Here is a 144,179-nt window from a genome sequence, read left to right as displayed (position 1 = left end):
CCACCGTCAAACGTGTCTGCCTTCTAGTCCCAAACGTACAAATACAGCTCCGCATTTACAACACGTACAGAACTTTGGCGGGAATTACGAATTTCAGTGATGTTTGCGCAGGGCGCACACTACATTGTAATATCATTGGAAGACTATATACTCACATTGAAAATAAATGCTACTGAAAAATGGAAAGTCTTTCACTTACTGCATTATATACTCGTTTTCTGCTGGTGACAGCAGCTGAATCCAAAATCGTCCTATACAAAATAGCTGCTTTCATACCACTGGCACTCGAACCGCTTAAAGCTCGATGCACACGAACGATTTAATATGGGCGAGTGAATTATGCTCCCCAACCCACTGCTGCTTCACAGCTATCTCGCCGATCGCCAGCAGCCGCTATATGTGATTGGGTCAGTGCAACATGGATGCAGACGGTTCGTGCGTGAAAGTGTTCCCAGAAACGATGAAAAAATACTCTAAAATACGGGACATGTCTCGCAAGGAGTGTCGTGATAGGATTAAGAAGCAAATGGCATGGTTTCAAGTGTGTGTAAAGTTCTTTGCTGCCAAACCGATTGAGGAGACAAAATTCTGTTTGAGTTCTAAAGGTGGCGTTTTTGCCCAAATGTGGCCATTTGAAGCTTAAAATAGCATTAAGTAGAACTACTTTGCTTCCTAGCTCTGAATGAATAATTCTTCAGTTAACAACGGTTTGAAATAAATTCTGTTAACTTCATTCGGTTCAGTGTAACCAACGCATTATTGTGTCGCAGCCTCAAAATTCGTAATTGCACACATTTTAATAAAGAAGTAAACTGAATATTCTTTCACGTTCGTGAATAATTTGACTTAGTGTTCATTACAATTGTTACCGACCAGACTTGGATACATTTGCCTTGTCATGGTACTTTGCCAGCATTATCTGCAGGGTGTTACAAAAAGGTACGGCCAGACTTTCAGGAAACATCCCTCACACACAAAGAAAGAAAATATGTTATGTGGACATGTGTGTGGAAACGCTTACTTTTCATGTTAGAGCTCATTTTATTACTTCTCTTCAAATCACATTGATCATGGGATGGAAACACACAGCAACAGAAGGTACCAGCGTGACTTCAAACACTTCGTTACAGGAAATGTTCAAAATGTCCTCCGTTAGCGAGGATACATGCCTCCACCCTCCGTCGCATGGAATCCCTGATGCGCTGATGCAGCCCTGGAGAATGGCGTATTGTATCACAGCCGTCCACAATACGAGCACGAAGAGTCTCTACATTTGGTACCGGGGTTGCGTAGACAGGAGCTTTCAAATGCCCCCATAAATGAAAGTCAAGAGGGTTGAGGTCAGGAGGGCGTGGAGGCCATGGAATTGGTCCGCCTCTATCAATCCATCGGTCACCGAATCTGTTGTTGAGAAGCGTATGAACACTTCGACTGAAATGTGCAGGAGCTTCATCGTGCATGAACCACATGTTGTGTCGTACTTGTAAAGGCACATGTTCTAGCAGCACAGGTAGAGTATCCCGTATGAAATCATGGCGGTGAATCGAGGAAGTACAGTACATACTGACAAAACTAAAATGAGCTCTAACATGGAAATTAAGCGTTTCCGGACATATGTCCACATAACACCTTTTCTTTATTTGTGAGCCGGCCGAAGTGGCCGAGCGGTTCTAGGCGCTACAGTCTGGAACCGCGCGACCGTTACGGTTGCAGGTTCGAATCCTGCCTCGGGCATGGATGTGTGTGATGTCCTTAGGTTAGTTAGGTTTAAGTACCTCTAAGTTCTAGGGGACTGATGACCATAGCAGTTAAGTCCCATAGTGTTCAGAGCCTCTTTATTTGTGTGTGAGGAATGTTTCCTAAAAGTTTGGCCGTACCTTTTTCTAACACCCTGTATAAAGTAATCAACGAAAACATTTCTTCTACTGTTAAGTAACATTTCTTCTACTGTTACTGCACAAACCAACATAAATCGGCTAGACGTTTTGGTCATGTCAAACTTATACTGTTCTGGTCTAATCGCCCACTGACGTGGTTCACGCACATAGAATGCATCTTTCAACAACACTGAGCGCGGAGCAACGACGACGAGCACATAATCGCGGCTGCACTTTTAGAAGGAGTAGTGTTAGAAGACGCAACGTTGAACGTCTGTTCAAAAAAATTTCGGTACTTTGTCTACAGGATTTTTCTACGCTTATCTTTTACTTATTGTGCATGGTCCCCTTCGCAACCCTCTCCTCCACAACTGATACAACGAATCCCAACGCCGTTTACACTCCCCGAAGCAGCCTTGGTACGCCACTTGCTGGATTGCACGTAGTGCCTTCTGCGAATTTTCTTTTATCTCGTCTGTCGTTTTCTTCGACCTTTCAACGGGTATTCAACTTCGGAAATAAAACAAGTCCGCAGGGACCAGGTCTCGGGAGTACGGACGATGAAGCAGCGCAGTGATTTTGTTTTTTATGCAGTAGTCGCCGGCTGCGGTGACCGAGCGGTTCTAGGCGCTTCAGTCCGGAACCGCGCGACTGCCATGGTCGCAGGTTCGAATCCTGCCGCGGGCATCGATGTGTGTGATGTCCTTAGGTTAGTTAGGATTAAGTAGTTCTAAGTTCTAGGGGACTGATGACCTCAGCTGTTTAGTCCCATAGTGCTCAGAGCCATTTGAACCATTTTGTAATAGTCACGAGTCAACAGGGATGAATGCGCGGGTTCGTTGTCGTGACGCAAGAGCCATGAATCGCCTCTCCACATTTCAGGCTGCTTCCTTTTCACATTTTTTCGTAGGCGTCGCAACACGTCCCGATAGTAACATCGATTAACAGTTTGTCACTGTTGCACTAATTCATGATAAACTAACCCTTCAAAGTCAAACAAAACTCTCAGCATTTTTTTCGTTATATGATCTGACCTGACGAGCTTATATATATATATATATATATATATATATATATATATATATATATATATATATATATATATATATATATTAGAGCCTTTCCCGACCCAACTGTGAAGACTGAACCTAACCTTGGTCCAACATCATAACCGTAGATCCACGTCTCATCGCCAGCAACAGCGTATCAACCGGTGGAAAGGGGGAGGGGGTTCAGTAGGGGTCTATTGACACACAGTCAACATGAATCTAGAAAACACCGTTCTTGTGAAGCACAACTAGCTCTTTATTCGCATGAAGTATTGAGTGCTGTTGACAAGGGATTTCAGATTAATTCCGTATTTCTGGATTTCCGGAAGGGTTTTGACACTGTGCCACACAAGCGACTCGTAGTGAAATTGCGTATTTATGGAATATCGTCTCAGTTCTTTGACTGGGTTCGTGATTGCCTGTCAGAGAGGTCACGGTTCGTAGTAACTGACGGAAAGTCATCGAGTAAAATAGAAGTTATTTCTGGCGTTTCCCAAGGTAATGTTATAGGCCCTTTGCTGTTCCTAATCTATATAAACGATTTGGGAGACAATCTATGCAGCCGTCTTAGGTTGTTTGCAGATGACGCTGTCGTTTATCGACTAATTAAGTCATCAGAAGACCAAAACAAATTGCAAAACGATTTAGAAAGATATCCGAATGGTGTGAAAACTAGCAGTTGACCCTAAATAACGAAAAGTGTGAGGTCATCCACATGAGTGTTAAAAGGAATCCGTTAAACTTCGGCCACACGATAAATCAGTCAAATCTAAAGGCCGTAAATTCTAACTAGGTGCCTATGAATTACGAGTAACTTAAATTGGAAGGAACACACAGAAAATGCTGAGGGGAAGGCTAACCAAAGACTGCGTTTTATTGGCAGGACAAAACAGATCTACTAAGAAGACTGCTTGTGCGTCCTCTTTTAGGATATTGCTGCGCGGTGTGGCATCCTTACCAGATAGAATTGACGGAGTTCATCGAAAAAGTTCAAAAGATGTAGATGTAGGGACAGTCGCCCTCCCACTTCCAATTCGGAGGGGGGGGGGGGAGATACGGTTTCTGCACCCCCCCCCACTTCAAATTCACTTGGAGTTTTATTTGATCTGCACCGGCTGTGGTGGCCGAGCGGTTCTAGGCGCTACAGTCTGGAGCCGCGTGACTTCTACGGTCGCAGGTTCGAATCCTGCCTCGGGAATAGATGTGTGTGATGTCCTTAGGTTAGTTAGGCTTAATTAATTCTAAGTTACAGGGGACTGATGACCTCAGAAGTTAAGTCCCATAGTGCTCAGAGCCATTTGAACCATTTTGAACTATTTGAGAGCCGACGAGAAGGGCTATCGCTCTGACAAAGACATGATCAGGCTTAAGCCGCCCCTGCACCGCGTGAGAGTGAAGATCTCATACCGTATCTTGAACATCAAGCCTTAGGAAACATATGAATCCAATGCCGCTAGTATGCAGAGGGCCATGGATGGTGGAATGAGGAGTGTCTGTGCCACGTGGGGGATATGCGACGCAAAATAGACATTAACACATTTTGTCCATTGCAGCGATTTGAGGGCTCGTAAACGATGATCTAAGAGCCCAGCTCGTAATTGGGACAGTAGGCGTCGGCAGTTGAATGCAATCGAGCGCCGCACATCACTTGCAAAATCGAGTGCTAAGCATGGAGCAGCGCTGCCTGCATGGAGCCCAGCACCTACAGCCATAGTGTTCGATTTGCGGACGTTAATGCAGCTACCAGAAGCTTCGCCGTAGCTGCTAACCCTTGCCAAAGTCTCCGTGGCCTCAGCACCACTACGAAGAATGAGGACGAGATCATTCACATGAGCAGTGCAGCTGAATACATGGCCACAGGATGACTCCCAGACACGAGTTGACGAAGGCCGCAGAGCAATGGTTCTATGGTAAAAGCATGCAAAAGTGCAGGGAGTAGCTAGCCTTGATGCACTGAATGACAGATCAAGATGAGAGGAATGAGATGGCCATTGTGGAGTACAAGGGACGTCGCTCCATGAAGGAGACGCATTACGAGATCGACGGTAGTATCAAGGTATCCCATATTAGCGAGCACCCCTTCCAAGTAGTCGTGACCGACCCCGTCCAACAGGTTCCATCTGGAGAACCCACGTACCAGGCCGTCCGTTTAAGCCATGCAGTCAACAGCTTGGTAAAGATGTTTGTGTTGCAGCTGAGCAATGTCAAGGGGCGATAATCGCATATCCATGATGTACTCTACCTATTGTGGATAGGAATGAGGAGGCCATCGAGGAAACCATCTGGAATCTACATGACAGGCGACATAAGGCCCCGACAAATTTCCGTCCACACCAGCGCCAGCAGGGGACGAAATGTTCGATAAAATTCTAGAGGGAGGCTTCCATGGCCAAGCGACTCGTTCGTATAACCCGTCTGGATAGGACCATGGATTTCATACTCCGTGATATTGGCAATCAGATCCATCATCACATCCACAGGAACTGAGCTGAAGGAGAGTCAGGAGACCACCATAATGTTGGCTGGGCTGCGACACTGTGCAGAGTACAGCATAAGATAATGTGCAAGGGGTGGGAGATCCTATATCACGTTGGGTATCTAAGCGCTGCTCATCATCACTCATAAGAACATTAATCGAAGTCCTCCGATGGTGGCGCCGTTCTGCTGTCACGTGGTAGGTAGACAGACGTTCTGGGCTAATCTGTCATGTGTGTGTGTACCCTGACAGGTGGCGTTGAGAGAGAGCAATGAGCTGTGCTTTGGCACGGTTCACCATCATCTGATGCTCTGGCGAATAGGGCATCTTAGTATATTCCTGAAGAATGGTGAAGTAGAAATCCTGGGTTCGTCATCACCACGCCGTGAATTCCCTTCCGTAACCAATCAAGGCCTTTGAGAGGGCAGGTTTTTCGCGGAGGACCCACCATGACAGGGAAGACTGATGCACGTCACAGTGTCGATTACAAGCTGTCCACGTGGTCTCGATGAACTGCCAGCAGTCGAGTGAAGTAAGGTGGATTGTGTTCAGTTTCTGTCGACCCTGGCAGCGTCACAGCTTTTGGTGGCAGTGATTGATGGCACAGGTATGGACGTCACGGTCAGAGAATGCAGCAGACCAGATTTCAGCCGCCTGCACCCCACTGACAGTAGTGCAGGAGATATAAATATGACTAAGGTGACTGGAAGAATGGATGCTGAAATGCGTAATCCCTGGACAATTAGCATGAACATGCTCCCAAGAGTTCACAAGGTTGAGATGCAGGACAGTTGCCGCTAGCACCAGACACGGAGAGTGATGCGGCAGTTTCTCTTTGGTCGCCTGGGTGGAACTGAAGTCACCTCCCATGATTAAGGCATCCTGCCGACCCAGGAAGAGAGGCATAAGTGCCTCAGAGAAGGAAGTGGAACAGTCGCTGTGGTGACCTGAACCACATGGCGCACAGATGGTAATGATCCTGACGCCACCAAATGTGAGAGCCATACCTCTGGCATCTGGGAAATAGGCCACTGCACCAGTGAGGACACCGTCACGTAAGAGGATTACCACCCCCAAGCAGTAGGGGAAGTGTGGGAGATATGTGCCATAAATGCAAGGGTAGCACAAAAGCTTGCAATACGCACCTTCTGAAGGAGGGCATCGTCAATGTCCACAGCATACAGTATTTAATGGCGTACTGCCAGTTCATGACACACACTAATGGCATTGAAATTGACAATGGCTAAGCGATAACTTTGAGAAACGCAGAGGAAGCACGGGGAGCTTCCTGCTAGGCCCCTGTGGAAGTGCACATACTGTGATGGGGAGGAAGCCAACCCCAGCATGGAGATTCTGTCACTCTGTATCCCTTCAGAATATCCATGCTCAACTCAAAGTCATCTATGCAGGAGACAGGCCTCTCACTGGGCCGGTTCAGTGGAACACTCTCAGAGGTGTACCCACACATAGTGTGACACAGAAAGGGGGGCAACCACATCAGACGCATGCACAGGAAGGTTAGTGTCCATAGATGGATGCTGACCGCCACATTGTCTGGTGCCAGGGCGTCAGAGGACAGCATATCATCAGCAGGAGAGTCGTCATCCTGTTCACACATCCGATGGAGGCAGGCATCAGAACGGAGACGGTGCTGTCTCTTCCGTTTCCTCAGCGACCGTTGCTTCTTAACATGTTGTTCTGTGTCAGATAGTGGACAGCTGTCGTTCGATGTGCAGCCAGATGCCAGGGAAATGGAGGTCGGTACAGCTCCATGATCAACAACCATGGGGTTTGGACAGACGTCTTGTGGCTGCTTACGACCATTCTCAATTGGTGCTGCCGCTAGCGGCAGTTTAGGAGAGACAGGCAAAACGTACATTACGTCGTTGAGAGGAGTTGACACTGGCGCTGGCTGACTCATAATAGGCGCAGCTGCCAGTCCTGCAGCGGAGATAGACGTAACACAATGGGCGCCGCAGGGGGAGCGACGTCTTCGATCGGCATCTGAACCAGTCTATGTCGGAGACATTCAGAACGGACATAGCTGTCCTGGCCACAACTTGAACAAGTGCGCGACTGGACATCATACATGACGGCAGCCCTGTAGCTGACAATAACCAAGTGAGAAGAGACGTGTTTCCACAGTTCAGTTTTTATCTGGCAGACACCATTGAAGGCACAATAGGTTTTGAATGTCCTCCACATTTCAGCAATGTAACTAACGACGTTGCTGTAAGGTTTAGAGGCAGTCATAGAGGTTGTTTGGGCATACTGGCAGTGTAGAGGCGGTAAATGAGAAGAGAGTGGACGGAGACTTGGGGCACACCTGCAATGAGATGAAAGGAATGACAATTGGTATTCTTAGTAGTGACAAAGGGTAGGCGAGTAGATATGAAGAATACAAGAAGGCGGACATAGTTAATAGGAAGTGGATAAGTCTGGAGTCAGGAGATCGGAATGCTGTACATGGTCACAGTCTTTTTCTAGATCTAGGGAGACAAAGATGGCGGATTTACGGTTTTTGAGCTGGTAGGATAAAAGATGAATGAGATATAGTGGCTGGTCATCAGAGGAGTAGTTAGGACTGGAACATCACTTGTCAACGGAAGTTGGTGAAGTTGGTTAAAGGTATTGACGATGTGTTAGGAGAGAATGGATTTGAAGACCTTCCTAAACAGTGGTGTAAGGGTAATGAGGCTGTAAGAGGAGGTATCAGTTGAGGGTTCGTTCTGTTTGAGGAAAAGTAAGATTTTGGAGATTTTCCACAGTTAAGGATAGTAACATGTAGAGAGGATAGTGTCATAAAGTTACAAGGGTGGCTAGAAAGGAGGGAGACAAATCCGTGAGGTATCAATAGGTAATGTGGTCGTGACTAGCGGAAATGTTGCGTTTTCCGTGAAGTGTTTGTTTTAGGTTATGTACTGTGATTAGTGTATTGGCTCTGAGAACTATGGGACTTAATATCTATGGTCATCAGTCCCCTAGAACTTAGAACTACTTAAACCTAACTAACCTAAGGACATCATACAACACCCAGTCATCACGAGGCAGAGAAAATCCCTGACCCCGCCGGGAATCGAACCCGGGAAGCCGGGCGCCGGAAGCGAGAACGCTACCGCACGACGATTAGTGTATTCAAAGATTTTCAAATGCGTGTGAATTCCTAAGGGACCAAACTGCTGAGGTCATTGGTCCCTAGATTTACACACTACTTAAACTAAATTTATGTTAAGAACAGCACACACACACACCCATGCCCGAGGGAGGACTCGAACCTCCGGTGGGAGGTGCCGGGCAATCCGTGACATAGCGCCTCAAACCGCGCGGCCACTCCGCGCGACTGATTAGTGCATTTGAGTCTGTTTGTGGTATGTTGTCCTAGCAGTGGAAACTGGGAGCCAAAGGTGGGACACCAGTATTAGCGCTTTCATGGGCCATAGAGAACAGGGAGTAATCAAAGTGAGAATGGTCAGGAACTGAGAAGATGTTGGCGAGATAAATTCAGTGTGGTCAGCTTTGCTCAAGTTATCAGGTATGGGATTGTTGCTGTGGAAGAGTGGGTTGTGAGGGATGGAATAAGTGCCAGTGAGTCAATCAACTGCTTTCCAGCAGTTGGCAGAGTTAGTGGTGTTAGTCCAGCGTATGTCTGGCGACAATCCCGATGTTTCTTAGCATTTAAAAAATTCCTGATGATTGTCTGTATTTGCCGGTGCCATGTGTGCGTAACCTGGTCAAGAGTCCATAGGAACGAGTAGTATCAGCGATGGAAGTTTAGGAAGTGGTTTCCGATCTGGATAACTATGAATTCCCAGTATGCATTCCAGTTGGTGTGGGAGCGGTCTTTCGTAACTTTTAGATGGAGATTGGCATGGGAATGAGGTAGTGTATGGGGGATTTTGAGGAGAATCTATGACTTCTGCAGTGAGGCATGCAAGGTGGCTGGGAGATGCTTGGACGACATATGGAGTGGTATTATTTTCATGATAGGTATGCTGTGTAATTGGAACAGTGTCACATTGGAGAGAGTCTGTAAACTGCCGCCACCACTGGACTTCTGCAGGGGATCTACTATGGATGTTCAGGTCAATGGCAATAATATAGGTGGAAAGGTTACAGTTGATATTGGTGAGGAAGACATAGGTATGGGGTGAATAGTTTGGATGTAGATTGTGGTGCAGGTAACTGTTAAGATATTGAAGATGAGGTAAAGTAAATGTGTTCAGTGGGAGTACTGTATAAGGATTTTCATCAAACAGCGATGTTCTTGTGGTGGCTGATTGCAACTCCACCTCTGACCACAGGAAGGGGATTATCTGTATGGTGGAGGATACATAGAGATAGCGGTGGAGGAATGTTTTATTAAGGATGAAGGTATGGATGTTTTGTTTGGAGAGTGTATGCATTAAAAGGGGTTTGTTGATGGGATGGGAGTTGATTTTGCTGTATTGGATGCTGTATTACTGTCAAATCATGGTGAGAAGCTAGAGAGTGGGTTATGTGGGCAAGGAGTGGAGAGGGTTTAAACGAGGTGAATCTGAAGTGGACTAGATTTCGCAAGTAGGTGGCTTGAATGCTAAGGTGGAATGTGGATTGGACTGCAAGGGAAATTTATTGAAGAATGTACTTTCATTGGAAGGAGTGGATGTTTTGGAGGATGATGGTAAGGAATCTGATGATACTTTGGCAATGGGAGGCATGTGAAGGAAGTTATTGGGATGTATATGATTTTAAGTTGTTATTTTTGGTTTGATAGATGGGATCTTGCCTTTTCATTTGGCTGGGTAGATAGGATGGTTCTCACAGCATGTGTAGTAGGTGGTAGGGGAGGGAGATTTAGACACTGTTTGAGACAATGGGAAGCTTCACTGTGAGGAGAGGTCGCTGGATTTTCGCGGTCGGTAGTGAGATGGTAATTACATAGGAGCCGCTTTGACAACGATAGGAGTGAGGGATGGAGTTTGAGAATTCGAATTTATGACAGCAGTTGTAAATGAGGGCTTCATAGGCAAGGCAGCGATCAGTGGTGAGAGCAGACTCGATGAAAACGCGCATAAGGAAGGTGGTCCCTCAATCATTGTAGGTGTGGAAGGCCATACAGATTGCTATAGCAGAATGGGAACTGATTTCACCATGATCTCAGGGCCAACAGCAGTAAGGATGGGGGGTTGGTGAAGAGGCTGTGCTTTCTTGGCTTGGGAGGTGGTGTTAAAGGGGGCGAGGGAAGCATAAGGATCAAAGGTCTGAATCAGAGGCTGAGACGGTTCTGCGACCGTGTGGGCTGCAGATTCCTCGACTTGCGCCATAGGGTGGTGGGGTTTCGGGTTCCGCTGGATAGGTCAGGAGTCCACTACACGCAACAAGCGGCTACACGGGTAGCAGGGGTTCTGTGGCGTGGGCTGGGCGGCTTTTTAGGTTAGATGGCCTTGGGCAAGTACAGAAAGGGTAACAGCCTCAACGGGTGCGGGGCAAAGTCAGGACATGCGGGGACCAAGCAGCAATCGGTATTGTAATTGTAAACTGTCGAAGCTACATTGGTAAAGTACCGGAACTTCAAGCGCTGATAGAAAGCACCGAAGCTGAAATCGTTATAGGCACAGAAAGCTGGCTGAAGCCAGAGATAAATTCTGCCGAAATTTGTACAAAGATACAGACGGTGTTTAGAAAGGATAGATTGCATGCAACCGGTGGTGGAGTGTTCGTCGCTGTTAGTAGTAGTTTATCCTGTAGTGAAGTAGATGTGGATAGTTCCTGTGAATTATTATGGGTGGAGATTACACTCAACAACCGAGCTAGGTTAATAATTGGCTCCTTTTACCGACCTCCCGACTCAGCAGCGTTAGTGGCAGGACAACTGAGAGAAAATTTGGAATACATTTCACATAAATTTTCTCAGTATGTTATAGTCTTAGGTGGAGATTTCAATTTACCAGATATAGACTGGGACACTCAGATGTTTAGGACGGGTGGTAGGGACAGAGCATCGAGTGACATTATACTGAGTGCACTATCCGAAAACTACCTCGAGCAATTAAACAGAGAACCGACTCGTGGAGCTAACATCTTGGATCTACTGATAACAAACAGACCCGAACTTTTCGACTCTGTATGTGCAGAACAGGGAAACAGTGATCATAAGGCCGTTGCAGCATCCCTGAATATGGAAGTTAATAGGAATATAAATAAAGGGAGGAAGGTTTATCTGTTTAGCAAGAGTAATAGAAGGCAGATTTCAGACTACCTAACAGATCAAAACGAAAATTTCTGTTCCGACACTGACAATGTTGAGTGTTTATGGAAAAAGTTTAAGGCAATCGTAAAATGCGTTTTAGACAGGTACGTGCCGAGTAAAATTATACAGGTACATGCCGAGTAAAACTGTGAGGGACGGGAAAAACCCACCGTGGTACAACAACAAAGTTAGGAAACTAGTGCGAAAGCAAAGAGAGCTTCACTTCAAGTTTAAACGCAGCCAAAACCTCTCAGACAAACAGAAGCTGAATGATGTCAAAGTTAACGTAAGGAGGGCTATGCGTGAATTCGAAAGTAAAATTCTATGTACCGACTTGACAGAATATCCTAGGAAGTTCTGGTCTTACTTTAAATCAGTAAGTGGCTCGAAACAGCATATCCAGACACTCCGGGATGATGATGGCATTGAAACAGAAGATGACACGCGTAAAGCTGAAATACTAAACACCTTTTTCCAAAGCTGATTCACAGAGGAAGGCCGCACTGCAGTTCCTTCTCTAAATCCTCGCACAAACGAAAAAATGGCTGACATCGAAATAAGTGTCCAAGTAATAGAAAAGCAACTGGAATCACTCAACAGAGGAAAGTCCACTGGACCTGATGGGATACCAATTCGATTCTACACAGAGTACGCGAAAGAACTTGCCCCCTTCTAACAGCCGTGTACCGCAAGTCTCTAGAGGAACGGAAGGTTCCAAATGATTGGTAAAGAACACAGGTAGTCCCAGTCTTCAAGAAGGGTCGTCGAGCAGATTCGCAAAACTATAGACCTATATCTCTGATGTCGATCTCTTGTAGAATTTTAGAACATGTTTTTTGCTCGAGTATCATGTCGTTTTTGGAAACCCAGAATCTACTCTGTAGGAATCAACATGGATTCCGGAAACAGCGATCGTGTGAGACCCAACTCGCTTTATTTGTTCATGAGACCCAGAAAATATTAGATACAGGCTCCCAGGTAGATGCTATTTTTCTTGACTTCCGGAAGGCGTTCGATACAGTTCCGCACTGTCGCCTGATAAACAAAGTAAGAGCCTACGGAATATCAGACCAGCTGTGTGGCTGGATTGAAGAGTTTTTAGCAAACAGAACACAGCATGTTGTTCTCAATGGAGAGACGTCTACAGACGTTAAAGTAACCTCTGGCGTGCCACAGGGGAGTGTTATGGGACCACTGCTTTTCACAATATATATAAAGACCTAGTAGATAGTGTCGGAAGTTCCATGCGGCTTTTCGCGGATGATGCTGTAGTATACATAGAAGTTGCAGCATTAGAAAATTGTAGCGAAATGCAGGAAGATCTGCAGCGGATAGGCACTTGGTGCAGGGAGTGGCAACTGACCCTTAACATAGACAAATGTAATGTATTGCGAATACATAGAAAGAAGGATCCTTTATTGTATGATTATATGATAGCGGAACAAACACTGGTAGCAGTTACTTCTGTAAAATATCTGGGAGTATGCGTGCGGAACGATTTGAAGTGGAATGATCATATAAAATTAATTGTTGGTAAGGCGGATACCAGGTTGAGATTCATTGAGAGAGTCCTTAGAAAATGTAGTCCATCAACAGAGGAGGTGGCTCACAAAACACTCGTTCGACTTATACTTGAGTATTGCTCATCAGTGTGGGATCCGTACCAGATCGGGTTGACGGAGGAGACAGAAAAGATCCAAAGAAGAGCGGCGCGTTTCGTCACAGAGTTATTTGGTAACCGTGATAGCGTTACGGAGATGTTTAACAAACTCAAGTGGCAGACTCTGCAAGAGAGGCGCTCTACATCGCGGTGTAGCTTGCTCGCCAGGTTTCGAGAGGGTGCGTTTCTGGATGAGGTATCGAATATATTGCTTCCCCCTACTTATACCTCCCGTGGAGATCACGAATGTAAAATTAGAGAGATTCGAGCGCGCACGGAGGCTTTCAAATAGTCGTTCTTCCCGCGAACCATACGCGACTGGAACAGGAGAGGGAGGTAACGACAGTGGCACGTAAAGTGCCCTCCGCCACACACCGTTGTGTGGCTTGCGGAGTGTAAATGTAGTTGTAGATGTAAAGGTAATGTGTGGGAAATTGAGGACATCTGTGTGGTGAGTGGGGTTTGTGGATTTAAGGGGGTTAGGACGTGTAACGGGCCGACTTGGAGCAGAAGAGACGCCACAGGACATTTTAATTTCCATTGTCTATACTTTTACAAATAAATTCATAAAACTTTGTCATCACGACCAAGAAGGGTTCAGGATTCATATTCATAGCAGTGGACGTTCAAAAACATAACAAAATATTTTTTTTTAAATGTGAAATTTAATTTTTTCATTTATTACTGGCTGCATTTGTTGCTATAGGTACACTTTTCTTTATAAGTAACAGAGATTCTTCGATGAATTTTGAATAGCATACAAAACATAGTTACAGGTGTGTGGAACTCTAGAATTTTCAAAATCTATTAAAAACTGTGGTAAAAATTGAGTTAATTAATTATAAAACTTGAGTTTTTTATAAACATGAAGTTTAAAATGTAACAGGTCATTCATTTTTTTTATAAATTAGATAAATTCTAGAGTTTCATACATGTGCAAGTATGGTTTGTGTGCTGTGCAAAATTCACCAAAGAATCTCTCTTACTTATGAAGAAAAGTGTACGTATAGCAATAAATACAGCCAATAGTAAGTGAAAAAATGATGAAATTTCACATGTGGAAACAATTATTTTGTTATGTTTTTGAACTTCCACTGCTATGAGTGTGAATCCTGAACCCTTCCTGGTCATATTGAAAAGTTTTATGGATGTATTTATAAAATTATAGACAGTGTAAATCAAAATGTCCTGTGGTGCCTCTCTTGCTCCACGTCGGCCCGTTTGGCGTCCTACCCCCCTTAATAAGTACTGAATATCAGTGAAGGTGTGCTTTGCAAGTCCTTTCAAGTTGGTGCAGCACTTGTTGGTTGGGTGACAGGTATTTCGGCTACTGTCATTGCCACAATAGATCCAAATTATTACAAAAATCGATTATTCAGTTTTCAAGAACATTAATTACATACCAATTTTTATATGAAACTACTGTTTGGAAAACGTGGAAAATTCAAGACCGAGTCATAATCACAATGAAATTTGTTTCACTGATTATGGAGATGACACTACACAGATGATTAGCCTTACAGATCAGTACATGCATCGTGACTGTGTAAATTCAGTATGGAGCACCACTAACACGTGCTGCAATCAGAGTCGCTAGAAATCGTGGTATGGACTCACAGAGCGCCTGAATATATTGCTGGAGAATACTGTGCCATGCACTTTGCAGGCGCACCCACAAAACATCATCTGTGACTGCATAAGTACCTGAACGAAGAAGTTGTCGACCCACCATATCCCAGACATGTTCGATGGGCGACATGTCAGGCGAATGGGCAGGCCAGGGAAGCTGTGATACCCGTCGTTATTTGAAGAAGGCTTGCATATTCCTTGCCACAAGCTGCTGTATATTTTCCTGCTGAAAATATTGGATGTGGAACGGCCTGCAGAAGGGGCAGTGTCTCAGTTTGTAAAACCTCCTTGGTGTAGCGGTAGTTCTTCAGATTGCCCTCAAGATGTAGGACGCGAGATCGCGTGACACAAGAAATGACACCCCAAACCATCACACTTGATGCTTGTCCGCTATGCCTCTCAACAATACAATAATACCCAACTGCGTTCACCACGGCAGCGTCGAACGCGTATGTGGCCGTCACTGTAGAACAAGAAGATGCGTGACTTGTCCGAAAAAATTTTGCCACTCATCACGCCAGTGTCGGCGTGCACAGTCCATTGCAATGTGCGGCATTGGTCGGTTCTGGTCCGTGGAAACCTATGCAATGGCATGCATGCCACAAGCCCAGCCCGCAGATGGCCTCAAACCGTCGATGCAGACATGTCCACACTCTTGCTGCAATGCTCCAACGTTGCACCAACACTGTGGGCGAAGCTGTTCTGTCCGTTACGGCTACGGGGAGAAAATGGCGCTATGGTCACGTTGCGTCGTCCAATATCCTTCCGGGGCAGTGTAGGGCCCTCTTCTCCGCTGGATCCACATAAACCTCACTGTTGAAGCATTGCAGCCTGTACAAGCCACAATGTCACGGAACAATGGACTCGCCTCCTGGAGACCAATCATTCTGTCCCCTCGAAAGCACTCACATGCCAGTATTCTACCCTGTGATGTAGGCGAGGCATAGTGGCATTTGGTTACACGTCTCCACTTTGTAGCTCCGCACAGACTCAGCGTTGCGTAACATTGACATGTCCGGTCATACAAAAGACAGCACTGTTGGGCCTATATGCACGCCACCTCTCTACCATGGAACCATCATGGTTCCACTGTTCTACACGTCATATTATCGTGGCGTGCTGCAGGCCATTGCTTCTGAGTGTTTCACTTTTTACAAAGAGAAGTGTATATAATCGATTCGAAGATATTCCCTCTAAAATCAAAATGCTAAATTACCTTTTGGAGTGTTTTTACCCCTTAAAAGTGAAATTAGGAACAAACAAAGAAAATACATATTGCACATTTTCCCCCTCTAGACAGCCGCCAAATTTCATCAAGATCGTTTATTGACACTTGGGAATGTTCTCTTGTGAGTCAAACGCTTTTCGAAAATCAAGAAATATTAAATCCCTGACTACCTTGATCCGAGGCATTCAGAATTTCATGTGTGAAAAGCGCGAGTTGGGCTTCGCATGTCAGATGTTTCCGGAATCCATGGTGGACGGTATGAAGATCATTCTGTGGAGATTCTTAACTGCATTTGAGCTCAGAATATGTTATAAGATTCTACAAGCGATGGATGTCCAGGGTATTGATACCTAGTTTTGTTGACCACTTCCGCTACCCTTTTTGTTAAAATGTGTGTGAATTTCCAAGGGACCAAACTGCTGAGGTCATCGGTCCCTAGACTTACATACTACTTAAATTAACTTTAACTTATGCTAAGAACAACACACACACCAATGCCCGAACCTCCGGTGGGTGGGGCTACACTTTTTTACGTAACCTATCTTACAACTACTGGGCACAGCTTTTTGTTAGAGGGATCTACGGTATATTATTCTTGAAAGAGGGGCTAACTCTGCCACAAATTCGGCATGGACTCTGATAGGGATTCTGTCGGTTCTGAAGCGTTGTTCGGTTTAAGCGATTTCAGCTGATTCTCAACTCCACTGACTCCAATATCTACATCAATCATCTTTGCAGTGGTGCAAGAATTTCTTTGTAAAGCAATATTTGAAAATGGGCTTCAACATTTCTGCTTTTGTTTGCTGCCCTCAATTTCGGTGTCATCCATGAGCGTCTGAACACTGATTTTGATACCACTGTCAGTCCTTAAATATGACCAAAGTTTCTTTGAGTTTCTGTGAGAATTTTCAGTAATACTCTGGTATGGTAGCTGTTGAAGGCTTCAAGCATTGCTCTATTGACTGACAAAAGTGTGTCATTCAGCATATACCTATTTATAGTCCTGTGCAGATGTCGATGTTCCTTTACAAGTTTCTTTGCAATGATTGTATTCAACGGAGAGACTTTCCCGTTACGAAATATTTTACTAGCTACGTATTTATCCAGGGTATGGTCAACTATTCATTTACACATTTCTTCTACATGCTCCTACCCAGAGGTATATGTTTTGGGTTGCTCTTTGCGATGTGATACAACTGCCTCTTCATCTGAGTTACGAAATATGTAACTGTTCCTGCTTGTTTTGGTTGCAATTTGTACTTTAGTAAACATTGTTGATACAACTAACTAATAGCCACTGATATTAGTTTCAGTCTGGACGTACACAAAATGTCAGGTCTATTTGTTGCCATTAGATCAAATATATTTGCGTCATGAGTGAGCTTCCGAACTACATGTTGTATGTAGTTTTCAGAGAACGCATTTAGCATTGTTCTGCAGGGTATATTGTCACATCACCAATTACAAAGCTGTAATAACCCCAATTGGTTGTTGGATGATTGAAGTCTCATCCTATGGTGACAGTATGACTGTAGAACGTACATTCGAGCAAACTGATATTTTAATTTAAGTTTTCGGTAACATCTGAAGTTGAGTCTGGTGGGTGATAGAAGGAGTCTATTATAAGTTTATGCCCACCCTTGATACTGAATCTTGCCCAAAAAATCTCTCATGCAGTTCCAATTTCAGTCTCGCTCAATTTGAATTTCTTGTGTACTGTGGCAGGTACACCATCATCATTTCCCAACAGTGTACCCTTCAGACATACACTTAAATTTTCCCCCCTAATGTGACTGCTATAATTTTTAGGTTTTAGTCATCTTTCTGTACAAGGTATAAAGTGAGCTCCAATGATTTTTAGGAGCGTTTCAAGGCGTGACACTTTGTTAACGCTAATGGCTGTAGCCCATCTTCGGAGTCTCAGTCACACTGGACTCGCATTCAGGAGGACAGAGGTTCAAATCCACGTCTGATCATCCAGATTTAGATTTTCCGTGATTTCCCTAAATCGCTCCAGGGAAATTCCGGAATAATTCCTTTGCAAGAGCACTGTCGGCTTCCTGCCCCACCCTTCCCCTAATCCGAGCTTGTGATCCACGTCTTACGACCTCGAATGGAATGTCAGTGGCGTCATCTTTCAACAAGATAAAGCAAGGCCGCACGTAACCCGTACAGTTCTGACCTACCATGATACAGTAGTCGTTCGAGTGCTGCCCAGTCAGCATGTTCTCTGGACTTTCACCCATTAAAAACATCTGATCATGGGTTACCGAGACTCACACGTTTTTACTTGCCAAATTCTATGATTGACGAACTGTGGCACAGAGCTTTCAGTACACGGGTGCTGTGTCTATCTTTATGATGTTGGCTCGATACCATGCGAGGTCGGAACCACTGTTGCTGCCAGAGGTGGTAGCTCTATGTAATGTATTTAGGCTCCAAATACCACTAACTCAGCTACAAATAAGCATGTATTCTTCATGCTATACTGCACATACACAGAATAAGTAAAATTCCGCTGTCTGATATCATCCCTGGTGTTCCGATTTTAATGGTATTAAACTCGATACCATCACGTATATCTAAGACAAGTATGTAATGTATTGCGACTACATAGAAAGAAGGATCCTTTATCGTATGATTGTATGATAGCGGAACAAACACTGGTAGCAGTTACTTCTGTAAAATATCTGGGAGTATGCGTGCGGAACGATTTGAAGTGGAATGATCATATAAAATTAATTGTTGGTAGGGTGGGTACCAGGTTGAGATTCATTGGGAGAGTCCTTAGAAAATGTAGTCCATCAACAAAGGAGGTGGCTTACAAAACACTTGTTCAACCTATACTTGAGTATTGCTCATCAGTGTGGGATCCGTACCAGATCGGGTTGACGGAGGAGACAGAGAAGATCCAAAGAAGAGCGGCGCGTTTCGTCACAGGATTATTTGGTATGCGTGATAGCGTTACGGAGATGTTTAGCAAACTCAAGTGGCAGACTCTGCAAGAGAGGCGCTCTGCCTCGCGGTGTAGCTTGCTGTCCAAGTTTCGAGAGGGTGCGTTTCTGGATGAGGTATCGAATATATTGCTTCCCCCTACTTATACCTCCCGAGGAGATCATGATTGTAAAATTAGAGAGATTCGAGCGCGCACGGAGGCTTTCCGGCGGTCGTTCTTCCCGCGAACCATACGCGACCGGAACAGGAAAGGGAGGTAATGACAGTGGCTGGTTAAGTGCCCTCCGCCACTTGCGGAGTATACGTGTAGATGTAGATTTATAAGAACTCGAAGCCAAAAAGCGGTAGACGTGATGTATTTACACACAAACGCTGGTTACCGGGGCTGAGTTCGAAGTGAGACTCACCACTGAAGTCACTTCTACTCCAGTCAATGAGTTTCGAGGCCGAAGATAAGTCTATAAACACCCCGGGAATCGGTGGTATACCAACCTGATTATCATCCGCCTCGGTAACTGCGCCGTCAGTGCAGCAAAGTGCTAACCAAAGGGTCCCAGGTTCGATTCCCAGTCGGGTAGGAAATTTTCTCCGCTCGGCGACTAGATGTTCTGCTGTCGTTGCGTTCATATCGTCATAATTGACATTCCACTGTTAAGATGGCCGTATGGGCACGTACCGAAAGCCAATAAATTAAGAAAGAACCTGACTGTCTCCCGCCATACGGCCCGACAACAGGAATGATAGTCTGGGGTGCCATTTATTTTCATAGCAGGACCCCTTCGGTTGTCATCCACGACAACACTACAGCACAGCGGTACGTCGACGATATCCTACGCCCCATTGTGTTGTCCTTCATGGCAAGCCACCTTGGGGTTACATTTCAGCAAGATAGTGCCCGCCCGCACACGGCGAGAGTTTCTACTGCTTCTTCGTGCTTGCCAGACCCCATCTTGGCCAACACCGTCGCCGGTTCTCTCCCCAATTGAGGTCGTTTGGAAGATTGTGGGCAGGGCCTTGAATCATATCGAGATTTTAACTTTCTAACGCACCATTGGGACCGCATTTGGCACGACAATCCTCAGAGGACATCCAACAACTCTGTCAATCAGTGCCCAGTCCAATAATATATGCTGTGGCCGAAGGTTCCAGGCTTCCAGACGCTTCAGTCCGGAACCGCGCTGCTGCTACGGTCGCAGGTTCGAATCCGGCCTCGGGCATGGATGTGTGTGATGTCCTTAGCTTAGTTAGGTTTAAGTAGTTCTAAGTCTAGGGGACTGATGACCTCAGATGTTAAGTCCCACAGTGCTTAAAGCCATTTGAACCAGTTTGAATAACAACTTGCACAAGGGCTAGAAACGGACCAACGTGTTACTGAGTTGCTCAATTTGTGAAGCTCTTTCTTTTGAATAAGACACGCTGCTTTCTGAAACTGTAATCTTCTTTTGTCTGTATATGTACATCTACCGATTTCGTGCTGCGTCGTTTTTCTTTTGTTTCTTTTTTCCTTTTTTTTTCTTTAAAGCGTACACTTCTTACATCTTCTGACCCGGTGCAGATTTTGAAATTTTGTAGTAAGATCTTATGGGACCAAACTGCTGAGGTCATCGGTCCCTAGACTTACACACTACTTTATCTAACTTAAACTAACTTACGCTACGGACAACACACACACACACACACACACACACACACACACACACACACACACCCATGCCCGAAGGAGGACTTGAACATCCGACAGGATGACCCGCTGCAATGTAGCATGCACTTTCATGCATAAAAATCATAGCTGACGTTGTATCCTCTCGTATGAAATAGATGTAAGGGACCGGGTTGAACTTAGCTTCGTTTTCGGATATGTTTTCGATGCTGGCAGGCACTGGTGCCAAATCAGACAAAAAGACAGTGTGCACGAATGTTACGAGGCGCGCCTTGGCGGGCAACGTGATTCATACGACATTCTGAGTCATTCACACTCTCCCGACAAAGACACTTGGAAAGTCTTATAAGTACGCTTTAAACAGACGTTTCAGGTTCACTACGGGATATTCATACACAGTGACGGAGGATCGCAAACAAAAAATATGTTCTAGATACGTCTCCTACAAATCTATATATAAGATAAGGCAGCTAAGACAGGTCACCCAAAATCAATAAATATATCTAGGTGCGGTTTTCGCAGAGTTACAGCGGATAATATTTTTCCCGAGTTTCGCAAGTAATTTTTATCGTTTAAAATTGCCGAAGTAGGACACCGACTTGGTTTCTTTCTATTTTTACTTCTTTCTATGGCATTTGAAAGAAGTTTCTAAGAGAGCTTCCACGACGTGACATTTACGGGACTTGATCAAATAGTATCAAGATAAAAGCACCGCAAACCACTGTCCCACTGTCAGCACAAGAGGTTCCACAAACGCCTGTCCTATTGTACCGAATGTAAGCAAGCACATAACTCAGTAGTGGTTCGTGCGTTAATTATAACAGCTGTCATATACCAAGTGCTCAAAAAGTCGACCTTCTGGAGAAACAATACTGGACGCTGAATTTAATCTGGAGTTTACGGCAGTGCAGGCCCGTGTTATAACGCATTTCATGTCTTTGGATGTCGTCGGTGCTTCCTAACGGACTTCCTGTTTTAATTTTTCTCACAGATAAAAGTATATAAGTGTTAAATTTGCTGAGCGTACAGACCATTTTGCGTTTCCTGGACGGCCGTTCCAGAGTTCTCCAAATGTTCTTTTAAAAGGATCTGTCATTACATGTGTGGAACGGGAGGGACATCCGTCATGTTGGTACCACACTGATTGCCTTATCTCCAGAGGGATGTCTTCCAATAACTGCGGCAGCAGCGTATCTTTGGAATTAGAGATACTTGAGTGTATTTTGATTCCCATTAATAAAACAGGGACTAATGATATGGGTCTTGAACATCACGAACGAAACTTTGATAGACCAAGAACGTTGTTTTCATCCACTTCTTTGAGTCAGGGTGGATTTTCAACTGACGATTCGTGCATATTGTGAAGATTGACTTCCCCATGGTTGGTAATCGATGTTTATGTCCCATCACGTTGCGCTTTTCGTAGATAACATTCGGAGAACTTTAACCAATTGTGAAAGTCATTGTCATGAAGCTGTAGATACAGCGAAATATGAAGATGATGAAATGGAATGGAATTTAGTGTTTGCAGAACGCGCTTTTGCTTGATCCGTCTCGTATTCCTGTGGTGCCTCTTACTGACATTTGCATTGTGTGTTACTGCTGCTAAAATGTTAGTTTCATTTCTTTCATCAGTTGCTCTTCCTTTTCCTTGGCATATTTTAATCACCATGTTTCCAGTTCCTAGAACTTCTTTTATAATGTTTGCAAAGACAGATAGTGAGTTCTGGCACGATCTACATAGTCTTCAGCGTACAACCGCATCGCTGCTATAATTCGTAGTATGCCGACATTCGTCATAAACGATATTCACTTTTTCGTCCTGTCGTATACTTTGTGAACGTCTCAATAGCTTTAAGAGCAAGTTATCTGATTGCTACAACAGCAAAACACTGACCGATAGGCTTCATGTGCACAGGTAAACACAAGAACCATACGAGACTTAAGTGTTTACTTACATTTGGTATAGTATGGCAGACGTTTGTGGAATCTCTTCTCCTGAAAATTTGAAAATTTGTGGTAAGGTCTTATGGGACCAAACTGCTGAGATCATCGGTCCCTAAGCTTACACACTACTTAATCTAGCTTAAACTAACTTATGCTACGGACAACACACACACACACACACATCCATGCCCGAGGGAGAACTCGAACCTTCGACGGGAGGAGCCGCACGAACCGTTACAGGACGCCTGAGACCGCGCCGTTACCCCGCGAGGCTCTTCTCTTGAGTACAATGGATTGCGGCGCTGTTATCCTGCTACTGTTTGATCAAGTCCCGTATATGTTGTGTCGTTGAAGTTTCTTAGAAGCTCCTTTCAAAAGCCACAGAAAAAAATGAACAGTTCCATTAGAAAAAAACCAAGTCGGTTTCGTTCTTCGGTGACCATAAACAATAAAAATTACTTGCGAACGTCAGGAAATTCGCCATATAGTCCGCTATAACTTGACCAAAACCGCACCGCAACTTATTCATTCTATCTGTGAGGTGACATGTCTTAGATAACTGACTTTGTATATAAAAACAGATTTACCAACTCCCTGCGCGACGTTGTCCACAAAACTATAGTGTTCTACTACCATTGTTCTTGAAACAATTATGTCAGTTTCACGATCACAACCATTTCAAAAAAGTTAATCAAACTATTGTGGGACACAGACCATTGAAAAACGGCAAATTTGCGAGATACGCAAATTTCACACTAAGTTTTGAGGGCTTTAATCATATTAATATTCGCCGTCGCCAATACTATCGGTGCCCTTTGGTCTCCGAAATGGTGTGTGAAAAAACTACCCCAAATCTGAAGGTACAGGAAACGAAAGTATGGAATCTACCGATTTCACATAAATAGTAATGGGCTGCAACATCTGTATATGACCAGATAAACTTCGATAACGACCCGATCAAATGTCGCTTGCACCAAAGGACTAAAGGGCAAAAGCGGTTTTGTGTGAACGAATTTAAGCCGGTTGTTGTGGCCGAGCGGTTCTAGGCGCTTCAGTCCGGAACCGCGCTGCTGCTACGGTCGCAGGTTCGAATCCTGCCTCGGGCATGGATGTGTGTGATGTCCTTAGGTTAGTTAGGTTTAAGTAGTTTTAAGTTCTATGGGACTGATGACCTCAAATGTTAAGTCCCATAGTGCTCAGAGCAATTTGAACAATTTTGAACGAATTCACCTAGGTTAATGACCCGATGAGGGGCAAAGGAAACGCAGCTGTGGCTAAACAGCATAAGCTTACGATTGGTGAGTCTCCATTCATTATATACTGCAGAATAACAGAATAACTGGCTCAATGATGAGCACTATAACGTTGATAATGGTGTCTGAACCTACATTTACGCCTTCATCTACAAGTTTACTTTGGAACTGACAATTAAGTGCCTGGCAAGGGAACCGCTCAGAAATGGTTCAAATGGCTCTAAGCACTATGGGACTTAACATCTGAGATCGTCAGTCCTCTAGACATAGAATTACTTAAGCCTATCTAACCTATGGACATCACACACACCCATTCCTGAGGCAGGATTCGAACCTGCTACCGTAGTAGCAGCGCGGTTCCGGACTGAAACTCCTAGAACCGCTCGGTCACAGCGGCCGGCTCGTCGAACCGCCTTCAAGCTATTTCTCTACCGTTCCACACTCGTACAGCGCGCGGGAAAACGAACACAAATCTTCCTGTGTGAGCTCTGATTCCTCTTATTTTATTATGATGATAATTCCTCCATATTTATGTGGGCGCCAACAAAATATGTTCCCAATCTGAGAAGAAAGTTGTTTGTCGTTGGCTGGTCCCGGCGGAGGTTCGAGTCCTCCCTCGGGCATGGGTGTGTGTGTTTGTCCTTAGGATAATTTAGGTTAAGTAGTGTGCAAGCTTAGGGACTGATGGCCTTAGCAGTTAAGTCCCATAACATTTCACACACATTTGAACAATTTTTTTCATCGAAATTTCACGAGAAAATCCTGCCACGCCCAGAAACGACTTTGTTACAATGATTACCACCCAAATTCACGTAGCGAGCGAGGTGGCGCAGTGGTTAGCACACTGGACTCGCATTCGGCAGGACGACGGTTCAAATCCGCGTCTGGCCATCCTGATTTAGGTTTTCCGTGATACCCCTAAATCGCTTCAGGCAAATGCCGGGATGTTTCCTTTGAAAGGGCACGGCCGATTTCCCTCCCCATCCTTCCCTAATCCGAGCTTGTGATCCGTCTCTAATGACCTCGTTGTCGACGGGACGTTAAACAGTTATCTCCTCCCTCCAAATTTACGTATCATGTCCGTGGCGCTCTCTCCTTTATTTCGCGAGATCACAAAACGAGCTGCCCTTCTTAGAACTTTTTCGATGTCCTCCGTCGATCCTATCCGATGCGGATCCCACACTGCACAACAATACTCCAGAAGAAATTGGACAAGCGTGGTGTACACAATATCTTTAGTAGACCTGGTGGATTTTCTGTGTTCTATCAATAAATCGTAATCTTTCGCTTGCTTTACCCACAACATTATCTATGCGATCGTCCCTTTTTAAGTTATTTGTAACTATAATCCTTAAGTATTTAGTAGAATTTACAGCCTTAGATTTGTGTGATTTATCATATAGTAGTTTCCTTTTTGTACTCATGTGGGTGACATCACACTTTTCATTGTTTAGGGTCAATTATCACTTTTTGCACCATACAGATATCTTGTGTAAATCGTTTTGCAATTTGTTTCGATCATCTGATGACTTTATAAGACGGTAAATGACAGCATCATCTGCAAACAATAAGAGTGTTACTCAGATTGTCTCCTAAATGGCATTAGGCGTATAAGATAATACATCATATCTCAAAAATTATATCATTTTATACGTCACTATCGGAGGCATGATATAATAACACTAAAAGACTGACAAAGTAATCTGCGCCACCAAGACTACTGTCTTCGGCCTTTCTGCATATGATGTTATATTCTTAACGTATACCACACAGACCGGGAGAGAAAAGTCTCACCAAAGTAACAGAAACTTAAAACAGGATAACAGTGATGCTCTTCGAAGGGACTGTCTGCATATCCCGACACAAACAACGAGTCGCCATTAAACGGGTCCGGCTATTCATTTGCAGACTTCCTTTACGACAAACCTGCCTCTCAGCGTTTAGTCACGCAAAATGACTACGCCAGATAATGAATAAACGAGACTCTGTACGCAGAAGATTCAAGTGAAATCTAGCTCTTTATTTTTACAGAAAACTGCGGAACAAAGTCAAGCAAAACGTGCGCCACGCCAAAATCAGGCATGGCCGCTCTGTTGTGTGCAGCGAGTCGAATTCTGCAGCACTGTGGAAGAAACAGCGCAGCTTCAGTATAGGAGAGGCAAATTCTGTTGATGTTTTTCAGGCCTCTAAGACGAATCAAACGACTTTTTCTCTACAGTAGTCAGCTTTCAAGTTGCAATAAGCTAACAGCCACAAGATTGGACGGCGCGTTTCTCTTAAGATGTGTTTCTTCTGCACAGTACGGAAAGCCATCATGAAAATATGTTCTGAGGCGGTAGAAGATGGTGGACTGAGTATATGTATGATTACAAATAACACCGAAATTATTATTCCAGGTCATACAGGCATCTTCAGTTTCCCTCTCGTTATTGGTACATATCCTATTCAGTGGGAAAAAAGCTTAATTAGATCGTTACTCATGAATGATAAACCAGAATCTCCAAGCGACCATAGGTCAGTCAGCATATTACCTGCAGTATCTAAAAACATAGAAAATATTATTCGTGAATTGTTGACGGAGTACCTTAAAACGTTTAACGTTCTCCAAGGATCCCCATCATACAAGAAAGGTTTTGATGTTTCCTTGACCAAAATACCGTTAAGTTGGATCCTACCAGATGTTTTTACTAAAATGTATTTTTATGTCATTTCTGCGGAAACTAGTCGGCAACAAAGTATAATAACTAAAAGCAGCTTGTCGTTGTTGCTGTGGTCTTCAGTCCAGAGAATGGTTTGATGCAGCTCTCCGTGCTACCCTATCCTGTGCAAGCTTCTTCATCTCCCAGTACCTACTACAACCTACATCCTTCTGAATCTGTTTAGTGTATTCATCTCTTGGTCTCCCTCTACAATTTTTACCCTCCGCGCTGCCCTCCAATACTAAATTAGTGATCCCTTGATGCCTCAGAATATGTCCTACCAACTGATCCCTTCTTCTAGTCAAGTTGTGCCACAAATTTCTCTTCTCCCCAATTCAGTTCAATACCTCCTTATTAGTTATGTGATCTACCCATCTAATCTCGGCATTCTTCTGTAGCACCACATTTCGAAAGCTTCTATTCTTTTCTGGTCCAAACTAGTTATCGTCCATGTTTCACTTCCATACATTGCTACACTCCATACAAATACTTTCAGAAAAGACTTCCTCACACTTAAATCTATATTCGATGTTAACAAATTTCTCTTTCCTTGCCATTGCCGGTCTACATTTTATATCCTCTCTATTTCCACCATCATCAGTTATTTTGCTCCCCAAATAGCAAAACTCATTTACTACTTTAAGTGTCTCATTTCCTAATCTAATTCTCTCAGCATCACCCGATTTAATTCGACTACATTCCATTATCCTCGTTTTGCTTTTGTTGATATTCATCTTATATCCTCCTTTCAAGACACTGTCCATTCCGTTCAGCTGCTCTTCCAGGTACTTGGCTGTCTCTGACAGAATTACAATGTAATCGGCGAACCTCTAAGTTTTTATTTCTTCTCCATGGATTTTAATTCCTAATCCGAATTTTTCTTTTGTTTCCTTTACTGTTTGCTGAATACACAAATTGAATAACATCGGGGATAGGCTACAACCCCGTCTCACTCCCTTCCCAACCACTGCTTCTCTTTCATGCCCCTCGACTTTTATAACTGCTATCTGGTTTCTGTACAAATTATAAATAGCCTGCCGCTCCCTGTATTTTACCCCTGCCACCATCAGAATTTGAAAGAGAGTATTCCAGTCAACGTTGTCAAAAGCTTTCTCTGAGGCTACAAATGCTAGAAACGTAGGTTTGCCTTTCCTTAATCTATTTTCTAAGATAAGTCGTAGGGTCAGTATTGCCTCACGTGTTCCAGCATTTATACGGAATCCAAACTGATCTTCCCCTAGGTCTGCTTCTGCCAGTTTTTCCATTCGTTTGTAAAGAATTCGTCTTAGTATTTTGCAGCCGTGGCTTATGAAACTGATAGTTCGGTAATTTTCACATCTGTCAACATCTGCTTTCTTTGGGATTAAAATTATTATGTTCTTCTTGAAGTGTGAGGGCATTTCGCCTGTGTAATACATCTTGCTCACCAGATGGTAGAGTTTTGTCAGGGCTGGCTCTCCCAAGGCTATCAGTAGTTCCAATGGAATGTTGTCTACTTCCGGGGCCTCAGCTTATGGTGGTGATATGAATGTGGTCAAATGTCAGTTAGGCTTCTGGAAGTGCAGAAATTGCGTTATTTGAAGTAAGTAACGACGTCAGACATGACATGGAGAGACGTGAAGTAGCCATTTTAACACAGTTTGATTTCAGCAAGGGTTTTTATGTTGTTGATTTCAATATGTTAAATTTGAGGATGAAACGGGTGAATTTCTCAAATAGTGCAATAGCGTGCCTCGACAGCTAGCTTTAAAAAAAAGATATCAAGAAGTTGTCTATGAGTCATAGAAGTTACCATGGACACATGTGCTCTCTGCAGTCCCCCAGAGCTCAGTCCTTGGTTCATCGCTCTTATCGTTGCATATCAATGATATTTCATCTGTGCTACGTTCGTGGAACCATCAATTATGAGCCGAAGACATCTGATGTGTAGTATGCGGTAGCACACACTCAGTAACTGATTTTCCCAGGCCATAGTCATAAGCATTTATTTTCATTCGAGACAAAAAAGAAGAAATACAAACAAACTTCTTCGGCTTTGACTTAATGTGCTGACTGGACTTAACCACAAATTAATGATTGACAAACAATAAACATTATTTAGTCTGTGTAGATGAAAGTGCTTGAAATATTATAAGTTCCACAGAACTAATCATGACGATGGGAGACACTGAACTAGTTTATGACAGGGATAGTAAGACTTACATTGAATTAGCACTGGCCCCCATTCGGGAAGTTCGACGAAGTCCGTTCTGTAGCACAGTGAGGGAAACTACTGATCCTTTTGAAGTTCCATACAATAGAACCAGTCTTGGAGCACCGAGTCCACGAGAGGCCAAGTCCGAGGAGACAAAATTTCCAGAGTGACAGTTGGCTGCAGCACAGTATCCTCCAGATCGGCCTGCTGCTGCCAATGTTCGGGGCAGATCTTGGTCGTCGATCTTCTTTGGAACTGTTTGCAATGGCTCATCGAACTGAAGTGGCAGAGAGCAGCCAGGTGCCATTCTAAATACACGCCTGGCTGAGTGATATCTGCTCAATGCTTGGATGGCACATGATTCGCAAAGGTAAAGTAGTGCTTCGAATTGTGCTGTTATTTGGGTTGCGCACGCCACAGGGTCTCGAGGCTGGCGCCTCTCGTGGCGAAGCTCGCAAGGCACGTTTCTGTGGTGCTGGCTGGAGTTCTACTTCAATACAGACCGACAAGCTTTGGACACAGTGAAGCTTGTTTTAGTTGATACGCCATGCCGGACATACTATTGATCTAGGTTTGCCAAGGGAGTGTCTCTTGTGGAGTCAGAGCACGGACAACTTGTAGACCAAACCTATAACGTGCATACCTGTGGACATAGACAAAGGCCTTGGATACATCATCCTTTCCCCCAAGGGAAAGATGGAACCATCTTGATGTCAGACAGAGATCCTGGACCCCTTCCTGTGAATGAAGAGATTGCAGAACCACCTCACAGACTAAGATCCTGGCGTCGATGAGATGTCCAAACGGAAGATTTGCCTCACAGTTGTCTCCATCTGTTCTTGTGGGCGCCCTTGGAGGCTGAGTCCCTGTCCCTGAAACTATACACCTGCGGGCTTGAAGAATGTTCTGCATACTGGTATAGACGACCTAGGTGTGGCTGCAAAAATTGTTGCTGGCTCGGATAAGAACTGTCCGAAGTGGATCTGGAAAGAAAAAGAAAATAGTGTCGACGTCTTGGAAAGACTGACCATCATCGATTATACAGATCTGCAAAAAAATTTTCTTTGTCAGCTGCATGAGATATTTTTACTGAATTATATGTTTTAGAATGCGCTGATTTCAGAAGTGATGTCCGTTTTTTTCTATCACATAAGGTATTTTACACCTGCGGGCTTGAAGAATGTTCTGCATACTGGTATAGACGACCTAGGTGTGGCTGCAAAAATTGTTGCTGGCTCGGATAAGAACTGTCCGAAGTGGATCTGGAAAGAAAAAGAAAATAGTGTCGACGTCTTGGAAAGACTGACCATCATCGATTATACAGGTCTGCAAAAAAATTTTCTTTGGCAGCTGCATGAGATACTTTTACTCAATTATATGTTTTAGAATGCGCTTATTTCAGAAGTGATGACCGTTTTTTTCTATCACATAAGGTATTTTTGGTTCAAATGGCTCTGAGCACTATGGGACTTAACATCTTAGGTCATCAGTCCCATAGAACTTAGAACTACTTAAACCTAACTAACCTAAGGACGTCACACACATCCATGCCCGAGGCAGGATTCGAACCTGCGGCCGTAGCAGTCGCGCGGCTCCGGACTGAGCGCCTAGAACCGCGAGACCACCGCGGCGGCAGGTATTTTTGGAAATTCAAACACAAAGAATTGGTAAAAGCACTCGTTTATTCAAAATTATCAATCATAATATTTTTTACAACCAATGAAATATTATTTTGAGACATATAGTAACAATATTCTACTTATTCATGTTTTTTTTATGAAACCTTTTCTTCTTTTCCTTGATACTTCGCCGAGTCCTTTTCCGATTTCCATCTTTAGCTTCTCGCTTAAGCATCCAACAGTAGTCAGCAAGCATAGTGACATCCCATCTTCCTTGGTACCGTCTCTCGATATCACGGACATCCTGGTGAAACCGCTCCCCCTGTTCTTCACTGTAAGCTCCCATGTTTTCAGGAAAACTTTTATTTGCTAGCTGACGCGTTTAAAAGGTATGAACTCATTTCAAAGTATGAGCTCTGCTTTAAGCACTATGACTCGAATACGTGATGCCACATTGATGGATCACTATCAACATCCATTATCTCACTTTAGTTTAAGCTTTGCAGCAACGTGATTCTCTGTTTTTCTTAGTCGGATCGCGGTTAATTTGTTATTAAAGTGTTTGATTGTTTCAAGTGAACTCAAAATGCCGAAGAGCAAGTGTTTATTCCAAGAAAAATATTCAGATGATTGCCTCCTCATAAAACGAGGCAGGCATGACTGTGAAGCAGAATGTGTAATTTTCAAGTGTTATGATATTATTGCTGATTGGGAAGAGCAGACATTAAGGATCATTTAGCTACCGTAAGGTAAAAATCAAACTTGCACTCTGAAACACTTACGCAAATGGGCAGTTACTTTGTTTCAAATTCATTCAAACAGGGTAAGTTATTAAGAGTAGCGAAATTAGCAATGTGCTGTCATACCATTAAACAGCATCATGTCTTTGAAATCAGTTAACTATACGTTCACGCTAAGCTCCAAACTTTTCATGTTTCCAAAGCCGCAAAAAATGAGACGTTGGGCATAACAAAATCAAACTGTCAAACAAATAGACAGCGATCTTTGAAAGTTCCGTTATTTTTGGTATTGATGCAGCTGATTGCAACTAACAGCGGCATTTGCTCCAATCTTTCTCTTTTTTAAGCTTAAGAGAAGTAGACCTGTTTGTCCCGATTTCTTCTCCCCAGATTACGTCCAATTTTAGTCAATTTGAGAGAAATGTCCTAGTTTGTCAGACAGAAATTATGGTAACCCTAGCTACTTAGAAAACTGAACGTAGAGTTATCGCGAAATGGGGGAGGGGGGAGCATTACCTACATTTAATCTTATGTTCGGTTTTGTCGAACAGCAAAAATCCCGCAACCAGCAGGACACAGGCAGTGCTCGTAGACCAGCACAGACCTGTATAGCTCGCTCAGACCAGCATTCATCTGCAGGTGGGGCAGGATGTTGCGTTGCTATTTGGCTCCCTGGAGGAAGTGGTGGGTGGAGGGGCAGAGGGTATATAAAGGCCACTCAACCCCCAGTCCTCTCGTTTGGACGTCAACCACCGTTATGTGAGGTCGATTGTCTTGTTCTCGCTCGTGTGCGTTAATCGTCAGTTTTCTCCTTTTGAGCGTGTGTGTTGCCAGTTTACGTGAAAAATGAAGCGTTCAGCTGCATCAAGCACCATCTGTAATGTCAGTGGCGGCAGACGGCAGAGTCCATTATAGCAGAATAGGGAATTACCTGGTAAGAACAGACTAAAATCGGTAACTTCAAAAATGGCTCTGAGCACTATGGGATGTAGCATCTGAGGTCATCAGACCCCTAGAACGTAGAACTACTTAAACCTAACTAACCTAAGGACACCACACACATCCATGTCCGAGGCAGGATTCGAACCTGCGACCGTAGTGGTCGCGTGGTTCCAGACTGAAGTGCCTAGAAGCGGTCGGCCATACAGGCTGACGAAATCGGTGACTGTAACTTATCTCTTCCACTTAGAATTTCGTAGTATTTAATACATTTCTTGATATTGTTTAGCGCATATCCACCAACACCAAATCGTGGATGAAATGAATGCGATGGTGCAACAGCAGATACAGTGGTATCAGCTGCTGGAGTAGCAGCATCGGCAGAATTGTAAGTATATATTCTATCTTTGTAGTGCTGGCGTGCCCAGCGAATCTGTAGATGATTTCGAGGGATCAAAATCGATAACTGTAACTTTTTTCACTAAGAATTCCGACTTGAATGCATGTCTTATTGTTTACCCATATATCCAATGGGGAATTGAAGAGGCCAAGAGGCAACAGCAGCAACAACAGCAACAGCAGTGGCTGCAGCAGCAGCTGCAGTGGCTGTGGCAGGAACTGCAGCAGCAGCAATATCTCCATAAGTAGTATACATATTCGTCATCGAAAATATATAATATGGCGTGACCAACCAGTCTGAGATTGTTGAAGACGATTTCGAGGAACCAAAATCGATAAATGTTACTTTTTCATTAAGAATTTCGTATTGTTGCAGTATATGTCGTGTGTACGCAGTTCGTTTCTAAAAAAAATTATCATTTACGTAATACTTCGTTTCCGTTGTTCTTGCACATGATTTCGAGGATCAAAATCGATAAACTTTACTTCTTTTCGTTTCACTAAGAACTTCATATATCCATTAATTTTTTCATCCCCATAGTGCTTTGTATACCCAATCAAATTTCATCGTATATGTGATATGGTGTATATTCTTTGTTGTTCTAGATGATTTCCTGGCAGACAAAGAAAGGGGACACGAAGGAGTATGTGCTAGAGATATGCAGGAGGCATCGTAGATCTCATGTGAGCATATATTCTAAATTTTTTTTGTTCCCCGTAGTATGTGTGTATATGTTTTTATTATTAGATCATTATGTTGCAGATGATTTCAATTAGATTATTTGATGGGCCCTCCCCAGTTTAGGCGAGGCTGAAATGCCACAGTGGGTGGAGGAGGTGGAGAAAGAGCTTCGTCATCATGAGGAGAGGAGGGCGATGCCAAGGAGCCAGAGCAAAATAGGTAGTACATACTCACTCTGCTTACAGATAATCCATATTCTTTCTTTCCTTGGATTTTGATCCTCGAAATAATCTACAACAGCAACAACGTATTACGTAAATGATGAAATTTTTCTAGAAAGAAACACCGCCGCAGCAGACGATGTCTAGAACGCTGTACTTAATTTTTTTATCGTTATTCTACAGCGGCAGCGTCTGTGGGACAATTCACACAATACGCCTTGGCACGGGTATCAGGGGCGGCGGAGCCTTTAACATCGAGGCAGGGTCCCGTGGGGCATGCTTCGCCAGCAAGAGCAGCCCTAGTAGCCGTGCGCAAGCCGCCACCGCCGCTCTCGCTCCCGCCCTCCCTCAGGGCTGCAGCAACCAGGCTTCTCGCACTGACCCGATTCTGCAGTGTCCCTTCCTCCTCCTCCGCCATCACATCTTCGCCGACATCGCGAGGTACAGCACATACCCCTCGACACATCACCACAAACAGCTTCATCACCTAGTTGTAGTCACAGTATTAATATCAGAAATGATCCTGTGGCTAGCGGCAGTTCCCTCTCTCTTGTTCTTTTAGTGAAGGACATCAGGTCAGTGACACCGTACCGCAGTTAGAATACTCGGTGATTGCAGACGCCTTTGAGGAGTGAATCTCATTCACAAGGATGGAGACCCCGTCGGGCTTCGAAGGGCATGCCTACCTGTCGTGGAATGGAGCTCCTCAAGGTAGTCAATGATCCGCACTTTTCCGCCGTTAAATGAGATGCAGTGTTGTTCTCTGGATCGACCTGTCGCAAACCCCCCTCCCCAAAGATGATTCTGGTACTGAATACACAAGTCTTCATTATCTTCGGTGGGAAATGGCGTGATAACGCGGAGCACGTCAATCGCCGAGTGGTTTTGTGAGTCCACCTTGAGTGCTATAATGGAACAGTTTTTCGAGATGGAAGCGAGAGGATGAGCTAAACTACTCAGCTGAATGCAACATCTGGACATCCATACACATGTCTACGATCCGATAAATGGAGGGTCTAGCTACACAGAGCTACCTAAACATATGGCTAATAAGAGAGCATACATCAGTGTTGAAAACAGAAATGATCAGGCTTGTTTTTCATGCTCAATCCTGGATTTCGAGAGAAATTACAATTAAAGAGATCATCCTGAGTGTCCTGGTACATACCACGTACCTAAAGATACTATCCCTGGGTATAACTTTGATGGTATTGAGTTCCCCGTTACGATCCAGGACATAACTAAATTTGAGTCGCAGAATACCGGAATATCGGTTCATGTTGATGGCCTGGAGAAGAAAAGTAAGTCAGATGAGCAGGACAAGGATATTGTAGTTGGCCCCCTCCATTTCTCAAATTTTTCCAGCGAAGATAAGATGCATGTAAACACGCTCTTATTTTCCAATGAGAAAAATAAGGAGAAACGCAATTATCATTATGTGTGGATCAAAGACATGCCCTTTCTGCGCAACTGAATAAGATGATATTAAATAACATATTTGCTTAAGGTGCCTGAATTATTTTTCCTTACACAAGTTATTAACAGAGCATCTAGCAGACTGCACTTCTAACGACCCGGTATGTGTTATAATGCGTACTGAGGAAAACAGATTCATAAAGTTTAAATATGCACACCACCAGGAGCGATGCCTGCTTGTAGTGTATGCCGACTTTGAATGCCCCCTCCCTCCTGTGACCTACTGTGAAGGCGACCACCTTTACAGAAAAACACGTACCATATACGGCAGTGTACTAAACTGTATCGTCCTATGATTCACGTCTTAACCGCTACAAATCTTTTCAGGGATAATCCTACAGGTTGGCTGCTCACTGAGTTCGAAAAACTTTCATGGGATGTTGATAAGCTATACAGCGACAATGTTCCCATGGCCAAATCGAAGGAGAATGAAGATTTGTACACTACCACAGTTGTCTGTCATATTTGTGGGCTGCCGTTAGATATAAAAAGAGAAAACTCCTTGCAGGGACCACTGTCATCTTATGGGGAAGTTCCATAGCACAGCTCACAATACGTGCAATTTGAAGTACCGGCTACCAAGACACACATCCGTTTTCTTCTATAATTTAAGTGGGTATGAAGCTCCAAACGAATGACGCATTGAATTACGCTCCGCTTCCTTGACAAGTTACGTTTTATGCATGCGCCACTCCATAAACTCTTTTAAACTCTACCTCGGGAGGATATGCATGTCACTCTATGAGGAAAAGTTTCAACGTGTGACTACGAAGGGGGTTTTCCCATACGAGTATGTGGATGGTAAGACAAAACTCAACTAAACGAGGCTACCCGACATAACTGCATTCTCAAGCAACCTTACAGGCGTTGCCATAATGGATGCCGTGAATGTCTGGTAGGATTTGAACATATCCACTTTAGGGGATTACGCTCAGCTTTACCTGGGCACAGGCGTGCGCTTACATGCGCATGTTTTCTAAAAATTCTGGAGTCTATGCATGACCACACATTCTGGATCCCGCCTTTTATTATACAGCACCTGGACTGTCTTGGGACTCAATGCTAAAGAAAATGAGCAGCGTCGAATTATTGACCAATGCTGACATGCTTCTTTTCTTTGAGCAAGGGACCTATAGGGGACTTTGCCAAAGTATCGATGGACACGTGAAGGCAAATAACTCATGGATGGGTGACAGCTTCAACACATCCTTGATTCGAGTTAGTGTACTTGGATGTAAATAGCTTTTAAGGGCACGCCATGGAACAATCACTGCCGATTGGTGAGTTTCGATGGATGCCCGAGGATGAATGCAAGGGATTAGGTGGAAAAATCATGGGGGCATGGCGGATAATGTAGCGTATGTGGTGGAGGCAGAACTCCCATACCTTATTAGTTTGCATGATACGCATGCTGATTTGCCGCTGTCTCCAGAGCAAATACTGTAGTTCTGCGAGGAGGCTCCAGCCCAACACTGAGGACAACGCTAAGTAATAACCGGAGATTCATTATCGTAATCGCCAGCAGTGTCTCAGCTTGGGGATGGTGCTGGTTAGAATCACCCAGACTACCTCTTTCAAGCAGTACACCTGATTGAAGGAATATATTGATCTGAGTAGGAGACTTTGAGAAAGATTTTTATAAATTAATGAATAATTCGATTTTCAGCAAAACAATGGAAAATTTGAGGGAACGACATAAAATTTTGATTAGAACCGAATGGGATGGACATGATGGGGTAAGAAATTGCATTACCAGACAAAATTTTAAGTAGGTCAATATATTCAATAAGAACTTTGTTGCTGTGGAAATGGCGAACACTGCACTAGAGTTTACAAAAGCTATTTACGTGGGGATGTGCAATCTAGACCTATTCAAACTCCACGTGTACCTCTTTCATTACAAGTTTCTGAAAGCTCATTTCATTGATCCTAAATTACTTTATATGGATACAGATACCTTCATCTATTGGTGAGGAACTGTAATCCATATGAAGTAATGAGGTTCTATAGTAATGAATTCGACACGTCCTAATACAAGGTCAGTAATCCTTACGGTATTGTTCCACAAAACAAGGTTATCGGCCTTATGAAAGATGAGGCGAATGGATTGCCAATTGTGGAGTACGTCTCCGATTAAAATTGTATGCATAATGCCCATTGGAAAGTACCACCCAGAGGCGGGCTAAGGGTGTACGTTATATAATGGTCCATTGATAGTGACCGGGCCAAATATCTCAAGAAATAAGCATCAAACGAAAAAACTACAAAGAACAAAACTCGTCTAGCTCGAAGGGGAAAACCAGATGGCGCTATGGTTGGCCCGCTAGATGGCTCCGCCATAGGTCAGACGGATATCAGCTGCGTTTTTTAAAATAGGAACCCCTATTTTTTAATTACATATTCGTGTAGTACATAAAGAAATATGAATTATTTAGTTGGACCACTTTTTTCGCTATGTGATAGATAGCGCTGTAATAGTCATAAACACATGGCTCTCAATTTTAGACGAACAGTTGGTAACAGGTAGGTTTTTTAAATTAAAATAGAGAACGTGGATACGTTTGAACAATTTATTTCGGTTGTTCCAATGTGACACATGAACCTATGTGAACTTATCATTTCTGAGAACGCATGCTGTTACAGTGTGATTACCTGTAAATACCTCATTAATGCAATAAATGCTCAAAATGATGTCCGTCAACCTCAATGCATTTGGCAATCGGTGTAACGACATTCCTCTCAACAGCGAGTAGTTCGCCTTCCGTAATGTTCGCACATGCATTGACAATGCGCTGACGCATGTTGTCATGCGTTGTCAGTGGATCACGATAGCAAATATCCTTCAACTTTTCCCACAGAAAGAAATCCGGGGACGTCAGATCCAGTGAATGTGCTGGCCAAAAATGGCTCTGAGCACTATGGGACTTAACTTCTGAGGTCATCAGTCCCCTAGAACTTAGAACTACTTAAACCTAACTAACCTAAGGACATCACACACATCCATGCCCGAGGCAGGATTCGAACCTGCGACCGTTGCGGTCGCGCGGTTCCAGACTGTAGCGCCTAGAACCGCTCGGTCACCTCGGCCGGCGTGTGGGCCATGGTATGGTGCTACGACGACCAATCCACCTGTCATAAAAGATGCTATTCAATACCGCTTCAACGCGAGCTGTGTGCCGGACATCAATCATGTTGGAAGTACATCGCCATTCTGTCATGCAATGAAACATCTTCTAGGAACATCGGTAGAACATTACGTAGGAAATCAGCATACATTGTACCATTTAGATTGCCATCGATAAAATGGAGGCCAATTATCCTTCCTCCCATAACGCCGCACCATACAAGGTCGCTGATGTTCCACTTGTCGCAGCCATCGTGGATTTTTCGTTGCCCAATACTGCATATTATACCAGTTTACGTTACCGCTGTTGGCGAATGACGCTTCGTCGCTAAACAGAACGCGTGCAAAAAATCTGTCATCGTCCCGTAATTTCTCTTGCGCCCAGTGGCAGAACTGTACACGACGTTCAAAGTCGTCGCCATGAAATTCCTGGTGCATAGAAATATGGTACGGGTGCAATCGATGTTGATGTAGCATTCTCAACACCGAAGTTTTTGAGATTCCCGATTCTCGAGCAATTTGTCTGCTACTGATGTACGGATTAGCCGCGACAGCAGCTACGACACCTACTTGTGCATCATCATTTGTTGGAGGTCGTGGTTGACGTTTCACATGTGGCTGAACACTTCCTGTTTCCTTAAATAACGTAACTATTCGGCGACCGATCCGGACACTTGGATGATGGCGTCCAGGATACCGAGCAGCATACATAGCAGACACCCGATGGGCATTTTGATCACAATAGCCATACATCAACACGATATCGACCTTTCCCGCAATTGGTAAACGGTCCATTTTAACACGGGTAATGTATCACGATGCAAATACCGTCCGCACTGGCGGAATGTTATGTGGTACCACGTCCTAATCCGTTTGTGACTATTACAGCGCTATCTATCATAAAGCGAATAAAGTGGTCTATCTAAATAATTCATATTTCTTTACGTACTACACGTATATGTAATAAAAATGGGGTTCCTATTTAAAAAAAAAACGCAGTTGATATCCGTTTGACCTATGGCAGCGCTATCTAGCGGGCCAACCATAGCGCCATCTGGTTTCCCCTTCAAGCTAGACGAGTTTCGTTTCTAGTAGTTTTTTCGTTTGATGCTTATTTCGTGAGATATTTGGCCCGGTCACTATCAATGGACCACCCTGTATATACGCACAAGATGTGTGGAAAAAAGATAAAAAAAGAAATTTGTGTGTGCGCGAGTGTGAGAAAAAGTAAAAAAAGATAAACAAAAAATATTTTTATTTATTTATTCACACGCAACGTATGTTCAGTGAACCGTGAATGTACTTTCAAAAACTTTTCTTAAGAATTTACTTTATTTACTAGCGATTCATCAAGAACATTAACACATTTAATCACACTAAGTGAGCGTGGAAGTGGTTGCCAGGGTGTAACTAATGAAATCAAAATGAAATTGCTTTTAACAACTGGGAATTTTATTCCTAAAAGAAACAGATTTAAAATTGTAAGCAGAAAGCACCCTCTAAATATCAGGTTACAATTTATTCAGAGGCAGAAAGAAACAAATTTTTGAGTGTATGAGCTTTTGGGCAGAGAACATTGCCGCTCCATTTTGACACGGCCGTAGTCACGACCGCTCACAACAACATCTGAAATACTACACAGGTGCAAATCTGCAACACATCAGAATACCTTAAAGTAAAAGTTTTAACAATTCACACAAGCACACTAACTATGCATCCCGTAGAAGGGATGGAAATGGTACAAAACACTAAAATTAAAATATTAACTTGCCACCGAAGGTGCAACTTGATTTTAACTTCTAAGAAAAGCCTTACGGTGGAAGGGTGGCAACTTTATATACTAAAATGACCATTTAAATAAAAGCCCATGAAATGCAGTCTTACATAAAATTATACAATGTTGGCCAAACATGCTCTACAGTACACATATACCGCCTCTCAAGATGACAGGCAAGATGAAAACATATTTCAGGAATTAGGCCGTTACACTTCAAGCAGTAAATTCGTTAACACACCGAATCCGACAAACATGGCAGAGGCAGCTATTAACGTACGGCAGATTGATAGGGAAATTACCGAACAACCCGAACCGCAGGTTGCTCTAACCCGCTCCTACTCCACAAGGGAAAAACGGACCACCCAATTCATAAAAAACCACCTTCTCGCAGGTGGACAAACGAAGAAGAATGGTGGGACGACCCCAAAACAAAGCGGCTGGTGACCTCACCAAGAAAACAAGTAGAATTTAACAAGTAAATGGAACAACATATCACCAATCACTTAACTTCTAATAAACTGCGATTTCTGGCGATAAACTGGCGCAGCGCCCCCAAAACGCTTGCCAACCCGCCGCTGCCAGCCGCTTCAACGGACGTAGGAAGGCGCGCCGATCTCCCGTCTCACGGCGTCGCAGCTCGCACCGGCCAGACCGATGTCGTTGGTTGGCTCCTGTTGCTCTCGTGTCGGCCGCGAAGCCACTACCCCTCGCTATACGGCGCGGCCCACTGGATTCACGTGGCGACCTCACATGCGCCGACGCTCAAGGCGGACAACATATACCTACACTCCGTACAAGGATGGATGGATATGGTGTTATGGGCGCTCAACAGTATAGTCTTTAGCGCCCGTCTCCGTACAAATATCTAGATCTACATATAGAGGGTGTTACAAAAAGGTACGTCCAAACTTTCAGGAAACATTCCTCACACATAAAGAAAGAAAATATGTTATGTGGACATGTGTCCGGAAACGCTTAATTTCCATGTTAGAGCTCATTTTAGTTTCGTCAGTATGTACTGTACTTCCTCGATTCATCGCCATGATTTCATACGGGATACTCTACCTGTGCTCTAGAACATGTGCCTTTACAAGTACGACACAACATGTGGTTCATGCACGATGGAGCTCCTGCACATTTCAGTCGAAGTGTTCGTACCCTTCTCAACAACAGTTTCGGTGACCGATGGATTGGTAGAGGCGGACCAATTCCATGGTCTCCACGCTCTCCTGACCTCAACCATCTTAACTTTCATTTATGTGGGCATTTGAATGATCTTGTCTACGCAACCCCGGTACCAAATGTAGAGACCCTTCTTGCTCGTATTGTGGACGGCTGTGATACAATACGCCATTCTCCAGGGCTGCATCAGCGCAGCAGGGATTCCATGCGACGGAAGGTGGATGCATGTATCGTCGCTAACGGAGGACGTTTTGAACATTTCCTGTAACAGCGTGTTTGAAGTCACGCTGGTACGTTCTGTTACTGTGTGTTTCCATTCCATGATTAATGTGATTTGAAGAGAAGTAATAAAATGAGCTCTAACATGGAAAGTAAGCGTTTCCGGGCACATGTCCACATAACATATTTTCTTTCTTTGTGTATGAGGAATGTTTCCTGAAAGTTTGGCCGTACCTTTTTGTAACACTCTGTATACTCCGCTAGCGACCAAGCGCACTTAAATCTGTACTCGATGTTAACGAATTTCTCTTCTTCAGAAACGCTTTCCTTGCCATAGCCAGTCTACATTTTATATCCTCCCTACTTCGACCCTGGGGCCGGCCGCGGTGGTCTAGCGGTTCTAGGCGCTCAGTCCGGAACCGCGCGACTGCTACGGTCGCAGGTTCGAATCCTGCCTCGGGCATGGATGTGTGTGATGTCCTTAGGTTAGTTAGGTTTAAGTAGTTCTAAGTTCTAGGGGACTTATGACCATAGCAGTTGAGTCCCATAGTGCTCAGAGCCATTTTTACTTCGACCATAATCAATTATTTTGCTCCCCAAATAGCAAAACTCATCAACTACTTTAAGTGTCTCATTTCCTAATCTAATCCCATCAGCATAAACTGACTTCATTCAACTACAATCTGTTATTCTCGTTTTGCTTTTGTTGATGTTCATCTTATATCCTCCTTTCAAGACGCTGTCCATTCCGTTCAACTGCTCTTCCAGGTCCTTTGCTGTCTCTGACAGAATTACAATGTCATCGGCAAACCTGAAAGTTTTATTTCTTCTCCAGGGATTTTAATTCCTCCTCCAAATTTTTCGTTTGTTTCCTTAACTGCTTGCTCAATATACAAACTGAATAACATTGGGGATAGGCTACAGTCCTGTCTCACTCCCTTCTCATACACTGCTTCTCTTTCATGCCCCTCTATTCTTCTAACTGCCATCTGGTTTCTATATAAATTGTCCGCCTCGGTAGCGTAGCGCTAGCATTACCGCTACCACGCAGGGTCCCGGGTTCGATTCCCGGCAGGGGACTGGGTGTTGTGTGTCCTTCATCATCATTGACTCACAAGTCCCAACGTAGCGTCACCTAAAAAGGACTTGCAATACGGCGACCGAACTTCCCCGAATGGTGCCTCCCGGCCAACAATGCCATACGATCATATCTCTCTCTCTCTCTCTGCATAAATTGTAAATTACCTTTCGCTCCCTGGATTGTACCCCTGCCGCCTTCAGAATTTTAAAGAGAGTGTTCTAGTCAACACTGTCAAAAGCTTTCTCCAAGTCTACAAATGCTAGAAACGTGGGTTTATCTTTCCTTAATCTATCTTCTAAGATAAGTCGTAGGGTCAGTATTGCCTCGGGTGTTCCAACATTTCTACGGAATCAAAACTGATGTTACCAGAGTTCGGCTTCTACCAGTTTTTCCATTCGTCTCTAAGGAATTCGTGTTAATATTTTGCATTACTGATAGTTCAGTAATTTTCACACTTGTCCACACCTGCTTCCTTTGGGGTTGGAATTACTATATTCTTCTTGAAGTCTGAGGGTATTTCACCTGTCTCATACATCTTGCTCACCAGATGGTAGAGTTTTGTTATGACTGGCTCTCCCAAGGCTATCAGTAGCTCTAATGGAATGTTATCTATCCTCGGGGCCTTTTTTTGACTTAGATCTTTCAGTGCTCTGTCCAATTCTTCACGCAGTATCATATCTCCCATTTCATATTCGTCTACATTATCTTCCATTTCCATTATATTGCCCTCAAGTACATCGGCCTTGTATAGACCCACCATATACTCCTTCCATCTTTCTGCTTTCCTCTCTTGCTTAGGACTGATTTTCCATCTGAGCTCTTGATGGCTCTGAGCACTATGGGACTCAACTGCTTTGGTCATCAGTCCCCTAGAACTGAGAACTACTTAAACCTAACTAACCTAAGGACATCACACACATCCATGCCCGAGGCAGGATTCGAACCTGCGGCCGTAGCAATCGCACGGTTCCGGACTGCGCGCCTAGAACCGCGAGACCACCGCGGCCGGCTGAGCTCTTGATATTCATACGGTGGTTCTCTTTTCTCCAAAGTTCTCTTTAACGTTCCTGAAGGTTGTATCTATCTTACCTCTGGTGATATATGCCACTACCTTCTTACATTTGTCCTCTAGCCATCCTTGCTTCGCCATTTAGCACTTTCTGTCAGTCTCATTTTTAAGACGTTTGTATTCCTTTTCCCCTACTTTATTTACTGTATTTTTATACTTTCTCCTTTCATCTATTAAATTCAATATCTCTTCTGTTACCCAAGGATTTCCACCAGCCCTCGTCTTTTTTCCTACTTGATCCTCTGCGACATTCACTGTTTCATGTCTCAAAGCTACCCATTCTTCTTCTACTGTTTTTTCTTAACTCTGTATTTGTCAATCGTTCCCTAACGCTCTCTCTGAAACTCTCTACAAGCTCTGGTTCTTTCAGTTTATCCAGGTATCATCTCTTTAAATTACTACCTTTTTGCAGTTTATTCAGTTTTAATTTACAGTTCATAACCAATAAATAGTGGTCAGAGTCCACATCAGCCCCTGGAAATGTCTTACAATTTAGAGCCAGGTTCTTAAATCTCTGTCTTATCATTACATAATCTTTCTGAAACCTTCGAGTATATCCAGGCCTCTCCCGTGTGTACAACCTTCTTGTATGACTCTTGAACCAAGTGTTATCTATGATTAAGTTATGCTTTGTGCAAAATTCTACCAGGCGGCTTTCTCTTTCATTTCTTACTCCCATTCCATATTCACCTACTACTTTTCTTTCTCTCCCTCAACTATCTGAAGAATTTCTTTAATCGCATAGTACATTTCTTCCATTTCTTCATCATCTGCGGAGCTAGTTGGCATATAAACTTGTACTACTGTGTTAGGCGTGGGCTTCGTGTCTATCTTGGCTACAATAATGCGCTCACTATGCTGTTTGTAGTAACTTATCCGTGCTCCTATTTTTTATTCATTATTAAACCTACTCCTGCATTACCCCTTTTAGACTTTGTATTTATAGCCCTGTATTCACCTGACCAGAAGTCTTGTTCCTCCTGCCACCGAACTTCACTAATTCCCACTATATCTAGCTTTTAACTTATTCTTTTCCCTTTTTAAATTTTCTAACCTACCTGCCCGATTAAGGGATCTGGCATTGCACGCTTCGATCCGTAGAACGCCAGTTTTCTTTCTCCTGATAACGACGTCCTCCTGAATAGTCCCCTCCCGGAGGTCCGAATGGGCGTCTATTTTACCTCTGGAATATTTTACCCAAGAGGACGCCATCATCATTTAACCATACAGTAAACCTGCATGCCCTCGGGAAAAATCCCGGCTGTAGTTTCCCCTTGCTTTCAGCCGTTCGCAGTACCAGCGCAGCAAGGCCGTTTTTGTTTATGTTACGAGGCCAGATCAGTCAGTCATCCACACTGTTGCCCTTGCAACTACTCCAAAGGCTGCTGCCCCTCTTCAGGACCGACACGTTTGTCTGGCCTCTCGACAGATACCCCTCCGTTGTGGTTGCACCTACAGTACGGCTGTCTGTATCACTGAGGCACGTAAGCCTCCCCACCAACGGCAAGGTCCACGGTTCATGGGGGGAGGGAAATGTGTTCATACCTTCATACATCTAAACACATCAGGTACCAAATAAAATCTGTGCGTTGTGTATCATATAGTAATGGTACAAATTGTGTAGGGAACATGTAGTATTCAAAATCGTTCACGTGACGACTTTTAATCAGTTTCACATAAATATTCTAGAGCAAATTACACACATTTCTTGATTTCACCCGCTCAAACACGTTGTGATCAGTATCCACGAGCATTCTTGAAATACGCAAACACCAGTTTTTGTAAGAAGTGCACCTTGTCCTCCCAATAACATCCGTAGTTTTTCTTATACTCGTAAATTACACGGTCATGTTGCTGCGTACTTATTTGAAATCTGTTCATAATTGGTTTTTAACTATGCTGCGGATGATCTTCCACCTACGTAATTATGTTTGGTAGCCGCTCCTTTGACAACGATTGTCCTTTCCTGTGTTTCACTGGAGATTTGATTTGTGGATCCCTGTCCGACAACGATGATGAAATGCACGACTCGACACCAGTTCCAGAATCACTTTCACTTGTTGAGCATATATCGTCATAATTGCACTCCTTGCGTACATTGACCGCACAGTCGAGTCTGTGCGGCGCCACGCATTACACGGACTCACCTTGCAGAAGCGCTAATACCGGGCGTTTCAAAGAGAATATACATATTAGAAAATATTGTTTTGTCAAAATTATCGATCGCTGCGCCTCGGCTCGGCTATTGGAGAAACAGATCCATAGTCTAGTTTATATTAATGGCCGCTAGATGTCAGTTGCTTCTGTTTTGCTTGGTAACCGTCATATGTTTAAAATGGCTACTCCGCAGCAGAAGTCATTTTGTGTTCTCGACTTTGTGAAGTGCAATTCCGCGATTACAATGCAAACAGGCTGAGGTACCAAATGGGTGGAACATTTGCGGATGGTATCGACAGTTTCTAGATACAGGATGTGTATGTAAAGGAAAGATTCCTGGCCGCCCTCATGTTCCTGAAGAAAATGTTGCACGAATTCAAACTGCTTTCCCACGTAGTCGAATGTTCAAATGTTCAAATATGTGTGAAATCTTATGGGACTTAACTGCTAAGGTCATCAGTTGATGAGCTTACACACTACTTAACCTAAATTATCCTGAGGACAAACACACGCACATGCCCGAGGGAGGGCTCCAACCTCCGCCGGGACCAGCCGCACAGTCCATGGCTGCAGCGCCTGAGACCGCTCGGCTAATCCCGCGCGGCCCCACGTAGTCCTTCAAAATCAACTCGCCGCGCCAGTCGGGAGTTGCAACTGCCTATAACAGTTTGGCATGTTTTGAGACGTCGGTTGGTTATGAAGCCGTACAAATTACAGCTGTCACAAACTCCTAGATGTGGCATTTTGAAACGAGATTCTTGATGCTATTGACAATGATAGCACTTTCGCACAACACATGGTGTTTAGTGATGAAGCGACTTTCCATGTTAGTGGTCAGATAAACAAACACAATGTACGAATTTGGGGCCTACAGAATCTACATGCAGCCACTGAACACGTACGAGATTCGCCAAAAGTCAATTTGTTTTGTGTGATATCCCGATCATCTGTTTATGGTCCATTCTTCTTTGATGGGAACACGGTTAACGATCAGCAGTATCTCGATATGTTACAAAACTGGTTCAAGAAATGGTTCAAATGGCTCTGAGCACTATGGGACTTAACTTCTGAGGTCATCAGTCCCCTAGAACTTAGAACTACTTAAACATAACTAACCTAAGGACGTTACACACATCCATGCCCGAGGCAGGATCCGAACCTGCGACCGTAGCGGTCGCACTGTTCCAGACTGTAGCGCCTAGAACCGCTCGGCCACCGCGGCCTTTTCAAAACTGCTTCTTTCCGAGGCTGCAAGAAGACAACTTAATTTTTCAACAAGACGGGGCATCCCCTTACTGGAGTCGCCAATTCTATCTGAATGAAACTCTACCGAACCGTTGGATTGGTAGTCAAGGAGCTGGCGACTTAGCATATCTCAGGTGGGCTCCATGGTCACCGGATTTGACACCCTCTGACTTCTTCCCGTGGGGTTTCGTTAATGACAACGTTTATGTACCACCATTCCCACAGAACGTGGAAGAGTTGAAAAACCTGATCCGTACTGCTATAGCATCACTAACGAAGGACATGCTTGCTCGAGTATGGGAGGAATTTGAGTATCGATGTGATATTGTTCTTGACGCTGATAGATGACATAAGGAACATCTGTAATCTGAACATGAGAGGTTCGTAAATATGTGTGTAAAGCTTCATACCGAGCGAATCGGCGCAGTGGCTAGCACACTGGACTCGCATTCGGGAGGACGACGGTTCAACCCCGAGTCCGGCCATCCTGATTTAGGTTTTCCGTGATTTCCCTAAATCGCTTCAGGCAAATGCCGGGATGGTTCCTTTGAAAGGGCATGGCCGACTTCTTTCCCAAATCCGATGAGACCGATTACCTCGCTGTCTGGTCTCCTTCCCTAAACAACCCCAACCAACCCCAAAGTTTCATATTCGTATGTCTTAAAGTTTAATAAATATATGCATTCGAAGTGCGTATTTTCTTTTTGAAACACCCTGTATATCATCCGTCACTTCTTTCTCAGTCTGCGAAATTCCTTGGGTTCCTTTCTGATGAAATGTCAATTTCGGCAACTGTTGTTGTAGATATAATGCAATCTGTGCTTTGTTTATCGTTGCCACCGCTGTGCGTTGTATCAACAACACTAGTGCTGCAGCACTTTGTGAGTTACCCGTCGACTAAGCAGTTCAACTACACTCCGTAGCCTCATACTGTGCTCACCACTGGACTCCTGCAGTCCCGCCCCCTGTTGCTACTGGCAGCCACTATTATGGTTGCATGGTAGGCAATATGTGGAGCGTGGAATGCCGTATACATCGCACACAAGGGGTTCCCAACTCGCGTATATGAAGCGCCTAGCTGGAGGAAGAACCGCCAAGGCCTTATGTGCAGGCAACACACATGCATTGGTTGCCAGTAACTGCCGGAAAAACGTCCTGATAAACGGGGACTCATTGATCTGTGCCGCTCTCATTAGAGGTCAAGAATTCTTTTCGCCGACCTGGAAATCACACCAGCCTGCCTGCTGCCTCCAGATAACACTCGCGCTGCATCTTAAAAGGACGCCGCCAGATAGCGGCTTTCACACACGGAGATAGAAAGGCGTGGGTGCTACGGTAAGCAGTGAACGGATTCAGTCTCCAGGTAGCCGTAAAAACGTTCTAAAATTATTTTTATTACACGGCTCGTATCTGCTGTTGGGCGCGTCTGTGAGCTGGAGGCTTCGCCCACACAGTCTTATTAATAAAATACGTTGATATTCTATGTCACATAATTTACGCAAATGAATTATGTAACAACAAATACACTGATCGGCCGGAACACTATGACCACCGACCTACTATTGATATAAACCCGTCCAGGCGAAAGCAGTGTCATGTGGCGAGGAATGACTGCTGGTCAGATACACGCACGGCGCATGTAGTTTCAGTGAGCGCGCTGTCCGTGTGTAGAATGGGGAAGGCGCGTGATCTGTTTGAGTTTGACCGAGGGCAGGTTGTGATGGCCCAGAGGCTCGCCACGAGCGTTTCGGAAACTGCAAGACTTGTCGGCTGTTCGAGGAGTGCTGTGGTGAGTGTCGTCAACACAACCAAGGTGAAACCACGTCCAGACATCGTGGTTTGGGCAGCCACCCCTCATTACATATGTCGGACATCATAGGCTGGGCAGACTGGTAAAACAGGACAAGCGGCTAACTGTGGCAGAACTAATATCAGACTTTAATGCTGGCCAGAGCACATGTGTGTCTCAACACAGTGCACCAAACGCTCCTAACCGTGAGCCTACACAGCCGACGACGCATGCTTGTGCCAATGTTAACACCACGACATCGGTTACTACGACTGAAATGAACACGGGACCGTCGACACTATACGCTGACGCAATGATAGAGCGTTGCACGGTTTGATGAATCCCTGTGCCTTCTTCATCATGCCGATGGGAGGCTACAAATCTGTCGTTTTCCGGGGAAACAGCTCCTTGACACCTGTACTGCACGATGGAGACAAGCTGGTGGCGGGTTCATTATGTTCTGTGGAACATTCATGTGGGCATCTATTGGTCCAGTGAAGCTCGCGCAAGGCACCATCACGACCAAGGTGTATCGTACACTGCTTGCTTATCACGTAACCCCTTCATGTTTCCTGATGCCAGTGGCAGTTTTCAAGAAGATAATATCCCCTTTCACAAAGCCAGGAGTGTGTTGGAGTGATTCGAGGAACACAGTGCTAAGTTCCAATTGACGAGCTGTCCCCCCTGCCCCTCCACTCGCCAAACCTGAAACCAGTCGAACACATGTGGGATGTGATAGAACGTGGATTCAGAGCTCATCGTCCCCCTCCTCCCTACAATTTACAGGAACTGGGCGAGTTGTATGTGTAGATGTGGTGCCAACTCCCTCCAGCGATCTACCAAGGCCTCATAGTTTCCATGCCACGACGTGTCTCTGCTGTTGTCGGTGAAAAAGGTGGACATATCGGCTATTAGGTAGGTGGTCATAATCTTCTTTCTGATCAGTGTACATTCGTATATATACTCCCGATTTCCTTCCATTACAATAGGGTCATCTGGTTTAAAGTGTTGGACACTAATCCTGCTCTCCTGTTTCTCATGCATAGCTTTTGTATCGCTAGAGGTCTAACAACATCTCATCTACGACAGTATCGTTGAAGATGAAGCACAAATTGCCTGACACTAGTGTCAAATTCAATAGAACTGGCGTTTATGTCTGATGCTGCTCAGAGAAGTCTGTCGGTAGATGAACAACAATTAAAAAAACACTCTGCATTGAATAACCATTTAACTTATCAAAAATTGTAACAACTAAACAGTCAAGAATAATGAGGTGTTTCCAAAAGTTGCATAGCTGTATGAAGATGCTTTTGTGATAGACTACACATTGTAAGGTCTTTATGACAGTTGTCCATGCCGGTAAGCAAAAATCTTTCGAGAAGTGGAGCTTTTACTGTATTAGTTGCGAATGCGTAACCCCAAATAATAAACATGTCTCCCAGTATTATCATCTTACCCAGTGTTGCTTCTATCAGCAACATAGCAAATATCCGACCCTGGTAAGTTAGCTGACGAATCGATTTCCACGTAGTTTACCAGTCTACCAAAACAAACGTATGTTAAAAATAATTATTTCTCAGTTTTTATAGCAAAAAAAACAACTCTGTAATGAATGTAAATAATGATTTCGGTAAGCCTATATATTACCTCTGATTTCCTGGATGTTACAACTATGAGATATATGCATACAATTTGCTTCTGCCTAAGCAGAATACCTAAGCTGTCTAGCACAATTATATTAGCAACTGACAAACCCCACACTCCATAAGCAGTGAGATTATTCAAACTAACGGCAACCGCTCTCTCAACGTCTATATATGGTACGTCTATGTGACGCATAGCTATCTGGCAGCGGCTCTACCTTATAATCTGAATTGAACCTTAGCCAACGGTTTAATGGAATTGTCTGCCATGATAAGCAAACCTTGGGTATGTATAGCTAACGATATTTCATTACAGTAGACATATACTTATAGGAATTATTTGTAGAAAAATAAGCTAAAATTATGGCAAATTACAGAAAATGTCCAATACCTTTGCGCAAATTTTGTTAACTAAGATAAAAATCTTAAAGTGGCCACTTTGGTCTGTTAATTATGGTAATAGCACAGCAGCCAGTCACACATAATTCGCCTAGGGCATTGGATGGGCTAACGATTTCCGACATTTTTTGCAGAATTTGAAATGCAAAAACATCTAATAACTTTTAAGAATCAAATTTAGAAATAAGGTCGTGATCTGTAATGAATATATTGGGGTCTTTTACGTTACCAGAAAGATTTTTTCAAGATTTTCCACCGTTTTGCAGACTATGTCATGACATCACCAAATTACAGTAAATCATCTGAACCAGTCACACACAGCATTGTCAAAGTGTCTTAAATCGGAAATTTCGTTAATATTTATCGAGGGTTTGCAGAATATGTCGTAACGTCATTATACTTATGAATTTATGGCTATAGAACGACATGCTCATTTTGACACATACAATATGATGTCACACACACTAGTAATGTATTTACGACGTAGCATTAGTATGTAACAAGAGTTTATTTGTTTAACTATCGTGTTGTGAAATTTGTTTGCAACCGCATATTTGTCGTTAATAATGGATTGCTGAAATTGTTTCACATGTAATATCGTCGTAATTTGGTAAACATTTAGTGTCTCGCCATGAGCATGTTTGTTGTTAAATAAAGCACTTTTGGAATTGTTTCACTCTAGGTATCGATGTAATTTGTTAAATACTGTGCTGCAGTAATCGGTAAAATTGCAACAAATTAACTCGAAATTTTAAAATTGTAATTAATTATAAGTAGGGGGTTAATTGTACTTACATGTCTTTGTACTCTGCCTGGGGTGGTGGCTGGAGTCTGCTGGTGTTTCATGACGGTCCCCTCCCTACGATGCATAGACCAGTTGCTCTAGTTGTAAAAGTTGAGGGGTGGAAGGGGGAGTTTGCATCCTACTGGTCCAGGGGACAGAAGTGGAGTGGAGAGGGAGTGGTGCACGTACAGGATGCATTTGTATCATAACACTCATTACCTTGAGGGCAGGTTGCTATCTAGGCTAGAAACCGCTGTAGGTAAATACTCGTATCTACCGCCCCGATACACACTGAAATCTCTGTGCAACGATGCCATAGCATTCTGCGAGAGGAGTCAAAGCAAAACGTAGCAGACAATTGATAATGGGATGTGACATTTTAATTTGAGTCCTCTCACGGTGTGCTGTTGTACTGTAGTGCTGGGATTTCAGTGTGAAGCAGGACTAGAACACATGTACTTAAAAACAAACAAAAATGAATTAACTCTATTTTTCTTTTAATTGATAATTAAAACTGCATGGCTATCACTCGTAAATAATACATAGTATCGTGATAAATTCTTAAAAATCAGCAAAACATCATCACGAGTAAAAGTATGATGTACACAGAAAAATTGTATATCAAAACTTTAAAGAAAAGAACAACCTCAAAACAAAATGGAGGAAAACGTTTGAGCAAATGTACCCAGCAGGGTAATCATAACATGGCACAATCAATGCACTCATTCCTACTTCGAAGAAGGTACACAAAATTAAAATGAAAGTAACGTATGTTGTAACCCATTATAACCCATTGTCAGAACTTGGAATTAAACTCGGAAAAACTGAAGTGCGATAAATAGAACTGTGGAAGTCGAAACATCTTTGAGGGATGTTTTATGATCTGATTGGATGCTGTTCCAAGAAACGCAAAGCAACAGGTATACTTGGATGATCGAACATTATATATATTACACAACTACACATCAAGCATCTATGTAACTGGAAAAATATATGTATACCATGAAAGAGTATTATAGGCTTCAGCAGAATGTGAGATACAAAAATGACTTCTTAATTTGTTAACATACTCGTAAATCCATATTCATGTGATGAATTTAAACATAGCTGGATGGTACACATAACTCGGAAATGTAAACGTAAGAAATTTAAGAAAAAAATTTGTTAACTGTTCACACAGTTTATTCCAAGAAAACGGCTATAAATTATGTTTTACGAAGGAAGAAGTTTTTAATAATTAAAGAAATGAAAGTTTGACATTCTGTTTTACGAAGGAAGAAGATCCAAATTATATTCGTGAAATAAGTATTTATTTAGAAAATGGTGATTAAGTAATTTACATAAAACTCACAAATCAGGATGATTTCATTTATCTCTATTGTGAGATAGCTAATGATGTCAAAGGCAAAAAGGCTGTTAGGTGAGACTGGAAGAAAAAAAATCCGACGATACCTGGAAGTGACGTAAAGTAAAGGTCGGTTGTTCACACCATATATTTCTCTCTCCACAACAGAGAAATGGCATGCAACCCGCACTGAGTCTCTTCTACCAGGCAGATTTTCACCGCATTTAGACCTATCATTTCAGAGCAGACAATCTGTAATTTTATCATAAGGTACCGTTTCTTAAAGACGTTCTTTATGTATGTTATATATTACCGCATTCTGATCAGAGGAGCAACTTGTGATACAAACATAAATAGGACTTAAAAAGAGACACTACCCGCAAAACAGGAAGGTCTCGATGTTATTTAATCGGTGATACTTCAAGTATATTGTGGTGTATATGAAACATACACACATAGGCATCTGCAAGGGGGTAGGGGGGGGGAGGTGAGGCAAAATGGAGTACTTACCCCATCGTTGAATCTGGATGCAGGCTTTTTATCCATTACATTATTTTCAAGAATTTCTATTCTCATTTCCCAGTGAGTCATGCTTGCATTTTTACATTTGGCCACTGTATTGTGTTCGTTCTCCCAAGTGAGACAGCACATTTGATCTCTTTATGCAGACTTACATATTTTTGAATTGTTTACTTGAATTCTTTTCCGCTCTGCAGTGTAACAAAGACGAAACAAGGAAGAAATTGTCCTGCCTTGCACGGGAGAAACCAAGCGTCGTCGACAAAACACAAAAATTGCAACATAACCCAGTGACAAAAGAATGGAAATTCGTGCAAGGTGCCCTACTTCACACAATAATCGTGAATTAAAGTGCCGCAATTTACAGATAATGACGTAACACAACTTCACACTGACGTTGTCATAAGCTTTCTCACAACAATAGCGTAATGAACGAAGTGAAGAAAATTAATAAGGCTTATACCTTTTGCTACAGGATGAACTGTGATACGAGGGGGCGAACATTAGATCATATTTGAGAACTAAGGATGCGTTTTAAAGTAAACCTTTTAGTTACATAGTATTTATACGTTCACTCATTTATTACCAATGGAATTGTTTTCTGGGAACAAATGCACAAAATCTGACAGTTTTGAAACTACTGTAAAGTTCCTCAAGAATTACGACAAAATATAGTACCTGTGTATATTGTAGCAAAAAAAAACTTTCATTGTTCCTGCACAAATAGCTCTGTCCATAACCATGGAACAAGGTCTACAGAACGAACTTTTACTTTTTTGCAAAAAAAAATCTAAACAACATTTTCTTGCAACGAATGAAATTGCGCAGTAAATAACTTAAGAAGGTAAACGAAATAAATAACACAAGATTATTTAAAAAGGTACTAATAATAATTGAGTGTGGGTCAATAGCCTGGCATACGTCTTTCAACTGGACGCCATTTCAGCGATTTGTGTGTCGATAATCTACCTCAATCTTCCAATGTGGGAAGGGGCCCTACAGTTTAACGTGGAATTTGACATGACATACATGTCGTTCCTGGCGACTCCTCACGTCGTTGAGAGGTGAAGGCTAGGTTAAAGTGCAGACTAAAAGTCCAAGGTCCGGTCGCGATTCGATCTGGCGACCTATCGACTTCGAGGCACATGCTTTACTACTAGACCAGTTCTTATTTAAACTTATAAGTAAACGCAATGCATTGGTTATTTACGAAGTTTCAGTTTTACATAGAATGTTACGTCAACTAAGCAATCACATGTGAAATGTGAGAAGTCTATAATATTCCAGATTTAATTCATATTTCAGATCACCACTACAATAAGTATGTAACGCATTTCTTTGTTCTATATCATATTAGTATATTTCACAATGCACAAAATTTTATATTGTCAAAGTCTATAAAATGTTTGTAACTAACCCTCAAACAAATAACTTGTAATCTGCTTATGTCTAGCTGAATTAAGGAGCCAGTTGGAGACAGCTATGAAAAATCTTCCAGTTTACTTAAATGTTGCTGGAAAATTCTCAGAAGTCTCTCATCCTATATTGCATTCACTAAATTCTACACACAAAAATTTAATCATAATTACTTCAGTTCTCAACAGTCAATTACGAACTTTCGTTCTTGATCCAAGGATGCTAACAATTATGCATGAAACAAAGACTGTCAGATTATAAATTGTTCCTGAGAAGTGGTGTTACATAAACGAATATAATGAATTACAACTGCTTTATGCTGATGCAGTTATTTACTGAAGAAAAAAATGTTTGCATTTTAACCAGTGGGAACATCGAGCAATATCAACAAAGAAAATGACAGCACAACATGATCAATAGTTAAACAATCGCCAAGTGCTCAAGGAAACATTTTCCATTAATGTAGCTACACTTACCTGCAGCCTATCATATAACTTCCAGGATGGTATGGAGCAACTGAGTCAACATTTTCATATAACTTTGGTATGTATTGTTCATCAACAACTTAACAGACTAGTGATGTGATCTGTCCAAAAACTGCATAATTTTATTATTGCTACTGAACTGTGACACATGCTCTTTAACATAAAATATATTTCGAAAGCACCAATGTTTTGTCAGTTCCAGTTTTACCAGTATCACAATAGTCTAAAAAATGTTAGGACGCCACTGCTGCTCTTCTTTCTTATTGAAGCTCAATAGATGTGTGATTGCTCAATAAAGACGGAACATGGTTTACTACTTAAACTTCCAGCATGTAACCGTTATCACATGTACTGATGTAAAACAGGCTTTTTCTTCTTAAGATTTTTTTTCTTGTGAACACACCAGTGGTCGCTACATTTCTACTTGTACAAAGGTTAAGTTGTAAATTATGAAACACTGCAAGTACACAACATACTATGTCAGGATTCAAAAATGCACAGAGAAACAACACTACATAACATTTCGCACAGAACACGTACTCTAGTCTATATCAGTAAGTCACCTCAGCAATAAGTTGATTTGGCAAGTTCTGCTTCAACTAAACTGAAGTCATATGCACTTGGGCGCCGAAATCCCGTTTTAATGTCATTGTAACCGTCCTCCACTTTGAATACTTTTATAAACTTCCTGGGTTTCTGCATGAAATGCATCTCCTACACTTATACGTGATACTCCCGTCATCCACCAGCCAATAGCAAATCCATCTTGCAGCTAACCAGAGCAAATACAGCAAGACCACGTTCAATGTGACTACGGGCTTCCACTGTCCACAGAGAAATTCGTCAAGACTTGCTCCGTTACAGATGTCGAACAAAGCAAAGCACAATCAGAATATTTGCATTAAGATTTTCTTATGGACCTAAATCTCTCCTGTCCAGTTATGTCCCAGAATTGAAGTTTCATTCTTGTGCCGTTTTTTATTTCTATTAGATGAGCAAAAACCCAACATCCGCATTTGAGTCAGAAAGCTTGGTAAGTTTTCCGTCCGTGAAATACTTCAACAATGAACTCTTACCTACTTTGCTGTCGCCGATTCATATCTGCGAAGATGGTAGTCAAACACTGGTTCAACCACTTTTATAAGTTTTAATTTATTAGGGTAGTAGTAACTCGTGTTTTACACTTCATCAACATACCAGACTAGTCTCTCAAAACAAACTTTAACCTTAAACACAGACAGATTTGTTTTCCTTTATTGTCATTAGTATATCTCGGTGTATCAGCTACAGAAAAGTTCTTTAACAGTAATGGCAAAAAACAATCAGGTTCAGTGTAAAGATCTCTTAAAAACACTTGAGATTTTATCTGTGCCTCTTGAGTACCTTTACCAAAGAGTTAAGTACATGAAAAAAGTTTCACAATTCTTGCACATACAGCTATGCCCAATGCCATGGAAGAAGGTCTACTAGACTGAACTTATATTTATCGAGAAAGAATAAACATTTGGCAGAAAAGGAGAGGAGAGAAACTGGAAACAGCATTTTCTACCAGGGAATAGAAATTAACAATGAGCAGCCGATGGAGATTAACAAAATAACTAAAACGAACTTACTTAAAAATCACTAATAATTATTTCATGTGGCTCAAAGGCCTAGTGCAAGTCTTTCATTTGGACATCACGTGGGTGACTTGCGTGTCCATAACCTAAACCAGTTATCCAATGGAGAAGAGGGGACCTAAAGTTTAATGTGTAGTTCGAACGACAACTCATTTATAGCGACATCTAACACTGTTGAGTGGTGAAGTCTAGGTTAAAATGCAAACTGAAAGATGTGTTTTCCGACCGAGATTCGATGGCTCGATCTATCAATTCCGAGGCATGTAATTTGCCGTTTTCCATTACTAAGGTGACGGGGGGGGGGGGGGGTCGGGGCGAAACGTATAGCTGGCCACCACTGCCCATTGTCCCCCTAGGGTGGAGGGCATGGGATCCAAGAGGGCCAAAATGAATCAAAGTAAAGAAGGAAAGCTTTATTTTATTTTATTTTTTATTTCTTAGATATATATGTTTTTTGTACCATCATCAATAGGTTGCAAAAGCTCATGCTATGGCATGCCTTATAATGCCAAGAGGAAGGTAAATGAAAGCTGGTCCTCGTCAGCAACCAAAAAGGAGGAGAAACAAAATAGGTCGTCTCATTAAACTGTGAGAATATTCCATGGTGTTATTCGCTGCATAATCATCGGCGCACAAGTTCTTATATTAACATGGTTGCTGTTAGTAGTGAATCTTAACAGATGTAAAAGGGTTCATGGTTCAGTGTCTCCCCTCATGGATAACACAGCTGAGAGGTGGGTTATGGAACGCACTTCGGAGAAAATATTTTAAAGTATTTCTGGTACTTTGGGATTCCTAACGATCGTACAGTGTAGTTCGTTTAAGTAGCGCCAAAAATCGAGGACTATCTTCTCACTGTCATCAGTCAAGCATTCGACGGCGTGGCCACGTATCGATGTCACAAAATTCGTTTTCACTCTCGGAAAATACATCTGATCCCGGAACAGGAGCGATTCTGCAGTTGCCCGGTCGGGACTCACGCATGCTAGGAAAGGCAACAACTGGTGCACCAAATGGCAAACATCAATCGGCAACACGCATACAAGGCGACAAGGAGATGATCATTCGGATCAATCACTCCGCAGGTGGCACACAATGGAGAGACCGCAAGGTGCATTTGATGTAGACGAGATTGGCAGACCTGCTTCCGATTAATCGTTATGTACAAGTGGACGGAACATCCATATCAAGAGGGCGGTGCTCACCACATGCCACACAACACACCTCACTGTGTGGGGTATTTCCTTGTAATCATCTTCTGTGCCTTACTTAATTGTAGGCTGGTGTCCATTTAGGTGACAAAAGTCATAGGATAGTAATGTGCACATATACAGATGGCTGTAGTATCACAGCCGGCAGCAGTGGCCGAGCGGTTCTAGGTACTTCAGTCCAGAACCGAGTGACATCTACGGTCGCAGGTTCGAATCCTGCCTCAGGCATGAATGTGTGTGATGTCTTTAGGTTAGTTAGGTTTAAGTAGTTCTAAGTTCCAGAGGACTGATGACCTCCGAAGTTTAGTCCCATAGTGCTCAGAGCCATTTGAACCAACCTGTAGTATCACATATACAAGGTACAAATGAGCAGTGGATTAGCAGAGCAGTCATTTGTAGGCAAGTTATTCATGTGAAAAGGTGAAGCAGTGATGGCCACACGACAGGAATTAACAGACTTTCTAAGTGGAACTCTAGTTGAAGCTAGAGGCATGAGATATTACATTTCGGAAATCGTTAGAGACCCACAGTGTTAAGAGTGTGTTAAGAATTCCAAATGCCAGGCATTTCCCCAAAATGGGGACAATGCAGTGGATGAAAGCGTTCGCTTAGTGACCAAGAGTAGCAGTGTTTGCGCAGATTTGTCACTGCCACCAGACAAGTAATGCTAAGTGAAATAACCACAGAAATGAATGAAGAATGTGTGATCAACATACCCGTTACGACAGTGTGGTGAAATCAAGCATTAATACGCTATGACAGCAGATGACCGACTTGAATGCCTTTGCTAACAGCACAACATTGCCTGCAGGTAGACAGAACACAAGAACACAGGGCTATCACCACACATTTAATTTTCAGTCATATTTTCTATCTACAAACAACTGAATTCCAAATCAGTTATAAACACATAATTTTTATTTAGCAAAAAATAAATAAAGAACTGACATAATTAGCAAATATGAATCAATAATCATAAAAATCTCTATTTTAACTTAATATAAAAATAAATAAGAGATCAGAAAAATCCTACATTTTTAACTTTATGTGAAAAATTAATGAAAATTAGTTAATCATGGCCAGAAGAAAAAACCTACACATGTATAAAATATAAATTTTTTGAGATTAATTTGATAAAAAGTAAACATGTTTCTCATTTTTATTTTTTCCAGTTTTCCCAGTTCACATTTTATTTTTTTATTTTTTTATTCTTATGGTTAAATTTTCTATCTAAAATCAACTGAATCCCAAACCAATTTCAAACACACCATTTCTATCTCAAAAAAATGAAATAAACTACTGAATTTCATAATCAAAGTAAATGAAAACATCATAAAATGTGTTTTAATTGAATATAAAAATAAATAAAAAATACAAAAACTCTTAATTTTAACTGAATACGAAAATAACTGAAAATCAGTTGATCAAAATTTTATAACTGAATTAAAAACACAGCACATGAAAAAATTACAAATAGTTGAGATTAAATTTTAAACATTTTAATTTTTTATTTTTTCTAATTATTTTGATTTTTTCCATTTTTCCTTAAACATTTTGCATGTTACTGTGACGTACAATTATCAGTTGAGTTCTTAACCTTGCAATTTTTACAAATGTTAGATTTGATGACATCCATTTACTGTAAGATTGAGAAACCAACTGATAAATTTACTTAACAGTAACATACAAAAAATTGTTACAGAACAATGTGTAGAGCTTGTTCAAAAAAATATCATAAAAATATGTAATAAAAATAAATTCTTTCTGTCAGTGTAAAACATGTTTCTAATATTACTATAAGGAACATTGGAAACGAATTTCACATAAAGAACATCCAGAAATATAATTATCACTCGTAAACATAAAAAATTGTGAGTATTTCTTGGCTGATGTAAAGTGCAAATTCAAAAGAATGTATAAATTCTCAAGAAATTAAAGATTTTAATTTTTTACCAAAATTCAACAAGTAGAGACAGTTAATCAATTACATGTGAGAAATAGGTTCTAGAAAATAACAAAAATAAAAAATTAATTGTATATAAATGGTTCTTTTTAATATTTTAGAAGAGTCAGAAAATTATAACACAAAAAGTATTTTAAAAGGAACATCATAAGTGGTACTTAATAAATCATTGAGAATGTTAACTATCACATACATATTTTACATTGAGAGTTGATAAAAAAAGTTGTTTAAGATTTTATTGATATTATGAGTTTAAAAGAACACATTCATGATTGGGAACAATTCTTAGGAATTAAAGGGCATACAATTTTTCCCTTTTACTGGAAAACACTAATATATTAGTTGTGAATTTATAGGAATTAAAATATATTAATTTTAAAGATTTAAAAATTGCGTAGTGAACATACACTAACATATATATATTTTATTTCGTAAAATATACTTTCTGTTATTGTGAGGATTTTGTGGGGTTTTTATTGATTGTGATAGAAAAAGTTTCATATTTATGGCTTTGTATTGAATTCATAGGTTTTGAGTGTTCTTTAGTGTTAAATAAACAAACTTTACAATCTTGAAAACATATTTTATTTTTAACAACATATCTCTTTATTCCTTTTGGGTTTTCACTTCCATATCAGAACTTTATAATCATACATTTTTGCTCTTAAAGCACAAAATTCTTCTAATATTTTTCATTGACATTCATCTTCCATATTTTCTAATACAGCTTTCTTAATTTGAAGTAAACTAAAACTATTATTTTCTGAATATTTACATGTAACAACCTAGTCAATCATTGATTTCATATATTTATGAAAATTTTCAGTTTCGTATCATCGATAAAACTACCAGTATCTTGATAATAAAGTCAATATTTTCTTTCTATTTTGGTTACAAAACATTATAGCGAAACTCATACATAAACTCTTTTAAAAAATGAAGTATAGCAGTTCCGATTCAAATAGGTTTATGAAACCAAATTACAGTGTTATTGAAATGGATATCAACTCAATTTTTTGTTAAATACTGTTGTATTAATTAAATGTGGTTTTATTTCTAATTTATGTTTTTCGCTATCTGAAGTTAATATTATACCTAGTCTGTGTCTTATATTTTCGAATGTTTTTCCAAATACAGCATAATTAATCAATTTGTAGAAATAATTTACAAAGCCATTTTTGGTGTCATTCTCATTTCTGTATTTAAATCTATATACTTTTTCAACCTATCAGATTGAATAAATTCTAAAAATTATTGACTGTTTTAATTTTTATTCTTACAGACAAAGGCTATTTAAGACTTCTATAATGAACAAATAATTATATTCATTATCTAAATTACATTTTTTGTCACTAATTTGCGACGCACTTCATAATTTGGAACTTATGCTAAATCTTTATGTTAATAATATTATTTTGATATTTTAAATGTACTTCAAAAATATAATAATTTTTAGAATTCTTGAACCTTTCACTTGTTTTCTCAGAAGCGAAAATTTTTTGGTTCATCCCATTAAAATTTTCTATTTAGTTAAAACTGACTCATAGTATAATAAAATAAATTATTTGCATCTCAATATGCTAAATAATTTGTTACCTGTTTTACATCATAATTTCTCATACACTTATTACTCGGTTTATCGTATCTTTCACAAAAAAAATTTCTAGCACCCTTAATTCCTGTTTCAACCATTAAAGTCATATCATAACTGTAGAACAATTGAATTGAATTTTAAGTTATTTTTAACATGCAACAAGAGACAATACATGTGATGTGCAATAAAACCTTTTAGACAAGTTTTTCTACAATTTTGGAACTTGTTTGACTTAAATTTTTCTCAAACTAACTGTGCATGTTTCTAATCCTTATCACCAAAATCAGATACATTTAATTTTATGTAAAATTATTCTTTTGGTAGGAGTATTGTTCACCCAAATTATTCGTAATTATACATATAATAATAAGGATATACTCCTGGTTTGTTATTAAATTTATTTATTCTTCTGGGACCAATTTTCCAAAATTTTTCGTTTGATACTTTCTGAAATTTCTAGAAAGTTTATCAAGGCTAAAAGGCATTAATGAATAATTATAAATAAATCTCATTTTCTAAATTTGTCTTCATTTACCAAAGCTAACATATTTACTTTGATTATTTGGTATCAAATCTATTTCTTTTACACTGTAAAGCAAGTTCTTTTGCAAATCTGTTAGATTCATGTCCTGATCAATTCTGCAAATAAACTTGTACAAACCTAGGATTTTTGGCCTCAGATTACAATTATTACATAACGAATTTACGTATCTTTCAGCCAGATGATCGTGATTTTGTATATTTCTTACAAATAACAAATTTTAAATCTGTATATCTAAATTATTCTTTGTGGTTTCATTCCTTCAATTTCAAATATATTGCACCAATATTTTCCTCTCATTTAGTAAATTAAATGAAGTTTTAATTTGGTTCTCTGTTTATTACTCTTTCTTTGTAGGGACAATTTATATATTTAATATAATATCAAAAACCACTTTCCATATTTTTGATCTTTCATAGTATAAGGTTCATCAATTAATTTTAATTCTGTTATTACTTTTTTCATTGTTATGTTGGTATATTTCTGGATTTATTTCTTTGTATGATCTATAATTCATTCTCTGTTAATAGTGGATACATCCAAACTAATTTAAATGTTTTATCACTTTAGGGATTGGTTGCAAATTACCTATGTTTATTAATAAACATTAAAAATCAACATAAATAAAAATGCAGGCTGCTATTCTCCCATGGAGACGATCGTAGAGATGCTGGATGTAGTTCTGTGGAACGGCTTGCCATGCCATTTCCACCTGGCGCCTCAGTTGGACCAGTGTTCGTGCTGGACATGCAGACCGCGTGACACGACGCTTCATCCAGTCCCAAATATGCTCAATGGGGGACAGATCCGGAGATCTTGCTCGCCAGGGTAGTTGACTTACACCTTCTAGAGCACGATGGGTGGCACGGGATACATGCGGATGTGCATTGTCCTGTTGGAACAGCAAGTTACCTTGCCGGTCTAGGAATGGTAGAACGATGGGTTCGATGACGGTTTGGATGTACCGTGCACTATTCAGTGGCCCCTCGACGATCACCAGACGTGTACGGCCAGTGTAGGAGATCGCTCCCCACACCATGATGCCGGGTGTTGGCCCTGTGTGCCTCGGTCGTATGCAGTCCTGATTGTGGCGCTCACCTGCACGGTGCCAAACACGCATACGACCATCATTGGCACCAAGGCAGAAGCGACTCTCATCGCTGAAGACGACACGTCTCCATTCGTCCCTCCATTCACGCCTGTCGCGACACCACTGGAGGTGGGCTGCACGATGTTGAAGCGTGAGCGGAAGACAGCCTAACGGTGTTCGGGACCGTAGCCCAGCTTCATGGAGACGGTTGCGAATGGTCCTTGCCGATACTCCAGGAGCAACAGTGTCCCTAATTTGCTGGGAAGTGGCGATGCGATCCCCTACGGCACTGCGTAGGATCCTACGGTCTTGGCGTGCATCCGTGCGTCGCTGCGGTCCGGTCCCAGGTCGACGGGCACGTGCATCTTCCGCCGACCACTGGCGACAACATCGATGTACTGTGGAGACCTCACGCCCCACGTGTTGAGCAATTCGGCGGTACGTCCACCCGGCCTCCCGCATGCCCACTATACGCCCTCGCTCAACGTCCGTCAACTGCACATACGGTTCACGTCCACGCTGTCGCGGCATGCTACCAGTGTTAAAGACTGCGATGGAGCTCCTTATGCCACGGCAAACTGGCTGACACTGACGGCCGCGGTGCACAAATGCTGCGCAGCTAGCGCCATTCAACGGCCAACACCGCGGTTCCTGGTGTGTCCGCTGTGCCGTGCGTGTGATCATTGCTTGTACAGCCCTCTCGCAGTGTCCGGAGCAAGTATGGTGGGTCTAACACACCAGTGTCAATGTGTTCTTTTTGCCATTTCCAGGAGTGTATGTGAAAATTGAAAATAAGCATAATGAAAATGATGAAATCATAAAATTAGTGGAATGTGGAGAAAATTCCGTTCTTTTATTATATGTTTTTATTCTTGAAAATGAATGTTTAGTTTAGTTAAAAATACTTCGCTAAAGGATGAGATAGGAATAGATCGTTTTTATGTAGCAAAACAACATTCAAAGACACCAATACAACATTCAAAAACACCAAAACTATTAATTAGATATAATTTCAATCTTTTGAAGATGTTTTAGACAAGATGATACAAGGTTAGATGATATAGACCAGGATTATTTTAGGAGAAATATGTGCTCAATATTGAAATAATGGTAAATCTTGATTTTTTGCCGTACACATGACCAGGAAAGCTAATGAATGGAAATACAGATGTCAATTTAAAGACTGTTTTAACAACATAAGCCAAATGAATAAATTAAAGATTTTAACAACATTAATTTTGTATGCAAATAGAATAGCTATTTCGCAGGATAAAATCAAAACCATATGGTCAGTTGTGGAGGAAGTCTCTAGTCAGCATCACAATGTCAACGATATAAAGTCAGTTTGCAGTAAGAACATTCTGTTACTGTAAATTACATAAATGTACAGTATTTAACAAACGTATGAGATGTCCACCCATTGCTGATTCTCGATCAGTATTATTTTGTATTGTCTGAAACCATTTATTGGCAAAGTATTAGGCTTAGTGGTATTTGATGCGTGATAGGTTCACCTGAGCATCGGGCTTATAAAGGATGTGTTTGTGTTCTGACATGTGCAAAGGAAATGAATATCTCCTGTCATAAGGAAGGTCTGGATTTGTCATGGAATACTGTGCCAGCAAAGGGAAGAGCATGTCACGTCATAAAAATGGTACAGATATTTCTATTTCCAGAGCCACAGCCGCCAGCAGGGTGTATTTCCGATACTTTGCTCACTGTCAAATGTCGTTCAACTGAGATCACCATCGTAATATTTAACTGTAAGTACCGCAATAAAATATATATGAGGCCGGTTCTTATCCTAGGACGATTCTCTCTATTATTACTTGGCGTGCAGCACCGGTGACTTGTGGCACGAATGATTCACATTTCTCATTAACTGTAGGAGCCGTCCAAATGCAAGGGCCTGTTGGAGTGTAGGAATGTAGCTGACTTAACTGTTGTCCTCTATACGGCCGAATAGCGAACTAATACTTAGTATGTGTTGGATAGCTTTTGTGATCACGTGGAAATTTGAGAATATTCGATATGGACATGTGTTTGTGTTGGACCGTTATTTCCTCCCATGTAAATTGTTTGGTTGACTGCCTTTATTTAGTTGAGGGAACATGGATTGTGGTGTGTGCATCTAGCAGGTGAAAGGAACTTTTGCTGGTTCTCTAGACATGAGAAACACATTAGTTGACTTTGTAAATTGTAGAGATGATCTGGGATCTGTTACATCACAGACATCGGTATTCACATAAAGGTCTTCGCAGATGGGATAAGCACTAAAGTTTCGGGTTTGTAGAGAAATAATTTGCGAGGTGCCGGGGCTAGCAGTGTATTTAACACAAAATTCTTCTAGAATCTTCATATGGAAATGATGCTCTAAGCCCCCCCTTTTCTAACTCCGACTTTTGCTGTTGCACATGGATTAAGTAGAAACGCGAACTGACTGTAATCGACCCTGCAAGTGGAGTAGAAAAAAGTTTGGCACCTGCAACAATTTAATTTGATAGAAATTAATTAGATAAAGTGAGAAATAAAAGGTTGCTCTACCGATTAACAGAAAGAAAGTTCAGTCCAAAATAAGAATTTGATTTATTATGACTAAACTCAAAATAGTAAATAAACACATGAAACATTTACAATACATCAAATTGGATACTCAAATAAATGCTGTGAAGGTGAGGTTGTCCATAAACTAGATTGTGAAATTTAGGACTAAGTGTTATGTGGAGCCAATTCCTTGCAACTCAGATCTTAAAAGAAACATTAATTGCTGCTACAGTAGTGAGAACTCAGGCAATGAACATCCAAGACAGAACCACACAAGAAAAGACGAACAGGCGCGCTCTGCTGAGCGCTTATTATCACAGAGCAAATTCCCTAATCTGCCAGTGCTGCAGACATACATTACCAAGCTGTCTTCTTAACTGCAAGGACACGATCTGGCGTAGCGGAAGCGATGGCTGGTTGCTTCGACGTCCTGTCGTGGTGTCGCGAGTATAGGCCGAAACAAATTGTCCTGGTATTGTTGTTCCAGACTAAAGACTTCCTATCAATACAAATGCGCCACACAATCACTGATGGTACAGTAATTGATTTTAACAAGCAAAGTCACACATTAACTCCGATACAGTCAACTTTAGCCAAAACTGCTCAAGACAGACAACATAGGCCGCTTCTACGCAGAACGCTCAATTTCCAACTGTACTCAGAAAGTTACGTTGAAGTCGAAAATTCAGCAACCTCGTCAAACAGTTACAATTAAATGAAAGTATATTAGACAGCCAACGGAAGGCAGACTGTCCAGAGCAGTGAGAGCTCAGTCTTGTAACCTACCCTGACCGAAAGGCGAGAGCCGACCCTCTCAAGAGCACTCGTACAAGCCGCAAACAGAAAATTCCCGCCCCCACGACAGTGGCCGTGGTTAAACGTTCCAATCAACAACTCGATAACCGGCGGAAAACTCCACTCTATTGCTGAAGCACTACTAGTCCTGCAATGGAGATTCTTGGCACTAATTTCTGCGCCGATTTTCCTATGTCACGGAGCTATGCCCTGAGAAAGCTAATCACAGTTACGATTTTGCAGAAAACGCAGGAATTTGCCCGCCAAGGCTGCCTGGGAACACAAGTCATTCCCACGTCTCGCTGGTAGCCCACCAGAAAGTGTTTTCACTAAGTTTCTGCGAAGTAACAGAATCTATAGCCCAGCCGCTCTGTCAGGCCCCTGTGGGATGTGTCGCTCCCACTCCTATGACGATGTCGGCGTCTGGAAAGCATCCACTCTACTCCCTCACACCCGTCGGCTTAACCCTTTCAAGCTCAGCAGGACTCGCCTGTCACTGGACCACCCGGGTGACGATAGACGCTGCGTGGGAAGTCTGCCTGTGAAGGAATAGCAAAAAATCGAATTACTCAGAGTGAGATAGAAATATGAGAGGGGGCTCCTACCACCTCTCATAGCCCATAGCCCCTACGCCACTTTAGATTGTAATTGGTGAGCGGTTGGATCACTTAGGAGCAAGGTAGTGAGTCAATCGCCCAAGAACAATCTTGCAAACTGACTCCACATGTCGCACTCTATAAAAAATCAGAGTCTGGAGATGGATGTAGAAAAGCAAGCAAGCACGCAAGTCTGGACCAGAAACAATAATGCGTTTGTGCCAAGGGGGAGCGACTCTGAATTTGCAGTACAGTTTTGAGAGTAACTTCAGTCCGCTGAGGGCGCTCTACTCACCTGACGGGAGTGGATGACCACTGAACCTCGCAGGGAAATATTTAGTGCTGCGAGGAGTATAAACGGTGCTGTCTTTCTTCATGGTATATGTATGAGTGATGTAAAAGGGATGATTTTGTATGGCGCTGGGTACAAATTGTATGTTTACTACATGGACATGGTTGGAGATTGTATTCTCGCTCTAATTGTCAAGCTCCTGTTCTCATTAAGACTGCAGTGTAATTGAGCAAGAGTCTTTCCGTATTTGACAATATGTAGGGGCACATTGCAGGGCTTAATTACTGGTGCAGTATTGTGATCTGTACAAAATATAATCATAATGCTCTATTAACTCATAAGAGGGCCTTTGTGCCAGGGTGTAGGAGTGTCTACAAACTGACTCGAACAACACTGGAGATAAGGTATGTATCGAAAGTTCTGAAAAAGCAAGTGTTCAAAGACAAGATGATGCAGACCATCCATCTCTGGCAGGGATGCCGTCACTCCTCACCCACTGGGCCATTAGGACATCTCCAAAGCTGTAACTGTTGGATATAGAAAATTTGGGGCATTTTTCTCTTCTGTATGACAGTGCTTCGAATTCTGTTTTTGTAATTGTTCTGATTTCCCCCCATCTGTGCATAGACAGCAATCTTTTTCCAAACGACAATAATGCTTTTATGATTAAAGGTGTTTTCACATGAGTGCACAGGATATTTAGTGGTGTGAACTTTTAACATTTCTGAGATATATGTTGACAGCAGGACAAACATTTCACTGCAAAGCGTTAGCTGCCTAGGGTACACATGCAAGCTAGACACAGCTTGGAAGTTCTGTTCGGTTTCTGAGGAACAATGCACCCTGTGCTATTCTGGGAAGCATTGGGGCATCTATCTCGGCACTAGACCCACACTGCAGCGAGGCATCATCACGCCAGCAATGGAACCTAGGTGATCAAGTGTTTCAACAGGAATTTCTCGGGTGTCATGTATGAAAGCGATGTCGCTGCCTGATCCTTGCAGCACCCAAATTGACACCTATGCATCGCTTGGCAGCTAATGGCGGCAGAGGCGGCGGTGGCATCAGGCCTCAAGTGGGGGAGGGGGGGGGGAGGGGAGATATGTTTTTTATTAGCGATCTTTTGTTTAAACTGTATTGCATCGATTTCACTGACCAATAGGATGCTGCAAATTAAGAAAAACTACCCCATACATATGAATAATACCGATTTAATTAAATTGCATAAACTTTTTATATGAACATTGTGTTAGTGGTACAATAGTTAAGGGGAGATTGTGTTTGAGTGGGTGACATGGAGCAGAACAGCAGGTTAACTTCAGAACACTGGGTTAATTTGCAAGATTTTTATGTAAAAACACAGTACAATAGTTTAAGGGGGAGGATGACAAAGAAGAATGCGCCAGAAATGGCGTTCAAAAGCATGGGAAATTCGAAAAGTGTACCAGAAAATGGTGGGAAGACATAACTAATTACTTAATTTGGTATCAAAAGCGAGAGAATACTTTAAGGACGTGGGGGTGACATGGAAAACCACTTAACAGAACACAATGTTAAGTGCTGACAAAGGGCCAAAGATTAGGTTAAGACACCCAGAGTACAGTGCCAACCATTAGGTTATGCAACATGTTTGCTCCATGTACTTACTTGTTACAAGACCTACATGTGTCCAAACAGCAGAGAATGATGAACAAGAAGAATCCAACCCCACAAACGTATTTTTTATAAATAAACAATATACCCATGAATCTCCTTTATGAGAACCTTCCTCTCCACCACCAGACCACCATCTTGGATTACATTACAGAACAGATGACAGTGCTCTCTGGTGGTAGTACTTTACACCAATCCCTAGGAAGAGGTGGCAGTTGGATGACTTAGGTTAGTGGAGGCAACCCAAGTGACCTTTCTTTCCCACCATTTTCTTAGGTTAGTAGAGACTGCATTGTCCTGATGGTATTTGAACTTCCCACCATAAGGGGGGGGGGCATAGCAGGAGGGTGTTGTAGGGGGGCACAGCATTTTCGCACCAGAGACGTTAATTAAATGATCAATTTAATCAAGTAGTCCATCAAATTGATAAGAGTGAGAGGGGGCCTATTCCAATAACTCAGACCTGAAAGTGTACCTCTTACAGCAAGGTGTGAGGGGGTTGAAGGAGGGGGTGGGAGCAATAGGTTAAGTGCCTGTCAATCAAAAGGAAATGGGAGTGACATGGGAAAGCACTTAACAGAACAACAGGGTAAGGACCTGTCAATCAAATGAGAACAATAGGTTTGCCCCCTGAGTGCATACTAGCCCTGATGTAGGCAACCTGCACAAACAAAATGCGCTAACACCCCTGTAGCTCCACTACTCTCGAGGCCTTGTGTGGTCCGCTCGAAAAGAGATCTGAATTGTGCCCTGGCGGTAAGGGTGTGCCATGGACGTGATACACTTGAGCACAGCGAGAAGGTAAACAGGAAAGACTAGCGCGAGCGCTCCACCAAAGATGGGACCGCAACAAGATGTCCTGCCTCACAGCTGCATAAAGGAAGACTGCACAAACGGCTTTGTCCATAACAGTGGAATAAGGTCTAGATTGAATTTACATTTTTCTAGACGGAATAAAGTTTTCGCAAAAAAAAGAAAGGAACAGAAACTCAAAAAAAAAAATGCAGGGACTAAAGTTTCACAATAAACTCCCGATGGAAATTAACGAAATAACTAAACGAACTTACTCTATAAGGTATCAATAATAATTTCGAGTGCCTCAAAGGCCTCAGCAAGTTTTTCATTTGGACGCCACTTGGTCGACTTGCATATCCACAACCTACACCAGTTACCCAACGACGAAGAAGGGACTTAACAGTTTAATGTGGAGTTCGAACGACGCGTCATTCCCAGCGACTCCTTACATCGTTGAGAGATGAAGGCTAGGATAAAAGGCAAAGTGAAAGATGCTTGTTCCGACCGAGAGTCGATACCCCGATATGTCGTTATCGAGGCACGTGATTTACGCTAGGCCACTAGGCCTGACAAGCGCCACCTGAAAAGTAACTGTCAACCAGTTCGTTCTACACAGTCAAGGACTGCTGAGATGACAGTGAGTAGGGGCTTGGTAAAAATATAACACAAGTAAATAATAATAAAACACATTCGCAACAAGCCTTAGCACGATAATGTTATTCCTGTGAAACCATAACCAAATCTATACAGTGGAAAATATTAACATTATGCCTTCTTTTTGACCTCAACATTTCACTCGTTATGGAAGGATGTGGATTCAGATTTTTTAGGCAAGCAGATGGGAGGTCCCGGTACGCAAAACGGAAACAAACATCATTGTCATGGTCTTGAGGTAAAGTAATTGGGTATGTATAGTGGGTGGAGTGAATTATGAGAAATAAATTGCAAGAATGTATAAAATAAACTGTATTGCAAACTTGGAATAAACTGGAGGTTGCAGGCTCTAATCTCCATCCAGCCATCCTGGTTTTGGTTTTCTGTCGTTTCTTTGCATTACTTCAGGCAAATGCACGGATGGTTCCCGCTGTAAGGCCACGGTGAACTACCTGCTCAGTTCTTGTCACATTAGAATGTAAATGTTTGAATTTTTGCTCTTAAACTGCAATAACATGACCTGTCCGATACGTCAGTAAAAATGATACACGGATGAATAAAGCCAATATTATTACTGCTACATCTGTATCTACATCTGTATTCTGTATCACTGTTCGTGTGTTGTGCGCCGGTCGCAGTGGCCGAGCGGTTCTATGCGCTTCAGTCCGGAGCCGCGCGACTGCTACCGTCACAGGTTCGAATCCTGCCTCGGGCATGGATGTGTGTGGTGTCCTTAGATTAGTTAGGTTTAAGTAGTTCTAAGTTCTAGGCGACTGATGACCACAGATGTTAAGTCCCATTGTGTTCAGAGTCATTTGGTGTGTTGTGCAGCTAGAACGATTGTTGATAAGGCTCTGTATGACTTCGAATCTCTACATATTTATTGTCTTTGCCCAAGATGTAAGTAGGAGGAAGTGATATATTGTTTGAGTCTTCTAGGAACGTACGCTGTGTGAATTTTAATAGTAAATTGCACCATAATGTAGAACGCTTCTCTTGTAAGGTCTGCCACTTTAGCCAGATGAGTATCCTAACGCTTTCACACGTTCTAAACAAACATGTGATGAAAGGCGACGCGTTCGCACCTACTAAACAGACCTGTGACCAAACGCTATGCTCTTTTTGGCACTTCTCTATTTTTTCCATCAGTCCTATCACGGTAAGGTCCCTGTCTCACAAGTAATACTTAAATAAGGGTCGAACGAGGTTTTTTTTTTTCCTTTGTGGGTAGCCTTCACTTCCTGAGGATTCTTCCAACGAATCTCATTGTTACATCTGTTATACACAGGATTACTTTTCCTCCCAGATATTTAAGGGATGTGCTTGCTGCTAAAGATTCTTCATTAGTCTGAACCTGTCGTTGATCTTCTGTGGGTCTGTCTGGATTTCGCTACAATTTTGTAGCGTTGCGAGTTCCGTGTACCGGGTGGATCTGAGCTTCACCGATGACGTGTCTTAGGTTGTTCGTGTGTATTTTCTGATTATTTTGGTGCAGGGGTCCCGTGGCCTCCAGTTGCTTTTTACGAAGTTTTAATGTAATTATCATTTATTCGGTGTGCTTCCCCACTTACCTTTGTTTCTGTGTAAATATCTTCACTTCGGTGATAAAGCGTGTAAAATGCAATCACCAAAACGTGCAACATAAAACACAGAGTAATGCAATTACCGTCAGATAGAAAATTGCTGTGGGAACAGTTCAGCATAGCGTCGTTATACCGCTCCTCCATTGCGTTCAGTGAGCTCACACACGACGTGCATATCAGCCATCTCTTCGTCTGTAAACGAGCCCATACCACTGTGTATCATTGTTAACGTACAACTAACACTGGCCGGCCGGGGTGGCCGAGCGGTTCTAGGCGCTCAGTCTGGAACCGCGCGACCGCTACGGTCGTAGGTTCGAATCGTGCCTCGGGCATGGATGTGTGTGATGTCCTTAGATTAGTTAGGTTTAAGTAGTTCTAAGTTCGAGGGGACTGATGACCTCAGAAGTTAAGTCCCATAGTGCTGAGAGCAATTTGAACCAACCATTTGAGCTAACACTGCTGGCAAAGCGAGTTAGATACAGAACCGACCAGTACTCAACGTACACTCGAGGACGAGAGGTAAAGTGGGCATTACTATTCACATCACTGGCAAGCACCTTGAGTGAATGGAACAAGCTTCTTTCCAAACAACACACACACCGTATTAAAAAAAAAAAAAATAAAAAAAAAAATAAAAAAAAAGATAAATCTGTCATCAACTCGAAAGTTGGTTCGAACACTACACGGTTATTGGAGGTAGTATGGTTTGTAACGTAATTGTGTCGGTGCGTGAGAAACAGCATGCTGTGAGCGAGTTTCTAGCAGCACAAAATGCGCCCCCAATTGAAATCCGTAGAAGAATGACAGCTGTGCACGGTGACAGCTGATGAAAGCTGGGTTAACCATTTTCATCCCGAAGGCTATACAGCATCAATGGAGTTCCGCCAGAAAGAGTCACCGGCAACTAAAAAGTTCAAGATCATGCCATCAGCATGTTCTTGGATGTCCAAGCTGTGGTCCATTTGGAATTTAGTCCTAAAAGTGCCAACATAAAATCTGCAAGGTACTACGAGACTCTCAGAAAACTGAAGCGCGCTCTCCTTCAGCAGACAATGCCGGAGCACACGCGAGTGCTGCGGCATATACAACAATCCGATGCCTCGTGTTCAGTGTCGTCGATCACCATCAGTAGAGTCCCGACTTGGACCCATCCGATTTTCATCTGTTTCCAAAACTTAAAGAACACCTTGTTAGCGCTGAAGCGGAGCAAGCAGAGGTGAGGTTGCGGCGCCCTCAACGAAGTTAAACATTCTGCAGTGACGTATCATCAAAGTGGTCTCTCGTTGGGAGAAATGTATTCGTCGCCAGGGTGACTATGTTCAGAAATAAATATGTAGACATTAAGAACAAGGATGTAGAATGTTAATAACGTTTGTTTTATTAAAAAAGCTTTCAGAGTTTTCACATGAAAAGTTCGGAGATATTACTTTTCAGCATGTCCTCGTATATAACTGCACGTTGTGCGTTGTTGCACCCGATGCATTTTAAGTATATCACTTTTCTTAAATTGGAGACCTTTGTGACCTTGATTTTACATACGTTTCCTCTCTTCTAGCACAGAATATGGCTTTTTTTAAAAAAAAATCTGTTGGCGTATTTGGGTCCACAGCTGAAATACAAATGAACACGATAGCTGATATACAAAATAACACACAAGTGAAGGCGGTGTTCTTCAGCGTCTGATGCAATCGCTCTGTGACTGAAAAACTGAATATGGTCACAGCAAGCCGCGACGGGTCTCCTTTGAGCATAGACAAGTGGTAAACTATTGTCGGGACTACGTTGTGCACTAGGAGTAGGAAGTATCCGGATGGTTGTTGGTAAATCTCTGTAAAACCTGTAATTACTCTGAGTTTTTCTTTGCGAGAGGAAACGATATGTCGCCCGAGTTCTTGGTAAGTAAGCTCTCAAAATATCAACCGTAAATCTCCCTGTGATGTACAGCGCCTATCTTGCTGCGTTTGCCGCAGTAATTGCAGGCGTAGAAAGTATCCTAGTACAAGCAACGAAATTTCATCGCTGCAATTCGGGTTCATCCTGTACGTTTATTTATTTATTATTTGCTATCATATATCTGGTTTGCTACCTAGAGCCGGCTGCGGTGGTCTCGCGGTTCTAGGTGCTCAGTCCGGAACCGTGCGACTGCTACGGTCGCAGGTTCGAATCCTGCTTCGGGCATGAATGTGTGTGATGTCCTTAGGTTAGTTAGGTTTAATTAGTTCTAAGTTCTAGGCGACTGATGACCACAGATGTTAAGTCGCATATTGCTCAGAGCCATTTGAACCATTTTTTTGCTACCTAGAATCAAAAACAAATCGTACGAATTCTACTGCAATAATGTAAATGAGAATGCTAGAGGGAAAAATTACATTCATTAAATAACGAAATACGAGGTTTGGAACTTAAATAGTGGCAACTACGAGGGTTGGAACTTTAAGTGTGGCAACTATTTATTTACAGCTCGTACAAAATATATACGTGTTTCAAAGTTTTACTGACCTTCAGAGTAGTCGCCAGCATTGTGTATAACCCGTTGCCAGCGATGTGGAAGTCGTAGAATATTCTTAGCAGTGCCAGTTGTCTTGACAGTTCGAGCGGCACGGTCTGTTGCCCGACGACTTTGTAGCAGTTCTGAAGCGAATGGCGTGAAGTGTTTCCTTCGGTTTATAAATCGAGCTGAACTTACGAGGGCTTAAGTCAGGGGAGTGCAGTAGGTGGTAGCACTTAGCAGCCCCATCGATCAAACGAATCAGTAACAGCTTGCACTGTACGTGCTTGAGCATTGTCCTGTAAAATGATGGTCGAGTCCTGCAGAAAGTGTCATAAAAAAATGGTTCAAATGGCTCTGCTACGCTGCGACATCGGTAGCGCTGGAGTTGTTGCTACTCTAGGTTCACCTCCTCTTCAAATTGTAACACTGACATGCACAGTGGTCGGAGATGTTGACATGTGCTATGTCACAGTTCAAATGGTTCTGAGCACTATGGGACTTAACATCTGTGGTCATCAGTCCCCTAGAACTTAGAACTACTTAAACCTAACTAACCTAAGGACATCACACACATCCATGCCCGCGGCAGGATTCGAACCTGCTACCGTAGCAGTCCCGCGGTTCTGGACTGAGCGCCTGAACCGCTAGACCAACGCGGCCGGCAAAAAGTGTCATTACTTCTGTCTCTATACTGTTCATTTTTTGAACACAATCTACGACAAGCTTAGAGAGTCCATATGCTCGGAGGTAAGTTTGGTATGTCAACCGTTGTAACAATAGCAGATTCCATTGCATAGTGTCTCCACACACAATTTCAGTTCCAACCCTCGTAAATTCTGCCAACAAAAACTGCTTATGTTACAGAAGTCTCATATTAATCTAATTAAACCAAAATTGTCACTTGATCCAAGTATCAGGGTTGACCACAGTATTCTCACGCTCTGGTTCAGCGTGATACATGCTGATAATTCCGAGATGCGCTACCTGCCAGAATATACCACACATATTCATTGCTATACAATAATCTCTTTTTCGTAATTAGTTGTAACGGTACGACATACTCTGAAGCATGAAAGAAACTGGTATAGGCATGTGTTTTCAAATTCAGAGATATGTAAACAGGCAGAAAACGGCGTTGCGATCGGTACCGCCTATATAAGACAAGTGTCTGGTGCAATTGTTATATGGCTTACTGTTGCTACAATGGCAGATTACCAAGATTTAAATGAGTTTGGACGTGGTGCTATAATCGGCACACGGGCGATGGGACACAGCATCTCCGAGGTATCGATGAAGTGGGGATTTTCCCCTGCGCCCATTTCACGAGTATACCGTGAATATCAGGAATCCGGTAAAATATCAGATCTCCGACATCGCTGCGGCCGGAAAAAGATCCTGCAGGAAAGGGACTAACGACAACTGAAGTGAATCGTTCAACATGAGAAAAATGCAATCCTTCCGCAAATTGCTGCAGATTTCAGTGCTGGGCCATCAACAAGTGTCAGCATGCGAACCATTCAACGAAATGGCATCGATAAGGGCTTTCGGAGCTGAAGGCCCCTCGTGTACCCTTCATGACTGCACGACACAAAGCTGTACGCCTCGCTTGAGCTCGTCAACAATGACACTGGATGACTGGAAACTGTCACCTGGTCTTATGAGTTTCGTTTCAAATCGTAGCGAGTGGATGGACGTCTACAGGTAAGGAGACAATCTCATGAATACATGGACTCTGCATGTCGGCAGGAGACTGTTCAAGCTGGTGGAGGCTCTGTAATTGTGTGGGGCGTGTGCACTTGGAGTGATATGGGACCCCTGATACGTCTAGATACGACTCTAACAGGTGATCTTGTGTGATCACCTGCATCCACTCATGTTCATTGTGCATTCCGACGGGCTTGGACAATTCCAGCAGGACAATGCGGCACCCACACGTCCAGAAGTGCTACAGAGTTGCTTCAGGAACACTCTTCTGAGTTTAAACTCTTCCGCTGGCCGCCAAACTGTTCAGAGATGAACATTATTGAGCATATCTGGGATGCCTCGCAACGTGCTGTTCAGAAGAGATCTCCACCCCCTCGTACTCTTACGGATTTATGGGCAGCCCTGCAGAATTCATGGTGTCAGTTCCCTCCAGCACTACTTCAGACATTAATGGAGTCCATGTCACGTCGTGTTGCGGCACTTCTGCATTCTCGCCGGGGCCCTACACGATATTAGGCAGGTGAACCAGTTTCTTTGGCTCTTCAGTGTACAAAAGCAACAGTCGTCTCGCACAGCTGGCGCGGTGCATCCATCCAGAGGCACTCTCTTAGGGTTCTCAGTGTCCCGCAACTTTCACTGAATGCTTCCAGAACGTGATATCACTCTCTCGTTTCCCACTAACACTATCTGACCAAAAGCATACGGATACCTCTATGAAATGCAGTGTTGAACACTAGATGTTACGAGAGGTGAATACGTCAGTACAGGAGGAGGCGGATGGAAGTGTGTTACCAGTAGAGTAGCACTAACAGGAGAATGGATCAGCCTGGAGAGCCCTGTGGTTTCGAAGGTGGACTAGTCATTGACTCTCACCTGGGCAACAAAACCATAAGGGGCATTTCAACCCTTCTAAGGCTGCTGAAGTCGACTGTTGGTGATGTGATTGTCAAGTGGAAGTACGAAGGAATAACCACTGCAGATGTCATGCATTGCGGGACATGGACCGTTGAGCATTCCGGAGAGTGGTTGCAAAAAGTCATATGAAATCAGCAGAAAGAATTACTCGTGAGTTCCAAAGTGCTACCAACAATCCAGCTAGCACAATGACTAGGCGTAGGGAGTTAATAAGAATAGGGTATAATGGTCGAGCAGCTCCTCATAAGCTACACGTTTCTGTTCTCAGTGCTAAGCGACGCTTGAGGCGGTGTAAAAAATGTTCAAATGGGTGTGAATGTCTAAGGGACCAACTGCTGAGGTCATCGGTGCATAGACTTACACACTACTTAATTTAACTTGTGCTACGAACAACACACACACCCAGGCCCGAGGGAGGACTCGAACCTCCGGCGGGAGGGGCCGCGCAATCCGTGACATGGCGCCTCAAACTGCGAGACCACTCCGGGCGGCGAGGTGGTCTAAAGAACCACGGCACTGGACAATAGATGACTGCAAACGACTGATGAATCACACTATATCCTGTGGCAAGCCGATGAGAGGGTTTGGGTTCGATGAATGTCTGGAGAATGTTACCCGCGATCGCGTATAGTGCCAACAGTGATATACAGAGGAGGTAGTGTTATGGGATGGGGGTTCTTTTAGTTACTAGAGTGTGATCCCCGTATCGCGCTTAAGAAAACGCTAAATGCGGTATGGTACTGACACATTTCACAACATTTTGTACTTCGTACAGTAGACGAGCTGCTCGGAGACGGTGACTGTATCAGATGACAGTCCACCCTGCCATAAAGCAGTGGTTTGTGGACAATAATATTCCTCCCCAGAGTTCTTGAGGAAGGATGACTTGCCATTCTTCCACAGACAGTCAGACATCTCTCTGAAAGCACGATTTTGCAGTGCCTGTGTTATTCCGAATTCCGATACTGTGTTCCTTTGGACATGTAGACACATGACTGACAACATATGAATGTTTGGGTGTGAACGTGAGACTTACTCAGATAGCCTAATGGTAACGCGACTGCTTGCGATAAGCGTGAAATCTGGGTTCTAGTGCCGGTCCGGCACAAATTCTCACTGGCGTCTTTAACTTACATAGCTGGTGCTTGTGCATATTCGCAATTGCGAACACATTTCACACCTCTCTGAAAGTGTCGTTAGCAGGGATCAGGCCCTCATATAGGCGAAAGGTGAACATATCCCTTATCAGTTACCACTAATAGGTGACCCGATTCTTTGGATCAGATAGCGTACATACGAAATGTGTAGGCAACGCTGGCCTGAGAGGCCCGCAATGGGTCATTCGTTTATTCATTTTGTAAACCCTCGTTGCCAGTTTAGTAAAGGCCTCGTCGCTACTGCTGTAGAGGCTGAGGTTCTGAGTTTGTGAAACGGCTTCTGGTGCAGTACATCGCTGAGACAAGGATTCTGGAACATATGTTGTGTTCGGACATTATGAATTATCTAGAAGAAAACGGTTTATTGACACACAGCCAACATAGGTTTATGAAAAATCGTTCTTGTGAAACACAACTAGCTCTTTATTTGCATGAAGTGTTGAGTGCTATTGACAACGAATTTCAGATCGATTTCCGGAAGGCTTTTGACACTGTACCACACAAGCAGCTTGCAGTGAAATTGCGTGCTTATGGAATATCGTCTCAGTTATGTGACTGGATTTATGACTTCCTGTCAGAGAGGATCCTTACCAGATTTCTGTTCGGACACTGACAATGTTGAGTGTTAATGGAAAAAGTTTAAGGCAATTGTAAAATGCGTTTTAGACAGGTACGTGCCGAGTAAAACTGTGAGGGACGGGAAAAATCCACCGTGGTTCAACAACAAAGTTACGAAACTACTGCGAAAGTAAAGAGAGCTTCACTCCAAGTTTAAACACAGCCAAAACCTCTCAGACAAACAGAACCTAAACGATGTCAAAGTTAGCGTAAGGAGGGCTATGCGTGAAGCGTTCAGTGAATTCGAAAGTAAAATTCTATGTACCGACTTGACAGAAAATCGTAGAAAGTTCTGGTCTTACGTTAAATGTCCGCAGCTTGTGGTCGTGCGGTAGCGTTCTCGCTTCCCGCGCCCGGGTTCGATTCACTGCGGGGTCAGGGATTTTCTTTGCCTCGTGATGACTGGGTGTTGTGTGATGTCCTTAGATTAGTTAGGTTTAAGTAGTTCTAAGTTCTAGGGGACTGATGACCATAGATGTTAAGTCCAATAGTGCTCAGAGCCATTTGAACCATTTTCTTACGTTAAATCAGTAAGTGGCTCGAAACAGCATATCCAGACACTCCGGGATGATGATGGCATTGAAACAGAGGATGACACGCGTAAAGCTGAAATACTAAACATCTTTTTCCTAAGACCGCACTGCAGTTCCTTCTCTAAATAATCGCACAAACGAAAAAATGGCTGACATCGAAATAAGTGTCCAAGGAATAGAAAAGCAACTGGAATCACTCAACAGAGAAAAGTCCACTGGACCTGACGGAATACCAATACGATTCTACACAGAGTACGCGAAAGAACTTGCCCCCCTTCTAACAGCCGAGTACCGCAAGTCTCTAGAGGAACGGAAGGTTCCAAATGTTTGGAGAAGAGCACAGGTAGTCCCAGTCTTTAAGAAGGGTCGTCGAGCAGATGCACAAAACTATAGACCTATATCTCTGACGTCGATCTGTTGTAGAATTTTAGAACATGTTTTTTGCTCGAGTGTCATGTCGTTTTTGGAAACCCAGAACTACTCTGTAGGAATCAACATGGATTCCGGAAACAGCGATCGTATGAGACCAAACTCGCTTTATTTGTTCATGAGACCCAGAAAATATTAGATACAGGGTCCCAGGTAGATGCTATTTTTCTTGACTTCCGGAAGGTGTTCGATACAGTTCCGCACTGTCGCCTAATAAACAAAGTAATAGCCTACGGAATATCAGAGCAGCTGTGTGGCTGGATTGAAGAGTTTTTAGCAAACAGAACACAGCATGTTCTTATCAATGGAGAAGACGTCTACAGACGTTAAAGTAACCTCTGGCGTGTTATGGGACCATTGCTTTTCACAATATATATATAAATGACCTAGTAGATAGTGTCGGAAGTTCCATGCGGATTTTCGCGGATGATGCTGTAGTATACAGAGAAGTTGCACCATTAGAAAATTGTAGCGAAATGCAGGAAGATCTGCAGCGGATAGGCACTTGGTGCAGGGAGTGGCAACTGACCCTTAACATAGACAAATGTAATGTATTGCGAATACATAGAAAGAAGGATCCTTTATTGTGTGATTATATGATAGCGGAACAAACACTGGTAGCAGTTACTTCTGTAAAATATCTGGGAGTATGCGTGTGGAACGATTAGAAGTGGAATGATCATATAAAATTAATGGTTGGTAAGGCGGGTACCAGGTTGAGATTCATTGGGAGAGTACTTAGAAAATGTAGTGCATCAACAGAGGAGGTGGCTTACAAAACACTCGTTCGACCTATACTTGAGTATTGCTCATCAGTGTGGGATCCGTACCAGATCGGGTTGACGGAGGAGATAGAGAAGATCCAAAGAAGAGCGGCGCGTTTCGTCGCAGGGTTATTTGGTAACCGTGATAGCGTTACGGAGATGTTTAGCAAACTCAAGTGGCAGACTCTGCAAGAGAGGCGCTCTGCATCGCGGTGTAGTTTGCTCGCCAGGTTTCGAGAGGGTGCGTTTCTGGATGAGATATCGAATATATTGCTTCCCCCTACTTATACCTCCCGAGGAGATCACGAATGTAAAATTAGAGAGATTCGTGCGCAGACGGTGGCTTTCAGACAGTCGTTCTTCCCGCGTACCATACGCGACTGGAACAGAAAAGGGAGGTAATGACAGTGGCACGTAAAGTGCCCTCCGCCACACACCGTTGGGTGGCTTGCGGAGTATAAATGTAGATGTAGATTTAGGACTGACGGAGTACATAGGAAAAGTTCAAAGAAGGGCAATACGTTTTGTATTATCGCAAAATATGGGAGAGAGTGCCACTGAAATGATACACGATTTGCGCTGGACATCTTAAAAGTAAAGCGTTTTTAGCTGTTCGTTCTTTCCGCGCGCTGTACGAGATTGGAATAATAGAAAATTGTGAAGGTGGTTCGATGAGCCCTATGCCAGGCACTTAAATATGATTTGCAGAGTATCCATGTAGATGTAGATGTAGATTTGTCCTTGCCACTATTACACAGCTATGACACAGGTTCAGCAACAGGATAGGAGAACAAAGGTTCTACAGCACTCCAAAAAATTAGTAACAAAGTCAAATACATGAGTTAATAACGTTTACTTGTCTTGACTAGTTGAATCGTGAAGTGTGCAACACTACTTTTAATGTAACACAAAAAAGGCCCTCAACTGCCAAGTGGAAATAATCGTAGGTAAACTTCACAGTTCATAGCAAAAGCAATTTACAATTGTCTGTTCACATCTAACAATACACTAAACGACGTTCCCTGTTTAAGTCAGCCCTAGACGATGATCTGTAACCATGGGCGAGAGCTGCTCTTCTATCTTCCGAGTAGGCTTCTGTCCGTTGCTGTCCAGTCATTGGCGGATTGTACTCGGCCGGCAACTGGTCGAGGCGAAGTCAGTATCTATATCCTCTGCGCCTTCCGTGGCGTTGGTGGAACTCGCGCAAGTTGCGAGTCTCTATAGCACCGGCACCAGCTCGCATCTTGCCGAGGCTCTGTCTTGTTCGGGCGATACAGCGATCCGATCCATGCAGGCTTTGAATATTATACCATCCGTTGTACATTATTACTTACAACTCATATGATCATCATCATCAGGATTTTCTTCCAGAGAGCGGAGTAGGAACTTTGTGAACCATATGCCTCCATTAATTTCGGTCCTGGTATATCTTTTCTCTCTCCATTGCATCCCACGTTACTCCTCTCCTCCTGAGATCTTCTTTAATCTGATGTGCCCACCTCTTCCTAGGCCACCCAGTCGGTCTTTTTCCAGGCACTTCATCTCAAAATACTGCCTTGGAGTTCGAGTCGAGTGCACTCGTTACACGTGAGCTAATCACTTCAATCGATCTGCGTTCATTCTTTTTTCCACGGTCAAGGTCACCTGCAGCTCTCTCCTTGCATATTTGTTCCCGACTCTGTCTCTCCTTTTTTTCCAGAGCTCATAAAAGGAACTTCATTTCACACACTTGTATTTGAATCTCCTCTGTCTCATTTATCACACAAGTCTTCAAAATACATGTCATGACTCATAGGAGACAGTTTTATACACGGCCTGTTTAGCTTTTAGGGGGACTCCCTCGTCCGGTTAGATTTCGTACTTGGTGGATGAAAAAAATTCAAATGGCTCTGAGCACTATGGAACTATTAACATCTGAGGTCACCAGTCCCCTAGACTTAGAACTACTGAAACCTAACTAACCTAAGGACATCACACACATCCATGCCCGAGGCAGGATTCGAACTTGCAACCATAGCGGTCACGCGGTCCCAGACTGAAGCGCCTAGGACCGCTCAGCCACACCGGCCGGCTTTGGTGGAAGAGGCTGGATTCCTTTGATACTCTGTTTAATTCTTCTAGTATGGCACTTCCGTCAGTCGATATGGCACAGCTAGACAATTAAAACTTTTCACACATTCAACCTTATCTCCTTCCAGTATGATATTACAAGGAGTGGGTGTCCTACTGATCTTCATCGCCATTGTCTCGCTCTTACTCACAGTAAAGGAATTTTGCTATTTGGGGAGCAAAATAACTGATGATGGTCGAAGTAGAGAGGATATAAAATGTAGACTGGCAATGGCAAGGAAAGCATTTCTGAAGAAGAGAAATTTGTTGACATCGAGTATTGATTTAAGTGTCAGGAAGTCATTTCTGAAAGTATTTGTATGGAGTGTAGCCATGTATGGAAGTTAAACATGGACGATAAATAGTTTGGGCAAGAAGAGAATAGAAGCTTTTGAAATGTGGTGCTACAGAAGAATGCTGAAGATTAGATGGGTAGATCACATAACTAATGAGGAAGTATTGAATAGGATTGGGGAGAAGAGAAGTTTGTGGCACAACTTGACTAGAAGAAGGGATCGGTTGGTAGTACATGTTTTGAGGCATCAAGGGATCACCAATTTAGTATTGGAGGGCAGCGTGGAGGTAAAAATCGTAGAGGGAGACCAAGAGATGAATACACTAAGCACATTCAGAAGGATGTAGGCTGCAGTAAGTACTGGGAGATGAAGAAGCTTGCACAGGATAGAGTAGCATGGAGAGCTACATCAAACCAGTCTCAGGACTGAAGACAACAATAACAACAACAACAACACCGACCCGTGGCTCCGCCCTTCATTCAATCCCTGCGAAACCCTACATTTCAGCAGGATAATGCACGACCGCATGTTGCAGATTCTGTACGGGCCTTTCTGGATACAGACAATGTTCGACTGCTGCTCTGGCCGCCACATTCTCCAGATCTCTCACCAATTGAAAACGTCTAGTCAATGGTGGGCGAGCAACTGGCTAGTCACAATACGCCAGTCACTACTCTTGATGAACTGTAGTATCATGTTGAAGCCTCATGGGCAGCTGTACCTGTACACGCCATCCAAGCTCTGTTGACTCAATGCCCGGGCGTATCAAGGCGGTTATTACGGGCAGAGGTGGTTGTTGTGGGTACTGATTTCTCAGGATCTATACACCCAAACTGCGTGAAACTTTTAATTGTACCCTAATCTTCTCTCAACCTCCGTTCCCGTCTCTCCTCAAATGGTGATGTCATCAGCAAAAGCAAAAGCACTGAGATCTTCGTTTTCTACTTCCTCGCTTTCTTTCACGATTGTATCCGTAAGTGTAATAAAGGGTAAAGGGGAAAGCGAACTGCCTCGGTGAACATCTCTCTTTGTCTTAAGCCATTTTGATCTTCCACCGTCGGCTTGTACACTGCTTTCATAACCTTCATACAGTAACTGAACCTTACATACTTACAACTCGTATGCTACTTTGAATTAACGAGAGAGACAATTTCACTCGTAATGTGCTTCTCATTCCGGCCACAGCGTGACGGAGCTGGCAGGGAAGTGCGGGCCATCTCGGCGCAGTTTTGGCGACAGGCCGGTGTCCCTTGCGCGGCAGACGGATGTGCCCGCAGCCGCTCAACACAAAAAGCGTCGTTCCGTTCCGCCAGGCGACCAGCGCGGTCGTCTCGCTCGAGTGGACGCAGCAAGACGACCCCCGCTCCGAGCTCTGCCGTTGCCGCTTTCAGTCCAGATGCCAGCCCTCAATTTTCCCTCAGAGACTCCACGTAATTGTCCCGTCCGACAAGCAGCTTCCTGCCCTCGCCCGCAGGTGTCCTGCCAGCTGAGCCGGCCGGGCCACGCTCGCGGCGAAGGCGTATACTTAGCAAAAGTAAGGCCCTCATCAGCTCCGAGCTCGCTTTGCAGGCACGGTGCTTTACGGAGTACTAGCGTCATGCCCCGGCTTCGCCCGGATAGAAATAACGAGAGGACAACACGCCAAACGCCTTTTTGTAATTTTTTGTATTTGTGGTGCGTGAATTTCAGAACTTAAACATTAATCAGCCGGAACAGTACAGTGCAACTCTCAAAATTATCAAGAAAATGGACTTTGAAGTTTTCGGCCCGTCTTTGATGTGCTAAACCAAGGTCGCTATTTCTCGACGGGCCTCGTCTTTATGAGGTAAAACATTCGCCTGCCATTTAGGGGTTTTAGGTTCGATTCCTGACTGGTGAAAATTTTTAAACGGTCGTAAACGCTCTACAAGTAATATCCTGAAGTTTAAAACACCTAAAACTGCAAAAAAAAAAAAAAAAAAGAACCGCTAGCGCTCGAGACTGGTAATCGTTAGTTCGAGTCTCGTTTCGATCTTTTTTTTTCGTTCAGTTCGAACACCTACGCCATTAACATCGCTGAGCCAGAATATTACGACCACTTGCTTACTAGCTTGTTCAGCCGTCTTTGAAATGAAATACAACACTGATTCGGCGAATCAGGGATGAGGCAGTTTTTTGGCACGTCTGTGGAGATATGGGGCCTTAGATGTCTACGCACAGATCACATAATTCGCGTAAATAACGGGCCTGATTTGCGTACGCGGTGACGGCGCCCGATAGCGACCCAGATGGGTTCCATAGGATTTACATCAGGCGAATTTGGCCGCCGAGACATCAACGTGAGTTCATTACAGTGCTTCTCAAACCACTTTAGCACGGCTATGGCTCCGAGACACGGACAATTATAGTGCTGAAAGATGATATCGCGCCGGCTTGTGTGGCGGAGCGGTTCTAGGCGCTTCAGTCTGGAACCACGCGACTGCTACGGTCACTGGTTCGAATCCTGCCTCGGGAATGGATGTGTGTGATGTCCTTAGATTAGTTAGGTTTAAGTAGTTCTAAGTTCTAGTGGTCTGATGACCTCAGATGTTAAGTCCCATAGTGCTCAGAGCCATTTGAACCATTTTTGAGAATGTCTCTCATAGCATGACACATCCCACCAGCCTGCGTCCGAAGCGCGTTGCACGTTTCGAGCCGCCGTTCACTCCGATGACAGCGTTCGTGGAGATGACCATCAACCTTGTGTACTACAAAACACTTGTGTGTGCACCTGCATTGTGCTCTTTCAGAAGAGATGCGTCACATGACCATATGCCCTACATATGTCCTACTTTATAGAGCAGACAAGCCTCCGAACCCCGGGATCTGTGAAGAGTCGTGGACGTCCAACCATCTAACTTCTAATTATGTATTACCCTTCTAACTGCTAGTTACATATTGCACACAAAAATCCAGTTTTCATTCTAAATACGAGTATAAGTTCTTAATTACCGATCTTTAATAAAACGCGGTTTAAGTTTTTAAAAAATACTAATTATATTCTATTTAATCCTTATGTATTTTAGGCTTAAGGGAAATGTTTGTGGAACATGCACCCTGGTTTAAAATTTCGCCAAGGCGGGGGGATCGGTACACACGTGGGACGTTGGCGTTCCACTACGCAGCCACACGACCTCTCGAGAAATACCGATCTTGCTTTAGCATATTAAAACTGGTCGGCAGACTTGAAAGTCGTTCTCCTCGCGAATTTTTGAGAGTTGCATCAAAATGCTTTTGATGGCTGGTTATTGGCGCACCATAGATATAAATAAATATATACAAAAATCCGATTGACATGCTGTCCCCTTGTACCTACGGTCGACTACTTGTCTGGTGCAGCGATAATAATTATAAACACAAATTTGCCTCACGAATCAGTCTATCAATTAGAGGAAAGCGTTTCATAATCCCTACAGTAATTCCTGAGATTAGCCTACACATACAGAGAGAAAAGTGCAGCGGGGAACATTAATTTACAACATGTATAGATATACGGTGTGCTTCAGAACTCATGTTACACACTTCTTGATGTTGTAGAGAGGATTTAGTAGATCAAGCCTTACATAGGAACCCATTTCCGGAAACGCCATGCGACGACGCTATAGAGGGTCAAAGTAACAGGCACCGGCGCCTTTATGTGTATGTTTATACACGGTGATTCAGTGATGATGTTGCAGACTTTCTAGGATAATGGGGAATGATAAATGTGTCAGCTTGAGATAAGGGCCCACGTACCGGAAACGAACGAGTCAAAAGTTGTAAGCGAAAACCGTTCTGATACCTCTGGTAGTGCAATACACGTACTGGTATTGTTATTGCTAAGATTGTCGGGTATGCAAATTTCAGGGGTGGTGTATGGATCAAAACAAAAATTAAATGTCTAGCACTCATGGGCTCTAAAATGCATACCTTAAGAGCTATGAAAACTTGTCCAGCTGAGGAGATGAGTTTCACAGTAGCGAAGATGAACCAGTGCCCATAGCTCTTAAGGTCTGCATTTTAGAGCCCATGTTTACTGGACATTTTTTCTTGTTTTCGTCCATACTACCACCTCTGAAAGCTGCCTGCCCTACAGTCTCAGCAACAACAGTATCAGTATATGTATTCCACTGTCAAAGATATCAGAACGGTTTTCGCTTATAACTTTCGACTCGTTCGCTTCCGGTGCAGAGACCCTTACCTCAAATTGATACATTTATCCTTCTCTATCATCCAACAAACTTTGCAACATTATCATCGAATCACCCTGTACGTATATTACATTTACAGGCACCGGCACTTATTTCTTCGACGTTCTGTAGCGTCGTTAGATTACGTTTCCAATGTAAAACTTTAACTAAGTCCTCTCTACGACCTCTAGAAGTGTTTAACATGAATTATGAAACTCTCTGTAGATACCAATAGATTCTGTCAAACTCGACTGCCTTGCGGGGTTGCGGCGGATGTTTAGTGTAGCTCTTTTCCTTACAGATTCCGCCTCCTCTGTAGTTGACCAACCCTTAGCTCCCATCACTGCGACGAGACGTCACCCTGAATGCCAATTAAACACCAAATAGATAACAATACAAATATTACGCTGATGAGCCAAAGAAAGTGGTACACCTGCCTAATATTATGCAGAGCCCCCGTGAGCACGCAGAGGTGCCGCAACTCGGCCAATGACTGAAGTAGTGCTGGAGGAAATTGAAACATGAATCCTGCAGCGCTGCCTACAAATCCGTAACACTACGAGTGGGTGGAGATCTCTTCCGAACAGCACGTTGCAAGGCATCCCAGATATGCTCAATAAGGTTCATGTCTTTGGGAGTTTGGTGGCCAACGGAAGAGTTTAAACTCAGAAGAGTACTCCTGGAGCAACTCTGTAGCAGTTCTAGACGTGCGGGGTGTCGCATTGTCCTGCTGGAATTGCCCAAGTCCGTCGGAATGCACAATGCAGAAGAATGGATGCAGGTGATCAGACAGGATGCTTACGAGCGTGTCACCTGTCAGAGACGAATCTAGACGTATCAGGTGTCCCGTATCACTCCAATTGCACACGCCCCGCACCATTGAAGAGCCTCCACCAGCTTGAACAGTCGCCCGCTGACATGCAGGGTCTATGGATTCAAGAGGTTGTCTCCATACCCGTACATGTACATCCGCTCGATACAATTTGAAACGATACTCGTCCGACCAGGCAACATGTTTCCAGCCATCAACAGTCCAATGTCGGTGTTGTTGGGATCAGGCGAGGCGTTAAGCTTTGTGTCGGGCAGTCATCAAGGGTACGCGAGTGGGCTTCGGCTCCGAAAGCCCTTATCGATGACGTTTCGTTGAACGGCACGCACGCTGACACTTGTTGATGGCCCAGCACTGAAATCTGCAGCAGTTTGCGGAAGAGTTGCACTTCTCTAACTTTAAACGTCTTTCTTAAGTCGTCGTTGGTCCCGTCCTTCAGGATCTTTTTCCGGACGCAGCGATGTCGGAGATTTGATGTTTTATCGGATTCCTGATATTCACGGTACACTCGTGAAATGGTCGTACAGGAAAATCCCCACGTAATCGCTTCCTCGGAGATGGTGTGTCCCATCGCTCGTACGCCGACTATAACACCACCTTCAGACTCACTTAAATCTTGATAAACTGCCATTGTAGCAGCAGTAACCGATCTAACAACTGCGACAGACACTTGTGTTATATAGACGTTGCCGACCGCAGCGCCGTATTCTGCCTGTTTACATATCTCTGTATTTGAACACGCATGCCTATACGGGTTTCTTTTTTAGCTTCAGTGTATATACTGGTCATTACCACAATTTTAAATTATAGACAGAAACATTCCTCGTGAATCAGTCTATCTATTAGTGAAAACCGTGTCAAAATACCTGGAATAGTTTTTTATATTAGCTTTCACATACAAACAGAAAAACGCGGAGGGGGACTTTAATTTAGTAAATGTATAGATGCTCCCATTGGAGATGATGTGTGTTTGCCTTTCTCCGACTTTCATGGGAGAACCTACAATTTAATCAGGATTCCGAATCAGGCTTGCCATTTTTTACATCAGTAAACAGTGCCTGAGAGCAAAAGTGGTAGATAATAGTCCTATGACTGACCAGGGATCGAACTCAAGACTATTAGATCCGCAGCCTGGTGCTTTACTTTTTTTCGTCAATATTCTCCTTCTCGGTGTGGCTTCAGATGCCATGAGAAACATTTTCTCTTCTTCATAAAAATTAATACGTTTCTGATTGTTTATCAGGCAGAGAAATCGTAATAATACTTGCTGCTTCATAAAAACGTAATTACTTCTTGAAAAAACAAACAGTTGCCGTTGGCCGGATCTGTTTGCAACATAGCGTCTCCGTCGCCTTCTGGCTTCCCATCATCTCTCCCTTCTTTCGCACTTATTCCTTTCTTCCTTCCAGCCACCTGTCTCTTAGTCTTTTTCCCTTCCTTTCATCTCGTGTATCTTTATGGGTATCCTCTTCTCGCTCAACATGCCTCTACCATGTAAGCCCTGATTCCTCTATTCTACCCTGCAATGGTTCGTCCTTCATTAATTCCCTAATCCTCATCCCTTAACCTGTCCATTTTTGTTACTCCAGTACTATTTCTCAAAAATTTCATCTCACTCGCAAATGTCTTGCTTTTCTCTCTTCCTTTAATTGCCCTGATCCCCTCCGAGGCAAACGTCAGGACTGGAACGTAGTAAGCCCGTTATAAAATACTTCTGCTACAATGATAGACGTCATCTAACACTCTTGCGGAATGCTTCTGCTTCCTCCCCACTCATTTATTTTTGTGTCATTTCTTCGTGTATTACGCTTCCCAGTCACTTGAAACTCTCCAACTTCCGCAATCGTTCCCCACCAACTGTCATTCCAGTTGTGACTCTCTCCGTGTTCCTGGTAGTGATCATCATTTCACTCTTACTTATGCAAAATTTCATCCCATACCCCTGTACTATTCGTTGCCGTAAGTCCAACTACTCCAGCACTTCCTCCTCCTTGTTTCGCAAAATCACCAAATCGTCTGCAAACACCTTTTTTATTTTTTCAAAAATGGTTCAAATGGCTCTGAGGACTAAGGGACTTAACTTCTGAGGTCATCAGTCCCCTAGAACGTAGCACTACTTAAACCTAACTAACCTAAGGGCATCACACACACCCATGCCCGAGGCAGGACCGTAGCAGTCGCGCGGCTCCAGACTGTAGCGCCTAGAACCGCTCGGCCACTTCGGCCGGCTTTCATTTTTCCTTCACCAAATACTTGTGTCACTCTGGTCATTATCTCCTCCATCGAAGCAATGAAGAGCAATGTCAGAGTACAGTTCCCTTCTACAAGCTATTCTTCTATTAAAGAAATGAGGTAATTAAATGAATCCTGATTCTTAATATAACTGGGTTTTCATAAAATTAACTTTTTCGCTTATGTTCTTTAGAAAGAGAAAAAAGTAAGTAATAGAATATATTTTATCCTACATTAAATTGTCTTGTCCTACATAGAAAAAAATAAATAAGGAAAAAATTTATGTATAAAATTCTTCTTCTTTTGAAGTCCTTAATATACAAGATGATTCTGCGATGATATTACGACCTTCCAGGGATTATGGAGAAGGATAAATGTATCAACTTGAGGTAAAGGTCCTTGGTTCATAAACAAAAAAGTCGAATGTTATAATCAAAAATCGTTCTGATACATCTAACATTCGAATACATACCGGTATATTGTTGCTAAGATTGTGTTATGACTTCCTTGCACACCCTGTGGTTCTTTAGTGGATACAGGAGCGAGGAATAGATACCGTTCGGGAACAGAGAATTCAGATATTAATTTATTCGAATTCTAATATCAAACAGTAAAAATAGTACATGACTTTGTTATGAAGTTGCAGAGTCAGCTGCTAACAGTAGATGTAACGGGATATCCTCCTCTAGCATTACCCTTCCTCAACAATAGTTGTCGATACCAGTATTATTTTTCGAATTTTGAACAGTTCAGTATTATCTCAGTTGATTTTCTGAAAACTTTGATATAATTTTATACACAGTATGTTATACTTCAAGCTAAAATTTATGAAAAGGAATTACTTTATAAAATATTTTAGTCTCGATGTTAAAATCGATGAGTACTAGTTCTGAATGTACAGTTAAAATTATTTTTTCAGAAACATTTGAAATTACGAATTATTGGCACACTTAAAATTTCTATTATTAATTATGAAGTGGTGTACTGTTTACTATGTTTATTTCTGGATTAATTTCTGAAACAATAATCGAAATTAATAACGTAACGGTAACTAGCAAAAATTCATTTATCAAGAAGAATTGTAAACCCTCTAGAATAGTGTTATTTCCGCAAAGTGAGAATGTCGTAAGCATGTCTCCGATGTGATCGGACGTATTTTTGTGCGAACTATGTTATTTCGGCTTTATTAATGTGAAAAGTCAAAATACTGTACGATATACTAAAATGTAAGAAAAATATTTACTTAAAAAATTGTTGCTGGAACAACAATCTTCAGATTTATTTGGTTCAAACCAACCGTGAGGACCTGATGTGATATTTTTCAGCTTCAGGAACAAGACCTCTAGACAAGAGGAACTGGAGCCAACTCAACATGACAAGCTAAGTGAACTAAAAAGTCTATTGTAATCTTCGCTCCTCTTAAATATGCGTAAAAGACAGAGTGTAAGCTGGACTATAGATGGAAGTAGGAAGGAGTGGGTTGATTACAATTTGAAAGTAGAGATATATACAGGTACACATGATTTACGGTTCAGACCGTCTACAGTACCACGTCTGTTCAGGAGACATGAGCCCCCGCGACTATGAAAGTCTGTAAATGTTATTCAGCTGGCAAACACACGAAATGTGGGTTAGTCCATGAATGCGCTAAGTTAACTTCACCCGCCGCTGGGGTTCCGGAGAGGGTATGCTTCAATCTCGTTGGCACCGGTGTAATCGTTCGTGGCAGCACCATCGTGCCGAAGCGGCGGCTCTAGGAAACGCAGCAGCGTAACTGGCAGCGCGTGTATTTGAACGTGTCGCCGACCGGATTACGGCCGTTACCGCTGACTGTAGGGTAGCGAACTTTCAGAACAAAACAAGAAACAAAAGCTAATAAATATGGACTCTAAAATGCATACCTTTAAGAGCTATGAACACTTGTTCATCTTCGCCACTGTGAAGCACATCCATTCTACTGAAAAAGTGCCTGTAGCTCTTAAAGTATGCATTTATAGTTTGGAAACCAAAGAGCTTGCAGTGAAAGAAATGTATTTCATAATATCGAATATGAGCAAGTACTCGTAGCTCTTAAGGTATGCGTTTTACAGCCCGTGGTTACTAGACTTTTTTAGTTTTTGTTTTGGTCCATATACACTACTGGCCATTAAAATTGCTACACCAAGAAGAAATGCAGATGATAAACGGCTATTCATTGGACAAATATATTATACTAGAACTGACATGTGATTACATTTTCACGCAATTTGGGTGCATAGATCCTGAGAAATCAGTACCCAGAACAACCACCTCTGGACGTAATAACGGCCTTGATACGCATGGGCATTGAGTCAAACAAAGATTGAATAGCGTGTACACGTACAGCTGCCCGTGCAGCTTCGACACGATACCACAGTTCATCAAGAGTAGTGACTGGCGTATTGTGACGAGCCAGTTGCTCGGCCACCATTGACCAGACATTTTCAGTTGTTGAGAGATCTGAAGAATGTGCTGGCCAAGGCAGCAGATGAACATTTTCTGTATCCAGAAAGGCCCGTACAGGACCTGCAACATGCAGTCGTGCATTATCCTGCTCAAATGTAGGGTTTCGAAGGGATCGAATGAAAGGTAGACGGTGTGGCCGTGCGGTTCTAGGCGCTTCAGTCTGGAACCGCGTGACCGCTACGGTCGCAGATTCGAATCCTGCCTCGGGCATGAATGTATGTGATGTCCTTAGGTTAGTTAGGTTTAAGTAGTTCTAAGTTCGAGGGGACTGATGACCTCAGATGTTAAGTCCCATAGTGCTCAGAGCCATTTTTGAAAGGTAGAGCCACGGGTCGTATCACATCTGAAATGTAACGTCCACTGTTCAAAAAAGGTGACCGATACGTGTAACCAATGGCACCCCATACCATCACGACGGATGAAACGCCAGTATGGCGATGACGAATACACGCTTCCAATGTGCGGCACTGCAATGTCGCCAAACACGGATGCGACCATCATGATGCTGTAAACAGAAGCTGGAGTCATCCGAAAAAATGACGTTTTGCCATTCGTGCACCCAGGTTGGTCCTTGAGTACACCATCGCAGGCGCTCCTGTCTGTGATGCAGCGTCAAGGGTAACCGCAGCAGTGGTCTTCGGGCTGGTAGTCCATGCTGCTGCAAACGTCGTCGAACTGATCGTGCAGTACCCTCATGCCGCAGTGGCGGCTGCAGGGAACGCGGCAGCGTTAACTGGCGGCGAGTGTATTTGAACGTGTCTTTGTCTTGCAAACGTCCCCATCTGTTGACTCAGGGATCGAGACGTGGCTGCACGATCCGTTACAGCCATGCTGATAAGATGCCTGTCATCTCGACTGCTAATGATAAGAGGCATTTGGGATCCAGCACGGCGTTCCTTATTACCCTCCTGAACCCACCGATTCCGTATTCTGCTAACAGTCATTGGATCTCGACCAACGCCAGCAGCAATGTCGCGATACGATAAACTTCAATCGCGATAGGCTACAATCCGACCTTTATCAAAGTCGGAAAGGTGATGGTACGCATTTCTCCTCCTTACACGATGCATCACAACAACGTTTCACCAGGCAACGACGGTCAACTGCTGTTTTTGTATGAGAAATCGGTTGGAAACTTTCCTCATGTCAACACGTTGTATGTGTCGCCACCGGCGCCAGCCTTGTGTGAATGCTCTGAAAAAGTACTCATTTGCATATCACAGCATCTTCTTCCTGTCGGTTAAATTTCGCGTCTGTAGCACGTCATCTTCGTGGTGTAGCAATTTTAATGTATTTTAGTGTATCACCTCTGAAAGTAGCCTATCCCACAATCTTAGTGACAACAGTACCGATACATGTATTCCGCTGTCAGAGGTATCTCAACGATTTCCGCTTATAACTTTCGACTGGGTCGCTTTCGGACTAGATTCCCTTGCCTCAAACTGATACATTTGCCCTTTTCCGTCTTCCCTGATTGTTTGTAGCATCATCACGGAATCGCCCTCTGCGCTACTGAATTGGTGTGAATTCAAAAAATGGTTCAAATGGCTCTGAGCACTATGGGACTCAACTGCTGTGGTCATCAGTCCCCTAGAACTTAGAACTACTTAAACCTAACTAACCTAAGGATATCACACACATCCATGCCCGAGCCAGGATTCGAACCTGCGACCGTAGCAGTCGCACGGTTCCGGACTGCGCGCCTAGAACGGCGAGACCACCGCGGCCGGCTGGTGTGAATTAAATAGGTGTCAAATCACTTACATGAAGTAGTTAAACAGAGGAGAAAGCAAATGTCAAATATGCTACGGACATCGTTCGTGTATTTTGGTAACATTCTTTAGACAGATTATATACAGTGAAGTAATTGGTGCTTGGTATTCATTATTGTTCAGTATTTTTAGTGGCAGGATGTATGTCCTGTCTCAATTTTGTTGCAATATTAACCTATTCATTGCCTGTGAAACATTATTTTTAACTAACTGCCGAAATTTGTCTTATGAACTTCGTAGAATTTAAATCCAGTATAATATTCCTCAATTAAGAAAGATCCTGTTTAATTGATAACATAGTTGACAAAGTTACCAACAGCTATATTTGAAATTTCATTAAAGTGTAGTATCAAAAGAACTGAGATCTTTATCTCCTGTATTACAGAAATACCTTTGATTTCCTTTGTTTACCGCGATTGCCCAGGATTGATTCCATGAAGGTTGTCCATCATCATTTCCAGTATCAGTTAACATTTGAAGTGATCAGTTGGTTTTCGATGACCGATTTCTCCTTCTCGGTTTTCATCTCAGTGGCACCGTCCATCGTACCTAAGGCCTTATCTTCATTTGTTTCTTCAGATTTCCTTCGTCTTGGAGTGAAACGGTCAGTTGCCGGCCCTTCCACCATGTTTGTTCTATTATTTGGGATGAGAGAAGGAAGATTGTCTTCCTCACCCTGTCTTGTGTTGGAATTAACGGTGGTCTTTTTTCCTTCTGATTTGCCGTGGGCTTGTTTTTTGTCCTTCAGCTTGATATGATACGATTTGTCTCTCGTTTGGAGAGCCTCAGTTTCAGCTGCTGGTTGAGCTATTCATAGCTTTTTATTCTTACTGGGCGTTGCAACATATTCTTCAAATGCACGAATGACCGTTGCCATCTTATTTGTGTCATCTGGCATGAAAGGGGGGGGGGGGGGGGGGAGGCACACCACGCCGCCACACCTCGCTGTCTTAGTGGGAAGAGGGGGAACAAGGGGAAACTGAGTGCACCGTGTTTAGATGGGATGGCAACACAGCTCAACTGCATACTACTCGGTTTCGTACTGCATATTTCTCAACAACAGGGATCACAAATTTTCGCTATTATTTACTAATTTTTGGTGCAGTGAAGTCATAATATAATATTAATTGAAAAGTGCTAGTTTGCTTAGTGAGCTTAGGGGACTGGACTGTGTTCACAAATCAAAAACAAGTTGTTTCTCACCTTGCAGTGTCTTACTGTGGGCAGTGTGCAATCAAGTCCATTTAGAATGCGAGGTCTGCAATCCATTCCGGATATTCTAATTTTCCAAACGTCGTTCCATGCATGCCCCTTGACTTAACCGACGTACTTTCCAGTAACGTATAAAGTCTCTATACTCTACATTCAGTTCCATTAAAAAGTGGTGCGATTGACAGTGAAATAATAGGTTTACATAATGATATTATTTTTATCTGGAACAAACATTAGCAAAATGGTTCAAATGGCTCTGAGCACTATGGGACTTAACTTCTGAGGTCATCAGTCCCCTAGAACTTAGAACTACTTAAACCTAACGAACCTAAGGACATCACACACATCCATGCCCGAGGCAGGATTAGAACCTGCGACCGTAGCGGTGGCTCGGTTCCAGACTGTAGCGCCCAGAACCGCTCGGCCAGCCCGGCCGGCAGCTTACGGACAGAGACAGATAATATTGCAGATTTTCACAGTCAGGTTTTCTTGTAATCTTGACTTAGTTAGTTTCATAAACGATAAAAGGGCTTTAGCACACATATGTTGATGGAAATATTGTACATCATTTGCAACCTCATGATGGAGGAAAACAATGAATACGTCCTGGAATACTTTAAAGTAAAAGGATCTGTCTCGAAAACGAGAATTACATTGCAGACCAATCAGTTACATCTGCACAGGGGCGCCTTCAACTGAAACGGCAACCGGTCTCGGAACACAAATGCAAGGTTGGCAGTGTTCTCAAAACGTTTAGAAATCTACCCTTGTAATTCGTTCAAGATCACAATGAATTCTTCAAACCCCAAGCTTCCTTCAACGCCAGTGAGCTTAGGGCAGTGTGCAGTCAAGTCCATTTACAATAAAGCGGCAAAGAAACTGGTATAGGCATTTGTATTCAAATACAGAGATATGTAAACAGGCAGAATGGGGCTCTGCGGTTGGCAATACCTGTATAAGACAACAACTGTTTGACGCAGTTGTTAGATCGGTTACTGCTATTACAAAGGCAGATTATCAAGATGTAAGTCGGGTTGAACGTAATGTTGAAGTCGGCGCACGAGCGATGGGGCACAGCATCTCCGAGGTAGCGATGAAGTGGGGATTTTCCCGTACTACCATTTCACGAGTATACGCCGGCCGCTGTGGCCGAGCTGTTCTAGACGCTTCAGTCTGGAACCGCGCGACTGCTACGGTCGCAGGTTCGAATCCTGCCTCGGGCATGGATGTGTGTGATGTCCTTAGGTAAGTTAGGTTTAAGTAGTTCTAAGTTCTAGGGGACTGATGACCTCAGATGTTAAGTCCCATAGTGCTCAGAGCCATTTGAATCATTTTGAACCACGAGTGTACCGTGAATATCAGGAATCTCGTAAAACATCAAATCTCCGAAACTGTTGGGGCCGGAAAAGATCCTGCAAGAGCGGGACCAACGACGACTGAAGAGAATCGTTCAAGTGACAGAAGTGCAATCCCTCAGAAAATTGGTGCAGATTTCAATGTTGGGCCATCAGCAACTGTCTGCATGCGACCCATTCAACGAAACATCATCGATATGGGCTTTCGGAGCCGAAGGCTCACCCGTGTATCCTTTATGACTGCGCGACATAAAGCTTTATGCCTCGCTTGGGCCCATCAACAGCGGCTTTGGATTGTCGATGACTGGAAACATGTTGCCTGGTCGGACGGGTATCGTTTCAAATTGTATCGAGTGGATGTACGTGTACGGCTATGGAGGCAACCACATGAATCTATGAACCCTGCAGCCGGTCTTACTGACCGAGCTCTTCTAGGCGCTACAGGTCGCAGATTCGAATCCTGCCTAGGGCATGGATGTATGTGATGTCCTTAGGTTAGTTAGGTTTAAGTAGTTCTAAGTTCTAGGGGACTGATGACCTCAGAAGATAAGTCCCATAGTGCTCAGAGCCATTTAAACCATTTTATGAACCCTGCATGTCAGCAAGGAACTGTTCAAGCTGGTGGAGGGTCTGTAACGGTATGGGGCGTGTGCAGTTGAAGTAATATGGGACCCCCGATACGTCTAGATACGACGCGGATAGGTGACACGTAAGTAAGCATACTGTCTGACCACCTGCACCCAGTCATGTCCATTGCGCATTCCGACGGACTTGGGCAATTACAGCAGGACAACGCGACACAACACACGTCCAGAATTGCTACTGAGTGGCTCCAGGAATACTCTTCTGAGTTTAAATATTGCACTGGCCACCAAACTCCCCAGATATGAACGCTATTGAGGATATCTGGGATGCCTCGAATCGTGCTGTTCAGAAGAGTTTTCCAACGTCCCCCCCCCCCCCCCCCCCCCCCCCCCGCACTCCTGCACGTTTATGGAGAGCGCTGCACGATTCATGGAGTCAGTTCCCTCCAGCACTACTTCAGATATCAGTCGAGTCCATGCCACATCGTGTTGCGGCACTTAGCGTGCTCCCTGGGCCTTACACTATATTAGGTAGGTGTACCAGTTTCTTTGCCTCTTCGGTGTAGAATGTGAGGTCTGCAGGCCATTCCGGATGTTCTAATTTTCCATAGATCGTTCCACGCACGCCTCTTGCTTTAACCAACATACTTTCCAATAACATGTAAAGTCTCTACACTCTTCGTTCAGTTCCACCGAAAACTAGTGCAACTGACTGTGGAATAATGCGTGCAACTTCAAACATTCTACTATTCGTACCAACAATATCTTCATGTGCTCCATTCCTGTGCTTATTGACGTACAGAACAATGAATCTGTCCTTCACAAAATTGACATCGTCGACATCCATGAAATATTCGAGACAAACAATTAACTTGCACTATGAACACCGAATGAAAAATGTCGCACCACAGTGATCACAAAGGTTCGCACCATCAAGATCGAAGGCTAACTCCTTGAGAGTTACAAACCATGCAGTATGTTCATCTAGGTATCCACTTTATTGTAGAATCATATTGGTGTAACAGAATGATGAGAAGTGATGAAATGTGATGGCATGCAACCGAATTCGAATCACTGTGTCATGGAGCTTATCATGACACTGGCTATCCTTTAAGGCGTAGTTGCAGATAATGCGATAGTATATTTTAAAGGTTGCAGAAAAAATAAACATCTAGAATCTGAATTTGGCCAATAGTTCCAAGTAGAATGAACTGCAATATCACACACTTCTCACTACGGATGGCTTGTTCCAAAGGAGTACGATTTTTATATGCAGACCACGGATCAAGCAAAAGCAAGTCAGTTTGACCAGCTATTGGCCAAAAGCAGTGCTCATACCATAGTTTTAATTCTCTTATGCTCATTTTTCCACTCTTGCTTGCTGTTATGTAAGTATTTTCTACTGACCTTGTAAGACCACGCACACGAGAAAGAATAGTAGGGGACAGAGCTCTGTTCGGTCGATGGGACTGGGAAATACTGTACCATCCACCATACTCCACGGACGTAAGTCCTTATGGCTTTGAATTGATTCCTAAGATAAGGAACCACTTCGTGGCATTCGCTTCAGAACGGTTCCAGAGATTCGACAGACAGTAGACCGCTCCATTCGCACCATCAACAGAACAGGTTCTGCTAATGGTATACTACGCCTTCCACATCGCTTGCAACGGGTTCAACACAACACTGGTGACTACTTTGAAGAACAGTAACAGGTGCAAACATGTAACTCTTTTGTATCGGTTGCGAATAAGTAGTTGCCACTATTTAAGTTCCAACCCTCGTATGTTAGCCCACAACACTTAGAAGAAGCGATATGGAGCTCATCTCTCAACTCCCCTTTAGTCAGAGTATTGCTTACCTATCGTATTCTCACGAATCTTCCAGTCTTCGATATTTGGCATCTGAATCCACGTAATTTCCACCTCCAAGTCACAGACCACTGCTAATTCTTTCGAAATCCCATCACGTTCTGATATCACTGTTACATTAGTTAGAAGGCTGACAGAGAGCTGTCACAATGAGTAAAATGGAAAACTGACATACGGAAGGAAATTCATAAGCATGCAGATTATGCGTGGACTATACAATGAAATTCAGAAGCATAATACCTACAACTCATCGATTTCGAAGAATAGTCTATAAATATCACTCTGTACATGTCCTAATCTCCTTTGTCGTGTTCCTATGATTACAACGCTAGAAGTATGACAGCATAATGGCGTCCGAGTCTTCGTTGACAGCACAGTCTCTCTCTCTCTCTCTCTCTCTCTCTCTCTCTCTCTCTCTCTCTCTCTCTCTCCTCGTTATTTTTGTAACATCCACTGGCGTAAAGCTACGAACTATAAAAATTTTGCTAACATCACCTGGGGGAAAGCTCAATATGATTTTACTGCGTGTCTCTCTTCCTAATTATCGGTAAACAAATATCATCTGTATGTAGACATCGACCATATTTGGTGATCCCATTAAATTTACATGTATTGGCCAACTGGAGCAGACGACCAGTGATCTAAGTCACTTTCATGGACCTGTGTAAAGTTCTGTACTGGAGGTAGGCCATATCGACTATGATTCACAAGGAGAGGGTTCTTATGTCATTGTTTCGTTAGCACCTTGATTCATTGCTTTTTGATGTAACACATCGAAGCAGTGCATGACTACAACTGTGTAAACAGCCAAACATTTTGTTTTTCTACCATGACTTCGAGGTCTGTCTCAGGTGCTAAACCGACATTAACATGTTTCAAGCCATTGGCTCTCACAGAAATCTGGACATTGCTTAGTGTAAACTATGCTGCTCCCACAACACAGAGGATGGTTAAAATAAAAGACAGAGGTGGTGTTTCTTATTGACAAAAATGAGGAATACATCATGACATATGGGAACTGGAAGACTTTGCCGCATTATGGAGCGTTTCCTAACAGTTGTCCGAAGGTGACGACCTCTACATTTGCTCTCATCTTCCATAGTGATGGGTTAGAAGATGAAAGGGCGTTTGTTTCAAAGAGACCAAGAGCATTGATTTCCCATATTGCAGCCATGCACGTGATCACTGTTTTGGTGCTGGCCATCCCCGAAAGGCGTTGCTCCCACCAGGGTTCCTTACATCTCAAACAAGTGGTGTCTGTCAATCATTATGTGATAATCAACAGCGCACCAGTGGACGGATGTCATGGAAAAGATCCCATCGATATGGGGTGATGTACTGTAATAAGCAACACAGTAGATAGTGAGATCAGTATAGGCATTTTTAGCAATTTTTCTGTAATTTGAACACCAATCAGTGACACAGCAGTATGCTTCCCAATTTCTGTATCATCGCTAAACTACTCATCCTCTGCTTTGCGAGTATGATATACTAAATTGTAAATGTAGGTAGGTGGCTGTGCAGTACGTCCAGTCACGGTTAATTCTCAGACATATACACCAAAGTACACCAGACATTATCCTACAGCAATGCAGTTATGTTGCCTGCATATTTCTATCACTTCAGTCATAGTGCGAAATTCACGATTACGTCTGGCCATCTTTCCCTATGAGACTGAGAGTCACAGAGTATTTTCACAATCAAAGGATAAAGTTGGAGATTGAAAGATCTCCCTGCATTGTCTTCGACCAGCCTCCCTGCAGCACTGTCGCCGATTTAATTTGCAACTGACCAAATGTAGGAGGGTACTATACCCATTACATTCCACATCTCGTGAAGGGACAGAGCGAGCTGAGTCCATAAGTGCTGTTCAGCGAAGACTGTTCCACACCATTCTTACTCACGGCATCCATCCAAGTGAACAAGATCTCTCCAAATATATGCATGTCGCAGGAGGTTAGCACCCATTGTCAGTGTACAGTAGATATGAGAATTTTGTGGTGTTATATCAGACAGTTAAGAAGAAACGTTTGCTTTATGCATTAGGGAGCTCCAGATGAGTGGAATTCGAAGAATTTTATGTAACTCAACTATGCTATTAATTGTGAACTATTTTTTTAGTGGCTGGGGTCAGTACCGAGAAGGTACTGGCAAGAGAGAAATGATAAACACACACATTCTTAAGGCAATAGAGTTCCGCACTTAAACAAGCTATAATTTTGAAACCATGTGACTTCTAAATATTAGTCATGCAAAGTGCAACACTCTTAATACTCTAATGCGGGACATATATGTCCAACATCTGACATACAGCCATTCTGCAGGTTTTCTATCCCACTCACTACAGCGGCAGCCTTTAAGATGATAAAACTATATACTTCCTTCTTCCCCAGAGGAAAACATAGATTCTTTTTGATATATATATATATAGTGCTCAGTGCTCGCGTCCGATTATTGTTCAGAAGTTATGCTATGCTCGCATCAGTCCTGTAAAATGATCACCAGCAATAGAAAATGCATCTTAAGAGGAAACAGAGAAATGCATAGCAGCGGTGTTTGACATGTGAAATTACACACCAGGCTGCGCTACCTCCATAAACAGGACAACTGTCAAGCCAATGTACACATACACAGGGTTTTCAGTACGTCCCAAACATCTCTCAGTGACTTAGAAGAGGAGTTTGAAACATTTTATGTAAATCACTTTTTCTAACACTTCTGAAGTATTGTTCCAGTGTCTGGTGTCCATACCAAGAAGGTATCGGAAAGAAATAAATAATCGTGGAACATAAACACATCCCAAGGGCTATAGGGTTCTGTGCTTAAACACATTATAATGCCAGAGCTATGCGGTTTCCGACCTATTAGTTGTGTGGAATGCAACACTGCTAATATTTTCTGCGCATGACATGCATTCTCCCTGCAAGTTTCTCCCCAATAGACTATGTTGACAAACGGTTAGGTCATAAAACAACTACCTTTCACACAAAGAAAACATCGATTCTTTGTAACACAAACACTACGTAGGTTTCCGGAGGTGTATGACGCGTGCTGTTTACGAAGTTCAAGCCCAATTACTGTTCAGATATTATGATATGTTTACAACAGTCCTATAAAATAATCGTCGGTTGCTGAAAATGCATACAAAAAAATAGCGATATCTTACGAAGAAATAAACACAACAATCTGTAGCCAGTGGAGATGTAACAGTCTTAAGGCAGTTTACCACCACGCCTTGTAACCATCCCCTTGCACACAGCAGTCATGCTCCAAAGTTAGGCTGTATTGCTCATGTGGAGGATAATATGGCCGCTTTGCCTTGACGCCACGTCTCTAGAATGCCTCCTCTTGCCACTATTAAGGTGTGTATGTAGCATCAGTCCATTCTCCTCCAGAACACGCAATTTTATTGATCTCAGTCAGTACTCGTTTCACGGTATTTTTTCTCTAATTTTATGCATTCTCAGTCAGTTTCTGTAATTTTGAAAGTTTTTCGCGATTTTGAATATTTCATGGTATTTCTCCCAATTTTACGTGTTTCACATCAATTTTTCGTGACTGTACCAGGTTTTCCTCGAATTTTGCAGATTTTCTGTCATTTTTCATATTTTTTCGACAATTTTCCATATGTGTATGGTCATATTGGTGACATATCCATGTGTTGCGCGTCTTATACGCCAACTTACTAAAAAATCCTAAGACATCCCTTTTCCCAATGATCCACATTATGCATATTGGATAGGAAGATAACGAAAAGCATAGTAACAGTTGCTTCGTATCTACATGAGGTTTAACGAATGGTGCAGGTGATGGATGTATTGGAAACTCGAAATCTTGAAAAAATTCTGTATATTGCTCCAACCCATCAGGGAACCTGTCTGCAGACTCATGTAGTGCTACACTTGATGGAAACTCAGTCTGGAAACAATACTACATGGTCATTTGACTTCCATCCCATCATATAGGTGTCTGGAGCAGGGAGTTGACATGTGTACAGAGTTAATTTCTGTTGCTGATCACATTTTTTCCCCATAAGTATAAGCTCTTATAGCTTACCCAGATATGCTTCGTTGTTTCTGTTAATATCTTCCAACTCTAATACGTACCCACAACCCTGCCAGAACATCTACAAGCTCTAGCTTTCAGGTATTTCTTTTATTACCCCAGTAATAACTTATTCACTAGTCGACAGCGTGTCGACTGCAGCTAACATCTTGAGCCATACGAATTTCCCTTCTCTCTCTCTCTACCTACAGAGTGCGTTTTCTCGACAGCGTCGTTTGTAGACAAACAGATAGCAAGCTATGCGTCCCAACCGCAACAATCCACTGCTAACAGCACTACACACAACATAGAAGGGCTCATTTCTATAGTGGTACAAGTCCATTTTTTGTATATACTTGAATATTTCTGGTATCTCAACTGCAGATTTTTCAGCGCTCTTTTAACTTTAGGACTCTGTATCTGAGAATGAACAAAAATGGACTTGTACCACTATTGAAATAAGCCCTTCATATAAAGACTCTGCTTGCATATTATCAATCGCAAAGTCTCGATTTCAACCACAAGTACTCTTCGCAAAACGGTGCTGCAATGCGTATAAGCACATTTAAATTCATCCTGCTGAAGAGCATAACATCTTCGATACAATTTATATTACCAATATTTGTAACAAGATTGTCTAGAATCACCAGTAATAACAGCCACCCAAGGCGTTCCACCTCCTTGATGATGATACATGACCACCCCAATAACACTGTTTTGTGTGTTAGTCGTCCGTTGGATTGAGTAACTCAGTTTTTCATGAATATCGTTCTTATGTACGAGATAGAAAAGCACTTAGGCGGGCAGTATAGTATTTAATTTAAGAGAATTCGAAAGTGAGGAGGCATCCTGTGACAGAGGTAGATTTTAGCACTCCATCATGAGCCAGAAATTAATTTAATATTCTAGTCCTGTAATGCAGCACATTACAGATATAAAGCTGATTAGAACAGTTAGTTTTACCTGATGAGAACATACTCAGAGGAAATACAGGCTATGCCATATTCTTACAGCATTTTCACAACAAGTAACGATACTTTAGCGATGTGAAAACGCGTGTACGCCCCGATTTCTTCTGTCTTCGAAAATAGCTCGTATAAAAGGGAGAAATCTACATTTCGCGTGTTCAGTTCGAGGTGTATGGTCAACAACATCCCTGTCTCGAATTGAGTAAAACGGAATTTTTAAACTGTGGGGGGTGCGGGGTGTCTAAGTCGGAGTGTAATTGGTCAGAACCACTGTATTCATCCAAGCAGTCGCTGGCTGGCAGGCTGGCTGGCGGCAGAAGTGCAAGACTGGAAGTCACAGATTACCTTAGCCTGTGTTGGACTGTTAGATGCAAAGAATACGCTGACCTGCCTGTCTGCACTATATGATTATTTCCCCAATGTAAATTGATCGGTTGACTGCTTGGTAACAGTTTCTCTGATCTCTGAGCGTTTGGTAAGGCCGGCGTGTGGATGCCAGGGAATGGGCGTGCAACTGGCACATACGTGTGCGGGTCTCTCCTGACGGGCACCCACGAGATAAAGGAATGTCCTGCCGGTGGCAAAAAAAATGGTTCAAATGGCTCTGAGCACTATGGAACTCAACGTCTGAGGTCATCAGTCCCCTAGAACTTAGAACTACTTAAACCTAACTAACCTAAGGACATCACACACATCCATGCCCGAGGCAGCATTCGCACCTGCGGTTCCAGATTGAGGCGCCTACAACCGCTCGGCCACAGCGGCCGGCTGCCGGTGGCAGATGACGCGACCGAGCCTCCCGGTAGTCGGTGGACGGCGAGCTCTTTGTCATCGCGAGAGTTTGTGAAGAGTTGGATTTTTTCACCAGATATGTTTAGTGGAAACATTGCGGTGGGGGTTGGTGCATGTCTTCCCAAACGTCGGTGCATACACGACCTCAGATATATTTAGCGCTACGATCTGTTTGTGGATGAAATTTAATTACTTGATTTGCATAATGTTTGCGTGTGAACTCCTACGTTCATTGTAAGGTGGTGGTGAACGTTTTAAGGGGTCTGTTTGTCTCCTGTAAATTCGTAAGCAATTAATTTGATAGTGTAGAGCAAATGGACTACTTCCCTCTATTCTTGATATCGAAATTGCGTCAGCTCTCCCTTTAACCCCAGAATTAGCCAACAGTGACATAGTATTCTGAGTGGAGATAAAAACCTGTGCCTGCATGTTTAGAGACGTTGGTTCACACACAAACAGGAAGTAGCCTCTTGAGAGAGGAAGAGACAGGAAGCGGATCTGGAATTTCCCGATCAACGGAATGCTGCCAGTTGATGCTTTTTTTGGGGCCACGAGGTCAAAGAGGTGAAATGCCGTCCGTGGTCGGTACTATTTACGAGTAGTATGGTGATCTGTAATTAGGACATTGGGCGGTATTTGGCCTCTGTAGCGGCGCACAGACGATAAACACACACGCGGGAGGCCCCAAATGGCGGATCCTATACTGCATTCCCTTACTCGGTGTTTACACCTACTGCGTCATGGGAAACAGGATTGAGGGGGGGGGGGGCGGCTCAGACGTGAGATCTACAAAAATGGGGGAGCCCTGTCTCCTGCAAACTTTTTAAATAAAGAATGTGCATCAATATATTATTGACACTGATTTGAATTTCGTATCATGAGATCCTTCTTCTCCCACCAATTTTTTTCTGGGAGTGGTGAGGGGGCAGCTGGCGAGGGGTGGGTGTGGGACATCATCTGGTAGTCGATCCCTTCATGTCAAGGTGAGCATGTACATAAAATTTTTTCCAAAAAGGCTTCATCTCCAAACTGCGATAGTGTAATTACATAATTATTACATATAGATGCTGGGTTTGAATTTTCCTCGCCATATAAAGAGATTTAGCCCTTGAAAATTGAATTTTATTAATAAACAGTATATCCTCTACTATGTAATTGACGGCCGGAGTGGCCGTGCGATTCTAGGCGCTACAGTCTGGAACAGCGAGACCGCTACGGTCGCAGGTTCGAATCCTGCCTCGGGCATGGATGTATGTGATGTCCTTAGGTTAGTTAGGTTTAAGTAGTTCTAAGTTCTAGGGGACTGATGACCTCAGACGTTGAGTCCCTTAGTGCTCAGAGCCATTTGAACCATTTTTTCTACTATGTAATTGACTTAGACATCAATTTTGTATCACGAGATACTTCCTCTCCACCACAGACTGAGTCCTTTTCCCACCAATTTCCAGATGGGGAAGGGAAGGGGAGTGAGAGATGGGAGGGAAGGGCTGGGGGTTTACAGGTTTTGTGAACCCTCGTCGCCAGTTTTTTCAAGGTCTCATCGCCACTGCTGTGGAGGCCGAGTTGCCCCTGTTGTTATGGTAGGCCGAGTCTGTGAGTTCGTGGAATGGCTTCTGGTGCAGTACACTGCTAAGACAATTTCTCCCTGCCACTATTACACATCTATGCCCCAGGTAACAGAATAGGAGAACGAAGGTTCTACAACACTCCAATAAATTAGTAACAAAGTCACTCAAATTAGTTAAAAAAGTTTACTTATCTTTGTGACTTGCTGAATAATGAAGCCTGTAACACTGCTTGTAATATAACACGGAAAGGGCCCTCAATGGCTAAGTGCAAATAATCGTACGTTAACTTCACAGTACATAGCAAATGCAATTTACAGCAAGTGTCTTTTCACTTCTGAGAATTCACTAAACGATGTTCCCTGTCTGAATTAGCCCTGGAATATGACATATAGTCAAGTGGGTGAAAGCCGCTCTTCTCTCTTCCGAGTAGGCTTCTGTCCACTGTCTCCTGGTCATTGGCGAATTATACTTGGTCATCAATTGGCAAAGGCGGTGTCGATATCTTCATCCTAAACACAGCCTGTGGTACTGGTGGAACATGTCCAAGTGGCGAGTCTCTATGGCACTGGCACCAGCTCACACCTTTACACTGAGGTGCTTTTGTCCTGGCTGTGTCTTCTTCAACAACACAAGGGGTTAATTAATTGATCGATTTAATTAAGTAATCAATTAATTTTATATCAGAGAGGTGTTTGTATCAGCGTGGGGATTTCACAGAGGGGCAGAGGGAGGAGGGGGAGGGGGTGGAGGTGTGTCTCAGAAGGTCGGATTATCCCAAGGGGGCCATAAATCGACCCCAGGTTGTCACATATCAATTAGCATAACAACAGGTTAAGGTCATAAATCAATCAAGTTTTCCCCTGAATGTATGCAACCCGTAATGTGGGGTGCCACTGCCATTACTCTACTACTTACGCTCTGTAGCCTCAAGCTGTGCTCACCATTGGATGCCTCCAGTCCCGCCCCTGTTGTCATTAACCAGCCAATATTTTGGTTGCATAATGGACAATAAGTGGGGAGTCGAATGCTGTAAACATCACTATCGTTTTGTGACCTCGCACTCAAGGGGTTCCTTGTCAGTACCGAACGCTGAAAGTGAGATTAGAGATACCTTCCGAGACACAGACTATTATGTCTCCATGCTCGTCGTCAAATATGGGGTGTCTATGAAACCTGCTTACTCGGATCGCCAGACAACATTCAAACAGATTGTATTAATCAGTTTTATTATAAAATGAAAGGATGCAATACTTAACTTCGCAAATATACAGATGTGTCGCAAGCAAAGGGTGACATTTAAAATAATGAGTCTTCTTCAGTATAATAATTCCCAAGTCCGTATTACATAGGGTACACAAGCGAAGTAACGAGCATTGACGTTACTTTCCAAGTCGCTAGTCCTGAAGCGGCTATTCAACTGGAATGTCGCCAGTCGGTCGTGGCGCTAATGTCCTCTTTACACTGGGGCAGCTGCTGTAGCGTTGTCGTCCAGGAGAGGGGTCGGTCAGCGTGCGATTGACTGACGTCTTCTCTCATCCATCTCTTCTCTCTCGTTCCCGACTGGAACACCGGCGCTTGACTTTATGCTGTAATATAAACATTCGGAATACAGAGTGTAAAGGGAAACTGTTTATAACTTATCACAGTGGCGTATGAGAGACGAGACAAATAATTTCATATTGGACACTGGTTGTCTATCACGCCAGGTAACACCCTCAAACTGGTCTACAAAAGTCACTTAAGCTACAGGGCATGCGCGCCCCGCAATTTCTTTATATTTATTCTTTTTTTAATATCCTGTCACTCTCTTACACGACCTGCTTACTTGGTCTTAACCCAATGAAGCTCTTTTTTTTCTCTCTAAAGTCACCCTCGAATGTAAAATACATCTTGTTCTCGTACTTAAAACTGTAAAACTGAAATTTGTGTAGATTTATCCCAGAATTCAGTGCATTGTAACAGCATAAAAATAACAATCAAATCCTTTCGCTTTTCTGACCATCTTACAACGAGAGTATTGTGCTTGCGAGTGTTGATACAGAATTGTAAAAGTAATTAGTTTTTGCATAACGTTTACAAAAGTCTTTTTTCTTGGATTATCCTCACGCGAAAGATTAAATTTCTAATGTTAACAAAATAAAACGTTTCAAAATCTGACTAATTTGGTGACTTAAGAAGGCGATCGTATATTAAAATCTCGCGCGGCACGCATGCCCCTTAGCCTAGGCGGATCTTGTAGGCCAGTTTAAGGCTGCTTCTCGGATTTTTAGACCACGAGTGTCCTGTATTAAATTGCTTGTCTCAGCTTCTCCTACACCATGGTGGTACATTGTGTAAGTAGGCTGTTTAGGTTTTTTATATTGGTAACACCATGTAGCGCTCAGTATGAAAATCACTGGCTGTACTGTGTGCAGTCAGTGGCTGGTTGGCATGGTTGTAATACTCGCCATTGTAGTGTTGGGCAGTTGGCTGTTAGCGGCGCGTAGCGTTGCGCAGTTGGAGGTGAGCCGCCACCAGTGGTGGATGTGCGGGGAGAGATGGCGAAGTTTTGAAATTTGTAAGACTGGATGCCATGAACTGCTGCATACATTGAAATTCGTAAGACTGGATGTCATGAACTGCTGTATACATTATGACTTTTGAACACCATTGAGGTAAATACATTGTTCTGTATCAAAATCTTTCATTTGCTAACTATGCCTATCAGTAGTTAGTGCCTTCCTTAGTTTGAATCTTTATTTAGCTGGCAGTAGTGGCGCTCGCTGTATTGCAGTAGTTTGAGTAACGAAGATTTTTGTGAGGTAAGTGATTTTTGAAACGTAAAGGTTAATTTAGTCAGGGCCATTCTCTTGTAGGGATTATTGAAAGTCAGATTGCGTTACGCTAAAAAATGTTGTGTGTCAGTTTAAGCACAGTTTTGTATAATTTTTCTAAGGTGAAGTTTCATAATTGTAAACAGTTATCATTTACACTCCACATAATGTCAGAACTAAGGAACTAGCAATGATAGAGTTTATTACTGGCCAAAATAAAATTCGTATTGGAAGTTCTTGACAAAGTTTGTAGGATAAACTTTCTACCCTGCTGAAGAGTGGAAGGAGAGGAAAAGTGTAGTCAAAACATTTCAAAACACATTTACTCGCCCGAGAAAATAAATACATAAAAATACATCAAACAATATTTGTAAAGAAATAAAAAGAACTCTAGTAACTTTCAGATTTATTGACCAAAATTTTTATTGTTTCGAAAACTGCCTTACGCGTTTCAATATACCTTCAGTTTTAAAGGCTATACAATACAATACAGAACTGGTATCAAAAGATACGAAATATATTACATTTTTACCATTGATTAGAGACATAGTATACTGAGTATAACAAGATTTTTTGGCTTGCCAAATGTTATGTTATTATGCAAATCACAGAATATTGTCAAATGGATTCATCGTAGCTCGTCAACACTCTCAACCAAGAGACAATGTCAAACATCTACCCAGGAACAAGACTGAGCCCAAGTGGACTAAACCGCTAGGCGGCGCTACGTAGGTGGTACCCGATGTATCTGTTTGTTCACAACCAAGTTTTTGATCATTGAGAAAAAAATCAAGAAAATTCACGTTACTATGCTTTACAAAACGTATTTTTTACAAAATAGTGTGTACCAGCTTTGAAAGATCGAAAATGATGCAATGGAAAAGCTGCTGGGTGGCGCTACATTACAGCAAGGAAAATGATCTGTTAAGAAACGTAATTTTTAAATAATTACAACGTATAAAATAATTGGATCGGAAAGAGTTCATAAATACCTTCATACGAGGGGCGTTTGAAAAATCCATGCAAAGTCCGAGAGATGGCACCACCAACGCATATCGAGGTCATATTTAGTTAGTAGCATCTTTGGGAAGAACGGATACCAAGTTTCAGCCGTATTGGTCTATTTCATTGTATCTGGCATTCGTGTGAATCAAGGAAGTCGAGTGATTTCAAAAAATGGGCGAAAAAGAATTTCGTGTGGTGATTAAACCTTACTTTATGAAAGGCAAAACGCCTCAGGAAACTAAAGAGAATCATGATAACCAGGATCTGCACCTTCAATTAGAACATTTTATAAGTGGTTTCAAAATTTTCGGTGTGGCCATATGGGCACAAGTGATGCTGAACGTTCTGGACGCCCTGTGGAGGTTACAACTCCAGAAATCATTGATAAAATCCATGATACGGTGATGGATGACAGGAGAGTTAATGTTCGTGAGATTGTTAGTGCTGTGGGCATCTCGAATGAATGGGTACATAACATTTTGCATAAACATTTGGACATGATAATGCTATCCGCAAGATGGGTTCCGCGATTGCTCACACTTGACCAAAAACAGAATCGTGTGAAGTGTTGCAAGGATTGTTTGCAGCTGTTCAGGAAAAATCCGCAGGACTTAAAGGGTCGTTTCGTCACTGTTGATGAAACATGTATACGTTACTATACTCATGAGACCAAACAACAATCTAAACAATGGGTTACCAAGGGAGAATCTGCACCAAAAAAGGCGAAGACCATTCCTTCGGTCGGAGAGGTTATAGCGACTGTCTTTTGGGATTCGCAAGGGATAGTCCTCATAGACTATCTGGAAAAGGGTAAAACAATTACAGGTGCATATTATTCATCGCTATGGGCCCGTTTGAAAACCGAGCTGCAAGAAAAACGCCTACGATCTGACCCGCAAAAATATCCTTTTCTATCACGACAATGCACCAACACACACCTCAGCAGTTGTGGTCGCAAAATTATTGGAAATAGGGTTCGAACTCGTTTCACATTCCCCCTATTCTCCAGACTTGGCGCCCTCGGACTACTATTTATTCCCCAGTTTGAAGAAATAGCTGGCAGTACAAAGATTTTATTCAAACGAGGAGGTGATTGCAGCAACTAATAGCTATTTTGCAGACTTGGACAATTCCTATTATTCGGAAGGGGTTATCAAATTAGAACAGAACTGGACGAAGTGTATAAGTCTAAAAGAAGACTATGTCGAAAAGTAAAAAAGGTTTACCCCAAACACTTAAGTATTTTTTTATTTTTGGACGGACTTTTCAAATGCCCCTCGTACACTGTCCAGTCACATGAATGTGACCAGCTATTGGACGCCTGAATAAAAAACCTTTTGCACTGTGGACTGCTGTAAGACATGCAGGAAGAGTGTCCATGAGTTTCTGGAAGGTACTAAGGGGGATATGGAGCACTGCCGATCTCAGAGCCATGGCCAGCTGTGCCAGGGTTCATCAGTTGAGGATCCATAGCACCAACACCTCGATCGAGGTGGTTCCACAGATTCTCGATTGTGTTTAAATTCGAGGAGTCTGGTGGCCAGGCGAGTACGGTATATTCATTGCGGTGCACACACACAGCGAGCTGTGTGACAAGTTGTATTGTCCTGCTGCTGGATGCCATCGTGCCAAGGGAAACCAAATTGCATGTAAGGGTAGACATGGTTTCCAGGGATAGAACATGCTTGTGTTGATCGGTTGTGCTTTCCAGAATGACGGGATCACCCAGGGAATGCCACGAAAACATTTCCCACACTGTAACGCTTCCTCATTCGGTTTAGACCGTTCCGACGATTGTAGAATGGTGTTTGCTTTCAGACGTTTCACGCCGATGGGGCGTAAAATGTGATTCATCTGAAAAGACCACCTGGCGACATTCAGTGTACCCCAATTACGGTACTGTCGTGCAAATTCCAGCCTTCGTTGCCGACGCACAGCAGCCAGTATGGGTGTGGTAACTAAGAGCCTGCTGCAGAGGCCCATATGCAGCAACGTTCACTGACCGGTCATTGAGGAGATACCGTTGTTAGCCCGTTGGTTCATCTTGGTGGTCAGTTGCTCAACAGTTGCACATCTATTCGCCCGTACACACTTCCAAAACCGTCGTTCACTCCTGTCATCTATGGCCTGTGGTACAACACAGTTGCCTCAGCGCTGGATTTCGATCTCCCCCCAGAGGGTGGACAGGCTGGCAGTAGCACAATGCCCAGCTCTGCAGCCTACAGAAGAGTTAAAAAACAGAATCAGGAGATATGAAAAACAAACAAAAGTAGGCGAAAAACAGTGACTGTTAAAAACTGAAACATGGAGAAAAACATACGAAGAAAATATAAAAACAAAACGGTCGGCGAAGCTGATTAAAATACATAGACAGGCACAATTAAAAAACAGGGTGACAGTCTGGTTTCTGTCAAAAAAACACAACTAGCGACAGTATGGTGGCTGTATGCAACACTGACAGGGGATGCACAACACTGAACACTTACTTATAACAGCACAATACAAGTGACAAGGCGGCAGACTGGGGGGGGGGGGGGGGGGAACCTGGACCTATGAGGGGGGAAAAGGGGGGAGGAGAGGAAAATTACAAAAAGTGGGAGCCGATGGATGGAGGGGACATAAAAAGGGGGGGGGGCTGGGCGGACGCGACGAGGAGTGGGAAAGGGAGGGGAGGAGAGAGCAGAAAGGAGTCGAGGGAGAGAAGGGAGGCAGAGAGAGGGTAGGCGGGGAAAAAACAGGATGGAATGGGGGGAGAGGGAGCTCAGGAAAAGGACAGAGGAAGGGAGGGGGAGATGAGGATCAGAGTTGATAGGAGGGATAGATGGAGGGAGAAAGGGCATGATCCGGGAGGGGGAGTCGATGGTAGTCACCTTGGGAAAGGAGATGGAGAGTGTAGAGGTGGAGGGTGTTTTCGATAGCACCAGTTTGCCACGCACAGTATACTTTAACCACAGCGGCACGTGAACAGTTAACAGACATAGCCGTTTTGCCAGTGCTTCCACCTTTGGCCAGAAAGCCAATGATCATCCCTTTTGGACGTCGGATAAGTCGCTCCGTTTCCACATTACGACAACGACTGCACTGTTCTCCACGTCCCCCAGACAAAATTTGATACCCTCACTGCTAGTGCTGCCACCTGCCACCTGACAGTGATGAGTGCATGTTGACGTTGAACATAACGGTGGTGACATCAATGTGAGTGGGCTGTCTATCATACAATGTGGTCCACTTACACGTTTCAGCGCAAATATATCTAGTACAACAATACGTATTGAAAAACGAGTTACATGTGTATGAATATAAGGCAGGGGTCATAAAGGTAAATACTATGAGACATTTACGTTGTTTTTTTTTAAAGGGACACTTCGCATTATTTCTTACGCATTAATAACATGAAAAATCACAAACAGAATGGCGTTGGTTGCATCGCAATACGTTAGTTATATCTTGAGAAATTGCATAGCGAAATTGACGCTTGATATAAACGAAACGCGCCGCTTTTCCACATCCCGAGATGCAAGTTTGATCCCCACATATCGATGTTTGTGGCAGGAAACCTTATTATTACTGTAGACCCTCGTGACAACAGTGAAAGTGAGGTTACGTACGTTAATCACATCGCGATTATGACCAACGTGCGGTTCACTACTGCGTTTCCGGATGTGCAATAGCGCGTTTCGTTTATTTCAAGCGTCAACTTCTTTTTGCGATTACACTGGGTGTATTGCGATACAACCAGTGCCATTCTTTTAGTGATTTTTCATGTTACTGATTGCGCAAGAAGTAATATGGGGTCCTCATTTTAAACAAACGAAAGTTTGTGTAGAAATTAATATTTGCTTACGTTTTAGAATGACACATAGTATTTATTTTCATGAGCTCCTGTCTTATATTCATAATAGTGAAAGTCGTTATTTAACAGCTACAGTTGTTCCAGAGATATTTGCGCTGAAACGTGTAAGTGGGCCACCCTGTATTTTACAAAACCTGAAAATTTCACTCGAGGAGTGCAGTAATTACTTTTGAAGAACAGGTGCTGCCCATGGAAGTAAATTCAAACAAACTGAGAAGACACAACCTCAAAACCACCAAACATGGGTATCACCAATCAATCACTATTAACAATACTAGTTCTCATACCTTCCATATGGGAGGTAAGGGATATCCCATAATACGAAGTTTCGGTAATACAAGACTGTTGTTTTTCCTGAAGTATTATATGCCTTAGAAACTACATCTCTAGCAGGCCACTCAAAAGTTGATGAGGTTGGAAACAAAGACAGAAAAATTCTTAGAAAAGTTAATATAAATGGCATATGGATTAATATAAGTGGCATAAGAGTTAAGAGAAAAACAACAGATTTATACACGGTAATAGCGTAGTTCGTTGATCAGTACTTAGAACACGCTTGAAGTTCTAAAGTTACGTTTGCAGAATGGACAGCACTAGATTAACTATAAAAGCTACTTATTACAATCGCACAGAACGCTAAAAAGACAACTGGATAATAGTCGACAGCGGAACGCAAGAAACAGCCCACCGAATTCACGGAGAAATTTCTGGGAGAGAAGAAGACAACGAATCTGTCAGACCAAGCTAACTAGTTCAAATGCGCTCTTTAACTAGGCAAAGAAGAAGAATCACTATAGTGCATTCGCAGCAAGTTATAATCGATAATTAATAAACAATCGTGATGAAATGAACATTTATTTATAGGTACAGTCGTGCGTGGTTTGCAAATACAGTGTACATTATTTAAAGCAGATACAGCCCGGTATGAATACACCGTTGTACGTACAGTACTGTATCAGCGACTAAATGAGCATTTCATCACGATTGTCTATTGTAGCCCAATCTATCCCCACGAACGAAAACCCACAATCAAGTTTTGATTATCGTCCAATTAGTATTTCAGCTGGAATGAGATTATCACTCTGCAGCGGAGTGTGTCTGATATGAAACTTCCTGACAGATTAAAACTGTGTGCCCGACCGAGACTCGAACTCGGGACCTTTGCCTTTCGCATCATCTGAGCTACCGAAGCACGACTCACGCCCGCTACCCACAGCTTTACTTCTGCCGGTAGAGCACTTGCCCGCGAAAGGCAAAGGTCCCGAGTTCGAGTCTCGGTCGGGCACACAGTTTTAATCTGCCAGGAAGTTTCAGTATTTCAGCTGCTGCACCCAAAGCCCTGGAATATATTTCCCACGTCAGAATTACTGAATGCTTACAGAAATTTGGTTTGAATGGAATGTTTCAGAGCGCCACCGATAAACACCACACCACAAACACTGCGCTAATTAGGGTAACTGCTGATCTTTAATATGCCATAGACTACCATGAGGCCACAATATTGACAGAACTGAACTAAATACACGCATTTGATACCTTCAACGTTGACATACTGCTCAGAAAAAAGCGCCAGTTAAAATTTTCTGGTAGTACGGTGGAGTGGTGTGAAAGTACTTGAAAACCAGACAGCAATGTGTTGTGGTGGGAATTAAAAGTCGTTCTGGAAGCTTATTCTCTCAGGAACAGAACAGAGATCAGTCCTGGATACACTATTGTTTTCCTTGCATGTCAGTGACATCTAATCGGTACTATCCTCCTGCAAATATCATTTATAAACCGACGTTTTGCAGCTTTAAGCGCTAGACCTGCATTAATACTGCTATCGTTCACATAAACGATGATGCGTCTTCAGTGGTAAAATGGACACAAAACCTCGGACTTAATCTAAATCCGGAAAAGTCCTAAGTAATGTTAGTATTCCATCAGAAATTAATACGTTCTGAATCCTGCAAACAACTGCCTCATATTCCTCTGGATGGTATTCGAATACCTTGTCAAAAAACGGTGAAAAAGTGGATGTAACTTTGAATGAGCATCTCAAATGGGCAGAAAATACTGTCGTCACATGCAGGAAGAATTCCTCTTGCCTCGTTGCCCATAAAAAGTTTCTGAATATATCTCCACTGGGAGTTAAACGTAAACTTTTACTTCTGCGACGCAGTCCAGCACGGCACCAGTAGTGACATTGGTAGACAAAACTGTGTGTGCGCTACATCTGCAACGTCCGTTTATATGACCATATAAGTGATTCATGTGCTCAGTTGACAAGTTATGTGACTACCATATGTTACGTTTACTTCAGCGGTTTCTCAGTGCACAAGCACCCTTGCACCTTGCATCAGAGACTAACTACCTGTCATCTCATTATGATCGAAACATAAGGTCTCTTTATCTAGTACAGTGGTTGTGCACGTCTGTAAAACTAAAACAATCGAAACGTCCTTCTCTGTTGCTGCCTCTGGAGCTCCGACGCCCTCCTATGAAGCAAGCCACCCTGCATTCTGCGCACAGTTAAACGCCATGCTGTTTTTAACATGGAGCTGTGACACTTCTTTCTATCACCTTCATTACGGTTCCGCACAAATTAACACTTATGACCTGTCCTTCCTTTGTCAAACAGTACAGGAAATGCTCCCATATTCTCCTATTTATGCTTCTTTCTATTCTCACTTGTCAGTCAGTCACGCCACTTTCTTTTCTCCCATCTTCATAACACCCTGTTTTATCACATTCCTCGTTCTCCCTCTCTGACGCCACTTCTGCCATGTCCACTGCTTCTAGTCGCCATTGATTAAAAGTCTTTCCTGGCCGAGCGGTTCTAGGAGGTACAGTCTGGAACCGCGCGACCGCTACGGTAGCAGGTTCGAATCCTGCTTCGGGCATGGATGTGTGTGATGTCCTTAGGTTAGTTAGGTTTAAGTAGTTCTACGTTCTAGGGGACTGATGACCCATAGTGCTCAGAGCCATTTGAAGTCTTTCCTGTAATTTGTCTCTCTTTTTATACTCATGAACGAATGTAAACTGGGCTTATTTTTGTTTCGTGCTGTTGTAGTAAGTACTAAATGTTTATCATTTGTATACTAGATGTTATTTACTCTTATCGTAATGAAAATATTTCGGAATACGAGGATGAGTCAAATGAAAATCTTAAATTTGTAATAACAAATAGAAATTTCGCGCCGTTATCCTGTAAGTTGGTAAGCGTGCTACAAACAGCGTGCAGAATGGCCTATAGGTGGCACCATAGTGCAGGTGCACACATACCGTCACAGTATCAGTACAAAGATGGCCGACCCACTTGCGACTTGGACCAGGGAAGAACAGCGATCTGTTATTCGGTTTTTGCATAGTGAAAGTGAGAAACCTACTGAAATTCATCGATGAATGAAGATTCAGTAGGGTGATGCAGGTTTGTCATAGCAGCAAGTCTACGAACGGAGTAGGAAGTTCGCAAATGGTGTGACTTCAGTGGAAGATGCTCCTCGTCCAGGTCAGGCACAACGAGTATCACAGAACATTGCAGCAAATGGTTCAAATGGCTCTGAGCACTGTGGTACTCAACATCTGAGGTCATCAGTCCCCTAGAACTTAGAACTACTTAAACCTAACTAACCTAAGGGCATCACACACATCCATGCCCGAGGAGGGATTCGAACCTGCGACCATTGCGGTCGCGCGGTTCGAAACTGTAGCGCCGAACATTGCAGCAGTTGAAGCCATAGTGAAGGAAAACCGCCGAGTGGCACTGAATGACACTGCAGCATGTTTACAGATTAGTCATGGGTCAGCACACCACATTGTGCACAATGTGCTCCAGTTTCACAAAGTGTCTGCAAGATGGGTGCCATGGCAGCTGACTCCTGAAATGAGAGAACGACGTGTTGATGCTTGTGAAGAACTTTTTCGGCGCTTTGAACGAGAAGTTGATGGCTTCCTTGCAAGAATGGTTACTGGGGACGGAACCTGTGTTCACTTCCACCAACCGGAAACGAAGAGAGCGAGCAAGGAAAGCGCCGTTCCTCATCACCAAAACCAAAGAAGTTTCGAACAGACCCATCAGCAGGGAATGTTATGCTGACTCTCTTTTGGGACGAAAAAGGCTTCATTTTGGAGCATTACATGCCTAGAGGGACCACTGTTACCAGTGCATCATACACAGGTCTCCTAAAATATCATATGCGCCTGCAATCAAATCAAAGCGCCGTGGATTGCTGTCAGCAGGTGTCGTTTTGCAGCATGACAATGCAAGGCCCCATACTGCCCGTACAACAGTTGCAACAACCACAGATCTGCATTTTGAGTGTCTTCCTCATCCACCATACTCACCAGACCTTGCCCCAAGTGATTTCCGTATGTTTGGACCACTCAAAGACGCAACGGGAGGAAAGAAGTTCCGTTCTGATGAAGAGGTACGCCACGCGGTGCATGAGTGGTTGCGCGGACTACCAAAAGAATTTTTTTCTAAGGAATTTATGCACTTTGTAAGCGCTGGAGGAGTTGCATTGAGCGTAGGGAGATTATTTTGAAAAGTGATATAGCTTTGTACCACTTCTGCACAATAAATAATATTTTTTAAAAAATTTAAGGTGTTCATTTGAATCACCCTCGTATGTAGAATACCTGGCTACATGTAAGCGAGGACCTGATAGCCCTAATCTTGTCAGGTTTATGAATAAATACACTGGTGTGCAAAATTTAAGGACGAAAATAACTTTCCCATGATGTGTCACAGCCAAATATTTATTATTAAAGTGCTGCTACTCAGAGTAGACCAGTATGGGCAGTAATTATCGTATGGCAGCGAAGTTTGGTGGATATCCTAATGCGTTAATGCGGAACCGATTTGCCCTGGAAAGTAATTAGTTCCAATTTTGACCACCAGGTGCAACTCTGGCTCTGTAATTGCAAGAATGACGTTCAGAAATGTGATCATATGTAATGGATTAGGAACGGGACGTGGGCAGAAAACAAACAACTGAGAACGGCATAATGTTGATTTTTTTTATTAATCGTAGCTTACACAACTTCTTCAACATGAGCACCGGAGACGTCGACAGGATGCTGTACAGCGCCAGATTTGCACCTGGTGGCCAAACTTAGAACAAATCGTTTTCCAACGTAAAGCGGCCCCGCATTAACACATTAGCATATCTACCAAGTTTCGGTGCGGTACTATGTACAGCCCACACTGGATCTGCATGAGCTGCTGCACTTTATCTGTAACCACCCTGAACAATAGCTCGATGAAACTTCGGCCATACATAGAAAGAACTGCTACAGTATAGTACAGAAAATAGCAAAGAAATACGCAATGAGAGAAATGACTCTTTTATCCAGATACAATAATTACAGTGAAGTCAACGAGATTTACGATGGTCCCCTAATATTACAAAAGACGGAACATTGTTTTTAATAGGGTGTGTGATCACCACGGACGGCAATGCATGCTGTACAACGAGCTCCCCTGCTGGCCACAAGCTTGGTAAGGAATGATAATTAAATCAAGACCTTACGCTGCCGACAGGCGTTGATATACATCAACGGGGACACTTGAAAAATGTGTGCCCCGACCGGGACTCTAACCCGGGATCTCCTGCTTACATGGCAGACTCTCTATCCATCTGAGCCACCGAGGGCACAGAGGATAGCGCGAATGCAGGGGTTTATCTCTTGCACGGTCCCCGTGAGACCCACATTCCCAACTTAATGTCCACACACTACATTCGTAGTGACCCTGCCCACCACACTTATTCCTCGTGGCAGACAATCTTACCGAGTTCCGTAAGATACGTGTCTATCTGCACAGAAGAAGAAGAAGGTCAATGGCCGGTTATCCTTAACTATATGAAGATGGTATGTCCGAAAGAACAGATACCATCTTCATATAGGTTGGTAAAGAGTTCTTGCGGTAGGGCGTTCCATTCCTTCACCAGCGAGCTTGACCACTGTTGGACGGTAGTTGGTGCATGTGGACGTGCTCCAATACGCCTCCCAAAGCACCCCACACGTGCTCGTTGGGATTTAAGTAAGGGGAATGTGCAAGCCAGTCTATTCGCCGAATATTCTCTCTTTCCAAGAGCTCCTCAGCCTGCGTTGTTCGATGCGGTTGCACGATGTCATCCATGGAAATGAAGTCAGGATCGAATGCACCGCAGGAAGGCACATGAGGAGGGCGTACAGTGTCACAAAAACGTTGAGCAGTGAGTGCGTTGACCTGTGAGTGTACAGTGCTCAAAGAGTTGAAGGTCAGCATACTCGTGCAACGTTATGCTCCCCCCCCCCCCCCCCCCCACATACCATTACAATTAGACCACCAAAACGATCATGTTCGACAATGGTGAACGTACCCTCATACGGCGAGAGATGTGCTATGGTGAGGGAAAGCATAATGTTGCAGGGGTGTGCTGGCATCGACATCTTTGAACACGGGTCAACGTTATCGCACGTCACTGTATTTCGCTCCGTGAAACTGAAACGTGTATATTTTGTACTGGATACCATCAACCTATAATCAGGACAGTGTAAATTAAAATGTCCTGTTGTGCGTTTCTTGCACCCAGTCGCCCAGTTTGACATCCTGCCCCTCTTTAAAAAAAACTCGCAATTAATACTGGATGGGATTATTTGTAATCAGTAGAACACGAACTCTTCAGAAAATTTGCACTCTTTATTGCTTGTTAGCTAAAAACTTTCGAACACGAACTCTTCAGAAAATTTGCACTCTTTATTGCTTGTTAGCTAAAAACTTTCTGTTTTGGGTGACATAAAATTAAATATGAGATACATAAAACCAATAAAGACAAGAGATAAGCAAGACAGCACACATTTCTTCAACCCTTAGCTCCTAGCATTGTTCCATTTCCTGGAACATATATGTTTTATGCATCAGACTCTACAGAAAGATTTTTTGAAAATTCGATTTTTTAAATTTTTTTACGTCGTATCTCAAACGCTCGTCGGTGGGGGGGGGGGGGGGGGGGGGGGCACTATCTTAGTATTGCCCCGGTTCGGAAATATCGTAGATCCGTTGCTGATGCACAGAGCAGTCTGAGTTATAGTGGAGAAGTGGGTAGTCTCCATGTGACCCGTGTTTACATTTAATGATTTTGCTGTTTCCTCTTCGTTTACTGCTCTTACGTCAAATGAAACGGAAACGTATTTCTGTGGCCGGGACCTATCAAGTGAATTAAAATACATTCACATAATTACGGAAGGCTAATATATGTTTTAGTTTCAGATTTTATTTTATTTCCACTTTTCTGACAGTCATGCATTAATGACCTTGTAGAACAAGGCCATCAATGTGTTTGAAACGAAGTGTTCAGTTCCATACTATTGGCTAATTTTAACTGCTCGCTGCATTTCAAGTGCACGTTTTCATCTTCTAGCACATATGGCATTATGTCATAATAAAGAATGAAAAATGAGTTAATACAGTACTGGTACTCCAAGAAAATTTACATCTCGAAACCCACACTGAAAAGCTTAATATCAGGTCGAGGCCTACTTCATTGGGAATCTGGATATACGAATGTGCCCTTTAAGTGATGCTCTTGGAGTATCCTCTGATGTCTTGTTTCTTTTATGGCATAATGTAAGATCTTTCAATGTTTTACACGTACGAACATACGGGCTTCCTGCGTCATAGTAGCTGCCAAAGCGCGGTGGCGCCTGTTATCTGGCGCTCTCTGACAACTGCTGAAACGAACTTATTTCTAATAGGTCGCGGGAAAATATTGGGAATGGCGGATTGAAAAGCGTTACTTTCAAAGTAAATTTCCTTTTACGCAAGTTCAACTATGTGCTAGAATGTACGATGAATTTCTTAAATCACAGAGCGTTTGATGACGAGCCATTTAGAAGTATTTCGAGCCCAGAAGACCAAAAATTAATGATCAGCAAATTGATGTAATGCTACGGGAAGCTCTCTCTCCTCTGCGGTAGCTAATTTATTTGTGGAAAACTTTGAGGACAATTCACTGGACTACGCAAAAAATTTTCCTGGCACATTTGTGGGATCTATCTTAAAGTGTAACACACGCAAAAAATATCAAAATTACATGGGAAAGCTTAGCTTCTCTTGCAGCTTATTAACCTTAGAGACCAATATCATATGTGAAAGCTTTGCTTTTCTTGTAGCAACACTACGAATTTTAACTTAAAACATTAACTTTTCCGGTTTTGTATCCGCGCTACTTAACAGTGATGTTGCTATTAGCTAACTATATCACGTGTCCTGGGGTCTGAATATCCGCTGTTATCGGCTGACGAGATCACGCGACAAGAGCTATGACTGGCTTACAAAAGCGCATCGCAATCTCGATTACAATGGTTCAGAAAGTAACATGCGGTGTTTGGTAGAATTTGAATTTATACTTTCGTAATACGTACATGTTGCTGCACATCAAAAATCTTTCCAAAAGTGTGTTTTCATCCGGGAGAATGTGTTTTTAACCGGGAAATCCGGGAAAAATCCGGGAATTTTTTTTCTTGTCCGTGTATACACCCTGGACACTGTATTCCTTCATCATGTGCGTCGTTTTAGTGGTGCGTTCGGACCTGGCTTATGGATGTCCGCTCCGATAGCTGAGTGGTCAGCTTGACGGATTGCGTCCTACGGGCCCTGGTTCGATTCCCGGTTAGGTCGGGGATTTTCTCTGTTCAGGGACTGGGTATTGTGTTGTCTTCATCATCATTTCATCCCCATCCGGCGCGCAGTCGACAGTAATAAGACCTGCCCCAAGGCACCCGAACCTACCTCGTAAGGGGCCTCCCGGCCAATGACGCCAAACGCTCATTTCCATTTACCGGAATTATGGAAAAAATGCGCGATGGCAACGAACTGCGAAGTTTCAGCTCTTGTCTAGAGAATATTCGATGAATGGAATGCTTGCTGTTCCCCTTACTTAAATCCCAACGAGCACGCGTGGGATGCACTGGGGAGACGTAATGGAGCACGTCCACATGCTCTAATGATTATCCAGCAATGGTCAACCGCTCTGGTGGAGGAATGGAACTTCATGCCGCAAGAACCCCTTAACAAACTTGTGACCAGCATGGTAGCACGTTACAGAACATGCATTAGCCTCCGTGATGGTGACATAAACATACCGTACTAAGAACCATGTCCCGACTTTGTAATGCCCAGGGTAACAACATGAGGGGTGATTTCAGTGTAATTACCATCTCTGAATAAAAGTGTCATTTCTGTTCGCTTCATAGTGTATTTCTTCGCTATTTTCTGTACTATTACTGTAGCAGTTCTTTCCGTGTACTGTCCAAGTTACATCGAGCTACTGTACTTGTCAGTGATGCATAATTCGAAAGTTACTTTCATCCTTTTGTTTTGCACACCAGTGTAATGTTGTGGATTACACCTCACCATTGATGTACCATAGTGATAATCGTTATTATTATCTTTCCTTTCAGAAAAATAAACATGATTCGTTGTATTAATACAAGAGTTTGGTGGACAATTAGAAAAGAAACACAATAGCGAGACTGGGACAGAGTACAGCCGGCTGTGCTCGATGGCGGGCTCTCTCGTATGGTATTCAATAGGTTCGAAAAATTTTGAACCTCGATTGCTAGGAAACGCTTGTGAAGTGCACCGTGTAAAAGCAGCATTTGCTACACCTAACTATGTGCTACAATCGTGCGAAACGTGACAAAAATCGATAACCTGTTGTATGTATGCTATCCTTATCCGTGTGTTTATACACTGTAAGCTGCACGCGTACTGGATGTACTATTTTCGGTCGTTCAATGGTTCACATGGCTCTGAGCACTATGGGACTCAACATCTGAGGACATCAGTCTCCTAGAACTTAGAACTACTTAAGCCTAATTAACCTAAGAACATCATACACATCCAAGCCAGAGGCAGGATTCGAACCTGCGACCGTAGCAGCAGCGCGGTTCCGGACTGAAGCGCCTAGAACAGCTCGGCCACCGCGGCCGGTTCGGTCGTTCCCGATCGCACTCCATCGAATCGCAGATCCCAGTACGAAAATAGCACTTACTACGTAAAACTGTACATCTACACCCGCATATGTATTCTGCAAGGAATTGTACATTGCATGTCGGTGGATACATCGTACTATCAACTTCCTTTCCTATTCCATTCTGGTATTGAGTAGTGGAAAAATGACTGTCTATATAGCTCTGTGGTGCCCCAACCTCTCTTCTCTTACTCGCGTGACCCCTGCGCGAGATATACTTGTATAATAGTCGCAGTGTAATGATCGCACAGCCCTCCTCGAATACAGGTTCGCTATTTTTCCCCAGCACAGTTTCGCGAGAAACACATCGCCTTCCGTCCAAGGTTTTCCCATTTACGTCCCCCGAGCATTATTGTTACTTTCGTATTGGCTACATTGAACTCCTACTATCCTAGAAGCGCGTCACTGAATTCGTTCCATGTCTCTGGTCATGTCTACTTTATAAGGTCTCAAACGACTGGAACAATGTTCCAGAACTGGAACAATGTTCCAGAACTGGTCGAACTAGCGTCTTATATGCATTCTTCCGTTCGCCTCACTGATACTGACTTTTCGTAATCGATACATTTTATATCTTGGAATCAGCTATGACACGTTTTCTTTCCCATTCTCTTGGTTATACCTTTCATTTAAAGACAACTGTCATTCATTACACAAAGTGTAAGATTTATGTAAGAGTTTCTGCAATAATTCCTTACGATCGTCCAACGACGGTACTTCCCCGTTCACAACAGCGTCGTCATCTGCATAATACTCCGCAAGCCATCTAGGAGGGTACTTTTTGTACCACTAACCGAGCCCTCCAAACCTTTTCCACCCGCAAATAATGCGTGGAAGAATGACTGTCGGTAAGCCTCTGTATTGGCTCTAGTTTCTCGAATTATCTCCTCGTGGTCATTACACGAGACTTATGTGGTGTGTGAGTGTGTGAGTGGTGAGTGGTGGTGGTGGGGGGGGGGGGGGGGGGGGGGAGAGCATTATGTGGTCCGCTCTTCCTAGAAAATGCTCTCTCGAAATTTCAGCGGTAAATCTCTCCGTGATGCACAACGACTATCCTGTAACGTCTCTTTGTTTGTTTGTTTGGTGAACATCTTAGTAACGCTCTCGCTCCGTCTAAACGACCCCGTGACGAAACGCGCCGCTCTTCGTTGGATCATCTCTAACTCTTCTATCTGTCGTGCCTGGTAGAGATCCCAGACAGACAAACGATACTCAGGAATCGTTCGAACAAGCGCTTTATAAGCCAAATCCTTCGTGGATGAATTACATTTCCTTAACATTCTTCCTATGAATCTGAGTCTGGCATCTGTTTTTCTCACTATTTGTTTTATGTGGTCATTCCACTCAAGGTCGCTCTGGATAGTTACTCCCACATATTTTACGGTAGATACAGTCTCCAGCGGTTTGTCATCAATAGTGTAGCTGTACGGTAGCCATTTGTCAACAGAACTATGCTCGTCCACACATTGCACGTGTCTGTATGAACTGTGTGCGCGGAGTTTAGGTCTTCCCGTGCCCAGCAATTCCCCTGTACTTCCCAATAGACCATGTATGGCACCAGCTCAGGCTTCAACTCTGTCCCGGTACCACGGGTCGCTACAAAAGTTGTTAACCAGCTTGCCTCAGGAGAGGATACAACCGCTTTGTAAAACCCTTCCCCACCGAATCAGGGCATGCATCCAGGCCAGATTTTACCTCGAATACTCTGGCAGTTAGCTAATACCGTTTCAAGATCTATTGAAATATTTGATTTATCTAACGCTAGTTTCTATACTGGCCATCTCTGAGTTTCGCCTAATCCAAGAAAAACCTGTGCCACGCAAGTGAACGTTTCTGGCGTACAGTGCAAACCTGACCTACTCAGGAGAGCTTTATAAGTATCCACTGTGTAGCGTGGGTAGAGTAAACTAAACCTGATCTCATCACATAACAGGCGAAGTCTCTTGTGTAAACCTTCCGCTCAGTTCTAAACCAAAGGTCCCCGATCAGTCCTCGGAACGATGCTGCAAATCGACAGGCGTGCTGAGATTTGAAGAATGAGGCCAGCTGTTTTCGCCACTTCCGCTAGTCTCCGGAAAGAGTTTAGGAATGTCTCAGAACGTGGACGACTGACGCCGCTGGTGCCCATGTGAGCGACTTTCTGTAGCTTACTGTAATCTGTGCTCTCAATTGCTCCCAAAATGGCCTCTTCTACTTGGATGACAATTCCGCACAGATACACACCGAATGCACATTTGGTTCGTTTCCTTCCAACGACTCTATTTCCTTGTGAGGGGTCATAATGCACCTCACATTCTGTAGCGGTGTCACCGCATCAGGTAGTTTAAGCGTAATTTGCGGCAGTGAATTGCAGCCGTACCCGTAATTCAGGCGCAGACTTATTGGTAATAACTACGTGCAGCGTGAAGTAGGAAAGTACGTCGGGCCGACATGGACTCACGAGTTGCCGGAACGGTGTGCTCATCGGGAGTGCAAGTGATTCTTGCCGCAAACGGACATCGAAACCAGCGCACTGATGCTAACCTAACGTGCGTCAGTACGTGACTTGAGCAGGCGCATTCGGCGAGTGTAAATAGGAGGCAGCTCAGTAATACCAGTGTCCTTAATGTCACAGCACTCTTGGACAACGGTGCTGGGCTACACAGACGCCACATAAAGCTTCAGACGCCGGACTTCAGTTCGAATTCGACGTTAGCGGGACGACGCATATTTATTTATTTATTCTTCACAATTGCTGCCTGTTATCTGAAGAGCTAAAATAGGCCACACAAATCACACTTCCTTGGATAGCAATAAATTATGTAATAATTATTTATTTCTGATACGTAATTTTAAAAAAGCTACAAATACTTCTACTATTACAAAACTACATTAAAACCCTTAACCAATTACCCAGCTACTAATCTACTACAAACACTACAGAATTTGTTCTCTGTTTGTTCATCCGTTTTGGTGCATTTACCTTGTAGATGGTTGTCTCCGCTACTGGATCCGCCCTCAAAGGAACCATACCGGCATTTGCCTGGAGCGATTTAGGGAAATCACGGAAAACCTAAATCAGGATGGCCGGAGGCGGGACTGAACCGTCGTCCTCGCGAATGTATGCTGGATTTCTTGGGCATCGGGCAGCACGTCAGCAGCGTTTCCACTGTAGCGAGTAATTCCACCCATCACTGCTGCTTCTGAAGCCCATACTTCCATAATTACTTGCACCAACGCAATGTAAATTCTTGGGGCAGTATTTCATTTGGTGGTCGCCGACCTCAGTTTTTTCTCTCCATCTGCAGAGTATATTGTCTAAGCTGGATGGCAGCATGATGACTTCCGGTTGAATGCCTCGTGCAGTCTTCCTTGGCCTTTCTGGACACTGTGGCTGCAGTATAGTCCAAGATGCGCCAGTTCGACTCACTCTTTAGTGCTGCTTTGGTATCCAATACCCTTAATACCTGATGTCAATTACGCCGCTGCATCCACATAGAGCGTGCATTCCCACAATGTGTGTTCTGGCGTGCCCACACTGCCTGCCTCAGACTCTGCTATCATTCACCTACCTTCTTATTTTGTTATGATACGTGGCATAAGGGCCATGGCCAGGCAGGTAATGTATTAATACACTCGATAGGTTAAGAAATCTCACTTTTAATCTCTCCCTGCTGTTAGGCAGAAATTCGTTATGTTCTCCTGCCTGTGCCTGAAGTGTCCCATTAATTTTGCCACAGTTGTAATACACGATCTTTCATTACCTTTTCAGAATTTGCCTCAGTTCCAAGCACCATTCGTACTTCCATTTGCCTACCTTTCTTTAACCAATAAAAGGCTCCCATTTTCCTAATTTCCAAGTCCTGCGGGCATACTCCTGAAATTACTAACCAAGTATCATTCGGGATAGTCCAGTAAGCTCCTCTTAGTCTTACTAGATCGCCTGGTTGAACTCTTCTCTCTATCGAGGCTGGCTTCACTAGCTGCAATCTACACTACTGGCCATTAAAATTGCTACACCAAGAAGAAATGCAAATGACAAATGGGTATTCATAGGACAAATATATTATACTAGAACTGACATGTGATTACAGTTTCACGCAGTTTGGGTGTATAGATCCGGAGAAATCAGTACCCACAACAACCACCTCTGCCCGTAATAACCGCCTTGATACGCCCGGGCATTGAGTCAACAGAGCTTGGATGGGGTGTACAGGTACAGCTGCCCATGCAGCTTCAACACGATACCACAGTTCATCAAGAGTAGTGACTGGCGTATTGTGACTAGCCAGTTGCTCGCCCACCATTGACTAGACGTTTTCAATTGGTGAGAGATCTGGAGAATGTGGTGGCCAGAGCAGCAGTCGAACATTGTCTGTATCCAGAAATGCCCGTACAGAATCTGCAACATGCGGTCGTGCATTATCCTGCTGAAATGTAGGGTTTCGCAGGGATCGAATGAAGGGCGGAGCCACGGGTCGGTGTTGTTGTTGTTATAATTGTTGCCTTCAGTCCTGAGACTGGTTTGATGCAGCTCTCCATGCTACTCTATCCTGTGCAAGCTTCTTCATCTCCCAGCACCTACTGCAACCTACATCCTTCTGAATCTGCTTAGTGTATTCATCTCTTGGACTCCCTCTACGATTTTTACCTTCCACGCTGCCCTCCAATGCTAAATTTGTGATCCCTTGATGCCTCAAAACATGTCCTACCAACCGATCCCTTCTTCTAGTCAAGTTGTGCCACAAACTTCTCTTCTCCCCAATCCTATTCAATACCTCTTCATTAGTTACGTGATCTATCCACCTTATCTTCAGCATTCTTCTGTAGCACCACATTTCGAAAGCTTCTATTCTCTTCTTGTCCAAACTAGTTATCGTCCATGATTCACTTCCATACATGGCTACACTCCATACAAATACTTTCAGAAAAGACTTCCTCACACTTAAATCTATATTCGATGTTAACAAATTTCTCTTCTTCTGAAACCCTTTCCTTGCCATTGCCAGTCTACATTTTATATCCTCTCTACTTCGACCATCATCAGTTATTTTACTTCCTAAATAGCAAAACTCTTTTACGACTTTAAGTGTCTCATTTCCTAATCTAATTCCCTCAGAATCACCCGATTTAATTTGACGACATTCCATTATCCTCGTTTTGCTTTTGTTGATGTTCATCTTATATCCTCCTTTCAAGACACTGTCCATTCCGTTCAACTGCTCTTCCAAGACCTTTGCCGTCTCTGACAGAATTACAATGTCATCGGCGAACCTCAAAGTTTTTACTTCTTCTGCATGAATTTTAATACCTACTCCAAATTTTTCTTTTGTTTCCTTTACTGCTTGCTCAATATACAGATTGAATAACATCGGGGAGAGGCTACAACCCTGTCTCACTCCTTTCCCAACCACTGCTTCCCTTTCATGCCCCTCGACTCTTATGACTGCCATCTGGTTTCTGTACAAATTGTAAATAGCCTTTCGCTCCTTGTATTTTACCCCTGCCACTTTAATCATACAGTAAAGCTGCATGTCCTCGGGAAAAATTACGGGTCGTAACACATCTGAAATGTAACGCCCACTGTTCAAAGTGCCGTCAATGCGAACAAGAGGTGACCGAGACGTGTAACCAATGACACCCCATACCATCACGCCAGGTGATACGCCAGTATGGCGATGACGAATACACGCTTCCACTGTGCTTTCACCGCGATGTCACCAAACACGGATGCGACCATCATGATGCTGTAAACAGAACCTGGACTCATCCGGAAAAATGACGTTTTTCCATTCGTGCACCCAGGTTCTTCGTTGAGTACACCATCGCAGGTGATGTAGCGTCAAAGGTAACCGCAGCCATGGTCTCCGAGCTGATAGTCAATGCTGCTGCAAGCCGGTCCCGGTGGTCTCGCGGTTAAGGCGCTCAGTCCGGAACCGCGTGACTGCAACGGTCACAGGTTCTAATCCTGCCTCGGGCATGGATGTGTGTGATGTACTTAGGTTAGTTAGGTTTAAGTAGTTCTAAGTTCTAGGGGACTGATGACCACAGATGTTAAGTCCCATAGAGCTCAGAGCCATTTGAACCATGCTGCTGCAAACTTTGTTGAACTGTTCGTGCAAATGGTTGTTGTTTTGTAAACGTCCCCATCTGTTGACTGAGGGATCGAGACACGGCGTTCCGTATTATCCTCCTGAACCCACCGATTCCATATTCTGCTAACAGTCATTGGATCTCGACCAACGTGAGCAGCAATGTCGCGATGCGATAAACCGCAATCGCGATAGGCTACAATCCAATCTTTATAAATGTCGGAAACGTGATGGTATGCATTTCTCCTCCTTACACGAGGCATCACAACAACGTTTCACCAGGCAACGCCGGCCAACTGCTGTTTGTGTATGCGAAATCGGTTGGAAACTTTCCTCATGTCAGCACGTTGTAGGTGTCACCACTGGCGCCAACCTTGTGTGAATACTCTGAAAAGCTAATCATTTGCATATCACAGCATCTTCTTCCTATCGGTTAAATTTCGCGTCTGTAGCACGTCATCTTGGTGGTGTAGCACTTTTAATGGCCAGTAGTGTATGAGCCCAAACGCTCGCACCATATCCTACGACTGATGCTAATATAGATTGCTGGTATGCTCTTATTGTCTTCAAGGGAAGCCGAAATTGTGTATTTGCAAAGGTTATAATTTTATTCATCACGTTTACACCTTTTCTGCCTGCTTCCTCTACATGATGTGCAAGTTACGACTTTCGTCGAGAAATACCCTAGATATCTCTTTGCTGCGCTTCTCCTAATCGTTACATCATTTAATTTTATTTTAGTGTTTCTCATTAGGTCCCCTTTTACCAGAAGATACTTCGTTTTGTGAGGTTCTAGTAACAATTTAACACTTCGATACCAGCCCTCAAGTTCGTGGAAGGCCGGTTGTCTTCTATAATTCTTCTTGAGCCACCACTTAACGAACAGCACGTCATCTGCAAGTGCCACCAGTCCGCTTATGTCATGTAACTCCTGTAGTATGGGCTTTAGTGCTATATCCCGAAACTCCGGACCACACACTGACACCTGCGGACAGCCTTTTGTAATTCTCTTAGTTATTTTCTTTCCTGGGTATGCTAAAGAAGCATGTCGTCCGTGGCAATAATCTCTCAGGTAACGACACAGCGCTTCTAGACACTCCAAATCCCTAAGGCGACCAAAGAAAAATGGTCACCATAGGTTATCGAAAGCGCTAGCAATATCAATCATATCGCTAGAGCGTACGTAGAATGAGTATCTGTCGCTAGCAAAATCGCCTTATTAAGTGCGTCTTCAGTTGACTCTTCTAAACCAGTACTGGTGAGGGCTTATAATGTGTAGCAGTTCGTGACCTTGTAATCTTCTTGTGGAGCACGTTCAAAAGACAAATTGGTTTATAGGATTTGGGTACCATAGGATCCTTATCTTTCCCTTTACTAATTATTACCACTTCAGCGTTATTCCACAGCACAGGGTTCCTTCCTTTGCAAGAAACACTCATTGTACAGATCGCACAAATAACTATCGAAATGGTCGCATAAGGCTTGTATTACTTCGGCAGGGATTCGGTTCGGTCTTGGAGATTTTTTCTTTTTAATTCTTAATATTATTTGCCTAATTTCTTCTTGTGGGAAGGAGACGACGGATACCTGTACCACCTGAGACAAAGGAAAATAAAATGTTTACAGATTGCCGCAGCATCTCTTTGTAGCCATGAGCTGTCCTGTGCCCCGCTCAACAGCCTCCACTCTAGCATTCCTGTACCTCTGGCGAATTAATTCGAACTGCCTACCACTACAGACGTTTCTCTCCCTTCCGTAGCTGCCCGGTCCTAAAGAGGGGGCTTCTTTCTGCGTCTCATTATCAGCCAGAGGCGCGCCGCAGACATATTCGTTAGGCATATGTGGCTAACATTTCGTCATTAGGCACTTATAGCCTGCTCACGAAACAGTTGCAGATCCGGCCACATCCCGGCAGCCACCACCGTGCGACCACTTGGTGCTACACCGTGGTTCTCCACAGACGCCGTCGCCAAAAAGGGTACATGGCAATCCGTGTGGCACCTTCAGAACGGGAACAACCCAGCCACTCCATCACCTGTGCAATTCGCAGTGACCGTATCGAGCTGGTCGACAGTGGCCTACACAGCTTTCAGCTGTACGCGAACAGCACCTTCATCTAGACCTCACAACCGTCATAATCACTGAACATCTCTAAACGTGGATTTGTTCCTTTCAAAGACAAAAATAAGTAATGGAATTAAATGCAAGACTAGATTGTGCTACAGTACCCAGTTGGGTCACTCCAAGTCTCTTAGGGTATTTACACTTACAGATCAAGGTAACGTATACTCTCTGACTTTTTAAAGACAAAATGTGACAATAAAATCCATGACACAAGACAGGTGAAAAATTTTTGGGAACAGTGTGAAACTCTCACGGAAGTACACAATATAGTTACTGAGTCGTGAGTAAAAGTATACAGTAAGCTTCCTACAAATATAAGAAAGCATATTACGAGGCGTGTCTGGAAAGTAAGGACCGTTTCGTTCTACTGCCGTCGCAGCACTAGTGTCGCAGTTCTTACTTTCACACTCGTCTCTCTGGTTCTTTGTCTTTTCACTGCCATCATTACTACCGTATTGTGTTGTGTTTACATTTGTTAGTGATCGTTCAAAATGTTTAAGACTATCTCTGAGCCCGCCGACTATGAAATGCTTCCTATAACATTGTTTTAAAACACAAAGAATCAAACTCATCGTCAACTTGTAATTTATGATGAAAATTTAATGGCTGATGGAATGGTGAGAAAGTGGGCGAGACAATTCAAAGATGGACGAACGAGTGTTCATGACGAAACATGGAATGGGCGTCCTTCTTTTGTCAATGATGGTTTGGTTGAGAAAGTGAATGAGAAAATTCGTGAAAAAGTACTGTTCACAATAAGAATGCTTTGTGACGAGTTTCGGCAAATTTCAAAAACTATTTTGCATGATATTGTCACAAATCGCTTAAATATTTGCAAATTGTGTTCACCTAGCGAAGCGACTTAGCAGCGCTTTGACGTTTCTTACCCGTTACAGCGATGAGCGAGATGAATTCTTAAACAGAATTTTGACCTGTGATGAGACTTGGGTTCGTCATGTCATTCCAAAATCAAAATAACAGTCGATGGAGTGGAGGCACTCAAGATCGCCCTAAAAACAAAAATTCAAAACAACGTTTTCAGTATAAAAAAACCCATGTGCACTGTGTTCTGGGACAGACAAGGTATTCTGCTTGTCGAGTTCCTTACAAGAGGTGAAACAATCAGTGCGGTGAAACACTGAGAAAACTTCGTCGCGCAGATAAAAAGAAAAGGAGTGAAATGCTCAGTCAAGGGACTATGTTGCTTCGTGACAACACACGTCTCCATTCTGCTGGTGTCACTCAAAATTTCGCTCAACAATTCGGTTGAAAGCAGTGCGATCATCCTACGCACTTCCCCGATCTAGCACCTTCTGCCTTCCACTTATTTTGAACTTGAAGCGTAATTTGGAGGAAGGCGCTTTGACAATGATGACGACCCGAAAAACGGTGTTCAGCAATGGCTGTTTTCATTGGCGGACTCTTTCCACGAGGAGGGCATAGAAAAGTTAATTTCTCGCTATGATGAATGTCCGAACAATAGTGGCACGTATGTAGAAAGATAGTTTAAGAAATACTCTTTCTTGTAAAAACAAATTATGTTTGAAAAAAAATTATGAATTTTCTCCGAAACGGTCCTAAGTTTCAGGAGATGCATCGTAATAGTCTGCAAGTATTTAGAAGGAAACTAAAAACATTTTTCATAGCCCAAACATTTTATGAAATGAATGAAACTTTGGAGTTATAGTACATCCTTTAGTGTAAAATAAGAGGAAATCGATTAGATAAAACATAGTTTTCAAATAAAAACATGTGGTACTTTTAGTTATGTCATGAAATTAAAAATGCTACATTTTGATTAAATTATGAATACAACATGTAAATTTGTTAATTTACATATGTAATGAAGATAAAAATGTTTATTTTTATTTATTCTCAATTTTTAAGTTTTCTAATAAACTTATGCCAGTGAACTGTAGGTTCTGATATTATATGCAACCAATTGCTCTTAGAAAAAATATATAATATTATAAACATAAATGATACCTAAAATACTCACGTAAGATGCCAGAGTAATATCGTTAGTAGTGTTCATTGTTAAAATGGCTGGTTCCTGCGCTGCGGCTGGCAGTACGCTGTCGGTAGCTAGTGTCGACAGGTCATGCAGCGGGCCCTCTGTCTATGCGGCCACTATCATCACCTCTTGTTTGTGCATGCGTGTCCGCCCCAATAGCTGAATGGTCAGCGCGTTGGAATACCACGCACCGGGGCCTGGGTTCGATTCCTGTCTGGGGAGGGAGATTTCCTCCCATCAGGGACTGGGCGTTGTGCTGTCCTCATCATCATTTCATCCCCATTATCAACGCGCAAGTCGCCCAATGTGGCGTCGCACGCAATAAAACTTGCACTGGGCGGCCGAACTTGCCGCCTGGGAACTGCCGGCCACCGACGCCATACCCTCATTTCCATTTTTTGTTCATGCGTCTGTGTATCCTGCGGAGGCCTCCCCCACTCCTTTCCTTACTGCTAAAATCATCTCCAAGGCACTGGCTGTGGCAGGCTGGGCCTGTACTCGTGGGAAGTATGGGCTATATGGTCGGTGCAGGAGTCGGCTGTAGCTACCCAACTCGACTGTTGGAGAGGCACTCCATCATTTTGCTTGTTTTTAAATACAGCGCATAGCTTACCTGTCGTCGGTGGTGGTGGCAAATTGTTTACAGCGCAGACACGTTGTCGCAATATATCTTTATCTTGTGGTGTCAAATTCCTTGTAGACAGCGACATGTCGGCATGCACCAGCGACCATGCAGCCGTTGTCAACAGCGCCGGTGGAGAAATGAAACGTCCTACCACAAGAAAGCCTTATCAACCTTGTGGCCAGCATAGGAATACATTGCAGAGTATGCATTGATTACATACCCTATTAAGAATCATGTCCCACCTTTTGTATTGTTCAGGGGACCGTCACAAATTCTGGTGACTTCAGTGAAATTATAGCCTTCGAATAGAAGTGTCATTTCTATTCGTCCCATTGCATATTTTTTCAGTTACCTTATGCACTACTCTGTAGCAGCTTTTCCTATGTATGGCCCATGTTTCATCAAGTATGTTTCTTAGCAGTAACGCAAAACACGAAAGCTCCTTTCGTTCTTAAGTTTTGTACACCAATGTATAATAGTTTAACAGCGTACAACATTCACAAAATAATAGGCCTCACATGTTGGAGCACTTCACAAATTTTTACAGTTTGAGTGCAATGTGTTTTCAAATTAAATAATAATAGCTTCCACAGATGGAACCAATGGTAGTATAATTTTGTGGTTTAGCATTAGCAGGGTCCTCGCAGGGGCTCCCCCCCCCCCCCCCCCCCCCCGTCGGAGGTTCGAGTCCTCCCTCGGGCATGAGTGTGTGTTATGCTTAGCGTAAGTTAGTTTAATTGTCTAAGTTAGATTATTAGATTAAGTAGTGTGTAAGCCTAGAGACCGGTAACCTCAGCAGTTTGGTCTCATAGGAACATCATTTTACAACATTGTAGCGTATTACAGTTTAGCAGTCTAGAGATAATAGCTCCCATAATGTAAAACAGTTATTGTTGGAGAAAAATTTCGTAGTTTACAGTTAGGCTGTGAGACATAACTTGGTTTGTATGGGCAGCAGCAGGAAAATTATACTAACTCACATAAGAGCGGCGTTCAATAAGTATTTCAACCTACTGTTTTCCGAAAACATGTTGGTTTTATTCAGGATTCCGGTCACCATACTATTCCCTACTCTTTTGGCTACAAAACACTATTTCTAAAAATAATCTCCATTCAGTGCGACGACCTTATGCCACCACACTGGGAAGGTCCGTATGCTCGCTCGGTACCATTATACTCGACGACGTCCGATCCAACGTCTTGCTTCATCAGTAACCTCCCCGTCATCCAAGTACTGTTTTTGCGGAAAGCATCCTTCATTGAACCAAACAGGTGGTAGTCGGAAGATGCGAGATCCGGACTGTACGGTGGATGAGGAAGAACAGTCCAACGAAGATTTTTCAGCTCATCTCGGGTGCGCAGACTTGCGTGTCGGTTTGCATTTTCATGGAGAAGGAACAGTTAGTTTGCATTTTTGTGGCGACAAACACACTTAAGTGGTTTCTTCGGTTTCCTGAGGGTAGCACAATACATTTCAGAGTCTATCGTTCACTATGTGGGAGGTCATCGAACAGTCTACCCCTTCAGAGTCCCAGAAAGACGGTCGCCATGTCTTTACCGGCTGATGGCGAGGCTTTGAACCTTTTCTTCGGAGGAGAGACGGTATGGCGACACTCCATGGAGCGCCGTTTTGTTTTCAGTTCGAAGAGATGAACTCATGTTTCACCGCCTGTGACAATGATCGAAAAATGTTGTCATGATGAGCCTCGTAACGGGCAAAAAATTCAGAAGAGTTCAGTGATACTAGCGATGATATAATCAAATACTTAATGATTTCAGCGTCAGCTCCACTGCACTCCCTGTAAAAGAATCTCAATACTAACTAAATTTGGTGGAAGGGGTTCAAGGCTTTCCTATTTTTAGGTAGCTGGTAAAATAACGTCTAAAAAGCAGTTAACTTTACAACTGGAAATTTTATTCTACTCACAAAACATTGTTTATAAATTGCACTATTGATAAAAGGAAGTGTTTTAATACATGATGGTAAAAACCAACTGCATTCAACAAAAATGTGAACGAATATTCCCTGAATGGGTTTCCAAGTTCTACAATGGATCGAAGGATGACCTGTGCCATATCACATCTATAATCTAGGTTTAAATTAAGTTTCACAATAGAGAAAACAATCAAAATAGTCTACAGTGACCCTCAATTATCTTTAATTACTTATCTAACTTGTCGTAAATTACAGTGGCTGATGTCGCTTCTCAATATCTATATAACAGAAAAATCATCGCGCTTTAGATTTTTACTTCAAGTAGCAAATGCGAACACCATGAGCTTTAATTGACGATCGACACTAGTATTACGCAAAAAGGGGTGTAACAGATGAGACTACTGTAGTTCTGAGTGAAGCCTTATGCGTTCAAAAATGTGGCATCGCGTGCGTTCATTACCTCGTCGGTGTTTAGGCAGCGTCAGGGCGGCGGGCAGCACAGCTCCGCTCACCTCGCCATCTCGGAACTAACTCTCCTCCTAACCTCTCCTTACTACCATTTACCGAAGTTGGAAAAAAAAAACTATCTGGCTGTGTTTTCATCTGACCAATCAGGGTATCAATGTTAACCTTAAGCTCCGCCTACAAAAATTCTGTCTATCCAATGAGAAACATTATACTTTTCGTGGTAAGGCAATGTTTTTAAAGTTTGCAACGCAACAGAGACGCGAAAAAGTCTCACGCAAAAACTTGCAGCTGGTGTGGTCCTTTTAGCGTTATCGTAAGATCTATACTGTTCTTCTGGAGGGCTCTATCTTATAACATGGGCTGGGGGGTGGTCCTAACGTAACAGAGAGGCGAAAAAGTCACACGTTAAAACTTGCGGGTGGTGTGGCCCTTTTTGTGTTATCGTAAGATCCATACTGTTTTTCTGGAGGGCTGTAGCTTTTAACAAAGGTTGGGGGGTGGTCCTTGACGTACCTGAGAGGCGAAAAAGTCTCACGCTAAAACGTGCGGGTGGTGTGGTCTTAGCGGTAGGCTTGCGACGTGGGTGTCCAGTCCGTCCCTTATCCTAAGGCCTTCTAGCTTAACACGGTTCTGCTCTCGGCTTCTGTTCTCGTTTCTCCCCTCGAAACTGCGTCTGTCTCACGGTGGGAAGGTATGACATGCATTTAGGCATTCTTGTGTTAGTCTGTGGTATTCCATTTGCTCACTCGTTGATCGTATTACTTTGGTTAATTTAATGTCAGGATTTATTCGGAGCTATGTGACATACTACTGGATTTGCTTATCATGTCAGGGTTTTCATGGAAGGTGTTGGATTTGCCACACACCTTATATATATATACGGCCGGGGGAAAACCCAGCCCCCCCCCCCTTTTCTGCTTTTTCCTCTCCTCGCCACCCCCTCTCCCGCCTCCCCCTCCTGCCTTAGGCTGTGGTGTATCATCTTCGTGTCTACTCCATAGTGCAGTGTTTATGTGAGTGTTCAGTGTTGTGCATTCCCTTTTTCTAAGTGTTGCGAACGGAAATCAGACTGTCGCCGTGTATTATTAGTTGTGCCTATCTACTTACTGTGTGTCTTCCTTAGCATCGTCCACCCTGTGTTTTTATATTTTAACTTCCACAATTTCCGCCATTTTACAGTTTTTAAAAAGTCACCGTTTTATCGCCTGTTTTTATTGTTTGTTATCTTCTCATTATGTTTCTTAACTCTTCTGTAGGCTGTAGAGCGGCATATTAAGCTGGAATCAAAATTCAATAAAGGAAAAAAAAGTGAGTTACTTTTTTCCGAAACTGACAGTTTCGCTGTAAAGGGAAAGAACCAGGTAATTCAGTTTTTCCGGGGAAAGAAGCAGACAAGTTAGTGGTGACTCATCCGGCCACAAGAGGGCAGAGAAACAGAATTCTCATGCAATTCCTCCCTCTCCCCCCCCCCCCCCCCCCCTGCGACTAAACTGGAGGCTAGGAAAAACCACAATAAGATGATTATCTGCATAGTCGTTGCAAAAAATGTATCCCTGCAAAATATAGCAACCAATGCCATTTACTTTAAGCAGCATCTTTCGATATATACATTCAATATTCATTTCCTGGCCGCAGGTGAATCCTTTTCTCTACGAAAGGTATCCCAGGAGAATTGGTCAATATGAAGGGATATGACAGGAACGATCATTCGAAGCAAGAAAGTCTTGTAGACATGGGCTCTAAAGCTCATACCTCAAGAGCCATGAGCACTTCCTCATCTTCGAGACTGTTAACTAAATCTTTTCTACTACAAGTTCTTTGCTTCACACATTTTGGGACGAAAAATACGGACAAAAGCGATAAAAAATTGTGTAGTAAACATGGGATCTATAAGCATATCGTGAGAACTCTGAGCACTTGTTCAGCAGAAGATATGTGTTTCACCACAGCGAAGATGAACAAATGCTCATATCTCTTATGAAATGCACTTTACAGTCATCGTTTATTAGACTTTTTGCTTCGAATGGTCGTTCCTATCATATCCCTGGATACTGACCATTCTTCCTGGGATATATTTAACATTTTGTGGTTCTTCTGGCGGTGAAAATAAAAACTTTGTCTTCCATTTCATTCATTATGTAACTCTCACTCAAATTAGTTGCCTGAAGAAGATCAGAGTTGCATTCCCTGTGCATGTCCATGGAAACACCTGAAGATATCAAGAAAATGATAGAATCATCCAGATGTAACCCATCTGCTTTGCGGTGGTTAGTGTTAACCAAGAACTGAAAAACACTGTTTGACTCAACGTAATTTGCAAAATGCCCTTTCAAAACTCGGCCTATTACGGTAATATCATCTGAATCCTGTAGCTGCCATATGACGAAATGTCAAAGACTTATTACGGAGGAATGCATAATCGCATCATAAGGACACCATGATAGTATCAACCAATGGATCGGCTATTTGAACTACACATATCTGCTTATAAACGGTATGTTTAAAATAAGAATTCCTTACTTGTCTACTGCACAGCGACTTTACAGTTATTTTCTGTTCGCTGTACTCTAACTCGAACAATTGCTTTCTTTATTCTATATCTCCTTCGAGTTGTCATCCTGAAATACAGAGATTTGGAAAGACTGATCAAGTTTTTTCCGCCCTGGTGCGGTGAGTTTCTTCAGTCAGCTGGCCCACAGTACAATCGCTGTTTTATCACAACCAGAAACTCATTTAGTCGTGATTATTATGGAAGTATTGTATCTGTTTCGCATGACTTCCTGTTTCTTTCCCCGTACAGAATGAAGATTTACTGAATTTTGGGACTTTAGTTCACTCTGTCAACACTCCGGATGCCAGTAACCCTACTTCCACATTCGAAGTAACCAAACTCTTTAATTTATGAAATAAAAAGTATTATATGTCCTTATATATTGATGTAATCTGATTTCAAACATTAAAACCGCTTTTTCTCGAGTTTCATAAAAATTAGCTTACCCGGTTCTTTCCCCTGGCTCTTCATATACGAGGGTTGCAACTTTAATAGTGGCAACTATTTATTTACAGCTCGTACAAAATAGATACGTTTTTCAAAGTTTTACTGACCTTCAAAGTAGTCACCATCATTTTGTATGACCCACTGCCAGCGATGAGAAAGCAGTAGGATACTCTTTTAGCAGTGCCAGTTGTGCTGGCAGTTCGAAAAATGGTTCAAATGGCTCTGAGCACTATGGGACTTAACATCTGAGGTCATCAGTCCCCTAGAACTTAGAACGACTTAAACCTAACTAACCTAAGGACATCACGCACATCCATGTTCGAGGCAGGATTCGAACCTGCGACCGTTGCGGTCGCGCGGTTCCAGACTGTAGCGCCTAGAACCGCTCGGCTACTCCGGCCGGCAGTGCAAGCTGTTACTGATTCGTTTGACTGATGGAGCTTCTAAGTGCTATACCCCTACTGCACACCGCTGACTTAAGCCCTCGTGAGTTCAACTCTACTTCTAAACTGAAGAAAACACTTCACGACATTCGCTTCAGAACTGCTACTACTTCGTCGGGCAACAGACCGCGCCGCTCGAGCTGTCAACACAACTGGCACTGCTAAGAGTATTCTACGACTCCCACATCGCTGGCAACGTGTTATACACAATGCTGGTGACTAGTTTGAAGGTCGGTAAAACTTTGAAACACGTATCTACTTTGTACGAGCTGTAAATAAATAGTTGCGACTCTTTAAGTTCCAACCCTCGTATATTTATGAGGGTATGCCGAAAAGTAATGCTTCCGAATTTTTTTATGTGAGAACTCGTAAAGCTTTCTAAATAAAACAAACTCTATTAACATTCTACAGCTTTCTTCTTCATGTCTGCGTATTTCCAGCCCCCCGCTGCTGGAGGGCTCCGCATTGTTGGGTGTAACATGGCGATGTGTAAAATAACCATGCCGGTGAGTGAGTAAGAACGTGCTGTAACGGAAATTCGAATTCAAATAGTTCTTCCACACATGGACCACCCGATCTTTCAGTGTGACAGTGCCAGACAACACACGAGCGCTGAAACATCCGTAACAACCAGACGCCTTGGGTTCTGTCATCCATCATCCTGTATACAGTGTGTCGAATAATAACCGCTACCAGTCACAATAGGAGGTGATTTTATTTAATGTACGAACGGTTTCGGGTTTATGTCAATTGTCATTCGTTTTTACATTAAATTAAATGTTTCAATTCTCAGTGTTGGAGATGCCTGTTTAAATAAAAAACAAATAATGTCATTATGTTATATAGACCCACCTGAAGTTGCTCAGCGACATACGTTGTAAAGTAATATAGTATTTACATACAGCAGGAGTATCCATGTTCTTTCCACATTATATTCATCATATTTTTTACAAAAATACCTCGATGTTTTACTCGTTAACTGTATATTATACAGGGTGGGGCAAATAAAAGTGGGTCACAGAACACAGTTACAAGGTACAAAGAAACACAGCACAGGAAGGAAATACAGTACTAACCTGGCTATGGCAGATGTTGAAAGTGACTACTATTGATGCCTTGGCACGTTAGGTCCTTGCCAGCGAGTTGCTGAAGGCGATCGAAGCTGGACAGCTGGAATTGCTACAGTCTCATCCGAAACAACCTGCTGCAGTTGTTGAAGACTATGAAGGTTGTTGCGATACACCTTGGACTTGAGGGCTTCCCGCACAAAGTAATCGGACACTGAGAGATCAGGTGACTCGCGTGGCCAGCTAGGGCCGCGACCGGACTGACCTCTACTAACAGCCCTGTCAGGCGTGAGGACTGTGTAAATGTGCTGCAAGATTCGGCCGGCTGTATGGGCAGTTGCTCCATCCTGTTGGAAGTTTTCCTCCTCCGTTAATGCTGCCACAAATGGTTTCGAAATGTTGGCAGTGTAGCGCGCCGATGTCAGAAAGATGGGACCAATAATACGGCGTGCGGACACTGCGCACCAGACCCCAAACTTCTGCTCGTGTATCGGTGTTTTGTGGAAGTTATGCAGATTCTCCGCTACCCAGCACCTGTGATTCTGTAAGTTGACATAAACACTCAGGTGAAGCCAGGCTTCGTCAGACATAAAGAACAGATCCATGTCGAAGCCATGCATTGTTATCTCATTGAACAGCCACTAACAAAACTGGAGGCACTGAGAGCATCTGCTGGTTTTAATGTGTGGATCAAATGGTTCAAATGGCTCTGAGCACTATGGGACTTAACTGCTGTGGTCATTAGCCCCCTAGAATTTAGAACTACGTAAACCTAACTAACCTAAGGACATCACACACATCCATGCCCGAGACAGGATTCGAACCTGCGACCGGAGCGGTCACGCCGTTCCAGACTGTAGCGCCTAGAACCGCTCGGCCACTTCGGCCGGCTTTAATGTGTGGATAAAAGACATTCGGTGAGGATGCATGTGCAGGTACAGGTGAAGCATTCGTACGCATGATCGATGTGATATACTGGTCTCTTATGACAGGCATCGGGTTGATTTGGCACGACTCTGAAGCATTATCTCGTAAATGGAGATGAGGGTTTGACGTTATTGGCCGGGAGGCCCCTTACGCGGCAGATCCGGCCGCCTTGGTGCAGATGTTATTACATTCGACGCCACATTGGGCGACCTGCGCGCCGGATAGGGATGAAATGATGATGAATATAACACAACACCCAGTCCCTGAGCGGAGAAAATCCCCAACCCAGCCGGGAATCGAACCCGGGCACCTTAGGACGGCAGTGTCACGCTGACCTTTTTTTTTTACCAATCAGCTAGCATGGCGGATAGCATTATCTGGTGAATTGCAGCCACATTTCCTGATGTGCGGGCACGATTCTGAATGTTTATTGACTTGTACAAAACAAATCATGTCTGACGCCATTTACGGATTAAACGTTGCCTACCACCTTGAAACCATTAAACCTCACAGGAGACAACTGACCACACTGTTTCCACGACTTTGTTGTCACGTAACTTTACACAACGAACACCCGCTGCTCCAGTGTGAGTACCATCGTCCCCTTTGGACTGTACAACTCACACTACACAGTCCGCACCACGCTCTGGGCCGGTGTGGATCATGCGGCGGGCGTACACGTAGCGTGCGCGTCACGAGGTGTTATATGCCTGAATTCACGTACAATCGTATCCACTCGTCCGGGACACTTTTATTTACCCCAATTGTACACCATGGTAAATTTGGTACTTACATGTCTTGACTTTGATACACCATATGTTAGT

General features: G+C 43.0%; 1 pseudogene; it reads right to left on the bottom strand.

The window, feature by feature from the left end:
- Window positions 1-55,730: 55,730 nt before the first annotated feature.
- LOC126297972 (ras-related protein Rab-39B-like) lies at window positions 55,731-135,601 on the bottom strand (annotated as a pseudogene).
- Between the last annotated feature and the right edge of the window lie 8,578 nt (window positions 135,602-144,179).

The sequence above is a fragment of the Schistocerca gregaria genome, chromosome X, assembly GCF_023897955.1.
Source record: "Schistocerca gregaria isolate iqSchGreg1 chromosome X, iqSchGreg1.2, whole genome shotgun sequence".
Classification (NCBI taxonomy): domain Eukaryota; kingdom Metazoa; phylum Arthropoda; class Insecta; order Orthoptera; family Acrididae; genus Schistocerca; species Schistocerca gregaria.
Note: the sequence above shows the minus strand (reverse complement) of the source record. Positions and strands in the feature narration are given on the sequence as shown.